Here is a 107218-nt window from a genome sequence, read left to right as displayed (position 1 = left end):
GCCTCAGGGTTGAATCTTACAAGGAAGGAGAACGCTCACTCACTCACTCGTTCTCTCTCCACAAGTCGCCTTAACCACCCTGCCAACACCTCCCTGGTACAGAATAGACCCAGAAGATCGGAGTGGCAGTGTCGCAGGACTGTAATTCCAACACTTGCACTCAGGAATCTGAGACTGGAGAGGAGACGGGTCCGAGCGGTTCCAATAGTCCACCTAGGGCTAAATAACCAGATCCCTTTTTTAAAGGGCGGCGGGGGGGGGGGTGGATTCTGTTTGTCACTCCCTTCCCTGGAGGAGATTCCAGGCGAAGCTTCCCTTGCATCCGCCCACACTCAGAGCTCAGACTGCAAAAAATGCTGCGCAAATGCTAACCTTCACCCAACCCGCACGAGTTTCCCGGGGATCCACGTCCCACGCCGCTATGGTGCTAGCCCTTACTAGAACAAAGAACAAAAAATCCTGCACGTGTACTCCGCTGCAGCTCAACCAGTTTTAAGAAAAAACTGATAAGAGCTGTGAGCAAGCTGCCTAAGGTCCAGTCCGTCACTGAATCGGCTCTAAATTCTTCTTAGTAGAGGACCAAACTCGCTTTACAGTTGACAGTCGGAAATTGTTTTCAGAGTTGGAATAAGTGTGTGTGGGGGGAGACCAGCAAACTGAACGCTACGTGTTAATAGCAAATATTGCAGAGAAAGCTGTCTCCACCCCCAGGGGGCGTGGAGGAAGAAGGAAGCTCCTCTCTTTGCACCTCAGGCCAGTTGCCCACACTCTCCTCACTAGGTACTTGTGAAGGAAAAGATGTCAGGAACTCACTCTCAAAATGTATCCTCTGGGGCCAGTGGGACAGCTATTGACAAAGATGCCTGCTGCCAAACACCGCGCACTGTTAGTTTTTGAAAACCTATGGTGTAAGCGGAGAACCAATTATCACCTGACCACAGGTGGTGCTCAGTAGTATCTCTCTCTGTCTCTCTCTCTCTCTGTCTCTCTCTCTCTGTCTCTCTCTCTCTGTCTCTCTGTCTCTCTCTCTCTCTCTCTCTGTCTCTCTCTCACACACACACAAGATAAACAAAACATAATTTTTTAAAAATTGTGTGGACTGGAGAGCTGGCTCAACGATTAAGAGTACTGACTGCTGTTCCAGAGGACAAGGATTCAATTCCGAGCACCCACATAGCAGCTAAGAACTGTCTATAACTCCAACATCTGACACTCTCACACAGACAGACAGACATGCAGGCAAAACACCAATGCACATAAAATAAATGAATTATTTTTAAAAATGTGCCAGGCAGTGGTGGCACATGCCTTTAATTCCAGCACTTGAGAGGCAGAGGCAGGTCTCTGTGAGTTCGAGGCCAGCCTGGTCTACAGAGCAAGTTCTAAGACAGGCTCCAAAGCTACAGAGACACCTTGTCTCAAAAAGTCAAAAATAAATAAATGGGTTTTTTTGTTTTGTTTGTTTGTTTTGCTTTGTTTTGTTTTGGATCATCTACCAGAGATGAGGGGAAAAAAATTGTAACCCCAGCACTTGGGAAAAGGAGACAAGAAGACCAGGAGTTCAAGGCCAGCATGGGCCTTTGTCTCAAAAACACAAAAAGAAACATCTATGTGCAGAAATAAACATTTCTAGAAGCTGACCAACAAATCCTGTGTCTACATGTGTGTTATCTACATTTAGCTCACAATCTAGGATTGACTAACTCATTTAATACTGTCCAAGTGAAATGCTTAGCTTCCTTTATTTCCTCCAACCAAATGGAAGAAAGGATGCTGAATAGTCCACCCTGCAAAGGAAGCATACAGGCAGCCCTTGTTACTGTTTACACCCCCTGGTGCTGAGTGCTCACATGCCCCAGTAAGTTTTCTTGTTCCTCACCAAACTTGTGAAAGTGGCTTTGGTTTGGGGTTTTGTTCAGGAATGAGCCTGTAAACAAAGCTGTATCTGGAAATCAGAAAACTGCTACAAGGGCAGCGCTCCTTCTCACCTGAGCCCTGAGAAGCCTCCAAAAAGACAGAAGCTCACCTTGGCAACCTTGAGAAGGAGAGGCTCAGCAGAGCTTGCTTTACCTCCCAGGAACCTCCTTCCCTTCCTGCAATTCCTTTGCCTTAACAGATAAACCCTGGAGTTTCTACTTTAATGAAAGCCAGAAATTTGCAATCAAGGGGTCTGTAATGCTTGGTCAGTGCCCTCAGGGAGAATCTTCTGGCCTCATCAAGTTTCCATTGTTCTCAGAGGTCTTGAGTTGGGCAACTCCAAGTCTCTGTCCAAGTGTTGATGTGACCTACCTAGGCAAACTCTACCACTGAGCTACATCCTCAGCCTTTTTCTTAGGTGCCAACTCGACTAAAGAATACTTACAAACTGGGGGTGGTGGCTTGAATGAGAATGGCCCTCATTGGCTCTTATGTCTGAATGCTTGATCCCCAATTGGTGGAACTGTTTAGGAAGGGTTAGGAGGCGTGGCCTTGTTGGAGAAGGTGAGTCACTGGGGGCAGGCCCACACCATTCCCATTGTTTCTCCCTGCCTCCGGCTTGTGTCTCAAGATGTGAGCTCTCAGCAGGTGCTCCAGGGCTATGCCTTGCCTGCCTGCAGCCATGATCCCTGCTGTGATAGTCAGGGACTCACCTTCTGAAATGGGGACCCAAATAAACTCTTCTATATTGCCTTGGTCATGTGTCTAGAAAAGTAACTAAGAAACTTGGAAGAAAATTGTTTCTGAGTGTACCTGAAGGTACTGATGACAGTTGAGATTGACATTCAAAGATAGTGCATGAGGATCTTTTTCTAGACCGTGGGCTGGGCACTGAGGTCTGCTACATCAGAGAAGAAAGTTTGAGGGAAGAGTCTCCCCAACAAATCCTGATTTGTCTTCTACCTTCTGATTTGTAAGTGTTACTGCTGGGGTATTCAAGGGTATGAGGGGCACACTCAACCGTTCGAGTATGTGGAGGGCAGAGGTCCACTTTGGTGTCTCTATCATTTCCAGGCATCTTGAGACAGGGTTTCTCACTGCACCTGGGTGTCTTTCATCTAGACTGGCTGGCTAGCAAGCCCTGAGGCTCACCTGGCTCCGCCCTGCCCTGGGATTACAGGAGCCACCATCACACCTGGCTTTTAGCATTATCCAAACTCAGGGCCTCAAATTTATACAGCAGGCATTTTACCCAGAGAGCTACCTCCCCAGCAGCCTTATCTCCAAGAGTATGAGGGCAACACTCCCCACATGGGAAAGTTGTGCTGATGTCCCCAGGGAGCAGCTAAGTCTCATGATGATATACCTCCATGGGTAGCTCAATTACTGGCTTCTTAAAACTCTATATTTTTTTCATGAGGGGGGTCTGGTATTTGAGGCAGGGTCTCTCTAAGTAGTCCTGGCTGTCCTGGAACTCAAAACCAGGCTAGCCTGGAACTCAGAGATCCACCTGCCTCTGCTTCCAATTTGTATTATATGCTGTTTTCAAATCCTCAAATTCTTCCTTAGCTGCTGTTTATACAAAATCATTAATTTGTCCTACTACATTATTTGAAATTGGAGTATAATGTTTCAATTATTTGTTTCACATGGCCATCAAGGACAGGGGAGATGTCTTAGCAGGTAAAGAGGTCTGTTGAACAAAGCCTGAGTTCAATTTCCAGATCCCACATGGTGGGAACAGAAAATTGTCTTCTGACCTCCACATGCATGCCTGTACACACAGACACACACAATAAACAAAAATTAAAATAGGTACTAAGATTTTTTTTTTTTTGGTTTTTCAAGACAAGACAAGGTTTCTCTGCATTGTTTTTGGAGGCTGTTCTGTGTCTTAGAACTGGCTCTGTAGACCAGGCTGGCCTCAAACTCACAGATATCTGCCTGCCTCTGCCTTGGGTACTAAGATATTAAGATGTTAGGGGCACAAAGGTCCTTGCACCCACAAAGCACTAGGGAACCAAGAATGTTAAACACACAGAGGTCCCTCTTTAATGGAGGAGATAAAATACCTGTTTTCCCATTCAGAAGACTCAGTGTGCATTTTGTTAATGACCTGGTGACTATTCTGCTTATCTGTGGAGGCAGACCTCACCCACCTTCTGCTATAGAGCCAGACCTCACTGACTGATTATCCCAGTCTCTTCCCTCCCTAGACCATCCATAGGGGAGATGACACAAGTCCTTTAAGGCCTGATGACCTCTATGCTCTCGGTCAAAGACCACATTAGATTCTAGCTCTTTTAGCTCTAGAACCTACACTCATGGTCATGTGTACTTTGTAGAGGAGCATCTCTGTGGACACGCCTTAAGCTCTATTGTGTACCTGGAATTGGGCTGATTGTTGCCTGGAAACCTTTTCCCTAATTGTATTGTTTTAAATATACTGATAATAGTCTGATCCAGGTTGATGAGGTCAATCCGCACCAGGTTTTCATTCTCACCTCTTCAGTGCTTTGCTTCCATCTGACACCTGCAGGGCCCCACCCCCCACCCCCAGCCCCCACCCCACCTATTTGTCCACAGGTGCTGAGATGTAAGAAGAATATGACACAGGTTCTGAGGCCACTGACTGAAAGGTTGTAGTGGACGAGGCCACACCCCATGAGAGCCCCGTAGATTTCCCTGGGATGCTCTTATCCTTGCTGCCCTTCATCCTGAGATGGAGAGCTCTGAGGCAGGAGATAAGGAAGGGCGTGGTGTACCTTTCTGCCCAAGGAGGAAAATAATACACTTCCTTCTGACTTGCTTCAGCAACTGGGCTCAGTCGTGGGCTGAGACTTCAGCTGTGTTTGTTGTGTAGGGGCCAGAGAAACTTCTCTAGCAGGACGTTTTAGTTTTACATTAATCTGTTGTTTCCCCTGCCTACAAACCTTCTGCAAAGATGGTCAACTGCCAGGCCTGTGGAGGCTATGTATCCCAGAATCCCACCACAGTCCTGAGAACCACAGGTGCGGTGTAGATATTTTCAAGCCAGCTGAGTTATTGATAGAATCATTGATCACTTTAAATTCTGCTTTCTTTGCTGTATATTTAACAAAGAATCTAGAGACAGACAAAAATCAGTAGTCACCTTGGATGTTTTTTAGAGTTATTGTCTGTCCATGAGGACAGATACAGGAGTGATCATTAACTCAGTTGGGTTTTCTATCTCCTAGGAGAAACTGCAATACTGAGAGGGGCAGTTAGACTGAGCAGACAGTCAGTGTTGAATGCCCCCCCCAACTGCTGAGTGGGAAGTCATTAAATTAGCACTTGGAAGAATGAGGCAGGAGATATTATCGTGGGTTCAAGGCCAACCTAGACTACATAGTGAGTTTCAAGACAGTCTGGGCCACAGAGGCACGCCCCACCCTCCCACCCCAACCTGGGACAAACAAAAAAAGCAAGGCTGATGATGTGACTGAGCAGGTAAAAATGCTTGCTGTACAACTGTGACCACCTGAATTCTATCCCATCATGGAAAAAAATAATTAGAAGCTGTCCCCTGAGTTCCCCGTGTGTGAGCAAGCAGGCCAGCATTGATCACCACAAAACCTAGGCTAAGGATACATCCCAGTGATAGTGTTTGCTTATCAAGCACTGAAATGAAACCAACAAGAGGCTGGAGAGATGTCCCAGTGGTCAAAAGTGCTTGCTATGTGACTTCCTGTCACTCTAGGTCCAGGGTATCTGGCGCCCTCTTCTGGACATGCATCACAAGTGAACAGAACTACATACAGTCACGAACACATATACCAATAATTTAAAAATAACAAAATTTCAGCCGGGCATTGGTGGCGCACGCCTTTAATCCCAGCACTCGGGAGGCAGAGGCAGGCGGATCTCTGTGAGTTCAAGGCCAGCCTGGTCTACAAAGTGAGTTCCAGGACAGCTTCCAAAGCCACAGAGAAACCCTGTCTCGAAAAACCAAAAAAAAAACAAAAAAAACAAAAAAAAAATTTCAACAACAATAAAAACAAACTCAGCTCAAAAAATCTTTTCTGTGTGAACACTAGAATCCATGTGCTTCCATGTTAAAAATATTAATGGCATATATTTACAGTAGCTCCACAACACAGAGTTTGACCTGATAAATTTAACATTTCTCTGTGTTTACATGTTTTTATTTGCTTATGTATTTGTTCAGAGGAGAAAATTTCAGGGAGACAAAAATCATCTCATAAAAATTTTAATGAACTCGCCGGGCAGTGGTAGCGCACGCCTTTAATCCCAGCAGAGGGCAGAGGGCAGAGGGCAGAGGGCAGAGGGCAGAGGGCAGAGGGCAGAGGGCAGAGGGCAGAGGCAGGCGGATCTCTGTGAGTTCGAGGCCAGGCTGGACCGACAGCCTCCAAAACAATACAGAGAAACCCTGTCTCGTAAAAACCAAAAAAATCCTTTTTAGTTAATAATTAAATATTCATTTTATGTAAATATATGTATAATATGTAAATATATGTCACATGAATATGTGACAAGGTCTTCCTCTGTAGCCCAAGAACTCACTGTCCTCCTGCCTCTACTTCCTGGGAGTGGGGATTACAAGCATGAACCACCATGTCTGACTCCTCTTTTTAAATCTCTGAACCACAACTAGGAACTTAGTTCTACCTCTGTGTGTGACTATTGTTCGACTACTATTCCAGAGCAGAGTGAAAACAGGGACTTGAAAATCTGTAGCTTAGATCTGGAGAGATGGCCCAGTGGTTAAGAGCACTGCTTCCCAGAAACCACATGACAGCTCACAACTGTCCATAACTCCAGCTCTAGGGCATCCAACGCCTTCTTTTGACCTCTACAGATACCAGGAATACATGGGGACAAAATATTCACACACATAAAATAAAACAGATAAGTCTAAATTCTTACACTTAGCTTAACAGCTACTTAAAAATGAACCAGACTTTGTGACTTTAAAAGAGTTTCGTGTTTCCGTGCATGGTGGAAGGTTACAGAACTTTCCTGTGAGCAATGACAATGCAGTTCCTTCGTCGCCCCGAGGGATCAAAGGTGTTTAAAGTTAGGAAGGACCTAAGGCTGTTGCAGTTAAACTTTTTATTTTTCTAACACTGTGTATTTGCATCAAGTGAGGAAAAGACAGTGCAAGTTCTCGCCAGACCTAACTTATGCATCAGACTGTCAGGATGGAGCACATGCCGCTGAGTCTTTCAGGTTTTTTACACCAGTGGGCTTTATATAATCTAAGAAGATTATATAATCTTAATATATATAATCCCTTAATATGGAAAGACCTCAGAAAGCACCTCAGTATACAAAAGGAAGACGCAAACAAAAAACTCATCAAAGTCCAGTAAATACTATAATGTGGGGACAAGAGTCACACAAAGGTGCATGTGCACACCCAACCCCAAACTGGAATCAGGGAGTTTCTCCGGAGTGAAGGTGAAATTAGTTCTAGCGCACAGACTGTCTGCTCCTACTTTCAAGCGACCGGCATCTGCAAACTTTAAGTACACTGCAGGTCTTCAATAAATGTGCTTAGCAAATGGACAGACAGACGGATGAACAATTAATGTCAACAGGTTCCCCACTTCAACAGACACCAATAATTCGATACCCTTACTTAGCAACTTAAGCATTTGAAAGTTACTTGTCACCTCTCTTCAGGACCAGAGGCATAAATATTTATTCAAGCCACTGAACTGACCTATTCCATGGCCATGTCTTGCTAGATTGAGCATTTAGCAATCTTGGTCCATTGTAGAATTAGAACAAACTTACTTAAATAGAAGAAATGTGTGACTTTTCTGGGAAAAGGTAAAATTAACCTCTGCTCCCAAACTGCAAAGTCTCCAGCAATGAAGAAAATGACTCATTTGTGTTGGTGAAAATACCATATACTGAGGGTAACTTGTGGACTAATAATAAACAGCACATAGCTGCCTTGTCCTCAAACTCACCAACACCCACAACCTCCAACTAGCTGCAATCTTGGTGGCTCCAAGTCTACAGGAAAGGTAATAGGAAGGCTGGATTCAGAGCACTGCCTAGTATTAAAGCAGCAGAGGTGACTGCAGACTCCCTTTGGATAAAACAGTCTGGGAAGGTGCACTAGCTGATTTTATGTCCACTTGACAGAAGCTGGAGTCATCTGAGAGGAGGGAGGCCAATTAAGAAAATTCGTCCATAAAACCATGCTGTAGACAGTCAGGCCTGTAGGGCATTTTCTTAATTGGTGATTGATAGGGCTTGCCTCAGTGGGCAGTGATTCAGGGTGTGTAAGCCAAATAAACCCTTTCCTCTCCAAATTGCTTTTGGTCATGATGTTTCTTCACAGCAATAGTAACCCTAAGACAGAAGGTTACATGTTTATGTGTGCTCCTTACCCTCGCCAGTGATTCTGTTGGTCTCGGCAAACACTGCCCTACCTTGGAAGAACGGCTTACATTGTTGCAGTCAGAACAGCTCAGTGGTAGCTTGCAAGATAACAGTTAACCTAAGCAGGGTTCGAATACTATTCTCACTACAAGAAATGATGTATATTTGTTACTTTTTAAACCTTGTGTCTGTGTGTGCAGGTATTTGCAAATGAGGACTCCTGTGTACCACAGTACACCTGGGCGTCAGAGGACAACCTTGGGTATTATTTAGTCCTTACTTTCAATCTCTGTTGTTCACCACTGTGGACGTTAGGTAAGCTGGCTCCTGAACTTCCGGGGAATTCCCTGCCTCTCATCCCATATCACCGCAGAGGCGGTGGAATTACTGGTGTGTGCTGCATGTCCAGCTTCTGACGTTCCCGGGGACTCGAACTCGGCACCTCACATCTGCACAGTGAGTGTTTTAGCTACTGAGCATTTCCTCAGTCCCTTTAAAAACCTTTGTGTGTAAGCTGGGCAGTGGAGACGCACACCTTTAATCCCAGCACTTAGAAAGCAGATGCAGGTGGATCTCTGTGAGTTCAAGGCCAGCCTGGTCTACAAGCAAGTTCCAGGACATCAGAAGCTACACAGAGATACCCTGTCTCGGAAAGCAAAGAACAATAGAACAACAACAAAAATCTTTGTGTGTGTGTGTGTCTGTGTGTCTGTGTGTGTGTGTGTGTGTATGTGAGAGAGATCCCTGTATTGTGTGTGATGTGTAAGATGTGATGTGTATATGTGTATCTACACATGTATGTGTGTATAATGCACATGTGTGCTTGTATGTGAAATCTGTATCTTTTTATACACTCATGACGGTTATTATTAGTACAGTTCAGGCACAGGAGCCTGTTCTGGAGAGAATGATTAAAAGGCTATTAGTGAACACTTCACAAACTTCTCCATCCCTTTAGTTAATCAAGACGTGCAGTGGTTTGTTACAAAGGAAACTGGGATTCCCTTTTGAGATTGTTAGTTTCATCAATAAAAGAAAGGAGCGGAAGAGCTGGCTCAACGGTTAAGAGCACTGGCTGCTCTTCCAGAGGACCCTGGTTCAATTTTCACCACCCACAGGGTGTCTCATGACTATCTGATTCCAGTTCTAGGGGACCTGATGCCCTCTTTTGACCTCCACCTGCACCAAGAATGTTTGAGGTACACAGACAAAAGCCTCAGATACATAAATTGTGTTTTTTGTTTCTTTGTTTCTGTTTTACAAGACAAGGTTTCTCTGTGTAGCCCTGGCTGTCCTAGAACTCACTCTGTAGACCAGGCTGGCCTTGAACTCACAGATACCCATCTGCCTCTGGCTCCCAAGTGCTGAAAATAAAGACATGTGCCACCACTGCCCAGCTAAAACTGTTTTTTTTTAAGATAGAAGACAGGAATCTTGAGAACATTTTTTTAATATCCAGAAGGAACTTATTTTTCATTTTCAGTGGGAGTTTACTTTTCTTTATTTTCTTGTTTTACATACCAACCACAGATCCCGCTCCCACCCATCCTCCAGCTTCCCCTCCACCCCCATCCAGTCTTCCAAAAGGGTAAGACCCCCCATGGGGAATCAACAAGGCCTGGCATACTAAGTAGAGCCAGGACCAAGTCCCTTCCCCCTGCATCAAGGCTGAGCAAGGCATCCCACCATGGGCAATGAGCTCCAAAAAGCCATCTCATGCTCCAGGGACAGATCCTGGTCCCACTGCCAGGGGCCCCACAAACAGACCAAGCCACACAACTGTCACCCACGGGCCTAGCTCCGTCCCATGCAGGCTCCACAGCTGGCTACCCTCTGCTTTACACTTAGCATCCACTTAAGAGCGAATACGGACCGTGTTTGTCTTCCTGAGTCTGAGGACAGTTTTCTTAGAGCTTAAGCAAAATCAACAGGGCAGGCAAGTTCTAAATCTTGGCATCAACCGGAAGAGAAATGGAAGAGGAAGAGAAAATACAATACCACCTGCAACAGAGGTTGACAAGCAGCCAGGTGGTGGAAGAGGAGACCAGAAACTACAGAGAAAGAAATGACAAGGTACAGGGCCTCGGGGAAGCCTGCCTGGGCTCTGGCGGGGAGGGGCGAAGGGGCTAGAAAGAAGAAAAATTCACACTTTTCTGTGTGACTTAAGAAGTGGGCAAGCACTGTGGCAGATATTGTGACAGCAGCTGCAATGGACTGTCCTGAAGAGAGGGCTCAAGACAAAAAAAAATGTATGTCTATTCACTCTGAACAGGGAACCCACAACAGACCAAAGTACAGATACCACCAAAGTCCCTCTTGGTGAACCATGAATTCTATTGGGGGTTACTTACAGGAGCAAAAATGACTCAAAGACAGCTACATCGCCAAAGCCCACCCCAGCACAGGTGACAGCTCACAAAGCTGGGAACTTGGAGCATATTGTGCAGACTGCAGGCAGCTCAACAGATTGGAGGTGACTCAGTAGTTCTAAACTTCTTCCAGGCAGGTTGGCTGACTTCTGCTTCTTCTAGAAAGCTGGTCTGGTCTCAGAATCTTCTTTGGAGCCTGACTCTGCTCTTCTGAGAGGAATTCTCGGATTACTGCTTACCCTGGCAGGGAGGGGGTTAGTCACCATGTTGGGTTTAGGGGCTCCTGAAGCTATTTTGAGTTGTTTACCTTCCTGCTTAAGGAGCTTCCCTGCAGGGTAGAATGCTAAATTTCTTAGGAATCTTACACAACACAGGGATATTCATCATTTCTCCTGTCTCCTTTTGGGCAGCTCAGAAGGCCAGCTCTCTACCTGGGGCTAGAGAAGGAATCTGAACAAAGCTAGGTACCTCTACTTTCATGTATGGTAATGTAATTTTCAAGAAAAGGCAAAAACTGATGCTTGCATTCCTAATGGTACCAGCCAAAGGGAATGTTCAATGCTTCAGTAGTCTGAGGCTACTTCGGCAAGTTTTTAGAACACACACTTGCTGTGGGGCATGGCTCTGGTTCTCCAGGGTTTCTCTTTGTGACGTCTACCAAGATGTACCCTGGGTGATGGCAATTAGGAGTCACTTCACAGTTTACAAAGTGTTTTTGTTTCTGTTACCTCAGGTTCTCACCACACCCACAAGGTGCAATTACCAGAAATCACTGGAGCCTGTCTGAAGTGAGCCTGACTCACTCTCTTAGTCAAAGGCTGTCAATGGAACTTGTTCGGAACTTGCTCTGGAGGGACAGACAAACCTCAGGGGAAGGACAGGCAGTCCAGACCAGACCGCAGCATTTAAAAGCCCACAGCCCACTTCCCAGACAACCAACTGAGCCATCAGTCAGGTGCTCCACTGTGTGGCCAAACCTGTCTGTGACCTCCTGTGTGTCCGTTGGCTTCAAAGAAAGACCTGACCTGAGTCTGTGAAGAGTCCTCCTTCTAGGCCTATTAGTCTTGTTCTTCCTCCACAGTTGACTTACATTGTCTTTAGAGTGCCGAGTAAGACTTGCCCAAGATTACTCATCACCCTGTGAGACTTTTTTCACTCATAGATTTCAGTAATAAAAGGATCTATAATCTCCCATAAAGCAGTTACTTATAAAACTGAACTTGGGGCTGGAATTCAGTGGTTAAGACCACTGACTGCTCTTCCCAAAGACCCAGGTTTAATTCCCATCACCCACATGTCAGCTCACAACCATTTGTCTGTAACTCAGGACCCAAGGGATCTGATGCCCTCTTCTGGCCTCCAAGAGCACTACAGAAGCACTTAGTATACAGACATAATGTGGGCAAGACACTCCTACATATAAAATAAACAATAAGAATAAGGCAAAATGTAGGACTCCCATTATCAGTATATTGGCAAGCAAGCCAATAAGCAGTATTCCCACCTCAAGCTCCTGCCTTGGAGCCCTGTGAGCTATAACTTGTAAGATTATATAAATTCTTTCCTCCTCCAACTTACTTTTGGTGAGAGCGGTTTTGTGACTTTGTTTCAGTTTTATCCAGACAGGGTTTCTCTGTGTGGACCTGGTTGTCCTGGAACCCGGAAATCACTCTGCCTCTGTTGGAATTAAAGGCTTGTGCCACCACATCCAGAGGCTACAGTGGCTTTGTTTGTTTGTTTGTTTGTTTTATCATAGCAACAGAGATGAAGCTAAAACAAACTCACCTCTGTGTTGACCACACTGGGGTTTGAAGTCTGAGGCTCTGCCAATCAATTCTCTTGCATCAATCTCCCAGAGGCAGTGACTACCCAAGTGTAAACTACCCAAGTCTTGTGAAAAGCAACCCAGAGTTTTTAAATACGTTTATTTCTTCTTATGTGTATAGCTGTTTTGCCTGCACATATGTCTGTGCCTGGTGCCCTCAGAGGCTAGCAGAGGATATCGGATCCTCTGAGGCTAGAGTTACAGATGACTGTGAGCCACTATGTGGGTGCTGAAACCCAGGTCCTCTGGAAGAGCAGCAAGTGCTCTTAACCACTGAGCCATCCCTCCCCCAAAAGCAACTTTTTAAAAGTAGTCAAGAGATGCTGGAGGACTGGGGACAAAAATCAGGAGGAAACACCATTGTATGCCCATCATTGTATGATGAAATTTGCATCATGCAATTATATAAATTATTTCAATATAAGAAACATCTTGTAAATAAGATAAATATGAACTTTCTATGAGTCCTGGATTATGGTTAGAGAACTATTAATGAGATAGTGAAGAACCAGCCTGCCTCCATCTTAGACTTAAAAGCCATCTTATAGTAAAGACAAACTAGGTTCATTCCTATTTACAATTAAACCTGTTTATGGAGAATTGGGCTATGCCCCACTTGTAACCTTAACTACAAATGGTTCCATACTGCCTGTTCTAGGAATGGTAATTATGTTTTTGTTTCAAATAATTGTTTATAGCTAGGTGGTATTGGTGATGGTGGTGATGGTGAACTCCTTTGATCCCAGCACTTGGAGGCAGAGGCAAGTGGATCTCTGAGTTCAAGGCCAGCCTTGAACTAAACAGAAAACAAAAAAGAGCCAGGCGTTGGTGGTGCATGCCTTTAATCCCAGCACCCAGGAGGCAGAGGCAGGTGGATCTCTGTGAGTTCGAGGCCAGCCTGGTCTACAGATCGAGTTCCAGGACAGCTTCCAAAACAATACAGAGAAACCCTGTCTCGAAAAACCAAAAAAAAAAGTGATCTTGCAACACTACCTTTGTTTCAAAAGGTTTTATGTCCACATATGACTACCTTGTTATGACTACCTGTTGTTATGACTACCTTGCTATACTGTTGAGGACCAGGTCACAGTAAAACTTTATTTCTTGCCCCAAGGCACTTCCCAAAACTCAGGCACCTTCCCCACAGATGGCCCAGCACCATGGAGATAACCCATTGCTTAACAATGCTTTGCTAATGTGCTAACACCTGCACTCCTGGTGAGATCTGGTCTCCTGCACTTTTGCATATCAAATGCTCCCAGCCTCCCTGCTCCTAACTGCTCTCTCCCCCTCCCTACCCCCACTTCTCAGCTTCTCTGGTCTAACAACCTCTGCCCCATGGCCAATGCCACATTCCTCTATATAAGCTTGTACAAGAGCCTCAATAAACGCAGCTTGATCAGAAAATCTGTCTTGCTGCCAGCACTTTGTTTCTCTTGTTCCAACATTCCAGTTTCCCGTGGGCCCGGCCCCACTGCGCCCCGCTGGTCAGGGCAGATTGATGCCCAACGTCCGTCCGGCTCAAGAACCCCAAGGACTCCAGGAACGCTGCTGCACCCAGAGAGGCAGGCCTGCCCACTTGCACTGAGCCACCATGCCCGATGCACCGCTTGCAAAAGTCACCACACACGACTGTGAGACAGACTTGCAGAGGTTGCCACTGCCCTACTCGGCAGTGAGACAGATCCGCAGAGGTCGCCACGGCTCCACACGGCTGTGAGAAGAACCTACAGTGATCGCCACTGTTTTACCAGGCTAGTGAGTCAGATAGGAGGAATAACACAGCCTGAAAGGTAAGCTTATGCCATGGGACAAGCAATCCAGTAGTCAAGATCTATTCCTTAAAGGACTCAAAGAGTCTCTCAAGGTATGAGGAACAAGGGTAAAAAAGAAAGATTTTTAAAAGTTCTCAGGTTATATTGGAGATATTTGCCCCTGGATTAGCCAAGAGGGGGCGATAGATGGAAAGAGATGGTTGGTGAGTGCCTTCAAGATTATTACCTGACCTTTGGTCCTGAAAAGGTCCCTGTAGAGACCTTCTCTTATTGGAATTTATTAATGATGTCCTAAAGATTCACAATAGACATCCTGACATACGGGAACTCATTAAGGAAGGAGAAAAAGTCCTTCGGGAGAATTTCTGCCCCTCTTCCAGAACAGGCTCCCAGTCTCCGTGCCCCTCTGTTATCATTGACCTAACTTCTGCTGAACCTGTAAAACCTGTTAGGCCCATGAAGTCCATCCCATCTAATTCAGACGTCCCCTCTGATCTTCCTCAAATCTTCTTAGAGGACCCTCCTAAATCTCTCCCCCCTTCCAAAGCCTAACCAGTTATATTCCTCTCTAACATGCCTTAAGGATAAACTAACCCCCATAGAGGAAGACTCTCTTGAGGAGGAAGCAGCTCATTATCATGAGTCAGATCAACTGTCCAGAGCGACTGCCTTGACTGCCAAACCCCTCCATTTAATCCCCCACCTTACAAACCTTCCCTTTGGGCTCCTGTTTTTGATCCGGAGCCATGCCCTGACCCTGTGATCCATCAGGCCCAGCAGGAGGTGCTCACTGGCATTTCTACCCTCCACAGGGTCCTAGCTGAGAAAAAAACAAAATTAAAATTAATGAAGGAACTTAAAGCGTTCACACAAGAGCTTGCCTCTTTTGCTACCTCCCCTCCCATTATACAGAAGACTAGGCCTTCAAATACTAACAAGTCCCTTTTGGCATTCCCAGCAACGCATAGCCAGAGTTCTAACCCATCTGTCACAGATAATAACCCCGAATCTGAGGGACATGCCTCAGAGGAGGATGGTGATGAAGCCTTCCCCAAACCTCCGATGTCCCCCTCTTACCCCCTCCTTCCGTTCACCTCCTATTAAACCCAGGCGTAAATGAAGAGGAAGTTTATTCCCACTCTGAGGATGAGGAAGTAGATACCTCCTCCCACAAATACAAAAATTTAAATATAAGGTTTCTAGAAAAGTTAAAATCTGCTGTCTCCAACTACAACCCACTGCCACGTTCACCCTTGCTCTGCTAGAAAGCCTTAGTGAAAAACGGCTTACTCCAAATGATTGGAGCTGGCTGGCCTGCGCTGCCCTCACAGGAGGGGACTTTGTCTCATGGAGAACAGAATTCATAGAAAGCTGTAGGGAATTGGCTCAATGCAATGAAAGAAGTAGATCTTCAAAAAATTGGTCATTCAAAAAGTTGATTGGGCAAAGTCCCTATCACACCAATGAGACTCAAGCCCGCTACTGCCTGGCCTGCTGACTCAAGTCCAGCAAGCTGTCTTGGAGCCTGGAAGCATCTCCCTTCCAGAGGCTCAGCCACCACCTCCTTAGCAAAGATTAGACAAGGCCCGGAAGAAGCATATAGCGATTTTATTAGCCGCCTAAATGAGGCAGCTGAGCGACTCTTTGGAAGTGGCAAAACAGCCCTTTTGTTAAACAATTAGCATATGAAAATGCCAACTCCGCTTGCCAGGAGGCCATATGCCCTCACAAACGTGGCTCTCTCTCCGAGTATGTTAAACTTTGCTCCGACATTAATTCCACTTCTCATGCCATGGGAATCGCCATAGAGCCGCCCGACGAGGCGTTGGCATTGGCCAGCTTTCCAATATGTGTTTTAATTGCAAACAGCCTGGCCACTTTTCTAGGGACTGTACTGTGCCCCACACCATGCGACCCCCTCCTTCCACCCTATACCCACGTTGTCTAAAAGGAAAACACTGTGCTTCTGAATGTCGCTCCAGAACTAATAGTCAGGGTCAGCCTCTACATCCCAGACAGTCAGGAAACTTTCAAGGGGCCAGCCTCAGCCCCTACCCAGAGGACAAACCTCGGGCTATCAGGTTTGTCCCCTCGACCGTGCAGACTCCTTCTGCCAGCCCCCAACACACACACACCAATCCGTTTCAGACTTCTGGTGGACCACAACCGGCAGCACAGGATTGAACCTCTATGCCTCTACCTGTTTAGCACTAACACCTGAAACCGGTCCTTAGACCATAGCCACAGGAGTTTATGGCCCCTTGCCTCCTCATATGTTTGCTTTAATATTGGATAGAGCCAGCTCTACACTTAGAGGACTCCACGTGGCCCCTGGGTTTATAGATGTTGATTTCACGAGTGAGCTCAAAATACTTGCCGCTGCTCAAGCTGGTATTCAGACCATTGTCCCCGGAGATCACATAGCACAGTTCATTCTACTCCCCCTTACACATGCTAATAACAACTTCTTTAAAAAAGATTTAAAGGCTGGCCCTCCTGGGTCCTCTGATGTATATTGGGTCCAACAGATTTCCCATGACCACCCCTCCCTCAAGCTTATCCTAAATGGCAAGCCCTTCCTGGGAGTTCTGGATTCTAGAAATGATGCTACAGTGATTTTCAAAAAAAAGACTGGCCTTCAGCTTGGCCTTTTGTTTGTTTGTTTGTTTGTTTTTACGAGACAGGGTTTCTCTATATTGTTTTTGAGGCTATCGGTCCAGCCCGATCTCGAACTCACAGAGATCCGCCTGCCTCTGCCTCCCGAGTGCTGGGATTAAAGGCATGTGCCACCACCGCCCGGCTCATCTTGGCCTTTAACTGCCTCTTACACCCACCTGCAAGGAGCTGGCCAGTCCTCCAATCCCAAAGTTAGTTCCTAGACATTAACCTGGACTGATGAAGAGGGTGATTCTGGCACTGTAACCCCCTTTGTAATTCCAGGATTGCTTGTTAACCTGTGGGGATGCCACATCCTTACACAGATGAATGTTATAATATACAGTCCTAACAAGATAATAACTAAACAAATGTTAATCAAGGATTCCTTCCAGGAAAGGGCTTAGGCATAAACACCCAGGGAATACAAATGCCCACCCCTGTTATCAGCAGACCTGATAGATCAGGATTAGGAGCTGCCCCTCCTCCACCTTTTCCCTAATGGCCATTGACACTCCTGCTCCCCACGTGGCTAAGATTTCCTGGAAAACAGAAGACCCCGTTTGGGTTGATCTTTAACTCAAGAAAAAACAGAGGCAGCAATGATGTTAGTGAAGGAACAACTTGCTGCGGGACACATAGATCCCACAAACTCCCCATGGAATACCCCCATCTTTGTTATAAAAAAGTCAGGAAAGTGGCAACTTCTTCAAGACTTAAGAGCCATCAACAAGGCCATGCTCCCTATGGGGGCCTTCAACCAGGCCTCCCATCCCCTGCAGCCATTCCTTCTGGCTACCTCAAAGTTGTTATTGACTTAAAAGATTGTTTTTTTACTATTCCCTTACACCCTGAGGATATGCCTCACTTTGCCTTCAGTGTCCCTCAACCAAATTTTCAGGGCCCTATGCCTTGTTATCAGTGGAGGATTTTGCTTCAAGGCATGGCCAATAGTCCCACCCTATGCCAAAAATTTGTGGCACTTGCAGTTGACCCCATTTGAGAAAGGTGACCTTCTGTTTATATTCTGCATTATATGGATGACATCCTCTTAGCCGCAGCCCAACATGATCTTCTCTTTGATTGTCTTCTTGACCTTGAAATTAGTCTCAGACATTGGGGTCTACAGGTGGCACCTGATAAGGTTCAGAATGCCCCACTTTTATGTACCGTGGCTACGAGCTAGCTACACCATACTAAGGTTTTAATGCCAAGCATTCAATTATGGACTTCCCAAATAAAACCTTAGATGACTTCCAAAAACTCCTTGGAGACATCCAATGGTTAAAGCCTTATCTTGGGATGCCCCCAGGTGTTTTACTACCCCTCAATGGTATCTTAAATGAAGATCTCAACCCCCTGTCACCTAGGACATTAACAAGAGTCTCAGCTCGCACTTGACTCCATTAACATAGCTATCAACAGTCAGTTTGGCAAGTTGACTATTCCCTACCCCTCCTTTTTGTTGTCTGCACTCCCAGTAACGCACCAACCAGTGTGTTTTGGCAAAACTCTCCCACTCAAAAACGTGGTTTTCCCTTATTCTGGGTGTATCTCCCTGCTTCTCCCAAAAAGGTTCTTGATACTTACCCTTTCCTCGTGGCTCAATTACTTATAAAAACTAGAATGCTTGGCCACCAATATTTTGGCAGGGACCCCCAATTCATTAATTTTGCCCTACGGATGAGAGCAAATAGACTGGCTTCTCCAAACAACTAAGGAATGGCCTGTTGCTCTTGCCTCCTTCTTTGGTAGTATGGAAAATCATTACCCATCTGATCCCTTAATTCAGTTTGCTAATCTTCAACCCTTCATCTTCTCAAAAGTGACCTCCCCCACACCCCTAGTGACCTCCTAATTTTCACTGATGGTTCTGCTAATAGGACAGCTGCCTATGTGTCGATAACCTGGCTACCCCTTTCCAAACACCCTACACCTTGGCTCTCTGAATGCTATTATTAAGGTTTTTAAAGAATTCCCCACAAGGCCATTTTATTTGTTTACTGACAGTGCTTATGTTGCATGTTCTGTTCCCCTATTAGAGACAGTTCCCTTTATTAAGCCATCTACCAATGCTTCAGCCTTGTTTTTTGAATTACACTTACTTATAATTGCATGGACTTGCCCCTTCTACGAGGGACACCTGCGTGCCCACACTTCCCTCCAGGGACCCCTCTCCAAAGGATTGCAGATGCTGCCACACGCACTGAGGTTTTCCTATTCCTCCTTGACCCACTTTCCCGTGCCCAACATGCTCATTTCCTTCATCACCTCAATGTGTAAACCCTAAGCCTTGCATACAAAATTACCAGGGACCAGGCTAAAGAACATTACAAAGGAACTTCGGGTGACTGTCCAGGAAGCGAGATGTCTCTGTCAATCCTAGTGTTTATATATTATCCTTTTGTGGTCTTTGATAGAGTTGAAGACAGATAGTTATAATTATAGTTTTCCTTAGTTATGATAAAAGATAAGTTACATATAAGACTTTGGACTCATAATGATAGGATAGATGACATTTTCTTTAAATCTTACTAAATGTTCATGGACAAAATATTGTAACTATGTTCTTACTTGATAACTGTTCTGTTATATATAATTTGACTATGTTGAAGGTAAAAACCTTTCTGTTATTTTATTTATTTATTTATTTATTTATTTATTTATTTGGTTTTTTCGAGACAGGGTTTCTCTGTATTGTTTTGGAGCCTGTCCTGGAACTCCCTCTGTAGACCAGGCTTGGTATCAAACTCACAGAGATCCACCTGCCTCTGCCTCCCGAGTGCTGGGACTAAAGGCATGTGCCACCACCATCAGGCCTTTCTGTTATTTTAGACAGAAAAGAGGAGATGATGGGAGATGTCATTCTGAAATCTATCTCTTATTGGTTGTTGAATAAAGCACTGTTGGCCAATAGGGAAGAAAGAGAGGTGGGACTAGGAGTCAAGGAGGACTGGGAAGGAGAAACACAGGGAGTCACCATGTAGCTGCCATACGGGTAAGAAGTCCGGACCCTTTTCTCCGGTAAGAGAAATACTTAGATTAATAATTATGTAGTAAATACTTAAGTCTCAGAGCTAGCCAGTAAGAAACAAGCAAGGCCAACAGCTTCATAATTAATACAGCCTCCTGTGTGTTCATTTGGGACTGATGCGGCTCTGAAACCAGGCTGGCGGGAAGGCTTCTCTCAACACACTCCCCTTGCTGTACCCCAATAAATTCCCTGCCTCTCAGTCCTCCTCACTCCACCTTCCATATGGAAAGGAGGGAGGGTCCAAGTTAATGCAGTTTCTCTGTGTCCTGCTGGCTGTCCTGGAACATGCTCTGTAGACCAGGCTGACCCTGAACTCAGAGATCCACCTGCTTCTGACTGCCCAGTGCTGGAACCAAAGGCATGAGCCATAACAGCTGGCCCAGAATACAAATCTGTTCAACTTCCCTGCCTCATAGGATTTTTTTAATGCAAATGTTTCAATTGTCACCACCCAGTAAAACCTTTGTTTACACAAAGTTTGACATTCTCGAAATTTGATGACCTGCATCAGTGACCCTTTTCTTCTTGGAGCTGTGGCTCCCTTTCTTGTCTTCAATGTGCCCATTCTTTTCAGCTAATTGAATAAGACTGTGAGGTTGGACCCCAGCCAAGGGGGAAAAGACACAGTCACCACCTGAGTTAGAATATAAAGCAAGTGTCCCTCCTGTCTCTGGGTGTGTGCTCTTCCAAGCACACCCTCTTGTTCCAGGGTAAAGTTGCAAGTTGCTTGTCCAGACACTTCACTTGGGGTGGATGTCTATTGCTGTGAAGAGACACCATGAGCACAGCAACTCTTATAAAAGAAAACATTTCATTGAGGTGGTGACTTACGGTTTCAAAGGTTTAGTCCTTTACTATCATAGTGGGACACAGCAGCATGCAGGCAGACATGGTGCTGGAGACATAGCTAAGAGTCCTACATCTTGCAAACAACAGAAAGTTGGACTGAGACACTGGGGGTAGCTGGAGCATAGGAGACCTTAAAGCCCATCCCCACAGTGACACACTTTCTCCAACAAGACCCACCTATTCCAATAGTGCCACTCCCTTTGGAACCATTTTTTTCAAACCATTATTTTTCAAACTTATTTCTAGCATTGGAACCTGAAGATGCACATAGAGGTGTCAATGGACCTCCTTGTTTCTCTTCCTAATGTAACCACATTGAAGAAATCTCTTATCCATTTTTCACTATTACTTGTTTGCTTAATTGGCAAGCTGAGGACATGTGGCTTTTATTGGGTTTGCTAGACTCTGACCCAAATATCGGTAACACTGGAATTTCAGATTAGAAAGAGCTTTGGTGATCGTGTGGTCCAGAGACGGCACATATGTGTCCTACCAGTGTCTATCTCTCCCGTCTTCTGCTGACAGTCTAGTCAGTGTTAGGACTCAGGCATTATGCTGGCCTGCCCCCGTCACCTGACAGGATGCACTCAGGCAGTACCCTGGCCAGTCCAGGGTCTTGTGGTTGGTTGATAAGTCACTATTTAGTCTGCACACAGATGCAAAGGTTTCTTTAAGAGGCAAACTCTGCCCACTTTGTCTCTCTCTCTCTCTCTCTCTCTCTCTCTCTCTCTCTTTGGTTTTTTGAGACAGGGTTTCTCTGTATTGCTTTGGAGGTTGTCCAGAACTCTCTCTGTATGCCAGGCTGGCCTCGAACTCACAGAGATCCGCTTGCCTCTGCCTCCTGAGTGCTGGGATTAAAGGCGTGTGCCACCAAAGCCTGGCCACTTTCTCTCTCTTGCTGCCATCTCTCTGAGGAGGCAGACAGATCTGTATCTGTTCTCTGTATCTCCCCCCCTCTTTTTTTTTCTCTTTCCTCTCTCTCTTCCCCCACTCCTTTCCCTTCCCAATAAAACTTCCTCTCCATGTAAGTTCTGCCTGATGGTGTGTTTGTCTCCAGTCAAGGAATCCACTCTAGTATTACCTCGAGCCACCTTATAACAGCCAGGACACTTCTTCAATGAGCCCCAGATAAGACTCCAGAATCCTGCTTAATGGTGTCCCAAGGAGACTCTAAGAAGGCAAAATAGTAAATGTCTATCTGGGTTAACAAAAGCTGACTGAAGATGTAGGTCTAACTACTTAAGTCTTTACTAACTGTTCAACAGCAGGATTAACATAGGTTTGATAAAAAAGGCTTATTTGATAATGGATTCCTAAGGTCTACTCAGGTACATAGTAATATTTGTATAGTTTCTTTGTTCTTGCTCATTTTGTTAAGCTTCAGCTATTTTCAGGTCTAAAGTTTTATTTTGACACTAAAAGAGTTTCAATTGAAAAACTGTTTTTTGCTTTTTTTTAAAAGGCTAAACCTAACAGGATAAGGCTGTAAAATCCTAGTCTTATAAAAGCTGCCAACTAAAACTGTTAGAGACACTTGAAACAGTCAAGTTAGTGTGTTTTCAATGTTAAACCTAAAATCAGGTATACTTAGTGTTATGATAAAGTGTGGTGAACCTTGGCGGATTCCATGGCAGGAGAGGTTGACCGAGACGGGGGATAAACATGCCAGGCAGACAGAGCTTATGTGACAAGTTTTATTACAAAGCGAATGGAGAGGGAAGGAAAGAGAAAAGAGGTAAAGAGACAGAGAGAGGACAGAAGAGAAAAGGGGAACGGCAGGAAAGAGAGAGTGGGGAGAGAGAAAGCAGAAAGAGAACTGGAAACAGAGGAGCCAGAAAGACAGCGTAAGTGGGTGGAGGTCTTTCTTTTAAAGGGGTCCTTCGCACCTGGGCTGACCAGCGTACTGCCTGACTGCATTCTGCCAGGTGACAGGGGCAGGCCACCACAATGCCTGAATCCTTTCACTTAGTAGATTGATGGTCCTCAAACTCTTCAGAGATCTGCTGAATGTGACATTTAAAATGTTTAATTAAAAAAGTTTCCCATAATAGACATGCAAGCTCCTATTAAGAACCCTATGGTCTCTAAAGAAGATTAGATGGGGCACAATGACTCCCCCTGAATTGTGGTAACCCTAACCACTGTGGAAAATGATCCTAAGACTTGCTTGCTGCTAGGGCTCTGCCCAGCCTGTGGACACTTTTGGGCTGATTGCCCTGCCCTCCCTGATCAAAGTAAGGTCAGTTTTTTTTCAAGTACCTTCCTCACAGGAAAATCTCTCAGACCTGTGTCTGGCAGCCAAAGGCCAATGCTACTCTGTGTGGCAGCTGAAGATTAAGCGTTGTCCTGCATGACAGCCTAAGACCTATGACCACTGCCTTAATCTGAGAAGGATTAAAGGCAAATGTCACAACTATCTGGCTCACAAAAGCTCTTTAAGGCATTTAAATGCAAGTGTAGAAGTCTAAGAAAATGACTTAAGGTTTATGAAAAATAAAAAAAAGTTTTATATTTCCTCACTGTACTAAAACTAACATTTAGTGAAGTTCTGATAAGCTGATACTATTATAATCACAAAGTTCGATATTTTAAATTTCCTTTGGTCTTCTATGAATACACTTAAAAGTGCTTCTCAGTCACGCCTAAAGCATCTCTGTCCCATGCACATATTCAGCCCTGGAAAGCATGTAAGCATGTAACACTTTTTTTTTTTTTTTACAAGACAGGGTTTCTCTGTATTGTTTTTGGAGGTTGTCGGTCCAGCCTGGCCTCGAGCTCACAGAGATCCGCCTGCCTCTGCCTCCAGAGTGCTGGGATTAAAGGCATGAGCCACCACCACCCGGCTGCTTGTAACACTTTTAGCCCACAATCAGTTTTGAGTTCCCAAGTTTCTACAGTGAGCCAGAGGCATGAGTCGACTGTCTCTTCAACAACGTGGATTTCACTATAGATGACAAACAGTGGGGATGCTAACATATCTGAAACTTTTCATCTCTTTCTGTAAACTTTAAAAAATTAATATCAGCTTCAGGGGATTGACTTGCATCTACCTCTCACAGGTCACATGGACTCCAGATAAGTACCACATTTCCCCATCTGCCTATTCCTGAGGGTGAGATCTCTTTCTCTCTCCTTAGTTTTGGGATTCCACTTCCCCAACTACCAGGACTAGGGTCTGGAAGTTTCAAATATACACCCAAGATAAAAATGTTCCCCTAGCCGGGCGTTGGTGGCACACACTTTAATTCCAGCACTCGGGAGGCAGAGGCAGGCAGATCTCTGTGAGTACAAGGCCAGCCTGGTCTACAGAGAGAGTTCCAGGACAGCCTCCAAAACAATACAGAGAAACCCTGTCTACAAAAAAAAAAAAAAAAAAAGTTCCCCTAGGGACTGGAGAAATGGCTCAGTGGCTAAGAGCACTAGCTGCTCTTCCAGAGGACCTGGGTTCAATTCCCAGCACCCACATGGCAGCTCACAACTGTCTACAGAGCCTGGACAGTGAATGAGACAGCCTGCTCCTCCAGTCTTGACCAGCATCCCAACTTTCTTGGGTCCCCAAAGATGTCTATGCTCCCAGACAACAGGAAGCAGTCTAGAGAGCATAGCACCCTCATTCCCATCTCACCAGTCACCCCTTCCTATTTTCTTACCTTTTATAATAAGCAAAAGGGAGGAATGTTAGTCAAGTAAGAACCACCCTCCTCCCTGCCTTCAGTGACTCAGAGCCTACACCCCATCATTACTATTGGCCTACACGACACGTTTCTGGCATCACCACTGTTGCCGTATTTTCCCTATGCTCATGCTCCACACCCCCTTTGAGCCCCCCCATCATGGCCCTGTCTGCCGCTGTTTGTTTCCATCCCAGCTCAGAGTCATCAGTTTTGCATCCTCCCCATGCCCAATAACTCTCTTGCATGAGGTCTGTTTCCTGGTGTGATTGTTGTGGCATCCCATGGGTCCCTGATCACCAAGATACTCTTTGACTGCAAAACTGTTTCACCTACCCCCTTGTGACCCATGTATATACAAGAATCCATTTGATCAGCGCTTTATTTCTCATAGTGTAACCGGAGTTTTTAGGGCAAACGTATGACCTCCAGCAGCCCTAAGAAGTCAGATTTGCTCATCCACCACAATACACCACCTAAAAACACAGCAAGCGAAAAATACAAGGAGAACAGCAGGAAGAGATGATCTAGTGTGACACCATTGGGATAAGAAACAAATAAGAAACTCCAAGCTCATCTTCAGGATAGACTTAGGTTTAAGAACAGGCCAGAGGTGAGGTGAATTCATCACTAAGCAGGCCTGGTCTTCTTGACCTGGTTTCACCTCCAGTCCTGCAAAGTGGTCTCAAGAAATTCTTTCATCTAAGGGAGAAAAAGTGGTTGTTGAGAAACAACTAGTTCGGCAGCCAGATGAGGTCTTGCCTTTATAGATAACGGTCCTTACCTGTGTTGAGGTTGAGTTGCTCTGATGTGCAAAGCTTTGCTGTTCCTCAAATCCAAGGTGACTCAAGAAAAAAAGTTAAGAACAACCCAGAATTATGCCTGTGCCTTCAAAGTAAAGAAGACACAAAACAAAAGCAGAAATGTCAAGTTTTGACCCTACTTCTAGGTACCCTAGTGAAGAGTCAATTTTTTTTCAAAAGCTGTTCCTAATGCTGTTTCACTATAGTTGCAAGCCTTCGTGATGATTTGGGGAAGTCTCTTCAAGAACAAGATTCCGCGGGCAAGAAAAATAGGTTTGCCAGTCTATGTTTCCCCTAATATCTAAATCCGGTTTTGAATTAAGTTGTTTCAAAGTTCCTGAGTCAAAAATGGCTACTACCAAGGTGCTCAGATGTGTTCCTGTCCTGATGCTCACATCTGATGGTTCTGGTTTATCTCATCTTTCTGCTTAACCAATAAACTCGCTAATTTTGCTTCAGTCAGAAAGCCTTTTCTGTCAAGCATCAAGGACCTGGGTGAACCTGAAGAGCATCACCCTTGTTCCCAGGCCCTCAAGGGGTCAATTATTATTATTATTATTATTGAGATTAGTTAGTTCGTGAAGGTTCATTGCACTTCCTGATGTCATCCTCTTGTAGCAGATGAAGAGACACACAAGGAATTGGGGGCCCCATCTGCAACTTGCAGCCCCCTGGGGAAACTGAAACACAGACACACACCTCCAAATCACTAAAAATCTGAAGAAGATAGCAGAATATTAAAGCTCTTCTCAGAGTATGGCGGGGCAGAAATGGACGGACCATGATACAACTGCACAGGTCAACAGCCCTTCAGAGACAGGAAATAAGTCACCCAGAATGATTTGACTGACAGTTAAAGAAGGCACTCTGCTGTTTAACTCTGGTTGAATATGTTTCCATTAGCTAACACAGCTTAAAACAATCACTGAAGCTTTAGTGATGAACTTTCAGCAGCAACCTTGTACCCATACCATTTGACACAGGCCACTCTGGTTGCAAGAGAGGTCTTAATGACACATGGCTTCCCTTTCAGCTACCGTATACAATCTAACTCAAAGCAGTGCCCTCCTACTTTGTTTCTGCACAGGGGTGGGGTTGAAACAATACTAGATTTCCCTCACCACACAACTCATACTCACTCCTTACTCTCAATTTCCTGAGAGCTAAAGTTATGCTTTAAGTTTATGCTGTGCCTAAGCGATCTCTAGAACAAACATGCCCCCTAACCTGTAAACCCCACTTGCCCAAGGACAGATAACTTCCTGGAATGCTGAGGCTGTTGTTCATGTAAGAGAACAAGCTTGGTTGTTCCAACCTCCCTACATTTGATCAAGCACATCCTGTGCAGTTGGACAGCAATATAGTCCAGTGAGGATGTTCAGAACAAATTACTCCAGATATTACTGTGGTGTTTTTAATGAGATGCCTCCATAATCTAATATATGTGAATATATATGTATTGGTTTAGAGGCGTGGTCTTGCTGGAGGAAGTATAACACTGGCGGCAGACTTTGAGAGTTAAAAGATGTGTACCATTTCTGGTTCTCTCTCTCTCTGCTTCTTGCATGAGGTTCAAGATGTTCTCAGCTTGCTAGTCCAGTCACCACGCCTGCCATGCTCAGCACAGTGATGGTGCTGGGCTCCTGGCCCTCTGGAACTGTAAGCCCAAGTAAACCATTCCCTCTCTACGGTGCCTTGGTTATGGCATTTTATTATAGCAGTAGAAAAGTAACTAGTGCAATTGCTCAGCAGAAATGTTACCAGATTCAAGTTTATCTGCTCCTTGCTTAAATTCAGGGAATGAGAGTTGAAAGAAAATCAGGTTTACTCAGGAGTTAGTATTCTGAGAAGATGAGGGAAACTATACCTCCCCAACAATTCCATGTTGGCGAGCTTGGGCAAATGAAAATACTTTCACAAAAAGGGAAAGGAAGTGCAGAGGCTAAGGGACAGAAAAACTACATCCTAAGTGGGACTTTTGTCATCTAGGACTCTTTTTTTTTTTTTTTTTTTTTTTTTGGTTTTTTGAGGCAGGGTTTCTCTGTATTGTTTTGGAGCCTGTCCTGGAACTCGCTTGGTAGACCAGGCTGGTCTCGAACTCACAGAGATCCACCTGCTAGGACGATTGTTTTTATTCCTTCTGCTGTCACAATCAGCCTTGACCTCCTGTTTATGTAATTCTTTAGATAAACATATGACTTTTCTGAAAATTAAATGTCACAGCAATATACATGTCATGTGTAATTATATATAGGATATGTATCAGAAAACATATAACTATTATATACATATGTGATGTAGGTGCAGCTCTCCCTTAAGAAGCTCACACCTGGGGCTGGAGAGATGGCTCAGAGGTTAAGAGCACTGCTTGCTCTTCCAGAGGTCCTGAGTTCAATTCCCAGCCACCACATGGTGGCTCACAACCATCTATAATGAGATCTGAAGCCTTCTTCTGGTGTTCAGGCAAAACAGTATATGCAATAAATCCTATGCTTTCCCTGAACATCTCTGTTAACCCCTATGCTTAAAATCCATGTATAAGATATCTTTCTATAAACCATTCCTCTGTTTCATACTAATTAACCTGAAATTCCCCAAGGGGAAGAGAACTCTATGAGCTGTTAGTGGCAACAGAGTGGAGCTGGTCCTTCTTCCTTGTTGCCACCGACAAGCCAATCCTGGACTGTTGCATGACAAAACCGAGACATGCAATTCTAATTTAGTTCAGTAGTCTGTTATTTTGCCCACTTTCAACTATTTAAAAACCATCGCATTTTATAATTGTGTAGGTGCACACGTATGAAATACCTGTCCACCTCACATCTTCCCACTCGCTTTGCTGACATCAAATGATGTCGGCAGTATGATTATGCTTTATCATCAAACCTCCTCCATAAAGTTAAAAACCTGTGCAGTCTTTAAGCTAGATTCAGCGCTTAAGTTTCTAATTGCAAGCAAACAAACGAAAGAAATAATCACACACGGAGACAAAAGAGTGCAGCAAGACTGGAATATCTAGAAAAGACAATTTCCCCGCCCCCCAAACTGGTTATTGGTCTTCTAAATTTCAATAGATGTAATATAGTTAGAAAACCAAAATGGGACATGTCTTTTGTATTAAAATATTGCCAAGCAATTCTTACTTTTACAATCATTAGTTGCCTTAAACCACCCAGTAAATGCTGCAGGTATCTCAGCCAAGTCGTTCAAAGCATCACCCTCCCTGGGCTAGAGGACGCTCGCGCTCCCTCCAAAACACGCGCTCCCCGGACGTAGGCGCAATCCCCGCCCCGCAGGCCCCGCCCCTCAGGCAACGCTCTCCGCAGGCCCCGCCCCGCCCTCCCGTCATGCCCCGCGGTCGTGGCTGTGGCGGCAGCGGCTGAGGCGGCGGTATGGAGGAGAGCGAGAGTACGCTGGGGGTGCTGTCCGGCTTCGTGCTCGGCGCGCTCACCTTCCAGCATCTCAACACCGACTCAGACACGGTGAGCCGGGCGCGCGGCTGTCGTCCCCGCCGTCCCTGCCCGCGCCTCCCGCCAAGCCGTGCGGGGTCGCGGACCCGGGCGCCCTCCCCGGCTCTCATCCGGGCCCTTTGGATCGGGTCGGGTCCCGGCGTGAAGGAAAGTTCTCCGCGGCCTCCGGCTCGGCGGGGACATCCAGCCGCTTCCCGCCCTCCCGACCCGGTCCTTTGCGAGGGTTCCGCGCGCCGGTTGCCGCGGGCAGCGCGCGTGCGCGAGCGGCTAGACCCGGGAGGCCGGGCGCGGGCGGGCTGGACGCGGCTGCCAGCAGCAGGGAGCTGGCCAGTCCGAGTTCGGGGGTTGACGGTGAGATTGTCGGGCCCTGCCGCTTTCTGTGCCGCTTTCCCTTACGAATGCAAGTTTGTCCTGGATCAGATATGTAAATGCATCTTTAAACTTTTGCCTACTTTCGAAGTCACACTGAGTAAAAGTGAAAAAAAAATTGCAAGTCCGTTTTTAAAATTTAGGAGATAAAGAACTCACTGTAAACCGGGACGTGGTGGCGCAACTCTTGAATGCCAGCTCTCGGGAAGCAGAGGCAGGCGGGTCTATGTGAGTTCGAGGCCAGCCTGGTCTATAGAACTATTTCCAGGACAGTCTGGGCCGTTAAATAGAGAAACCCTGTCTCAAAATCAAAGAAACTCAGAGTAAAACTTTGAGGTCGGAAAGTAGCATCTTGTAAAAAACCTGTATGCCTGTATTTTAAAAGAAAACAGGCACACAGTAGCCCCTTTGGGGAGCAGACGCTGAACGTGAATTCCAAATCTTTACTATTTCATAATTTTTTACACAGATTTAAGTCTGAAAAACAGATCACGGTGTCGTTCCATTGCTTAGAAACCACTGACTCCCTTGTGCTCACCATTCACAGACCCCTGTCCCTTCAGTCCTAGATTCCTGTGCTAGACCTGAGTGTTTACTTCCTGTTCACACATTAGATAACTAAGGAAATTCCCAGCTACAGTGGGAACTCCAGGCTTCTTGGGGTTTGGTTTTAGACAGACGTCCAGACTGGCTACCAGCATAACTAAGGGATGGCCTTCTGTCTCTGCCTCCCAGGAGTTGGATTATAGGTGTGCCACTGGTTTATTTAGTCCCCGGTTGTGTCCCTGGGGGGGTTGAACCCTCCCTGTGTGCTGCAATAGTGTATGTCTATGGTGGTAATGGACTAGCCCTAAAATGCTATTAAATTGTTTCTTTGAGTTGCCCTGGGCATGGTGTCCAGTCTGGCAGGAATACAGGAAAAGACAAACTGCTCTGCTGGACCCAGACAGACTCTAGGCTTTCTTGCTTTGGACTGCTAAGTGCTTCTAGTTCTGCCTTCCCAAATGATTACCCAGCCCTTAAAGCCGTCTTTCTCCACACGCCTTCCCAGTTATCCACACTTGTATGCACTGTAAACTACTGAGAAAGTATGAATAGAAGACAAACAGTAACCCTATCCTGTGTGTTTCATATTTTTATTCTCACAGGAGGGATTCCTTCTGGGTGAAATGAAAGGTGAAGCCAAGAATAGCATTACTGATTCACAAATGGATAATGTTAAAGTTGTTTATACAATTGGTGAGTCACTTAGTTCTGTATGTTTCTTGATAGTTTATGTGCTGAATGTAATCAGTATAAATGTCACTTCTTTGTTTTGTAACATTTTAATTGTTGTGGGGGATACACATGTGTTATGTATAATTGCTAGCGTCCTTTCTCTCCTTCCGTCTTGTGGGAGTCAAGGATTGAACAGCGTAGGGCAAGCTTGTCAGCAAGTTCCTTTCCCTGCTGAGCCATCTTGCCTCTGTGTGTGTGTAAACTGTTAAAATATATTCCCTAAATATTATTTAAAGCACTGCAAAAAAAAAAAGTAGGTTTAGTGGTGCACACTTGTAATCCCTGCACTTAGAGGGTGGAGGCAGGAGGATCAGAAGTTGGGTTCTACGTGTTTGTCTTTGGCTAGTGAATACAACACGTAGTTTCAGGTGGGAATCCACGTGGGATTTGTAGCCCTGTGTCTCTGGGGAGTCACATGATTCCTCTGTGTCCGCTCATCTTTGAAGTTAGAGTGGTGTCTTGGGTGTGAAGAGTAAATGAAGTGCTCTGTGCATAGTGAAGTTCCTCAGTGGGGTGGGTAAACAATTGCTGCACTTGTAACCTGTAATCTTTTTTTTCTAGACATTCAGAAATATATTCCATGCTACCGACTTTTTAGGTGAGTAACACTATTAGTCAAAACAAGTAAACTACCCACTCTGAGAATTAGTCTTTGCAAGCTAAGTAATTTAAAAAACTAACAAGTGTCTTAGTTACCAGTCATTCATGGAAGGAGGGCTGTTGTTTGTTTTAAGCTACACTAGTGCATGTCCACCCAATCTGTAATTCTTCATTAGTTACTTCGAGGATTGCATTTTTTTCTCACACCCAGTCCTCTTATTATAAACTCACCACTGACATGTTCTCAAATGTCAGTCACAGTCCTTTTTTCCATCTTTTGATTCCAGTTTTGATTGTTTCTCTTTCTGTTACTCAGTTACATTCTTGGTCTACTCTATTTGCTGTTGCATTTCTCTAGTGTAAGTTTACTCCTCAGTTTGACAGATAGTAGCAGAACTGCTGGTGTTAAGGCTGTGTTTTACTACTGTCTTAATGAGATTGCATTCATAAAAAACATAGATAATACATTTTCACCAAGCAAACAAATGTCGCCATATATAGTGTCATTTTAAAGGTTCGTTTATGGTTTATATCAGTCACACAAAAAAACTAATCACTATCTTACATTCTCACACTTTTTGTATACATCTTTAAGACTGTATGCATTATGGGCATTCGTGGTAAAGAAAGGTCTATGGTGAGGAAAGGGTGTGACACAGCAGCTTGGCATCTTATCTGATGCACCAGGGAAAGTTAGTCTTCCTGCAGTCCTTTAACTGTGGATACAGTGGATACACAAAGTATTTGTTGAATGAGGAATTCTTAGTGGAACCTCATAAAAATGACTGGAGGGCCTTCTGGACCAGTAAAGGATTAAGAGACAATAAAAAGTGACCACAGTAAGAATTAGGCCAATTTAGTAGTGTGTCTGAGCTGCAGAGACCACCTGAGCCACTAATGTCTGGGCCTTGTCAGCTCTTAAGTCAAAGGTAAAGAGGACATGAGTAGAGCTATCTGGAAATATTTCTTATTCATAAAGTCATTATACCCTTCATCTTTAGTTAAAACCAGAACAATAGGCCAAAACTCACGATTTAGTAGAAAACACAGAACTACTTAATGCAGTGGTTCTCAACACCTAACACTATCAGAAAATACAAGTATTTACATTATGATTCATAATAGTAAGATTCAGTTACGAAATAACAGCAAAAATAATTTTATGGTTGGGGTTACTGTTGTAATTTAAGAAAAGTGGCACGTGAGAGAAAGATGCCATGTGGCAGGGTTCAAGCAACAGGAAAGAGTAGACAGGGACAAGAGGGAGAGAGACAGAGACACACACACAGACAGAGAGAGAGGGATGGGAGATGGGCAGGGCCCTTTGAAAAGGGAGCACAGTGAATGTGCACAGGTGGTGCTCTTCTTAGTGGCTGCAGCTGAGGGTGTGTCCTGTCAGAACCCCAAGGACAGGCCAGTACAGATGCCGGAATACTAACAGTTATACTGTATTAAAGGGTCACAGCATTAGGAAGGTTGAGAACCACTGACTTAATGGTAGGACAAAACTAGACAAAATGGCATTTCTTTGTAATGGTTTGTGTGTGTGCCATTGGGGAGCATGTTTCTACTAAGCTGCAACCCCAGCCTCTAGACGTTCTAACAACCTGTCATGTTGGTGCTTCCCCCTTATAACTCATATAGGTGAATATATTTAAAACGAAGTCTTCTGGTGACATCTCTTGAAGTCCAAGTTGGACAAGCATTAATACCCAGTTTTATAGTTACTACAAGGGTCATCAAAGTAGAACTCTGAGCTGTTTTCATGCAGCCCTTTCTCTGACCAGGTTTACTATATGTTTAAGGGATGTGGGGAGAGTAAGAGGAAGAATACACATTAGGAAGCAGATGGGATGGAAAGGCTTGAAATATTTTGACTGGTGGTTTATAGATAAACTGTGCCAGCTCTGCACTGACTGTATTGCTTCTCAGACTTTGCAACTGAATACACTGACTCTTTGCTCCTCTAAGAAGTCTACAAGTTCGATGAAACCTAAAACTTAGTAACTTAAAAATTAGGCACTTAGGTATGAATTCTTTACTGTATATACTTTTGGGGAGTTGGGAGATAACACAGGGTCTCTTATGCAGCCCAGGCTGGCCTAACACTCCAGATTGTCCTGTCTCAACCTTTGAAGTGTTCAATTATAGGCATGTGCCACCCACCACACCTGGCTTACTATTGGTCTGTGCTGATGCACCCTGATACTCAGTGTTCTCACGTGTCTGCATTATTGGTCTGTGCTGATGCACCCTGAGGTACTTACTGCGTTAGGCACCAGGTTGAGATGTTTAGAAATGGACCATGCTAGAGAAATACAGCAATAAAAATCTTTCTTCCATTTTCTCTCCTCTCTCCTCCTGTTCTTCTGCTCTGTCCCCCACTCCTCTGGAGATTGATCCCAGGTTTCTGTACCTGTCATGATTTCAGTCTTTATCCAAGTCACACATATCATAGCAGATGTCCTTCAGTGAACCCAGCTACTGTCTCTCAGCCCATTAAAACTTTTTAAGTGGAGGTTAGTTGTTGTTTCTTTGTGGTACTGGAGATTGAACCTAGGGCTTTACTCCTGCCAGGTCACCTGTAATCACAGTTGTTTATTTATTTGAGACATTGTCTTACCAAGTTGCTGGCCTTAGACTCAGTCTTGTTGCTTAGGCAGAACTGGACATCCCTTTGCCTTAACCTGCTGAGTGGTTGGGTTTATAGGCCTGTACCACCAAGGTCAGCTTAAAATGTTGCCAATTAGAATATAGTTGGTCAGTTTTCAGTAAATAAATATTTCCAGCATATACTTGAGGATTTCCAGTTTAAAATAAACCCTATAAAATACTACAGAATTTTGTTTAGCATTCAGCATTATAAAAAGGAATATTGTTCATCTTAATGCTAAAAGGAAGGAGAGAAGGACTAGGACTGAGGAGACAACTCCACTGTTAAACTACTTGCCACACAAGAATGAAGACCTGGGTTTGGATCCCCAGCAACCATGTAAAAGCTCCATGCATCCATAACCTTAGTGGCAGGGAGTGGGACAGGGAGGGGACAGGAAGATCCCTGGACCTCATTGGCCACCAACTAGCCAAATCTATGAACTCCGGGTTCAGAGAGAGACCTTGTCAAGAATTAGGGGGAGAGTGATCAAGGAAAACAGCTTTTATGTGCTTGTCACCTGATTACATATGTGCACACACAAACTGCACCCACACAGGAAGGAACTAGGACTTGGAGTCTCTCTTACAGGAGAAGCAAAGCTAGAAAGAAGTAAATGTTCAGATTGTTTACAACTATTCTTTTGTGTCTTGGAAGTCCAGCTACAGAAACTATTGGACTAATCCAGATTTACCCTCCCCTCACCAGTCTCCCCAGATACCCTAAACAAACAGTTTTTGGAATTAGCAACAAATAAGTTACCTTTTGTTACTGCTCTTTGTCACTCATTATATATTCTATCAGGGATTATCAGTTATTAATAAGTAAACTATGAACTGGCTGTATGAACTTTCTTATACTTGTCTTTAGTGAATAGTTTACTGTTTTATTTTAATTTAAAAGTATGATAGGCAAACTCATACCTAGAAGTTTTCTGTTGTATATTGTTTTTGGTTATGGACCTAAAGTTTCTACTATGTAAACATTAACTTTTTAAAATTTCTCTACTTCTTAAGATAGGCAAATAGATATGCATTTTGATTATAAAGTATGGGTTAGAAGTAACTAAAATTTAAAATGCTAATAAAATTATTCAGATTTCCAGCTTACTTGAAATCTCTTTAATTTTGATTTTTGTAGCTTTTATAATTCTTCAGGTGAAATAAACGAACATGCATTGAGGAAAATTCTTTCAAATGCCAAAAAGGTATTACCTTTTCTTTGTTAGTACTGTTTGCACTATTTTGTGATCTAAAAACATAGTACTTTTACAGAAGCCTTAAGTGGTATTAGTCTATTCATTAGAGCATGTAAGAAGACTTATTCTTCCCATAAATTCAGGCAGTGTTTCTCTAAAAGCAAAACTAGTCATTGCAAGTATCCATCTTGGGGCTGGAGAGATGGCTCAGTGGCTAAGAGCACTGGCTGTTCTTCCAGAGGACTTTGATTCAGTTCCCAGCACCACATGGCAGCTCACAGCCAGATATAAATCCAGTCCCAGGAGATAGGCTCTCTTCTGTCCTGTGTGAACACATGCATGCACATAGTACCCAGACATACAAGCTGGCAAAACATTCATGCATATAAATTAAAATGAAAAAAAAATCCATCTTACTATTTCCTTGACTACTGTGGTTTACACTGACTTCTCTGTGGTTTATTGCTTAACCACACACAGCCTTTTACAGTCTGATTTATTCTAGAAGATAATGCATTTCTGTTATTTTCACATAGCTGCACTTTGTTTTGTCTTCTGTTCTCAAACTGCTATATTAAGTGCTGGGACTTCAGATACATATCACAGAGCCTGGCTTTGCAGTTACTATTTTATATAAATGCAGAGACAGCTTCTTATACAGCAATAATCCTTCATGAACTTGATATTCAGATAAAAGTTAGTGAACAGTCAGAATGCCCATCCCCCCCTTTTCTGAGTTACATATTTTTGTCTTTAAAATTTTATGTATCCAAGAATAAAAGATTTCATGAAAAGTTTTGGTCACTGGGGATGATGGCACACATTGTTTCAGAATGAAACTAGATTTCATACTAGAAGTTTCTTTTAGATGCTGGGTTTATACATATTTATTCTAAGTATGTGGGAAGCCAAGATGTGAGAATTTCAAGTTTGAGACCCACCTAGGCAACCCAGTGAGATCCTGACACAGGCTGTGGATGTAGCCCTAGGATTGCCTGCCTCAAATAAAGCCCTGGGTTCAAAATTCCCTAGCACAAGTAATGACAACCTGAGATCAATCTGTGGAAGCCATATGGCGTATGGAGAGAACAGTATGTTGTCCTCTGACCTCCCCATGGGCAGAGCACCTAATGTACATACATACATACATGCGCGCACATGCATACACGTACATAAGTCTGTGTAAAAATGTTTTAAAAGGAAATGGTTGGACTTCAAAAAATTATATGATGGCTTAGTGGGAAGAGGCACCTGCTGTTAACCTGGATGACTTGAGTTCAACCCCTCAGAGTCGCGTGATAGAAAGAGGGAGAGAACTGACACCCCATAGTCCCCTGACTCCACACTCCCCACTGACACCCATAGTCCCCTGACTCCACACTCCCCACTGACACCCCATAGTCCCCTGACTCCACACTCCCCACTGACACCCCATAGTCCCCTGACTCCACACTCCCCACTGACACCCCAAGTAGTCCCCTGACTCCACACTCCGCACTGACACCCCAAGTAGTCCCCTGACTCCACAGTCCCCACTGACACCCCAAGTAGTCCCCTGACTCCACACTCCGCACTGACACCCATAGTCCCCTGACTCCACACTCCCCACTGACACCCCAAGTAGTCCCCTGACTCCACACTCCGCACTGACACCCATAGTCCTGACTCCACACTCCCCACTGACACCCGTAGTCCTGACTCCACACTCCCCACTGACACCCGTAGTCCCCTGACTCCACAGTCCCCACTGACACCCATAGTCCCCTGACTCCACACTCCCCACTGACACCCATAGTCCCCTGACTCCACACTCCCTCACACAGACAGCAAACACAATGCATTTCTTAATTTGATTATTAGGAAGTACACGTATAAGGCCATTTTCTCTTGAAAAGACATGTTTTTGAGACATAGCTTCACTATGTAGCCCACTATGTCTTTGAACTTGTTATTCTCCTCAGCCTTTCAAATGCTGAGATTACAGGTGCAGGAACCACTTCTAATTTTTTCACTCTAATATGCAAACATATAGTAGTTGGTTTTTATTATAATTACTATTCAGTAATGAATTGTTTTCCAATTTAAAACAGTTATTATTATTAATCATGAATTTCTTTGCATGCTACAGATTACAAAAATTTTTCAGATGATCTTAATAATTTTAAACAGCTTAACCTTTACAAATCAAGTGTGTATATAGGACATGAATGTGTTTATAGGCAGTGATTCCTGTATGTGAAACAGTGGTGTTGGTATTTCCTTCATGTAAATTCTTTTTTTTAATGATTTATTTATTTTTATTTTATGTGCATTGATGTTTTGCCTGAATATATATCTGTATGAGGGTGTAGGATCCCCTGGAGGTAGAGTTTCAGGCAGCTGTGACCTGCCATGTGGGTTCTGGGAATTGAACCCAGGTTCTCTGTAAGAAGAGCCAGTGCTCTTACCCACTGAGCCATCTCTCCAACAGAAGATAGTAATTGCAAGATAGTAGATATTTTGTTTTGTTGTTAAATTAGAGTAGGAACTGGGAGTGTAGCTCAGTTGGTAAAGTGCTTATCTAAAGACCTGGGTCTTTAATAATAATACCTATAATCCCAGTACTAGAGAATAGAGCAGAGGATCAGAAGTTCAGGGTCATCCCTGGCTACATACAGGGTACACAAGACCCAGTTTACAAAAAAGCAGATCAAGAAATTTTGGAGGAAGGTTGTCTTGGTGTTTGAGGTTTTTTCTTTTGTTTTTTTCTTTTCTTTTTTTGGTTTTCAAGACAGGGTTTCTCTGTGTAGCCCTGGCCATCCTGGAACTCAGTTTTAGACCCAGACAGGCTTCAAACATTCCTCTACCTCCTGAACACTGGGACCAAAGGTGTGCACCACCACTGCCTGGCAAGGTTTTTTTGTTTGTTTGTTTGTTTTGCTTGTTTGTTTGTTTTCCTGCATTAAAATTGAACGGGTTTTTTTGCTAAGTTTGTTTACTTTACAAAAGTAAAGTATATAACTAAGTATATTCTTGACTTACTATAACCCAAATTTACCAACAGTTGGAAAAGCCATTTTAAGTTCCGCAAGTTTTGCCAGGCTTAGTAGTGATGTCTTAATCCCAGCATAGGCAGGTCTGGTCCACAGAGGGAGTTCTAGGACAGCCAAGGCTACAGAGAAAACCCTGCCTCCAAAAAACAAGACTGGCAGGGTTTTTGTTTAGTTTTGCTTTGTGCCCGGGCTACCCCGCAGTTTGTTGCCTCAGTCTCTGCTGGAGCCACTGTGTGTACTGCAGTTACTGCCCGAAGACCATCATTTTATTGCTAAGCTATAAGAAGACATGTAATAATTGGAACCAGTGTACATTTAATTTCTCCTGTTCTCTTTAGACTGTGGTGGGTTGGTACAAATTCCGCCGTCACTCGGATCAGATGATGACATTTAGAGAGCAGTTGCTACACAGAAACTTACAGACACAGCTTTCAAGCCCAGAGCTTGTTTTTCTACTGTTAACACCAAGTATAACAACAGAAAGCTGCTCCACTCACTGTCTGGAACACGCCCTATATAAACATCAAAAGGGGTAAGCACTGGTTGGTCCTGCTGTTTTAAGTAGAAAAACACTGGTGGTGTTTTGATAGTGCCTGGTGGCTCTGTCTTCATGCCATGTTACATAAGGTGTCACAATCACAGCAAAGTCAGTCTTACTGACTGTTAGTAATAGATGAGAAGACAAGGGCCACGCAAGGAAATAGAAGCCCAGGGTGCAGGGATGACCTGGACTCTGTGTTCTGGAACTGAAAGGGTTACTGTCCTACTCATTTAAGTGTGGACTGGTACAAACTCTTCACAGACAGCACTTCTTGATGGCCTGCCACAGTGAATCCAGGCAGTCCCCTTGAATCACTTATCTCAGACACTTAGGCATAGATAGAACCAAACACTTCATTCAGATTTTTGATTATTTGCATATACCCACTGAGATATCTTGGGAGTGGAGCAGACTCAAGTCTAGATAAAAAGTTCATTTATGCCCATAAATATAATCACATAAGTTTTTGGGGTTTTTTTAGATCAAATTAAAAAATTTTTTTTTTGGTTTTTACAAGACAGGGTTTCTCTGTATTGTTTTGGAGGCTGTCATAGAACTCGCTCGGTAGACCAGGCTGGCCTTGTACTCACAGAGATCTGCCTGCCTCTGCCTCCTGAGTGCTGGGATTAAAGGCGTGCGCCACCACCGCCCGGCTCAAATTAATTTTTAATAATATTGCAAATGCTTTATTTATTTACCTACTTATTTATTTATTGGCAGTGTGTAGCCTGGGCTGGCTATGAACTTGAAGTCTTGCTGCCCAAGTCTTCCTAGTGCTAGGATTACAGATAATAGGTTGTCATATTGTAACATGTGTTTGTACTGATCTGTCACATGAAAGTCAGACAGGAAGTCATCATTTGTTTTTGTTATATTTCCTTGAAACCTTTTATAAACTGAGCTAGTTAAGAAATGGATAGATGAGCCTGTCTGGCTTTGAACCCACAATCTTCCTGCCTTAGAATTTCCAGACATGGAAAGAACTAACTTCTGACACTGTCCTCTGAACACATGAACATTATAAACATACACACAATAATAATAAATGAACAGCAACAAAAAACTCAGGTGTCACCTATATTGTCTGACATGGCCCTTCCAATTCACCATTCTCAGCCTTCTGAGGCCTCGTCACTTCCCTATTTACATGTATATGGCCAGGTGAAATAGCCATTAAATCACTTTGATACAACTTTTTATGCTATGTACCTCTTGACTTTTTGTTTTGTTTTGGAGTCAGGGTTTCTCTGTGCAGCCCTGGTTGTCCTAGAACTCTCTCTGTAAACTACATCAGCCTCCAACTCTGCCTGCCTCTTGCTTCTGAGTGACACCTTTTAAAAGCTAGTTGCTTCAGGAGCTAGAGATAGTTCAGCATTTAAGAGCACCAGCTGCTCTTCTGCGAACTCCTGTTCAATTCCCAGCACCCACATGACAGCTCTTAACCATCTGTAACTCAAGCTCCAGAGATATGTTCACTTTTCTAACCTCCGAGGGCACTAGTGGTACATGGATATACTTAAAACACTCATACACATAAAATAATAATTTTTAAAAACTAGTTGTTTTAACTTAGCTTATCTGGGAAAATTCTTGCTAAATAATAATGGGGAGGCTGTTTTTATTTTAATGCTGTTAGGAAAGCAGCCTGCTCTGATGTCCTTTTAAGCTCTGTTTTAAATGTTTTTTTCATCAGGCTTTTTCACAGGGTGCCTTTGGTGGTTGCCAATCTGGGAATGTCTGATCAACTGGGCTATAAAACAGAGTCTGCTTCCTGTACGTCCACTGGCTTCAATAAAGCCGTGAGGACACACAGGTAAGATTCTTACTCAGACAATAAAGGCTAAGTGAATCCTTGTGGAACTGGAGTAGTTTCACCTTTCTGTATTTCCTTTTAGACTTGTCAAAGTTCTATACACTAACCCAAGGAAGTCATCTTTTTTACAGTTCTCAATTTTTTAATGAAGATGGATCATTAAAGGAGGTGCATAAGATAAATGAAATGTATGCTGCTATACAAGAAGAATTAAGGGTAAGTATTTAGGGACTGCTTCATATTCATATCTATAAGTCACTATGAATTCCTTCATAGAAAAATTAACATTTGTTGAATATATGTTGTATTCCTTTGACTTCCACAATAGAGTTTACCACCTCTGGGGAAGAGCTATACAAATATAATGTTGCTTTCTTTATATCATGGCTATAGTTATTTATTTTCTCTCTCTTCTTATTTGAAAAATGATCTCACTGTGGAGTCCTGGCCTGCAACTTGCTAAAAGGCCAAACTGTCCTTGAACTTATAGATTCTCCTGTCTCTGCCTCTCAAATGCCTGGCGTGTGCCACCAGGCCCTTCCCCGTAGTCTTTTTAAAGATGAAGAGGGAAGCAGATATTTAGAAACAAACCATCACTACAACATTATAGTCTGTCTTACTGTTTCAGTCACTGTAGAGTCATGAGATGGATCTCAAGTGCAGGAGAGTCATTGGGCCAGTGTAAAATAAATGGCAGGGGACTGAGGGTTACCGCAGAATCTGACCCAAGAGAAACTGAGAGAACTTCTGGTCAGGAGGAGCCGTGGGTCATACATTCTACAAAAGCTTAGCTGAGAATAACACTGATTTGGAATCCTGCGCTCAGCAACACCATGAGATACGGTTTCTCTGTGTAGCTTTGGAACCTGTCCGAACTCGCTGGCTTCGAACTCACAGAGATCCACCTGCTTCTGCTTCCTGAGTGCTGGGACTAAAGGCATGCACCACCACACACCTAGCTCTGAAACCCTTTCTTAAAGGAAGAAAAAAGTTAAATCCTTAATTGAACAAAGTGACCCAAAGTTGTTCCATAGGCATGTTCTAATGTCCTCTCCATGTTCAGTCATTGCTAGGAACAGTTCTTAGGCAGTGTTACTTAAAACAGGCACTATGGAGCTCAGGATGTAGCTCATTTGGTAGAACACTTGTCTAGAAAAGTTTGATCCCCAGCACTACATGATGGTGTACGTCTGTAATTGCAGCACTAGGGAGGTAAAGGTAGGAACATCAGAAGTTCAAGGCTATCCTTGGCTGTATACTAAGTCTGAGGTCAACCTGGGATGTGTGAGGCTTTCTCTAATAAATTGCAAAATCATGACTCCAAAACTGGAGCCATCGGTCAATTGTTTTCTTCAGTTGGATATCTAAAGTCTGTTTTCATGGCAGTCATTCTTGTCAGTAGAGCATAGGGGGGAAAAAGGCTAACACAATTTGTATACTACTAACATTATATACTATTTTACTTACTCATTTATTTGTTTGCTTGTTTTTCGAGACAGAGTTTCTCTGTATTGCTTTGGAGATTGTCCTGGAACTCACTCTGTAGACCAGCCTGGCCTCGAACTCACAGAGATCCGCCTGCCTCTGCCTCCCAAGTGCTGGGATTACAGGCATGAGCCACCAATGCCCAGCACATTATGTACTATTTTTTAAAGATTTATTTATTTTGATGTGATTCCCTTTTTTGCCTTTATGTCTTTGTGTACAGTGTGTGTCTAGTGCCCTCAGAGGTCCAAAGAGGGCATTTGTTCCTCTGCATCTAGAGTTAAGACAGTTTATTAGCTCCCATGTGGGTGCCAGAAACCTAAGTCAGGTCCCCTTAACTGCTGAACCATCTCTCTAACCTCCACATACTAATTTATGCAATGAATAAACAACACACAAACTTTGAAAATCACACTGCAGCTGTCATCAGTTCCCCCTTTTATTGAAAATGAATTTTTCCCTCATATAATACATCTTGATTATAGTTTCCCTCACTTTACTCTCCCCAGTACCTCCCCTCCCATCCAAATCTACTCCCTTTTTGTCTCATTTGAAAACAAACAGGCAAGCCTTGGTGACTCACTCCTTCAGTCCCAGTATTTGGGAGGCAGATCTGAGTTCAAGGCCAGCCTTGAAGTTCTAGGTCAACTGGGACTACATTAAAAAAAAAAAAAAAAAAAGAAAAAAAAAGAAAAAAGGCTTCTAAAGGATAATAATGAAATATAATAAAGCAAAAAATAACACATCAGAGTTGGACAAAACAGAAGGAAAAGTGCCCAAGAGAAGGCACAAGAAAGAGACACACTGCACTCATTCTCACTCAGGGATCCCATAAAAAAACGCTAAACTGGAATCCATAATACATATGGAGAGGACCCGGCAGACCCAGGGGCCAGTGCATGCTGCCTCAAAAACTTTGATCCTGCTGGTTTAGGCCTTGGGTTATTGGCATCCTCCATCCCCTCTGACTGACATTCTTCCAGTGTCTGTTCATAGAGCTCCCTGAGCCCTAATGAGGGATTAGATAAACATAGGGCTGAGTGTTCTAAGATTTCTCACTCTGCATGTCTGACTGTGGGTCTCTGTTATTTGTTCCCTTCTGTTGCAGGAGGAAGCTAAGTAGCTTTGTTTGTAGACAGCGTCTCACTATGTAACCATGGCTAGCTTGGAATTATGTGGACCAGGCTGGACTAGAAGTCACTGAGGTTCGCTCGCCTCTGCCTCCCAAGTGCTGGGATTAAGGGAATTTGCTATCACACCCAGTGGAGAATGTCACCATTTTCAAGTGATTATCTTTATTTTGCCAGTTTTCCCCTAACACATAGATACTTTGACATACTTGAGAGTGAATTTGTATTGTGATTTAAAAAAAAAGATTTATCATTAAACATTTTCACTTTGCCACATAATCTTTTACTTTTAATGCAGTATTAAATCTTAAATTGACAGGTAAAACTTTATCATGTAAAGCCACGTGTAATGCACACCTGCCACTCTAGAACTGTGGAGGTGCAGGCAAGAGGATCAGGAATTCAGTGTCATCCTCAGAAACACAGTAAGTTTGAGGCTAGCCTGGGCTACACGAGACCCTGTCTATAAAGGAGGGGGAAAATCTTTAGTAAGGTGTGTTATATCTAGGAAGATAACAAATGCCTGTGTCAGCATTTTTGTGGTTAGAACACTCAGTATTGACTCTATATTTTTCCAAGTAAACCATTTTTAGTTTTTCTCTCAGCACCATATTTCTTTACCCATATTTCTTTCAGTGGACTTTTATTATGATTCTGTATCTTGATTATTTGAATACTTCTGGGCAGATACCATAAAAAATATCCACTACAATGGGCTGTACTTACCTTATATTTTGAAATTAATGATATTTGGTTTAACAGTAAGAAACATCATTACCGTATATAAACTTTTGTTAGGTATATTTCCAAAATGAAATTACTCATTCTTTTCAAACTGAGACATATAGCAAGCATCAGTTTGCTTTTCAAGTGTAGCTTCTCTTACAGAATTATATATAGTCTTCCTTGATTTTCTTAAAACATAGTCACTTTTTATTTTATTTTAGCATGGGTTTTTTGTTGGTGTTTGTTTTGTTTGGTTTTAATGACACAGGCTCTTGTGTAGCCCAGGTTGGCCTTGAATTCCCTATAGATAAGGATAACCTAAGGATAATCTTTAATTGTTAATTCTACTTCCAGTAAATGCTAGAATCAGTTACACATCTCAGTTCTGTTGGGGCAGGGTACATGTTGGGACTTGAACCCAGGGTACACACATTCTAGGTAAGTGCTGTACACTGAGCTCTATCCTCAGCCCAATACATATTTCTTTTTTATTTCAAAATGAATTTTATCTTACTTCTGTTTTCAAGGAAATAGCTGGTCCACAAATAAATAGGAAGCCAACACATTCAAGAAACATGTGGCTAATTTACAGAGCAACATCAAGTGCTTGTTATTAAGGTGGTTTACACGAAAGGTTAATGGTAGTTTACAGTCTGAGGATTTTATGTTCTAAGTCCTCATGAATATAAAACCTGGAATGTTTTTATCTGTGCCCTTATTTTTATTACACAGAGTCTATGCCAAAAAGTTGAACAAAGTGAACGAGAAGTAGAGAAACTAATGACGGATATAAATCGATTAAAAGAAGCTAGAAAAGAACAGCATGTGCAGACTAAGGCAGCAGGTAAGCAGCAGATGAGCACTGGGTGCTGGTTCCACGTTTGCACGAGGCTCAGGGACAGACGCGTCCCCAGTCCTGACCACCATTACACTGTGCCCCTGAGCCCTCCCCGGGGGGTGAACAGGCACTACAGCGGGGGGTGCTGAGTTGGATAGAAAAGAACAAGACTCATTTTCTCATAGAATACCATGCACATAAACATGAATTAAGTATTGTGTCATTCTTATCCTGAATAATCTGTCTTTTGGAATCATTTTTACTTTATTGACACAGCTAATTATAAAAGATTGTGAAACAAACACATGTTAAGTCCTTATTTTCTTTAGGAGGGAAGACTGTCCAAAACAACCCCCAGGAGAACATCCTTCTTTGTCAAGCTTTACGAACCTTTTTTCCAGAGTCCGAAGTTCTTCATTCTTGTGTTATTTCTTTGAAAAATAGACATATTTCTCAAAGTGGGTGTAACACGAACCACCATCTTGATGTGGCTAACCTGACCTTAATGGTGGAGTATGTTCACAGCCCTGATGCTAGCCCTGTAGCCCAGCTGACTAAGCGTAAGACTCTAGACACGCAAGACCAATGGCCTGTGAAGAAACTACGATTGGAGACAGAAACGAGACCCATGACAGATCCCCGAAGCAGTCACCAAAACAAAACTTCCTCAAGCAACCTAGATATAGACACAGAGATGGGGAGCACAGAAGAGGATGGTGAATACCCTCGCTCTCCCACATTCTGATTCTTGTTAGACGATGTTTTTGTCTTGACCGAGGTTCAAACCACTTGTTCCTATTTTTACTGCATTCAGCTGTTTATAATGTATGAATAAGGTATTTTTACTGTTCAACCGTTTGTAAGATGTAGGTAAGTTAATGTTTTATAAAGTATCTTAGAAGTTCTTATTTATATCTCATACATTGTAAATGTGTCCATGCTCAGCTAAGCTGCAACCTGTCCCTCACTCCCCAGCCTCTTGTCACTGCGCCTTCTGCTGGCCTGATTTCCCTTTCATGTCTCGTGTGCTCTTTGCCTTCCTCGCCACATAGATTCCTTGTTTCCTGTCTCATGATCCCTTTCTATCAGTGTCTTGACCTCTGTTTATCCACATCGAAAGTACTTTTTAGAAATAGAGAGATTGTTTTTCTTCTTCTTTTTTTTTTTTTTGCCTTATTTATACTTGTGGGGCAGGAATAGAATCCAGGGCGGCCGTGTGAATGGTAAGCAACTTCTCTACCATTGAACTAGAGTCTAAATTGTTTGATTTTTTTTGTTTTGTTTTGCTTTTTGGTGTGGTTTTTGTTTTTGCTTTGTTTTGAGACAGGGTTTCTCTGTGTAGTTCTGGCTGTCCTCAAACTCAAAAATATCTGCCTGCCAAGTGCTGGGATTAATGATACACGCCACCCTCTGGGCACTGGTGGCCCACACCTTTAATCCCAGCACTGGGGAGGCAGAGGTAGGTGTATCTCTGAGTTCAAGGCCAGCCTGGTCTACAGAGCAACTTGCAGAACAGACTTCAAAGCTACAGAGAAACCCTGTCTCAAAGAAAAGAAGAAAAGATTCATGCCACCACATCCAGCTAAGATGCTTTTATTTCAAAGCAAAGACGTAAATAGATGCATTCTTTTAAACTAGAACATTCTCCAAATTGGAAATGAGAAACTAGCCTTGTTTTATAGCACGGAAATAAAGCACTAAAAGTTTGTGAGATTGGGCCTGGAACTTGGCTCAGCGGGCACAGGCATCTGCAATCAAGACTGACAACCTGAGTTCGATTCCTGGGCTCCCTCGATGGAAGGAAAGAACCGCCTTCCACAAGTTCTTCTGACTTCCACACATATATTCACTGTGGCATACACATGAAACCCCCATAAATAAATGTTTGTAAAATCTTATTTTTATCTACTTCATTACAATTCTTACTGAAGAGAGAGCCCAGCAATTAAAGCACTCCCAGGATTGGAGTTTGGTTCCCAGCACCATTAGGTAGCTCAAAACTTCACAACTACCTGTTAACTCCAGCCCCAATGCCCTCTTTTCAGCTTCGAATGCTCTCCCTCTCCCTCTCTCTCTCACACACCATATACATAGAGAAACAAACATAAAAATAAATTTGTCCTGTCAGGTTTTAATCCCAGCACTTGCAAGACAGGCAGGATGATCTCTGAGTTGGAGGCCAGCCTGGTCTATAAAGTGAGTCTCGGGATAGCCAGTGCTACACAGAGAAACCTTATCTTGGAAAGCCAAAAGGAATTACATCTCTTAAGAACAATTCTTATCTAAAATGCTGACGGTCTGCTAAGGTGCACTTGCTGGCATGCATGTGCGTGCAGGTCCCGCATCAGGGCAGATGACTGCATGAGCCTAGGAACTGGGAAATCTGTTTCCGTCTCAAAAGTGAACTCATAGTACCTTTACATTTTACTCCTAGACATTAACAATGAATGTACACCTCCCCCTTGCTCTACTTGTGGCTTCCTAGAGAAACTACTTAAGACTTAATTATATCTAGCAATGGCACTTTGACTTGGGTATGACTGGAACAAATTGCTGGGGTGTTTCACTGGTGATGTAGTAAACTGGTATTGTACATGGCAGAAAAGGGAGAGCCACAGTTGTCAGGAGATCCTTTTCATATCACCGAGGACTGTAAGCAGATTGTGTGTGTGCCACCCCTTTGTGTAAGGAACACTGTTCAAAAGGATACACTGGTCTAGGAACAGTCTGTCTTGCAGGGCCTGGCCAAATATCAATCCCACCTCTGCAAAGAGAACTCTCACAATCAGGTGCAATTAACATTTACTAGTTAGCAAAGGACTCCTGGAGCCCAGGAGAAATCTTAGTTGACAAAGTCTCAAGTAAGCCCGAGGACTTGTGTTTGGAACCCCAGCAACTACATTAAAAGAAGGAAAAGGCCAGGGCTTGGGGGTGACTCGGTGTAAAACTGCCACACAAGTCTGACAACCTGAAAACTGTTCTAAGGGAGACTGACTGAAGAACCAAGTGCAGTTTTGTGTTTAACCCCAGTACAGTGGCGTGCATGTGAGTCCCAGGACAGGGGACACAGGGAAAAGGCTCCCTGGGGCTTGTGAGTCAGCTGGTCAGCCTAAGTGAACTCCAGATTCTGTGAGACCTGGTCTCAAAACATGAGGTGAATGGGTTAGCATGATGGCTTGGTTGGTTGAGATACTTGAGTTAAGCCTGGAGACCTGGGTTCTGTCATCAGAACTCATGGTTGGAAGGAGAGAACCAGTGCTTGGACAATGACCCTCTGACCTCCAAATGTGCCTTTATGGCAGGCACACACAAATCAGTGATTCATATATATGTATGTATGTATGTATGTATGTATGTATGTATGTATATATGATACATTGAGAAAGAGGTCTGATATCTTCTAGCTTCCATAAGCCCCTGTGCACACATGCACACACAAAACCACAAAATTACTCCAAGCAAGCTGAACTCCACAGCCAGTCACATGGAATTCAAACACTACCTTTCTATAACCATTCCCCTGAAACCATCCCATTTGTAAGAACAGAATTTAGGCTCAGGTAGATTCAAATAGACACCCTCCCCTTCCATAATCAAAGGAACTATATAAAGAAGCTGTGACAACCACGAGGCACCACTTTTACCCAAGTATACAATGTAACATTACCATCTCAAGCAGTGTGTCCACAGACACTCACTGGTGTGGAAAGGGCGCATCCCTCCTAAACCACTGAAAGACATTTCTACTCAAATTGGTTTGAGCTGGTGCTGACATATCCACTTCCAGGTTTATTGGCAGTAACTTTACACAACTTATTCCCGGTATCTGATGTTACAAACTTTAGGGTCTTTGAGATATGCAGGGTCCTTGTATGTAACCGGCATAAACCCTGTAAAGAGATAATTAAAGTTCTTCACAAAGACAAGAGGCAAATCTTAACTAGTCCCATTCGTTTGTGTAGGGGGACTTACCCATTTTCTGAGCTCTCTTAATGGCTTTTGTTATTTCTTTCTGTTTCTTTCCACAAAGACCTGTGAAAATAGAACAGGTACTTTTCTACACATCAGAAAAACACGAACACTACACTTATAGCAGCTTTCTAAGTTGAATACTGCTAAGTTTTTTTCTGTGAAGAAAGTGAAAAACCTTTTGTGGGTCATTTGGTCTCACACACTCAATGTTACTGTAACTCAGTGACAACCATGTGACCCTGTGTAAACAAAAAAGCAAATGAGTTTGGATAGAGCCATCAGTTGCTGGTCTAGGAATGGTGATTTTACAATAGATTTACTTTCACCGTCTTTAATGGGGGTGGGGTATGTGTACATGAGTGCAGGTGCCTGCAGAAGCTGGGCATGCTGTATTCTCTGGAGCTGGAGTTACAGATGATTATGAGACACCTGATGTGGGTGCTGGAAACTGAACTCCAGTCCTCTGCAACAACAGTATGCATTCTTAACTGCTGCACCACTGTCTAGATCCAAGATACAGTTTTCCTTAAGCCCAAGTTTCTGTATGTTGTCACCCTGAAGAGAAAAGAGGGCAATTGCTCCTTGTACTGAAGGTCTCCTTCTCTTAAGGACCTCACTCCAGTCCCTGTGGCAGCTGACTTAATAGTGACTAAAAACTTGTCAGTCTCCTGAAATAACAAAATCGATCAGCATGAGATTCTTACCTACGTTTACATTTCTCAGATTAAAATAGTACCTGTTATGTGCCTCCCATAAATGCATCCGGTAAATGGAGAAACAAACTGGGACAAGAGCTGTTTGGGGGATATGTTTAGAAGGAGAAAAATAATATTAGTATATTTGTTATTCAACCCTGAATGCGCAAATTTAAAAAACATTTAGAAACGACCTTCAAGTTGTTAACATTTAATGTGTTGCAGACAAAGTTAATAACATGAAATAAAATACCTTGTAGCAACAAGGCATCTTTAGAAAGTTAACATCTAGTGTATCACAACTTGACAAGACTAAGTAACATGAGTCAGCCTATGTGTTAGGTCCCAAGGGTACTGACTCCCACGGGCACCTAAAAACACTGCTGCTTACAGCCAGTTACTGGATACTTCGCCTGTCATGGCAGGCTATGGAGGGAGCTCTTGGGACATAGACTAGGACATTTACTCTAACCTATTTTTTTGTTTTGTTTTGTACTCTAACTTATTCTTATTGAACACGTCAATAACTTTGTAGATAGTAGACACTGTTCTTGGCTCTTCCCACAATTGTCTGCTGCATTGTAGTTTTGATAATTTATAATTTCTTTCTTCAAAGGAGGAAACGGTTAACTCTAATATCACTCACTTTCCTAAATTTGCTGAAAGCTTAAGGAGAAACAGCAATTAGAGCAATAGCATGTGATAGTGAACTGCAAAGGTCAGCTCCAAGAGGAACTTTCCCCAAAGCACTCATGTCTATCAATGTGCAGTGAGCTACTGTGCAAAAACAGAGAAAAGACAAATACTTAGCCAAATAATGACAGGTGGGAGCCAAGGGCTCTGAACTGAATAGAGATAACATAGGACATTATAACCACACTTGATATCATGAAGTTGCTGAGTCTGTCCTACATAAATGATGACAGTGACACGATCTGAGCAAAATAAACAAGGAACAGAATCCTAATCAAGTACCATAGAGGTAAACCAACACTCACCTGTACATTCTTATAATCAACCTGTTTCTCACACAAGATACACTTCTTAAGGGGCTCCTTATAGGGGTTTTCCATCAGGATTGGCTAGGATAAAACAAGAGTCTCATGATGAGAACGTGTTAAGACTGAGTCAGAAAAGGTAAGGCTAAAGCTACACTTACAATTTCTTTACGCAAGTACTTTATTTTGTGTCAATCTGGCTAGAGAGGGATAACCTCATGAAATAGAAAAGGACTTCAAGATAAGCGTGCTGATAGAGGATTCTTTGCTCAAATGCTGCATTAGTTTTTTTTAAATTAATTCTACTAAGATTTTATTTTAAAGTAATTCTTTGGTATAGTTTTATCATTTTCCCTCAGATTTATTGAGAGAGAGAGAGAGAGAGAGAGAGAGAGAACATGTAGTGCCCACAGAACCCTGAAGAGGGCCTTGGATCCCACAGAGCTTGAGTTACAGATGGTTGTGAGCTGTCCAATGTGTGTGTGTGTGGGGGCAACTGAACTTGGGTCCTTTGGAGGAGGAGTACATGTTCTCAAACACTAGGCTATCCCCCTCCAGCCCTTAAAATTCATCCAGTTTAACTTTAAGAAAAAGGTACAGCACAATAGACAACATACAATTCCTAAGTTAGGACAACTGCTAACTTTAGCCATCCCCAAATTTTCTGTCTGGTGTTTTTTTTCACTATTTCATTTTGTGAATAGGTAATGTTCCATGACTTCCTGCCATAAAAGGTTCATTGATATCACCTTAATAGACAGCATATAAGTTGTGTGGGCCCATTTAGCTTTTCTATCCTTGATGTTTCTGGCACAGTGCCTCCCTCTTACTAAAAGAATACGTGTCACCAGTATAGAGACTTTAAAATCTTTTTCGTTAGCATACAAAGAAACAAGATTTATTATGTGAGATTACATTTCTGTGTGTGTGTGTGTGTGTGTGTGTGTGAGAGAGAGAGAGAGAGAGAGAGAGAGAGAGAGAGAGATTATACTTCTACAGCTCTCACTGAGCCTGTCTTGCTGGTCCCCTTCTTCATTCCCAATAATAACCCTTTCTGCTTTTAAAGTAGGACTAATGCAACATATGTACCCCCATGATCCTCTTTTGTCCCCCTACCCTTTGAAACTCTTCTTTCCTTCTGACAGTCCCTTTGTTTTGTTTTGTTTCTTGAAATAGATTGTCACTATGAGGCTTCAGCTGTCCTACAACTTGCTGTGTAGCACATGGCAGTCTCAAACTCTCCACTCTCCTGCATGAGCCTTCCAAATGCTGAAATTCCAGATTGTACTACCACACCCTGGCACAGGGTCTTAATTTATAAATGACTTTGAGAATCTATAGTCTTCCTTAATTGTGGCAAGTGAGTATGACTGTGTGTGTTTTTAAATTTTCATTAGTCACAGTGGGATTTATGACCTAAAACAGAAAATTTCCTTTATTCTTTTTAATTATGACACATGAATTAGATGACTAAGATAGACACATTTGTTTAGACAAATTCCTTGGTACTTAGCAGCTCCCTAAGATTTCTTTGTTTCTTTCTTTCTTTTTTTGTTTTTTTTTTAACATTTTGTTGTAGCCGAGGGTGGCCTTGAACTCAAAAGATTCTCCTGCATCAACATCTGAAGTGCTGTTACAATATGTGTGCACCACCATGTCTAGCTTGCCTTGAGTTTTCTTAATCCAATTTATAACCAGTTGAGACATAAGCTGTATTCCTTCTCAACTCTAGTCAAGTACTTGTATGGTGTGATTAAGTGCCCACCTCCCTGTTCATACTTTAAACCCATAAAAATACACCTACGGTTTAGAAGCAGCTGGTTAAATATTCTAAAGTAAAACTAATTTGATAGAAGGCAGAGGCAGGTGGAGCTCTGTGAGTTTGATGCCCCCCTGGTCTACAGATGGAGTTCCAGGACCACCAGGGCTACACAGAGAAACCCTGTCTTGAAAAACAAAACAACTTTAATTTGTATGTCTTATCAAGGTAGCATGTCAAAACTGATAAGTTAAAGATAGTGCCATACCAAAATTCCATCATTTACAATTATTCTATCTACCCAAGCTATCTTTAGAAATTCTCAAATAATATATCTTTTAATATCTAGGAAGAAATATATGGTATTACCAAAGCCTAAATCTAGCCATTCTCTTCAAAACCCAAGTGACTATAGTCAGTAAGTTATGCGTTCCAAACTCAAAGTAAATATTGTTTTGTTGTATAATTGAATTCCAAATATATGTATTTATATATATCCTTGGTGGCTGGATAGGTGTCTGTGGTTAAAAGTGCTTGATGTTCTTAGGATCCCAGCACCCATATCAAGTGGCTCACAACTACCTCTAATTCCAGCTCCAGGGGTTCTAATGCCCTCTCTGACTTACACAGCTCCTCCCACCCCAATGTACACACAAATAATAAATGTTTTTTAAAGAAACATAAAAAGAAATCTTACCAGGTCCTCATTGCTGGCTACTTGTTTATACTGTGAGCAACCTCTTCTCCACAGCACTGTAATGAAATAGAAATGGCAATGACCCAATTATTTTCATCCACTGAATATCTAACAAAGACTTAATGTTTTAAAGAGGCTACACCAATCATAACGCATGATAATAGTGCCCGGCATGGTGGCGCACACCTTTAGTGCCAGCACTTGGGAAGCACAGGCAGATGGACCTCTGTGGGTTACAGGACAGCCAACTACATTAACGGTGAGATCCTGTCTCAAAAAAACAAGGAAATAAAAAAAAACCCGCACGATCTAGAGGTTTCATATTCTTTTTACTCAGTGACTGGTTAACTTCTCCTATAAAACCTTTTCCCTTTTACAGTGGCTAGCTTGTAATGCAAACACGAACAGAAGCAACAGAAGGGTACTGCCATCCCAAAGGGAAAACAAGAAAAAGATTCGAGCCGTTGACAGAGAAGCACAGAAACAAACATCAAAAGTAAAGCCTTGACTACACCTCACAGTCCTCTTCTTCAGCTCTGAGAAACCAGCGTAAGGCGACTCGAGCTTCCCACCCATCTGAAACCTAGTCTTGTAGCAATAGTCACTTTGCCAACAGCAAAGACGCCACCGACCACCAGAGCGGACTGCGGCTGCAGGGCTCTGGGACAGACTTTACCGGCGTGAGCTCCGCGATCCGCGAGGCAGACTGCAGCGGGTGTCAAGCTTCTCCTCCCTACACCAGCGCACAGGGCAACCAGAGCTGCCATGGTTGTCCGCCAAATTTTCTCTTCCTTTCCTTTTCCCTTACCGCCGGACAGGCCCCTCCGGGTACTCTTCCCCGGATGATCCCGGGGACTCTACGCAAAGGTTCCGGGTGCGGACGCGGATAGCATTTCAATACGACAGCACCTCTGCTCCTTTCTGTTCCCGCCCTCCCCGAGCCGGAAGTCACGTGACACGCCTCCGGCGCTGCGGAGAGATGGAGCCAGCTGATGCTCGGGCACCTGCATCCCCGCAGCTGCGGCGGCAGTAGCTTGAGTCTGGACGCAGGGCGACCAGGCTCTCCGTCCTAGCCATGGAGGACGGCGGTGCCCGCATCCGCCGGCGCGTGTCTGTCCGCAAAAGGAACCGCGGCAGCCTGGAGAGCCGCTGTGTCGCCCTCGCCCCGGCCGAGCTCCAGCCCGCCGAGGACTTGGAGGACGAAGCGGTGGCCGGGAGCCGCCGGAGGAAAACCGGGAGCCCGGAGCCCACCCAGGTACAGTCCCGCTGATTCCCGTCATCACCAAGGGTTGCGGGGCCGACCCGCATCCCTTGCACTTGGCACAGCTGCGGGGGATCGAAACTTCCCGGGTGCACACGGTTGACAGGCTAGATGAGTAGCCTTAGTGTGCTCGTCTCATCTTCGGTATCCTTGTTCTCCAAACGTGAGAGACACTGCCTTAAACCTTCTAAGTGGATGTGAGACGTATACACACCACACACACACACACACACACACACACACACACACGCACACACACACCATCTCTGTCCTAAAAAGTGTTCACGGGCCAGTTAACTGGCTTGACAGACAGAAGGTCAACCTTTGAAATGACTTGTTTCTACTTTACTAATAAAACTTTTTATTAGTGACCTATGGTGTGCTGGTTACTTTATTAAAATAGCCATAGTTTCTAGAACTTACAGCAGTAATTGGACACTAGGAAGTTGAGACAGTAAAGTTCTCACTCTAATAAATAATTATTACCTCCCAGTTTACACCTTTTCTGCTCGGTAAGCCACCCCACGTGAGTGTGCACACTCTTGTCACAATTGCAAGTTCAGAACAAAAGTTGCTTGTAGTGTCTAGTGGTACAACCATGATTTTGTAACAGGCCAGCCTCTACACTAGTGCCTGGGTGGGAATTGCCAGGAGCATCTATTGAACTCACAAACTATAGACATCTACTGTTCTTTTGTTCCTTAATGCTTTAGTACACGTTTAAGAATTAAAATCCCAGGGGCTGGAGAGATGACCCCGTCGTTAAGAGCACTAGTTGCTCTTCTAGAGGACCTGAGTTCAATTCCCACCACCCACAAGGCAGCTCACAACTGTCTGTAACTCCAGTTCCAGGGACCCAACACCCACACAGACAAACATGCAGGCAAAGCACATAAAATTTAAAACAATTAAAATCCCAAAGGCTGGGGATTGGGGCTCAGCAGTGCAGCCAGGGGCAAGTCCTGGGCTCACACTTTAGCACCTAAATAACTAAATAATCTAAAATTCTTAGGCTGAGCTGGGGATGTAGCTGAGTTGGTGGAATGCTTGCCTAGCATACAAAAGCCCTGTTTTTGATTCCCAGCACTTCATAAACCAGGTATGGTGGTACACTCAGGAAATAGAGGTGGGAGGCTTAAGGCTTTGTACCTCTGCTGTATGAGATCCTGTCCTGGCTTAAAAAAAAAATTAAAGCATCCTAATACCCATTAGTAATTCAGCAGCACTAAGCACTATTTAGGCAGGTCAATTTAACTGGGCTTTTTAAAAAAATCTGGTCACGATAATATGTATTTAGAGGATAATTTGCATGTAGTGATATATACCTTTGCTGGAACACTTTTTTTTTTCTCTATAAAGATGGAATTCGTTTATGTGCTTTTGTTTCTCTTTCAGGAAAGTGACAGTGAAGAGGACATGTTTAGTGGCTATGACAGCTTTACAGAAAATTCCTTTTTAGCTCAAGTTGATGACCTGGAACAGAAATATTTGCAACCACATGAACATAGGGAACTTGCTGCAGACTCTGCCACCAAAGGTCTTTGTTCAGAAAGCACCAAAAACACAGTCAGTGTCAGCACTGTGAGCTGTTTTACTGACTCTGAAACTAACAAACTCGTAAAGAGCCAGGCCAGTGGTCTAGATGTCCCTGCTGGACCAGAACCTGAAAATGACCTTTTGCTTGATGTGCCTTCTTCTCAGATTTTATACTTTGAAAGGATGCAGAACTCCTCGAGTGGTTTGGGTGATCAGTCTACCAAGGACAGAGATGGGAACTCACGTCAGTCATCGCATGAAGAGCTGACCTGCAGCCATAAAGAACAATCGCAGCAGAGTGATGGCTTCTCCAAAGCCGCAGCTTCCCCAGAGACCAACAGGAGGAAGAGTATTGCAGACCGCCTAAAGAGCGCCATGTCTGGCAACGCCACGGCCCAAACACCAGTGTTTTCTCGGAGTAAACAACTCAAAGAGACTCTCCTATCTGAGGAAATCAGTGTTGCTAAGGAAGCAATGGAGTCACCGTCAGATGACCGTGGTCCTTTTTATTCTCTACCCAGCAAAGTGAGAGACCTTTATGTTCAGTTGAAAGGAATCAAAAAACTCTATGGTAATACTTTTTGTGAAATGAAAACCAAATTTATAATTCAAATAATATTATAACATTCATTCAAATCAGTGGAAGCAGGTGATTCCCTGGTTCTGTTTCTCATCTGGAATGGCCAGACTGTCAGTTGTATTATCGTGGACTTCTTTCATTCATTCCTTCCTTACTCTGGTTGTCTTCATGCCCTCACTTTCTGAACCCTCACTTAAGTTACAGAGCCTAAGGAATCCAAGCCCAGACATGCGCCCAGAGCAGCTTGCTGTCCTGCTAGTGACGGCACTGCTGAGATTTCATCCCTTCACATCTGCTTCTCACTCTATTCTTCTCTCCTTAGTTCTTTTAGTGTTTCCTTGGCATTGGCTACATCTGAATTCTCTAACAATTTAGTTGTTTAAATTCCTTTGACTGCTCAGAATCTTAAGTGAAAGACATCAGTGGTAGCAGTTAAACACATTTAATGACAGCTAAGATTTAAGTGCAAAAATGGCTGCAGTAACAATAACAATTAAGTAGCGTTTTTCAGAAGTCCTGGGTCCTTGTGTCAGTTTCAGATACACCATTTTAGACAGAGGGACAGCAGCTGCCATATAGGTCAGTCCATTCGCCCTCGCTTTATAAATATTTCTTGAGAACATATGAACCATTTAAAAATGTGGATTTTCAACTCAGAAGACAATCAGTTTGGAGAAGTAGAATGATGGCAAAATAAAGTCTAATCAGACTGAAAGAATCTTTTTTTTTTATTATTATTATTTTTTATTTTCCATTTTAAATTTAGTAGACTGAAAGAATCTTAAGATGTTCCAAAGGACTCTGTAGCTAAGAATGCTTGGTTCCCTCAGGACTGGGGACTGGTTCCCAGCACCCACGTGGTGGATTACAGCCATCTGTAACTCTAGTTCCAGGGGGTCTGAGGCCCTCTTCAGACCAAAGTGGGGCTAGACATGCTCTCTTGCACAGAAAACAAAAGAATCTTAGACATTGTAAGTTGTGAGACTTGTGACTTTCGAGCTAACACTCTAGTGCTGGGTGTAGTGTGTATTCACTCCAGCAACCCACCCCCTCAGGAGGTGAAGGTCAGGAGCTCAGGTCATTCTCAGCTACATAGCAAGTTCAAGGCCAGCCTGGCCTACATGAGGACCCTGTCTCCACAAAACCAAACTCTTCTGAGGCTACTTTGTTCAGTCTGAATCAACTGCCAGGTGACGGCCCCTGCTTTGTTTGTTCTGCTTTTGAGCCCTGTAGGTATTTTGTGGTTGAACCCATGACATTGAACATGGTAGGCAAATAGTCTGCCTCTGAACTCCATTTGCAGCCTTCATGTTTTGAGACAGGATCTCATATAGCACAGGCTGGCCTCAAACTCATGATCCTCCTGCATCTGCCTCCCAAATACTAAGTACAGGCCTGTAGCACAGTGCTCAGTTGGGACAGGACTTGCACTCAGTGTTTTATGTAACCAGAATTTTTCCTAGTATATTGAGCTTTATAGAATCCCCAACTGCTAGAGTTTGTCAGCCTCTTTATCTCTGGCCTTGTTACTTAAACAGTGCCTTATATATTAAAAAAAAAAAAGATACAGCAAAACAATTGTTTTACAGTGTAGTGAGACTCTTGGCCAAATACATGATAAATTAGTTGTAATGACTGTCCTTATATTGGTATCATCTAAGTAAAAGCCTCAGTAAGTCACTTTCTGTGTGTGGGTGTAAGCGCACTTGTGTGTGTGTGCATGTGTAGGTGCGAGCGAGTGCGTGCGTGCGTGCATGCATGTGTGTGATGGGATTATAGTTAAGTTTGGGAATAAACATGTGCAATGGGTGATACCAATCTGAGATACTTTAGATCTGGAGATCAAACCTAAGGCCTTTCACATTAAGCACATACTTTGCTACTGAGCTGAACCTGTCAGCTTAATATTTTCTAAATGTTTTTAAAGAAAAAAAAGTCATTATAAGTACTTGAGACTAAAAATAAGGTTGTATCTGTTACTCAGACATAACTGTTTTAATGTCTTATTTTTAGATGAGGCCTCACTGCGTAGCCCTGGCTGTCTTGGAACGCTGTTTTGACCAGGCTGGTCTTGAACTCACTGCCTACCCTTGCTTCCCGAGTGCAGGGATTAAAGATGGGCACCACCACCACTCTTAGCTTCACTTTGATTCTTAAAATAATATATTCAAGCCCTTTAAATTAGGTTTGGATGGGTTTCCTTAAACTGTATATTAAGTGTGTAAATAGTTTTTAACTTTTCCATTTGTTTTGTATTCTTGGATATGTATGTATGTAGACACGTGGGCCTTGGCACGAATCTGGAGGTCAGAACAACTTCTGGGATTTGGTCCTCTCCTTTCACTGTGTGGTTCCTTGGGATCAAACTCGGGTTACCAGACTTGGCAACAAACGACTCTACCCACTGAACCATCTCACTGGCCCTAGATTCCCATGTTTAAGCTGTGAATTACATACTTGCAACAACTCATTTAACTTACCCCACCCTATTCCATAGTACTTGTTAGACAGCAGTGTTAGACGTCCTGCACATGCTGTTTACACCCTCTTTTACTGTGTCAATGGAGAATCTTGAAGAAATGCTGATGGAGTCAACATGCCGTTTTATGTTTCATAATGCTGCATCGCTTTTCTCCCAGCCTGTCCGGTGTCGGCTTCCCTCTGTATTCTCTGGGCTTAATGACTGTGGGATTTTTTTTTTCTCCTTCCTGTTTGTTTTGCCTATCCTGTAGATTAATTACAGTTGAGCTTCTTTTTATGTATCTGTTACTTTGTTTGCCTGTTCCTCTAATGATAAAAAACGTGGTTCAACATTAAAGGACAGTCACTGACTACTCTTCCAGGGGACTCAGGTCCAAGTACCAGCACCAGGGTATATATAAATATGTAAGTGGTGCACAGACGTGTGTGTGTGTGTGTGTGTGTGTGTGTGTGTGTGTAGACTAAACATACACACAAAATTTGCATTTTAAAGATTGTTGATATACATTGTCAAATTACTTATTTCCATTATTACCATCATTTTGATCCAGGGCCTCATGGAATGCATGCTAGCTATGTAGTTGAGGATAAACTTGAACTTCTGATCTTCCTGTCTCCACTGCTCAGGTGCTAGGATTACATGCGTGAGCCCCCAGATCTCTTTTATGGTTGCTGGGGATCAAACCCAGGCCTTCAAACATGCTAGGTGAGCACTCCACCAACTGAACTACGTCCTCACCCTCTGAACTATTCCCTGGAGTTTTCACAGACTGTCTCACACATAGTCCTCCTTCATCAATTATTTCTTACTGAACTGGGGGTGGGGAGGTCCTGGGAGTGCCGGTTAGCAACTGAAGTCTTTTATGAACTAAATAACCCTTATTTAAAATGGTATTGGGACCATTCAAAGACCAAGTCTAATGGAAGATTTTTCTGTTTTGTGCAAGATCTTGTGGATTTTCTTTTCTTCCTCCCTCTATTTCTGCCTTTGGGCTGGTGAGGGAGGTTAGCCTTTATGATCTTGTAAAACATACAAAGAATTTAGAACAAACACAAGTCCTTAGACTTCACTTCTCTATACATATTGGTCCCTTGTCCCCAGGCAGCTGTCTGCTCCACTGTGATACCTGTGATACCTGTGTCTGCATTGTAAGGGTGATAAGGACTCAACTCAGACTTGCTGGCTGTGCACATTCAGGGTTGGGCACTTACTCTCTGTGAGGAAAAAAAACAGGGAGGGAGAGGGAACTGGGATTGTTATATAAAATAAGATTGTTTAAAAAAATAAAAAATAAAAATAAATAGTTTACATGGGGGAAAAAAGAATTACATTTATCTTCACATAGACCACCACAGAGATACCCAATTTCTTAAAAACTTTTTTTGTTTTGTCTTTTTGAGACAGGGTTACTCTGTATTGCTTTGGAGCCTGTCCTGGAACGTGCTCTGTAGACCAGGCTGGTCTCAAACTCACAGAGATCTACCTTCCTCTGCCTCTGCCTACCAAGTGATGGGATCAAAGGCATGCACCACCAATGCCCAGCTAGAAAAACTCTTGAGAATATTGAAGGAGGAAATAATCTTCTATTTTTCTTTGAATTCTACAGACTGGCAGCATACTTGTCTAACATTAAGTTCTGTGCAAAAAAGAAAAAATTTAATATACTCCTTGCCAACGAGTGGTGGAAAAACCCTTGTGGCTGAGATTTTAATGCTACAAGAACTACTGTGCCGACAGAAAGATGTTTTAATGATTCTTCCATATGTGGCAATTGTCCAAGAAAAGGTGTGTATATTCAAACAGTTGTTATTGTCTACTATGACACTAAGAGTAGGATACATGTGTTAGCTATTAACCGATTCATTATTTTGTTTTAGGGTATGCAGAAGTAGCACAGATTCTTAATTACTTTCAAATAGTAATTGTGTATGTTTTTTTTTTCTTTTACTGGTTTGAACTGGTGGTTTGAACTGTATCTTAAACATTTAGCCTCCTTTTTCAAGCAGAAACTAACTCATTACCTTGTCAGAATTAATGAGCCAATCTGATGTTTTTTTAATATAAAAGGAGACAAATAGCATTTATTTTCATATTATAGACTTTAAAAGTTGCACATGTTAAAGCTGGAGAGAGGGTTGAAAGGCTGGCTTCTCTTCCCAAGGCTCTAGGTGTAGTTCTGAGCAGGCTCACAACCACCTGTAACTCCAGTCCCAGGGGACCCATCACCCTCTTTGGCTCTGACACTGCATGTACACAGAGCGCAGACAGAACACCCGTACACATGTAGTAAGTTAATTTAAACGTCATATGCATTCATTTTGTAAAGATCACCTTTTGCAGCAGCTCCTAGACAGGTGTTCCTTGATGGGACCCACTGATGGGGGCAATTTTACATTGAGGGAATCCCTCTGAGCACTTTTAACTCCATCTCTTACTTATGTTTTTGTTTATTTAACTGTAACTCTAGATTTCCAGTTTATCAAGTTTCGGTATAGAACTTGGTTTCTTTGTTGAAGAATACGCTGGAAGCAAAGGAAGATTTCCTCCCACTAAAAGGAGGGAAAAGAAGTCGCTGTACATCGCCACTATTGAGAAAGGACACAGCCTGGTGAACGCCTTGATTGAAACCGGAAGGATCAGCATGCTGGGTCTGGTTGTCGTCGATGAGGTCGGTTAACATCATATTTATTGAACTAGCATATTGTGCTCATTTTCCCAGCCGTGGTTTGAACCCTCTCAGCAAGTAACTTAATATACAGAGAGCACAAGAGGAGGCGTTCCATGCTGGACAGTCTTAAATTTGCTCTTAGGGCAAATGTTTCTTGAACTGTAAATGTGGGCCTATAGAGACATTTTTATAATGGTACTTACCAAATCCCAAATGTATGGATGGAGGATGCTGCTCCAGATTTCATTAACCTACAGCACTAAGTGTGTATGATAGCTGTAACATCCAATACATATTCATTCTGTGCAGATAGCCATGTTTTATATGGACGGTATATGACAATTGACTTCTTCACTCCCACTTTTAAATCGCATAGTTGCACATGATTGGTGAAGGGAGCCGTGGTGCCATACTGGAGATGACCCTAGCAAAAGTCCTCTACACTAGCAGTAAGTATCAACTTACGGTTGAGTTCTGTGTGTAAACAGCTGGATTCTATCGCTAGATCAGATAACCTATCGCATGGTACCTAAGGTTCTTGCCTTAGCTTGTCAACTTATACATTTTTGTTGCGAGAATAGATGGGTGACACCAGGCAGTGGTGGCACACGCCTTTAATCCCAGAACTGGGAGGCAGAGGCAGGCAGAACAAAACAAGTTCATGACAGCCTGTTTCCAAAAGCAACTAACTGAGCCAAAGCATAGACAGGTGAGAACTATGAGGCCGCTTGAAGCAGGCCTGCTTTCAAACGCTAGTTCCGACCCACCTTCATCTCATCATCAGCCTCCGTGTTTGTGTCTGTCTCTAGCATGGAGGCTGAGCTGGCCTGCTGAGATGGTGGGATGCCTTGTCTGTGGCTGCACACAGCCCCGCTAAGGTTTGCTGCCTCCGTTGCCCTGAGGGTGATCACCGCCATCCTCCTGGGAGAACAGTGTGCGCTTTTTCCGCTTTTGTTTTTGTTTTAAAGACAGGGTTTCACTATATAGCTCTAGCTGGCCTGGAACTTGCTGTGTAGACCAGGTGGCCTCAAAGTCACAGAGAGCCTGCCTATGCCTTCTGAGTGCCGAGATTAAGGGTGAACACCACCACACCTGGCAAAATATATTTGAGAAGTCACTTTAAGGAACTATTTTGCAGCATGCCCTTGTCTTTAGATATGCATGAAATGCTCTAAACATCTCTATATTTATTGATGCGATATTGCAGTGCTTACCCTACATATAGAAAACTATAAATGTCATCTCCTAAGATCTTTATTGGCGGGTGTTAGGGATTGAGTCCAGTGTATCTATGCCAATCATGTACTCAAATACTGAGAAACACCTCTCCCCCAAGAATAGTTTTGTTTTTTTTTAAATATACTTTAAGATTTATTTATTTTATGTATTTGCATACACATCTGCATGTCAGAAGAGGGTATCAGATCCCATTATAGATGTTTGTGAGCCACCATGTGGTTGCTGGGAATTGAGCTCAAGACCTCTGGAAAAGCAGCTGATGCTCTTAACCACTGAACCATCTTCCCAGCCCCCCAGAATAGATTTTTAAATTGTGAAAGTAATTGCATTTAGGTAGATCATGGCCCTTTATAGTCTTTTTTTAAGTTATTGAGCAGCTACTGCTTTCCTGTCACTTCCTTCAGTGCTAGAGGTCCCTGGGGGAATAGATACAGTTCCTGCCACCATCAGACTTGTATGTCAGTGAAAATCCAGGACAATGTGGAATCTGCTTCTAGGAGACAGGTTCGTGCTCTGGGTGCCAGGGCCCCAGCCTTTTCTTGATGTCATCATGAGAACCCAAGGGAAATTACCTTGCCTGTAGTCCATCATTTCAATAGTCTGATGAGAAAGGGGGAGCATGGGTGTCCCTTTAGAATGTCTTCATCAGCCATGACCGCCACACTGCTGTCTCTCCTCCAGACTTCAGCTTGCCACGCACTCACAACTCAGTCTGTATTTCCAGGTTACACTTCCATTCCAAGTAGAATCTGCTACTTGGATGTTTTATGAGCAGTCAAACTCACCTGAGGTTTACTTCCTTCAAACCCACTCTTCAGTGTGAACTTCCCATCACCATCCGCCGGCAGATAGCTAAACCAGAGCCTTACAGTATTTTTACATTTTCACATTGCCATGTTGCCTGAACGAAACTTCCAGGGTCAAGTGATCCTGCTACCTCAGTGTCCCAAGCAATGGGTCTTCTAATCCTCACTCGTAAACATCTGTCAGCACCCAGTTCCTCTCTGCACCTGTTTGAGGTGCTCCCCTTGTTCCTCTTCACTGACTTCGATTGGCTGTCTCCTCCCTTCTGCGACATTGCCATAGAAACCACTAAGTTGTAACTCTGCACACAAATTGATCTTCGTCTCTCCCCCTCCAAACCTGACTTGTCTAGTGTAGACAAGATCTTCACAAATGCAAACCCAATTACAATGTTACCTTTCACCTCCTTCCAGAGCCTCCTCGTTTTCTGCATACACCCAGTCCTTTTAAGTTTTTTGAGACTGTGTTTCTCTGTGTAGCCCTGCTATCCTGGAACTCATTCTATAGACCAAATCCAACACATTTCTGGTCCAAGCATTTCAGATAAAGGGCACTCAACTTGTACCCTCATCTCCCTGCTCAGTTTCAGGGACACTCAGGCAGAACAACACTGAAGTATGGCTAAAATTACTTTAGGATGTAACTGACACATTACTCTTAATATTTTGATTTTTTTTTTAGAAACAACTCAGATTATTGGTATGAGTGCAACATTAAACAACGTCAAAGACCTACAGGAGTTCCTGAAAGCTGAATATTACACCAGTCAATTCAGACCAGTATGTACCTAAGGTTTGCACGGTATTGGTTATTACTTATTCACCTTAGAAATAATGGTGGCAGGCCAGGTGGTGTGCACACCTTTAATCCCAGCACTCAGGAGGCATAGGCAGACAAGTCTCTGTGAGTCTGAGACCAACTGGTATACAGAGAGAGTTCCAGGACAGCCAGGTTACACAGAGAAACCCTGTCTCAAGAAAAAAGAAAGGAAAAAGAAAAGAAAGAAAAAGAAATAAGGGTGGTGAACATAGTGTAGGTATTCTTTGTTAAGATATTTTATTAAATTTCAATCTACAAATTTTATATTAATTGTATTTTCCTTTTAATTCAAGGTTGAACTCAAAGAATACCTGAAAGTAAATGACACAATCTATGAGGTAGACAGCAGAGCTGAAAATGGCATGGCCTTTTCCCGCCTCCTTAACTATAAGGTATGATGCGTTGTGCCTACGTGTGCCGGGGCACTGCTGCAGGTTCCCGTGGGTCTAGCTGGTTTGTACTGGGGGGAAGGTGTCTGGTTCTTGATTTGCCATGGATAACAGCTACTGATTGAATGCAGCTAGTTTTTTCTTTGTTTTGTTTACAGGGCTGGGGATCCAGCCAGGCCTCTCCTGTGCATACAAGACACACAGTCCCTAGTTCCATTTTGTCATTAGATCATACTGGGTTTCTTCCTTTGGTGTATGTTTGTGAAGTTGGGGATTTTATGGTTGCTGTATGCAATACTGCGTGAAAACTAGTAGAACAGGACTGTGTGCAATCCCACACCAGAGTTTAAAAGACAATACGACATCCTGTTAGTGGGCTCTTATGTTACTTAAGAACTAGAATACTTTTTATTCAAATGACTCCTGAATTTTGAGGAAGTACTTACTAGATGTTTGCACCTGACTAATTAATGAACCGGTAAGATATTTCTTGGCTCCTGAACCATGAAAATTTGGAGACATCATGTAGCTGTGTCATTCATCCAGCAACAACAAAAGAATAATTTATAGTCTGTGGGTGACACATTGTATAGAAGTGTTCCTGTTTGCTTGTTAATGGCTAACAGCTGGCATGAAGGATGTTAATGAGGGAAGCGCTTTATCACACCTTTAGAATTTTGTGAGGTATAGTCTAAATCCTTATCTTAGTTTTCAGTAAAGCAAAAGGAAGCAAAGAAATTTTAAATGACTAGCCTTTATTTCATGTCCTTTGTGCCCCTGCATGATGTTACAAATTGTCATCATTCACTGCCATTTTTTTTCACTTCTGAAAGTGTTGGGGACTCTTGATTCGTAATAGTAAAGTAAGTTTTCACTTGTGCAATCCTTTGGCTGTTGATGGCATCAGTCCTCATTTCTCTCTGGGCTTTTTGTTCTGCTCAGGTGGAGGTGAGTGTATAGCAGTTATTAATAATATGAACTGTTTTCATTTCCTTAATTCTTGATTGCTTGATCCTCTTTTTGGACTAAATGTGCCCCCAAACCAAATCCCTAGCGAATTACCTAAGAAGACAATTGAGCATTTGGTGTTGTATAGCGCTTTCATTGTTTGTTTTAATGATGAGATATGGAGGAGTTTAAAAGTGGCATGGGGAAATGAATGTGCCTTGTGGTTACGATCTGCGTGGCTCCTTGTTTTGCAGTACTCTGATGCCCTGAGAAAGATGGACCCCGATCACTTGGTAGCACTGGTGACAGAAGTTATTCCCAACTACTCCTGCCTAGTTTTTTGTCCCAGTAAGAAGAGCTGTGAAAATGTAGCAGAAATGCTGTGCAAATTTTTAAGCAAGTACGTTAATCTTTTTGTAAAATAATCTGTTCTACTTTTGTCATAAGTTACAGACTGGTAGTCTGCTCTACTGTTGGATGATCACTGTTTTCTCAACAGAGCATTGCATTATTTGTTAGGTCCTGAAGGAACTGACCTTAAAGGAAGTTTAACTGAAATTCACACTGAAGTAGAAAATTCTACAATTACAGGAGAGTGACCTCCACAGAAGCTTAGCTTTGAAGCTTTGTCTGAGCGGTGACAGGGTTCAGCTACATCTTAGACCACTCTGCACGTCTGGGAATTGGCTCTGGGGGACTGCACACAGCAGGAATAGGCTGTACGCAGCCAGGGCGGGCTTCATTCAGGAAGGGCGGGCTGCTCAAAATGAGGCAGGATGGCCACTGCCATCGCTCAGAGGCCGGGCCATGTCTGCAACTGACCCGTCCCTTTGATAACCACTGTCCTTTTTTTTTTCTTAACTTGTGTGAGTACTAGAAATAATTTCCTATGAATTTTAGAAATGCATTAGTTTGGGAGTTTGAGATGTTTTAATGAGCTCTGCTGTATCCACTAAGTAAAGGTAAGGCAGCTGTACATTCGGATAGTTCTGGTTTTCTGTACCTGTTTGTTGTGTGAGGGTTTTGTAATTTTTACACGCTGTTTGGTCCCTTACCTGAGGCTCTTTCAGTAGTCATAGACTACTAACATGAATTTTTAATCTGGTCATTTCTCTACCCTCCCTCTCAATCCTGCTGGCATAGACTGTCTAAATTAGAATTAAATGTACTGAATGGTACAATAATAAAAATGTTTAGGCTACAGTCAAGAAGTTGAATTTCAGTGATTTAGAGTCTGCCTTTACAGTGATGGCTTTGATTATCTAAAGGGAGAAAAAAAGACAGGCAAGATAACTCACGCCTTTAATCCCAGCACTCAGAAGGCAGAGGCAGGAGGGCTACTGTGAGTTTGAGTCCAGCTTCGAGTACGTGGTAAGTTCCAGGGCAGCCAGGGCTATCCAATGACACATACAACAAACAAAAAAGCAGCGAAGTGCATTGGGCTGGAGAGATGCTCAGTGGTTTAGAGCACTTCCTGCTCCCAGAGGCCCTATCTCAGGAGACTCACAGATGACTGTAACCCCAGCACCAAGAGGACTCAGCACCGATGGCCTCCGTGGACACCTGCACTCATGTATGCACGCACACCCATACAACTAAGAGAAATAAGGAACTTGATCATTTAAGTTTTCTTACAAAATCACTCAATATTTTAGTATAATTTAAGAACATTTTGTGTACTTATACAAGTAATACATAACCAGAAAAGAATGGTAGCATGGTATAAAAGAAAAATGGTGACCACTTTCTAACTATAATTCAAGGGCTCTTATTTCTTCCTTTTAAAGATTTATTTATTTTATGGGTATGGATGCTTTGTATGTGCAAACACACACGCACACACGTACCATGGGCATGTCTGGTGCCTTTGGAGGTGACAAAAAGTCATCGGATCCGCGGGAACTGGAGTTACAGATGGCTGTGAGCTGCCATGTGGGTTCTGGGAACTAAGCCTGGGTCCTCTGGAAGAGCAGTTGGTGCTCTTAACTGCTGAGCCTTCTCTGTAGTCCCAGGTATTATGTCCAATGGATCTTTTTTTTCTAGGGACTATCTAAACCACAGAGGTGAAGAAAAATCGGAAGTGATTAAAAGCTTGAGGGCTGTGGGCAATGGTAAAGTGTGCCCTGTCTTGAAGCGCACCGTCCCTTTCGGGGTTGCCTATCACCACAGTGGTCTAACTAGTGATGAACGGAGGCTTCTGGAAGAGGCCTACTCCACAGGCATCCTTTGCCTTTTCACCTGCACGTCCACCCTGGCAGCGGGGGTCAATCTGCCAGCACGCAGGTAAGGCTCATCCGTAGTCATCGGTAGTGCGTGAGATTCATGGAGTTCTCCTCTCCTGAGCTGGTTGGTTTGTTTCCTTCGACATTTTAACGAAAAGCAGATTTCCTGATAGTAGATCACTCTCTTCTGTGCCCTCTCTCTTTCATGTGTTTGTTTGTCTGTCTGTGTTTTGAATTTGTGAGGCAGGGTTTCTGTAGCCCAAGCCTCCAACTGGAGGGAATCCGTCTGCCTCAGCCTCCTTCCTAGTGCTGGAGTTAGAGGCATGACTTGATTTGGAAAGCCAGTCTGGGGGTGTTGTTCAGTGGTTAGAACCTTGCCTGCTGTGTATGAGACCCTGAGTTCAGTCCTGGGGGGAGGGGCTGATTACAGCCAGCTGAATGTGACAGCTTTTGTTGTTGCTGTCTGGTTTGGTTCTCTGAGACAGGGTTTCTCTATGTAGCCTTGGTGGGTCTGGAACTCATTCTCCTGCCCCTACCTCCTGAGTTCTGAGATTAAAGGCCTGTGCTACCATTTCCCAGGCTGAATGCAGTAGCTTTTCAAGGTCAGATCCTGGTCACCTTTTCACACACTACCAAACGTGTAAAACTATATAACTGACTTCCACGAAGTTTTGTGACTGTTGAAAAGCATGCTTTTGTGCTGGGTAAACTTAAGACCGTCTCAATGTCGTAGTCGTTAATTGTGCTGTCACCCCTATGTTCACATGTATCTACTCATCTGTTTAGAGACAGGGTCACACTGCAGCTCTGGCTGCTCTGTAACTCACCCGCAGACCTCTCTGAACACATCCTCCTGCCCTGGCCTCCGTGTGCTGGGATTAAAGCTGCACCACCACGCTCAGCGTGTTCTTGTTCTGTGTGGGTTTGTGGTTTTCTCCTCCCCAAAGCTTTCTCTTATTCATCTTACTCGTGGATATCATGAGGTAATGCATGTGATCCCTGTGTGACTGCGGAGGTCAGAGCACAGCCTTGCCAGTCAGGAGGCAGTTGGTTGCCCCTTCCACCGGTGGGTCCTGGGGGTAGAACTCAGGTTGTCAGCCTTCCAGGCAAGGCCTTTGTCCACAGAGCTAGCCCCTCCAGCGACATTTAGACTTTCCTTTTAACCTTAGTGTAAAGAGAAGCCTTTTTCTTGCCAGCAGCTTTAGGTCCGTCCTTCCCTTCCCCTATCACCTGGGCTCTGCCACGTTGTAGTCCCCAAATAACACACAAAACACTATTAATTATGAAGCTGTTGGCCTTCCTTGTTTCTTACTGGCTAGCTCTGACTTAAGTATTTACCCCATAATTGCTAAATAAGTATTTTCTCTTACCAGAGAAGTTTCTGGGCTTCTTATCCCTATGGCGGTTACATCTTGACTTCCTGTGTTTCTCCTACCCAGAGTCCTCCTGGACTCCTAGTCCCACCTGTCTTGCTTCCCTATTGGCCAGCAGTGCTTTATTGACATATACTCAGGACGTCCCCATCACCTTAGGTTTCCCTCGCGGTGTGTAACTACACTGATTGTAGTTGTTGTGTCATTCCCTCCTATTACTGCGTCACCAGCACCCGCCCCAGCACCCAGCTGCTAGACCTGCGTTTACTTACTCAACCCTGCAATATGACTGTCATCTCGTGGAGTTAAAATGTGTAAAATAATTAACTAGTTGAATGTCACATCAGGTTAATGAGTTTCAAAGCCAAGCAGCCTGATTGTGTGATCCCAGCAGTCCCAGCTTACCTGTCTGTCAGGTAGGGCTTGGCACGGGCTGAGGGCTCCATCTTGAACTTTGTGGTTTTCTTTACCTTAGAACTTTGGGTGGTCATATCTGCACTCCATCCTTCCCTCTTGGCTGTCTTCTTGTATGGCTTTGGCTTGGCGGGGGCAGAGACTTGTGGTTCGAGTTGTCGACTTTGCTTTGCATACTTCTCCTCCAGTTTTGCCTTCTGTATAAAATTCAGGTTTCTCAGTGTTCTGGGAAGCAGCACAGTGGCAGAGTGCTTGCCTAACACCGAGAGCTTCTCCCCCTCAGACCCCAGTACTACCCAAATCTATATTTTTAACACACAGAAGTAGGTTAGCCCAAGTGGGAGGGCATGAGAATTGTGGAACTGGATGAATACGACGGCAATACATTTTGTACAAATATGGAATTGCCAGCATATAAAAAATTAGTTTCGGTACATTTACACAATGGAGTACTACTCAGCAGAAAAAAACAATGGAATCCTGAAATTTGCAGGCAAATGGATGGCACTAGAAGAAACCATCCTGAGTGAGGTAACCCAGTCACAAAAAGAGAAACATGGCATGTACTTTCTCATTTATGGATTTTAGACATAGATCTGGGGAGTGCCAGCCTACAATCCCATGGCCAGAGAGTCTGGGAAACAAAACCTTCATTCGGTGGCTGATGGAAGCAGAGGCAGACTCCCACGGCTAAGCACTGAGCTGAACTCAAGGAATTCAGTGTCAGAGAGGGAGGACTGATGACCAAAGGGGTTAAGACTGGGCTGGTTTAACCCCTAGAAACAGCTGACCTGACAAGGGTTAGCTCTTGAATCCCAGACTGGGAATCCAGCATGGGACTGATCCAGACCCCCTGAATGTAGGTGTCAGTGAGGAGGCCTAGGTAATCTATTGGGCCTTGGGTAGTAGATCAGTATTTATCTCTGGCATACAAATGGACTTGGGTGCCCATCCCACAATGAGAGATGTACTCTCATCCTGGACTCTTGGGGAAGGATCTAGGCCTTGCCCTGGATGAAATAACAAACTATGGACACCCCATGGAGGGACTCCCCCTCCCTGGGAAATGAGGGGATACTGGGGGGGGGTGGAGAGAGGGCGTGGGAGGAAGGGAGGGAAAGGGAATGGGATTGACATGTGAATCAACCTTGTTTCTAATTTAAATTTAAATTTAAAAGTAAAAAAATTAGTTTCTTACTGTTCTGTTAATTATGTTCATTCATTATTTCTTTAGATTGTAAATGAATTTTAAATTTCCAAGAACTCTCTTGTATTAAACTCTTGTAGCCGTCTGCTTTAGTGGAGTGCCTGTGACTCCCTGTGGGATTTTCTGTGGACATTATAATTTCTCACAGTTCTTTACTGTTCCCTATTTTATTTATTGTGTTTAACCATATTTTCTGGGCATTCTCATTCCTTTTTTATGTTTGTTTTCTTCAAGCATTCATCAATCTAAACAGTCTATTGAGATTTATAAATGAAGAGGTTGATAATATATAGGCAATGACAGATTCCTCAATCCCTTTGAAGAAGGAAACTCACTACAGACTTGTTTATACCTAGCAGGCTTGAAATTGCTGTTTCATAGACTAAATCCAGGTGAAACCTGAAGCGAATGCCTCAGGGTTAAAGATAGCATCAATTCATAAATTGGTAGCCATGGGGGTGGCACATGCCAGATCTTTCAGGTGAAGATAACATCAGTTCATAAATCGGTGGCTTGTGGCAGTGTTACATGCCAAATATTTCAGTCCCAGTATAAAAATCAAGAAGCTTTGGAGAACACTACTGTAGATTGATCATAGGCTTCGAAACGACAGAGACTTGAGTACATGTGATGGTTGTGGCATTTACTAACCTTGTGGCTTATGTTAAGCCACTTAATGAACTTCAGCCAGTTCCTTCATAAGAAAAGGAAATAAGGACATTGTTTCATAAGAATTACAGAAGATATACTTAAGAACCTAGGACATCAAAGATCTACTGTAATGCAGTTTTATATAAAGCTAACAGATAAATAAAATAGAATTGTGTTTAAAGAGTGGTGTTATTGACATAGAGGACCACTTCTCATTTTCTACTGTCCACAGAGTCATCCTAAGAGCCCCTTATGTGGCTAGAGAGTTCTTAAGGAGGAATCAGTATAAGCAAATGGTTGGCAGGGCTGGACGTGCTGGCATCGACACCGTTGGCGAGAGCATTCTTATACTTCAAGAAAAAGACAAGCAACAGGTAACCTTCCATCTGACCGGACTACTGTTGTTGGCCCTGTCTGTCTGTCTTTTCTTTCTTGATCATCAGCCTAGCCCTTACATGAAATCATCTCTTAAAAACTAATTACTGCAGGGTGTTGGCAGCGCACACCTTTAATCCCAGCACTCAGGAGGCAGAGGCAGGTGGCTCTCTGTGAGTTGAAGCCAGCCTGATCTACAGAGGGAGTTCCAGGACAGCCTCCAAAACAATACAGAGAAACCCTGTCTCAAAAAACCACCACCACCAACAACAACAACAAAAAACCCTAATTACCAATGTTCCTTAAGTGATATATCCTCCTGTATGGTTAAGACTTAGAAAGAGTAGTCCAAATATTTTTATATTTCAGACAATGAAAAATATTTTTCTATTATTTTGTAGAACATCTTTCTGTTTCTTGTTATATGGTTTTGTCTTGGCTTTGGAGGAGTATGGGGCTTCCTGGGACCTGTACAAAGTGTAAGGCCTTTATGTGGAACATTGTTTAGCTTTAGTAGCAGCACAAAATGTAATACTGCTTTAACTTTCATAGGTCTTGGAACTGATAAATGGACCCCTGGAAAATTGCTACAGCCATCTTATTGAGGAATTCAGCAAGGGAATCCAGAGTTTGTTTCTGTCTTTAATTGGTTTGAAGGTATTTTTAAAGGTCTTCTTAAATATGACAACTATTACCTGACATAATAGAAGTTTTTAAAAATTCAGGCAAATTATAAAATATATAAAAAAATAGCTTGTGGTATAATGTGAAAAAGAACAATCTGCCGGGCGGTGGTGGGGCACGCCTTTAATCCCAGCACTCGGGAGGCAGAGGCAGGCGGATCTCTGTGAATTCGAGGCTGGGCTGGACCGATAGCCTCCAAAACAATACAGAGAAACCCTGTCTCGAAAAACCAAAAAAAAAAAAAAAAAAATCTATGACATAAAAAATCTAAGTCTGGGATTGTGGAAAGATGACTCAGAGGTTAAGAGTGTTGGCTGTTCTTCAGGGGACCTAGATTCAGTTCCCAGCACCCACATGCCAACTCACAACTGTCTATAACTCCATTACCAGGGTATCCAACACCTTCACACAGAAATATATGCAGCAAACACCAAAGCACTTACAATAAAAATGAAGTAATCATTTTTAAAAAAATACTCTAAATCTGAATCTTTTTAATTAGAGGAGATACAAGAAATCAGATAATTATTATCTACAGAAGTTATTTTATAGGAGACGGTATTGTGGAGCTTTGAAACAGTGGGTCCATATATGTGACAACCTCTCACTTCTGCTCACGTGAAAAGAGAGGCATGCCTGTAACCCTCTGGTACAATACCATCACCTCAGTGCTGGATGGCTATAACAAGACCCAGCTCTGCAAACCCGAAGGGCAGCAGCTGATACTCTGCAGAGCAAAGTGTTACCAAGCTGTGAGGCTCTGTAGGTGAGGTGTAATACGTGATTTTTCACTACAATATTTTGACCTTATGATGGGTTTACTCATTTGGAAACAGCATCCCTAGAGATCTGTACAGCCTTTATCAAGAGTGAAAAATAATGAGATTGGGAATTAGATTTTTTTAGGCTTATTCTTTTAGATTTATTAAATTTTGCCTTGTGCCCAAGTACAGTTATCCACAAAGTAGTAAAAGCCAGAATTTGAATTAGCTTTTTCTAACTGCAAAACCACTGTTCTTAGCTCATCATATAACCTGTCCTCATTACTATGAATATGGTGGTAGAAGTATGATAAAAGAGATATGGTAAGTTTTGGTACCTTGCAGATGAATAGTATTATCCATAGCGTATCACCTGGCCACTTATAATTATGAAAGTCCAAAGAAGGAAAAAGAATTAGCATTGAGGTTGAAAGAGAGACCCCAATTAAATTCAGAAGGAAGAGATAAGCCCTCCTAGGAGAGTAGAAAGCAAGAAAAGAAAGCTTACTGTGACATAGTAATAGTCATCAGGCTGGATACTGTATCACTGGGGAAGGCTGTGACATGGATAGTCAGCAGGCTAGTGTATCACTGGGGAAGGCTGTGACATGGATAGTCAGCAGGCTAGTGTATCACTGGGGAAGGCTGTGACATGATAATAGTCAGCAGGCTAGTTATCACTGGGGAAGGCTGTGACATGATAATAGTCAGCAGGCTAGTGTATCACTGGGGAAGGCTGTGACATGATAATAGTCAGCAGGCTAGTGTATCACTGGGGAAGGTTGTGACATGGATAGTCATCATCATCATCATAACAATAATAAAATAAATCTTTTTAAAAAGCATTATAATGAAAATGTGTGTAGCAAGTGGGAACTTGATGATGTCTTTCCCCTTCACTTGTTTTCCTTGTTAATTTTTAGTGGTGTAGATTTTGTGTTAATTTTTTCTTCAGATAGCTTTAAGTTATGAAAGTGAATAATCTTGTTCCTTGAAAATTTTCTAATGATGTCCTGAATTCTTTCAGATTGCAACAAGTCTTGGTGACATATATCAGTTTATGAATGGTACATTTTTCGGTGTTCAGCAAAAGATTTTACTGAAAGAAAAAAGTCTGTGGGAAATAACTGTTGACTCACTAAGCTACCTGACAGAGAAAGGACTTCTACAGAAAGAGAGCCACGGTGACACAGAATTAGAGTGTCGTTTCCGTGTTACAAAACTGGGCCAAGCTTCTTTTAAGGGTAAGTTTGCCTAAATCCCAGTGTTTTCTAACGGGATATATTGGAAACAATAGAAATTAAGTTATTTTCTTTCTTTAAATTGAATTTGTGATTTCATGTTAGAAGCTTTAATCTTACAAGCTATTTCAACTTTCAAAAGTTGAGAAAATACTTTGAATTGTAGGTCATTGCACACTGTATTAAGAGGTGGCCATGCCAACTTTCTACTCCCCTCCCTCAGCAACACAGAGCTTAAATCCTGCCACAAATAACATCTTTCTGTGTGTTTTACTTCAGTTCTCAGTACATGCTATAAACAGGCTTAAGTTTTTGTTTCTAAATAAGTAATTTCTGTTGTTCTAGAACTGCCTTTTTGCATGCTATGTAGATTATATCTGAACAAAGAATCTATTTCTTAATGAGTATATCATAATTTAACTACTGAAAAATAATAAATGTCTGCTCTTAAAAAAATTCTTAGAGCTTTCTGTTCTGATATTGCTCCCGCCAACATGGTGAACATTCCTAAGACCCACCGGGCTTTCTACAAGAAATGTGGCAAGCACCAGCCCCGTAGAGTGACACAGTACAAGGACAAGGACGCTGTGTGTGCCCAGGGACAGCGGCTCTGTGACAGGAAGCAGAGTGGCTGTGGTGGGCAGGCTAAGCCTGTTTTCTGCAAAAAGGCGAAAGAAGATTGTGCTGAGGCTTGAGTGTTTTGAGCCCAGCTGGATGCTGGCTAGTAAGAGATGCAAGCATCTTGAACTGGGAGGTGATAAGAAGAGAAAGGGCCAAGTGATCCAGTTCTAAGTGATCTTGTTATGACGACAATAACATCACAATAAAATAAACTCACCTCAAAATAAATGTTAGAAAAAAATCTTCAGTTAGGGAGATGACGTAGTTAATAAAGTGATTGCTATGCAAGCATAAAGACCAACCTGAGTTCAAATCCCAGCACCCACATAACCAGCCAGGCATGGTGGTGTGGATGGCAGTAGGGAGGCAGAGGCAGGCAGGTCCTTCCTGGCAAACTGGCCCAGCCAACGCAGTGAGCTCTTGGCCTAGTGAGAGTCTGTCTTAAGAAGTCAGGTGGAGCATAAGTGAAGAACCTTCCTCCATCCTCTGGCCTTCATCCTCTGTCACACATGGGGAAACTAGCCTAAGAAGTCAGGATTATGTTATCACAGGTCCCATACTCCTGTCCCCTTTGCACTCCTCAGGAACTCCCATTGTTCCCACTTCAATATATACTTTTCCAAACACATCCACCCACCATATAACATGCCCGCCTACTCTGACCACATACATCACAGAGGTCCAAAGAGTTCATGCCACTTAATGGTGGTGTTAGCCATCTCTTCAATGTTTACACAAGGGCAGTGTGTCCCTGGCAGGTGGCACCTGACTGTATTTTTCTGCATAGATAACGTGTGTATACATACATTGTTCACATTTTAATGGAATTGTGCTTATAAAATACAATGAATCCAAGCATCACATGTTAGACAGGCACACTGCCACTGAGCTACATCTCCAGCTCTCTCTTTTGGTTTTGAAATTGGGTTTCACTAAGTTGGCCAACCCAGCTTGTCAGCTGTAGCCCAGGTAGCCCTTGAACTTGTAATCCTCCTGCCTCAGCCTCCAAGTAGCTGAGATTATGTGAGGGCCTCCTAAGAGCCCACGTTCACCTTCCTTTTATACTGTAGTCATCCATAATAGGGCTGTAGCATAAATTATTTAATCATCTCTTATTATAAATATTAACATTGTTCGTGATTTTTCTAATTATAAACAGCCTCATAGTTTATAAAGTGGGCATCTCAATTTATTTTGGGTACACATTGAAATTTTTTTTACTAGATTACCAAAATTAGAGTAGTTACATCAGAACTGTCTAAAAGTTGATACGTACTATTAAAGTAACTGCCAAAATCATTATAAACAAGGTAATTTGAAATTACTGGTTTGGTTAGCTAGCTACTACACAAGATTGAACTTAGGACCTGAACTCTAGTGCAGGTGTAGAACAAGAGACCTTGGTTCAGAGCCTCCCAAAACAAGAATAACAAGTCTTTATGTTTGTTTATTTTCAGTCTTTCAAAGTGTTCCTTTTATTTCATTACAATACTGTAGGCACAAACAGACCAATATCATAGATATCTTTGTATATTTCATGTACATTCATGTTATTTATGTAGGAATTATTCCAGCTTACAAAGCCCAAATATTCGTTGTATGTTTTCTCATTTATGACTCCAGTTATGTTTTATTGTCTCTTAAAACTGAGAAAACTAAGACTCTGAGAGTATATTTGTTCAAATTCAAACTAATCCAAACTGAATTTTGGTGCTGGTTCTCATGCAAGACAGCCTGGCCTCAGACTGCTGGGTTCTTGTGGTTGATCTTCCCATAGTCCACCATCGGCGTCCGTCATCCAAGTGCTGGGACAAAAAGGCACAGCACACCTGGCTAAGAGAAGATGCAGTCACTTCCTAAGTGTGTTTGTGTTTCTTTAGGGGCCATTGATTTGGCCTATTGTGACACTCTATACAGAGACTTGAAGAAAGGTCTTGAAGGACTTGTCCTGGAAAGCCTTCTCCATCTGGTCTACCTAACAACCCCCTACGACCTTGTTGCTCAGACTGAGCCTGACTGGATGGTGTACTTCAGGCAGGTGAGAAAATGGGACTTTGCAGCTTAGACTACTCTGGACTTTCATCAAGTGGTTGGCTACTGCCATTTCTCTGTTGAAGCATTTGGACTTGGGCCTCTCAGCTTTCAGAGAATCTTTCTCTTCTTGATTTAGACTACTGTATGTTAATTGTGCAAAACTATGGGACTTATTATGACATTAACACACATATACTTGTCTTTGAAGTTCTTTTAAATATTTATTTGTATGTATGTACATTTATGTGGAGTCAGAGGTCAGCCTTGGGTGTCATTCTTTAGGAGTAATCCACCTTGGTTTTTGGTTGGGAGGATTTGAAGGGACTTGGGTTTTGTTGTTGTTGTTGTTGTTGTTTTGAGACAGGATCTCTCATTGAGATGTGGAGCTCATACCACTTAGTCTAGGCTGAATGACAAATGAGCTCCAGGGGCCACCACACCTGGCATTTTACCTGAGTTGAACTCAGGTCCTCATGCTTGTGTTAGAAGTTTACAGAGCATCCCCCAGCTTCACAAAGAGTATTTATTTTATAGTCAGTAACGCAGGGAGCTGGCACTGTATGTAATAAAAGCAACTGTAAAGTAAGGTGTTATGATTTTCTCTTGTGAACAGGCTGGCTGAATGACCACACAAGATTACAGTTGGCAAAAATGGTGGCTGGCTTCCCCCTAACATGGCTTTGTGTATAATAAGTGTGTGATGTACCTTAGAACTGCACCCCCAAGTCCTCAGTCTACAGCTTTTTACTCTCAGGAAATTAACTTCTATGGTATCATTTTTGGCACTGCATGAGTCTTTGAAGTGGTACTGTTTGACGCAGTTACCTTCAAACCCTTCCCTCGTGTCTCCTTGTAGCTCACTCTAATATTAAACATAAGCACGTCCATAAAAAGTTCTGTGACTGTCTTCATGCACAGTCCTTTGCTACCAAGTGATGGAGATGTGTTCTGAGGAATGCAGTAAGACATGGTCATCAGAGTGTGCTTACACTCCAAGACAGCTGTGACATCTCTAGGCCATGTAATTTTACAGAACCACCATCATATGTATAGTCTGGTGTTGACGAAATATTGTTCTGCTTATGACAATAATTCTACACAGAACATTATCTTCTGATCCTATTTTGTTGTTGTTGTTTTTCAAGTCAGGGTTTCTCTGTGTTGTTTTGGAGGCTGCCCTGGAACTCACTCTGTAGACCAGGCTGGTCTCAAATTCACAGAGATCCTCCTGCCTCTGCCTCCCGAGTGCTGTTATTAAAGGCATGCACCACCAATGCCCGGCTGATCCTATAGTTTTAAAACTTGTAATATTTGTAAATAAATGTCATGGGTTTCTTTCTTGTTAGTTACAACTATGAAAATGTGACTTCAAAGTTAATACTGGATTTGGCTCCAATGACAGAATTTTAAAGCTACAATTTTATGTTTTTTATGTGTTTATTCCTTTTCTATGTAGTTTAGCCAACTCAGTCCAGCAGAGCAAAATGTGGCTGCTCTTCTTGGAGTCTCCGAAAGCTTCATTGGGAAGAAGGCATCAGGGCAAGCGATCAGAAAGGTGTCGTGTCTCTCTGTTTTCTAATAATGAACTAAAGCCACTCAGCAAAATTAGTACATCATCTCCTTTACTGACCTGACCTTTTGGTCCCCAGTACCAGGAGGTAAAGGTCGGCAGATCTCTGTAGGTTCAAGGCCAGACTGTTCAATAGAGTACATACCAGGCAAGCTAGAGAGGCACAGTGAGACCCTGCCTTTAAAAACTAACACAATCATTAATCTGCTAGGCTTGTATTATAAAATATTTATACAATATCATATAACTGTAAATTCAATTTGAAATGAATGTTTTATAATATATATGATGTATACAGCTTTATATGGCTTGTGTGTGTGTGTGACAGAGAGAGAGTGTGTGTGTGTGAGTGTGTGTGTGAGTGTGTGTGTGAGAGAGTGTGTGTGTATGTGTGAGGGTGTGTGTGTGTGAGAGAGTGTGTGAGTGTGTGTGACAGAGAGAGAGTGTGTGTGAGTATGTGTGAGGGTGTGTGTGTGAGAGAGTGTGAGAGTGTGTGAGTGTGTGTGTGTGTGAGAGAGTGTGTGGGTGAGTATGTGTGAGGGTGTGTGTGAGTGTGAGAGTGTGTGAGAGTGTGTGAGTGTGTGTGTGAGTGTGTGTGAGAGTGTGTGAGGGTGTGTGGGTGTGTGTGAGTGTGAGTGTGTGAGAGTATGTGTGAGTGTGTGTGTGAGTGTGTGTGAGTGTGTGTGAGAGTGTGTGTGAGTGTGTGAGTATGTGTGAGAGAGAGTGTGAGAGTGTGTGTGGGAGTGTGGGAGTGTGTGTGAGAGTGTGTGTGAGAGAGTGTGTGTGGGAGTGTGGGTGTGTGTGTGAGTGTGTATGTGAGTGTGTGAGTGTGTGAGAGTGTGTGGGAGTGTGTGGGAGTGTGTATGTGTGTGAGAGTGTGTGAGAGTGTGTGTGAGAGTGTGTGTGGGAGTGTGTGAGTGTGTGTGAGTGTGTGTGAGAGTGTGAGTGTGCAGTGCTGATGAAAACTAGATACTTGCACAGTGAGCATTCTTCTACTCAGCTTCCAGCCCCTAAAGAAGTCAATATAAACTTGTTTTCTAGAAGCTTTATATGAGCGGTCCTACCTGAGGTACAAATTCTGCACAGGTGGGATCTGGAGTTTGTTGTTATTTATTGGTCTCAAAAAGCTCCCAATGTTCTCTGGAGAGAGGCAGGCTGATTTCTGTGAGTCCAAGGCCAGCTAGGGCTACATAATGAGACCCTGTCTCAAAACAAAAAAACAGAAGTTCCCAAATTTAATCCTTGGAGAAGATTGAAGTAGATAAGCTGAGATTCTTTTGTGTTGTATCTTACATTCTACTGTTTTAAGATTCAGCTACTGTGACAAGAAGTAGTGGAGATGGGATCGTCATACTTGATATACTTATGAACATATCATAATGAAATTTTATATAACAAATATACTGTAATAAAAAAGAAATGAGTGTAGATCATAGCAGTAGATGCTGATCGTTTGATGTAACTAAGCGTACGTTAATTATAAAGCAAATAGTATCATCCTTATGTATTGGAACAAGTAGCCTAATATTTGTCTAATGCTTACCAAATAGCTCTTAGGTAATCATCCAGTTTCTTAAGCTTGTATCATTTTCCACTCAATACACTGTCCTTTTTAAGTTTCATTGTTATTCCAAGTTCTACTAAAACTTAATTGTCTTACCTGCCATTTCCTACACATATTTAAATAGACAGCTCTAATTGTATTTTAAATATTGACAACAGCTTTCACTTTCACTGTCCCAACCACTCCCAAAAGTTGACCTCTGACTTCCTCATGTGCACCGTGCACAAGTATTCATAGTCACACACAGTCACACACGAAAAAAAGTAAAATTTGAAAAAAGAAACAAAAACTCCTAGCTGTGCCTACTCCTTTAAAACTTTGTTGTCTCTTTGTGTATGTGTGTGTGTGTGCGTGTGTGTGTATGTATGTGTGTGTGTGAATGTGTGTGCATGTGTGTATGTGAGTGTGTGTATGTGTATGAGTGTGTATGTGTGTGATGTGTATGTGTGTGTATGTGTGTGTGTGAGTGTATGTGTGTGACTGTATGTATATGTGTGAGTATGTATGTGTGTGTGTGAGTGTGTGTATGTATGTGTATGAGTGTGTGATGTGTATGTGTGTGAGTGTGTATGTATATGTGTGAGTGAGTATATATGTGTGTGAGTGTGAGTAATGTGTATGTGTGTGAGTGAGTATGTATATGTGTGAGTGTATGTGAGTGTGTGTGTATGTGTGTGAGTGAGTATGTATGTGTGTGAGTGAGTGTGTGTGAGTGTGTGTATGTGTGTGAGTGAGTATATATGTGTGTGAGTGTGTGTGAGTAATGTGTATGTGTGTGAGTGAGTATGTATATGTGTGAGTGTGTGTGAGTAATGTGTATGTGTGTGAGTGAGTATGTATATGTGTGAGTGTGTGAGTGTATGTGAGTGTGTGTGTGTATGTGTGTGAGTGAGTGTGTGTGAGTGTGTGTATGTGTGTGAGTGAGTATATATGTGTGTGAGTGTGTGTGAGTAATGTGTATGTGTGTGAGTGAGTATGTATATGTGTGAGTGTGTGTGAGTAATGTGTATGTGTGTGAGTGAGTATGTATATGTGTGAGTGTGTGAGTGTATGTGAGTGTGTGTGTATGTGTGTGAGTGAGTGTGTATGTGTGTGAGTGAGTGTGTGTGAGTGTGTGTATGTGTGTGAGTGAGTATGTATGTGTATGAGTGTGTATGTGAGACGTGCGCACACGCATTCATGATGCAGCACTCGTGGAGGTATGGGAACAGCTCTGGGAGTTGGCTCACCCTTCTGTAAGGGTCCCGGCAGTGGAGCTCAGGTGGTCAAGCTTGCACAGCAAGAGCTTCACCCACTGAGCCGTCTTACCAGCCCCTACCCCTTATATTGGCATTCCCTGCAAATGCTTGAAACTGTCATTAAAGCATCCATCTGGCCATTTAATAATTCTATCATTTCTCCTGACTTTGGAATTACATGCTAAGCAAAGCCTCCATTAACTCAATTTATAGCTAATGGTAAAGACATATTAACATAGCAAATTAAAAAGCTGTCTTTGCCTACCAAGTATTCAACATACTTTTTCAGCTTAAGGCTTTTAAAAGGATGGTCCATTATATACATGCTGAATCTATAACTCAAAATCCACTAATACATAGCTTTTTCCTCAGTATTTTTTTTATCATATTTATGTTTTTATTTTCAGACAGGGACTTGCTATGTATCTCAGGTCTTAATCCTCCTACCTAAGGCTCCAAGTGCTAGGATTATAGGCGCACTGCCATAACCAACTGACGTTGTATTTTGAACCAGTCTGTTTCTTAAGTTAGCTTGATACCAGTGATGAGATTCTTCTCTCCAAAAACAAGATCACAAGCGCCACTGACCAAAGTAGGATCACAGAACAGAAGCTGCCACACAAAGCCTTTTCATATCTGTGTTTCCACTTTGGGAACACCAATTATCACCACCATGTGGAAGCCCTAGCATATTTCCTTGCAGTTTATAGTATAGACAAGCTTACCATTTAGCTACGTGTGTCCGTCTAACTTCCATTCATAGGAAAATGCAGTTTACAAGCAGAACAGTCACTGTGGAGGTCTCACCACCTTCCAGCAGAGCACTGGCCCCTGGGAGGCGAGAAGGTAGGTTCTACATGACTCCATAGCCAGTATTGGTTCAAACTCTGAGTGTCTGATCCCGAGTAGTTTATTTCAGTTGTATTTAATTAAGTACAGCACAATTTGGGGAAAATGTTCCTAGTGATAACTAACTCAATCCTGTGTGCACAACATGACTACGTCAAGGTCTTTGTAAAGTACCTGTGGCCTCTTCCAGAAAGATGGGTTCTGTAGAGTGACTAAGGAAAGCAAGCTCGTGATGAGTACAGAGGTCACCAGGCCATTAGGCAGATCTGCTCCCAGTCTTCTGTGTGTAAATCAGGTTACAGAGAACAGGTCGTCTGTGCTTGAAGGGACAACCCTGTGTATGGAACACTCCTGGTCCCCTAGTGCTTCTCTGTAAACACAGGGACCGCCATGCCTCCGACACACCTGCCTCCCTCCTCGTGTTGATGTTCTAATGCCCCCGTAAACAACCACTGCCAGCTGGATGACTTAACCCACAGAAGCCAGCCAGGCTACAGCGCAGTGCTAGATCACTCCCTTCCCGTATGTGAGGCCCGTGACTCAGTTCCTAGCAGTAAAGGAGGCTAGATCTGAAGTCACGGTATGGGCAACACTGGCTTCCTGGGTAGGCTGCAAGGATTCTCTCATGCTCTCTCCTTGCTGTGTGGCTTGGGCAAGACAGCTCCTTGGCTCACAGGCACATCTCTGACCGGAGCCTCGCTTTTCATTGACTTAGTTCAGAGCCCATGGTGAATCCTGGATGGTGTCATTTACAAGTCCTGAACTAACCACATCTGCAAAGGTCCTCTTGCCAGCTCGTCACAGTCACTGGAGCCAGGTGCTATAGCCTGAGCACATGTCCACTCCCTGCAGAGGGAGTGTAGCTCGCACTGGAAACAACTCACCTTACCTCCGTCTGACTAGGAAAGCGGGAGAGTTGATATGAAGTGCATAGTGAACTCACCCTGTCCTTGCTGACCTGTAGGATGGTCTCATACTCTTTGCCTTTCACCCATCTGCCAACTGAATTTATTTGATTGTGTCTTTCTAGAAGGTGGACAAGAACATTGTCAACAGGCTCTATCTGTCCTTTGTCCTTTATTCCTTGCTGAAAGAGACCAACGTCTGGAGTGTGTCGGAGAAATTTAATATGCCCCGGGGACACGTACAAAACCTGCTCACTGGAGCTGCCTCCTTCTCGTCCTGTGTTTTACATTTCTGTGAGGTAATTCAGTTACATGTGTGATGTGTACTTCTGGTCTTCTCATTTTAACTGTTATTAAACTCATAAAGCAGTTGTCAGTCTGTCTTTACTCTCTGCTGACTGTGTTATTTCAAAACATGCAGATTTATTTAAAGCATTTCTTTGTTTCTGCCTGTTTATGAGATTACTGTGTGAGCTTATGGAATGGTGCAGAAATTATTGAGTCAACTAAGACGCTTAAGTCAGTGAAGGTGCAGAGTTATCTTGTTGCCAGGGCCACTGCTAATAGTTCCAGGCTGTCTGTTACAACCTGTGGCTTCCACGTGGTGACTCATGGGTGAGGGTGGGTTGGTAAGTTACCCAAGTCATCAGCTGCTGTGTGATTACTCAGTAGCAAGATTTCTGGACAGCCACTGTGATGTATACATTTGCTTCTAGTGCCTGGCAGGCAGGCAGGCAGGAATCTACATCAAATATAGGGGTTTTACATATACATATATTTGATATATGTATATAAATAATTTTTTGTTTGTTTTTTGAGACAGAGCTTCTCTGTGTACCTTTGGAGTCTGTCCTAGAATTCACTCATTAGACCGGGCTAGTCTTAAATGCATAGAGATCCACCTGCCTCTGCCTCCCAAGTGCTGGGATTAAAGGCGTGCACCACCACTGCCCAGCAAATAAACTTTATTTATATATGCATTTGAAGTAGATTAGTTTAAAACTAGAAAACTGTAGAATTTCTTTAAGTAGCACAACAAATCTTACCAGACTTTGCTACGTAAGTAATTTTTAATTGGCATATCATACAGGCTGTTTTTGCCAGATTTTAATTTCAGCTTTCTTTCTCTCCTACCTTAAACCTGTAGTCTGTGCATGTGTATAATAATGAGGGGTGATTAGTGTATTTTTAACCCGTCTCTCTGTTCTCTTTGAGGGATCTATGTAAGTGGTGTGAGATAGCACAGCAGCTGTATTAGTGAAGATGGCTTTTAACTATAGTTAACAGTGAAAACTCGGTGGTTTCTCCCATGTAGCAGGAAGGTCCACACCAAGGCAGCTCAGCACTGGTTGTCTGGTTGTTCTACGGCATCTTTTCACTCTGCTTTCTCGGTGACTTCAGGGTGATATCACATATTCTTATATTTGCCACAGTTGCTTGTGGAGGTCTTTCAGAGGTGTCTTTCTCAATGGCTTCTTCGTCTTAGTTTTTGAGGCAGGGTCTCTAGCTGAACCTGGAGCTCACCATTTTAGCTACAGACATACAGTGCTGTGCGGTGGCCGTGCTAGGTCACAGACATAGGCCACTGCACTTGGCTTTTATGTTGGTGCTGAGGCCACTCATGTTTGCACAGCCCTCATGCGGCCCCAGCTCCCGGCCCTCAAGTATGTATCTTAAAAAGATAAACTGATGTGATAACCCCCGAGCCATGTTTAATGATCTCTGTTCGTGTTTCCTGTTTTTATAGCTTAGCAAGTGTTTCCTTGAATATTACACTGCATTTGAATCTTCCTTTATTTAATACTCTATCGCTAGGGTAATTCCCAGTGGCAAGAACTCTAGTCGCTTGACAGACAGAGCCATACATCCACTCCCTGTGATTTTGATTAGAAATAACTTGGTTTTTGTTTTTATTTTCAATCTTCTTCTTCCCCCAAAATCTAGCTCATCAAGCCCCCAAGATACCCACCATGCTTCTTTGTCGTTGCGCGTGGGGTCATCCTCTCCCCTTTCTACACCCAAACTTCAGAAAAACTTAGAGGTAACTTGCTTAGCTTAACATTTGCCATTTCCTTGTCTTCCCAGGAGCTGGAAGAGTTTTGGGTTTACAAAGCCCTGTTGGTAGAACTTACCAAGAAACTGACATACTGCGTGAAGGCGGAGCTAATCCCGCTCATGGAAGTGACCGGGGTCCTAGAGGTCAGCCCTGTCCTGGTTCCCAACTCTGGTTCCTTCTACTATGGGGACAATTGGGTTTTACTGTTCTGTGATGTGTCACTGCAGAATGGGTATTAGAAAGAGTCTTATTGCTCTGGGTTCTACAGACGAATAGAACCGATAGAATCAATACATGTAAGCAAAGGGACTTGATAGATTGGCTGACAATGCTGGGTTGTCTCGCGGTGGAAGTCTCCACACTGGAGAGGCTGCTCAGAGCCTGAGACCGAATGCTTGACAGTCCGTCCAGGTCTGGTGTGGAAAACTGGAGTTTGCTGGTCTTCATGTGGAGGTTGAAGAAGCTGGGTTCTGGTCAGTGAGGAATGGCGACTGCAGTGGTGGCAGCAACAGTGTAGATTCACTGAGCTTCTGAGATTAGAGATGGCCAGGCAGAGCATCCCTGCTGCTGAGAGCAGAGATGGCCAGGCAGAGCATCCCTGCTGCTGAGAGCACAGATGGCCAGGCAGAGCATCCCTGCTTCTTCCCCTCAGGACTTTTTCTGTCTGGGCTGCTGCCTACTGGGGGGGGGGGGGTCCTTCCCCTTCGGTCTGTCCTTCCAGGAGACCTCATGTAGACCTCCTAGGTAAGAGACTCCATTGATCCCAGACCATATCGCCAGAAGTCTGTTTTCTTGTTTTTAAATAAAATGATGCGAAGGCCTGCCAGAAAGCCATTGCTAATTGAGAAACAAAAACTAAAGGTCTCAGTTATGAAAAACTGAGTGTACATCCTGCCTTCTGTCACTCTGTGCAGTGCTGTCTGGGTGACAGGAAGCCATTAGCCTTCTTTAAGACCTCAGTGGGCTCTCCGTTTCCTGTGTCAACAACCTCAGCGTCAGCCTCTTGTGTCTTCAGTTTATCTTCCTTTTAGGAAGCACACCCACGTGCCCAAGTGGGGAGTAAGCACACCCACCAGTGAAGGGTACTGGGCTGGAATTTGAAGACGTGAAGTGCTGCTCTCAAGCGCCTAACTGATCCCCACTCCTGGTTTTAGCACGCCAGCTGACTTCTACTTTGTGGGAAACTCCCCTGAGTCAGAACAGACTCCCAAACACATCCTTATAATTCTGCCAGGCCATCTCTTCATATTTGCTTTATTATCTTTGTCTACTCCTGTCTGTTGCATGTGGATTTTTTTATAATCTCAAATACTCATAGTATTGATTTCTCTTTAATACCTTAGGGTCGAGCAAAGCAGCTATACAGCGCAGGCTACAAAAGTGTCACGCACTTAGCCAATGCCAGTCCAGAAGTGCTCGTGCGGACAATTGACCATCTGTCCAGGCGCCAGGCCAAGCAGATTGTGTCCTCAGCAAAGGTGAGCAAGCTTTGAAAATATGTATCATGTGCTTATGCTGTAGGTATCAGAGCAAAGTAGTGTGTAATAGTATACTTATGAAAACATGCTCAGGGTGGAGAGATGGCTCAGTGGTTAGGGGCACTTGCTGCACCTCCAGAGGACCATGTTGTTAACTTACAGTTTGTAGCTCTAGTTCTAGGGGACTTCATGCCTTCTGATCTCTAAGGGCACCACACACATGGTTCACAGACACACATGCAGCAAACATCCATACATATAAAGCAAAACCTAAATTAAAAAAATTAAAACAAAACATGTAACCAGAATTCGTAGGTACAGATACTGTACTATTGTTGACAAAGGTTTGCTGAGAAGAGGAGAGAGACACCATAAAACTAACACCCTTTCCAGGGCTCCTTGAAACGCGGGGACCTGGCAGTCATACAGCCCTGCCGAGAGCCTCCTCACAGAAGTCCTCTCCTGAGGAGCCCAGCTGTCTTCAGCTTGCAAACTCCTTCACTGGCTGGGAGCTTTCAGCCCCCAGAATCTGGTTCTTGTTGGTTTGGGTGCTTTTAGCATTACCAAAGTCATCCCAGTATGTGGGGGTTAAAGTCCCTCTTCAAATGTCTGCCTTCGCATCTGGCGTACTGCCCTCAGAGCCGGGCCATTCTTTCCTTCTCAGTGTAGTTTTTCACACTTTCGCAGCGAGAGTTTCTCTTTTCTATACTAAGTTCTTTAAGCCATTCACAGTCTCCAGTTTCCTTTCAAGAGTGCCATTGTACTTCTCTTTGTGTGGGTGAAGCCATTACACAGCAATTGAATTATGTTCTTGTTGGTCACAATTACACAAATTGCTGGGCTTTTTAAACCTCTATTGCTGCATTATTGTGCTGATTAGTCTTGTGTCAACTTGACACACAAACTAGAGTTATCTGAAAAGAGGGAACCTCACCTGAGACAGTATCCCAGGATCCAGCTGTGACACGTTTTCTTAATTAGTGATTTTTAGGGGAGGGCCCCAGTCCATTGTGGGTGATCTTCACCTTGGGCTGGTGGTCCTGGATTCTATAGAAACGGAAGCTAAGCAAGGCAGAGGAAACAAGTACCCTGGCTCCTGCCTCCAGATTCCTGCTCTATTCATTTCCTGTCCTGACTTCCTTCAGTGATGTGGAAGTGTAAGCTGAATAAACCCTGTCTTAGTTAAGGTTTCTATTGCTGAGACACCATGGCCACCGAGACTCTTAAAGGAAAACATTTAATTGGGGCTGGCTTACAGTTGAGGGATTTAGTGCATTATTGTCGTGGTGGGTGGCATGGCAGCATGCAGACAGACACGGTTCTAGAAACGCTGGGAGTACTACATCTTGATCTGAAGGCAGCAGAAGCAACTGTGTGCTACACTAAGCATAGCTTGGGCCAAGGAGACCTCAAAGCTCACCCACACAGTGACACACTTCCTCCAACAAAGCCATACCTCCTAGTATTGCCACTCCCTTTGGGGCCTGTTTTCTTTCAAACTACCACAAGCCTGTTGCTTGCCAACTTGCGTTTTGATCATGGTGTTTTGTCATAGCAATAGAAGCCCTGACTAAGACAGTTACTGTTGTTATGTAAAAGAGAATTGCTAAAAATTACATTTCTTGTATTTTTTGAGTAGTGCTCACCTATGAGCATTGTGTCAATTGATCTTTACATCGATCCTGTAAGGGAGACAGTTTACATGTCTACAGATGCAGCTCCAAGGCACTGTGTCCAGTAGACTAGGTGTTCCTGGGTGGGTAGGGACAGACTGCAGCCATCTCTGTAGCACCTAGCACACACTCAGCTGATAGTATCTGTGCAACACACTTGCAGGAATAAATAGACAAGGCCCAAAGAAATCAAGTGGTTTACACAAGGAAACAGCAAGTGGTAGAGCCAGGCCTGTGGAGCCAGACTCTAGTCCTGGGAGCCAGTGGTGACTGCAGGGACCGGACTCCTGCTGCAGCGCTCAGCCATGCTCAGGATGCGTTCTGGTCTCAGCCGACACCCAGTCCAGCTCCCGCCTCGCCCACTTCCCCCAGCTCCTTCTCCTTCCTGATGCACACTTGAGACTGGCAGGGTTGTGTGCCTCCTGATACTGACATGGGGATTCTGTATTGTTGTTGCTGATCTGTGTAAGATTTGGGGGGTTTTGTCATTTTATTTTTCTTTGTTTTTTGTTTTATTTTTTCGTTTTGCTTTGTTTTCTGGGGTGGGGTTTTTCTGTGTAGTCCTAACTGTCCTGGGACTCCCTTTATAAACCAGGCTGGATTTGAACTCCAGAAATTTTCCTGTCTCTCTCTAGAGTGCTGGGATTGAAGGCATGCTCTAATACCACCAAGAGATCTGTGTAGTCTGTAGAGGATATGATGGGACATTTATATGGTTACCTGACTTATTTTAATTTCTCTTGTGTAAAGCTATGCCTTACCTAATTAGAGAGCATTTTTTCTTTTTCATTTCCACTTTGTTCCTTAGAATGTTTCCCTTTATGAAGTTTTTACTAAGCTTTTTATTATAAACAGTATTACAAATGAGTTTCTCTGCTCTCTAGACAAATCCCAGCTGCAACTATCCCAGGATTTTGCTTCTAATGTTTAGGAAATAGAAAGAAGTCACTGTTCATCAATTATGTATTGAAATCTTCTAAATGTCATTGTGTTTTGCTTTTTGAGTCAGTGACTTGAGCTGGACTTGGGTCTAGGAGGGCCCTCCTGCCTCTGCCTCCTGTGTGTGAGACTAAAGGCACACCAGCACACGTCCTTTGCACTGTGCCTGGGGTACTTTCCTCCTTGGACACTGCTTTTGAAATTAACCGTATTTCCAGACATGGCAGCATGCGCATTTATGGCCTGGAGGCAGGAAGATCACACACTGGAGGCCAGCCTAGACTACATGGTGAAATCCTATCTCAAAAACATAGGAAGCAGGGTGAAGAGGTGGCTCAGTGGTTAAGGTCACTGCTGCTCTTCCAGAGGGCTTGGGTTCTTATTTCCAGCACCCATGTAGCCACCACAACTCTCTGTAATTGCACTTCCAGGGGTATCCAGACAACTCTTCTGGCCTCCGGGATACATGGTGTGTGCACATACATGCAAATAAAAATACCCATATATGTTAAATAATTAACTAATAATTAAGTTAAAAATACAGGAGGGAAATAATGAGTGGGGGGGAGGGAGCAGCTGAAGGGAGGAGGATAAATCAGACTGTGTTCACCTTAGAAGCTTCCGTGGAAAAGTTTCCCTGCAACACTAATGGGCTTTTAAAAGCAAACTAAATATGAGAACAAAGTATATATGTAAATATAGGTTTCCAGAGTTAATTAAATATCTATGCACAGGATAACAGTTTCAAGAGGTAATTAAATTTTGCAAAATTCTCTGGAATTGTGAGGTGAACCTTTGAGTGTAGGAAACACTCCATTGTTTTTGGTACACTGAACACTGTGATCAGCTAAAATGGTTTTTAACAGAATTCCTGGGCTTTATAATAAAATCACTTGCTCTTAAGTGGCTATTTTTCAGTCTCATTATTTTAGCTCTTATGTTAGATACTGATGTCTCAGGCTCAGGTTTTTAGCAGACATAAAAATGTTGGCAACTCTCTAACCAAGTACCTTGGGCCTCATGCCTGGGTTTTTATTGCAGATGCTGTTGCATGAAAAGGCAGAGGCTTTGCAAGAAGAAGTTGAGGAATTGCTGAGATTGCCTCCAGACCTCCCTGGACTGGGGGGTCCTAACACTGAAGAGGCATGAATCTGTGTTGGGGACACAGCTCTGTGGTAGGGCATTGGCTAACATGCCTGAGGCCCTGGATTAAACCCTCAGTACCTCCAAGAAAGAAGAAGAAAACTAAAGGGGTTATAAGTTGGCATGGTGGTGAACATCTGTAATTCCAGGTAGAGGCAGGAGATTGAATGTTAAAAGTCATCTTCAACTACATATAGAGTTGGAGGCCAGCCTGAGCTATAGGAGTCCCTCTCTCAAAAAAGAAAAACAACAAACCACAAAACTTGCCTGGTGTATATCTTCAAATTTGATTTATTTATTATTATACATATGTCTTATTATTGATTCTCTCTATAAATGAAATATGTATTTTAGTTATATATTAAAGACTGTGGATAAACTTTTAAAAAGGTCTTCTGGATGACTGAATTGACTATCACCTATAACTGCTGTAACCGTCCCACTGATAACCCATTGTCTTCAATTCCTGTACATGTAGCTTCCTCCACATACCCCCAACCTAGCTTTTTGGCCACATCTTTTACTATTTTCCTACCTTTTCCCCAGTGTTTTGTGTCAGCTAAGCACATACTCTGATAGTAAATTGTACACCCAGCCTTCTCGCTCATTTCTCTTCTCAAATTGGACCAAAGTTACCAGAACTTGCCTTATCATTTCCACACCCTGACTGTCCTAGCTGGTGTATGTTATCAGCCCTATCTGAAAATATTAGTGTGCTTCTAGTGCCAACTGAAAACATTCAGACCCTATCCATGAGTTACTCCGTACTCATCTGTGTGTGTGAGCCTCACAGGTGCCCTCTAAGTATTATGGGACCACTTTTCTCTTTTGCTACTGTTTTAAGAGTATATGATCATGTGTGTATGCCACACAACAGCTACCACAGCTCACAGAACAAGAATGTGGGGAAGAACCAGATTAATAATCTGAAAATCTTTTGAACTTTATTATTAAAGTTTATTATTTAAAAAAAACTTGCAAATAACTTTAAAAAAATCACACACCAAAATTAACTAGAAATAATTCTTTCCAAGAATGTCTTTAAATACAACTTTCCTTTGTCAGACTTGTAGTGAAAAATAGCTAACCTGGGGGTGCAGAGGGTCTCAGGGGTTAAGAACACTGGCTTCAGTTCCCAGCACCCACACGGCAGCTCACGAATATCCATAACTCTAACCCCTTTCCTGTCTCCATGGGCATTGCATATATATATATGAGGTGCACAGACATATCTGCAGGCAAAACACCCATGCACATAAAATCAAAATAAAGATTAAAATCTGTTTTGACAGATGCAGCTCAGCAACATTGCAAACACTGGGCTGGTTTGGGTCAGCTCTGATCACCTGAGTGCCTTGCCCTGAAATGTCTTCAGAGGGGTTCACAACCATGTCCTGTGTCCTAGCATAGTAGATGACAGCCTTGTGCTCACTGACGTAGTACTTACTGTGTGCCAGTAACTGCTGCTCATGCAAAGTAACCAACAACATCCCACAACAATAAGGCGGGTACTGCTGTTGTCCACACTGCATAGATGAGCAAAGATTAAGGTACCTTGTCCAAGGCTTTAGACCACTGCTTGCTAAACAGGAACCCGGATCCATGCAGTCCCAATAGTGTTCATGGACTTATTATTGAAAGGGCTGGTATTGCACAAGACATCTCAAGACCAAGTTCTCAGGGACAAAGGGCAGGGAATAAGAGACAGAGACATGAGATAGAGGATGAGGGAGAAGGGGAAAAGATACGTGTTCCAGAGGGACAAAGGACTGTCTCTGGATAGAGGGAAGACAGACATGGCCCATAGGCAAATGGCATTTCATAAAGGGAAAAAGGCAAACGCCATGTTAGGATGAAGTGTAATTATTCATGTTGATTAGGTGAGTCAAAAGGGGGCTTTTGATAACTGGACTTCAATACTTTGATAGCTGCACCTTGGTGGTCAGCCTTGGGGGGAGGAAGTGGCTAAGGGAACAGACCTTGGAGACTAGCTTTAGGAGTGCAATCTAAGAGTTTACCAAGGTGGAGGGAATGGAGAAGGGGCAAGCTTAGCAGAGCCATGTTTGCCTCGAGCTCAGGGCTGCTAGAGCCCATCTTGGTGGCTCTGTTGTGTTTTTCCTCCCAAGTGTTTCTTTCCCCTTGTTGTGTGACAATACTTCCTAGGGAGATGCAACACATGTATCAACTAAACACAGATAGGGAGTCCACAGCAGACCAAAGTGCAGGTGCCACCTGCATTGGCTGGTTTTGTGTGTCAACTTGACACAAGCTAGAGTTGTTAGAGAGGACAGAGCCTCAGCTGAGGAAATGCCTCCATGAGATCCAGGTGTAAGGCATTTTCTCCATTAGTGATCAGTGGGGGAGGGCCCAGCCCATGGAGGGTGGGGCCGTCCCTGGGCTGTGATTATGGGCTCTATAAGAAAGCAGGCTGAGCAAGTCAGTAAGCAGCACCCCTCCATGGCCTCTGCATCAGCCTCTGCCTCTGGGTTCCTGCCCTGCTTGAGTTCCTGTCCTGACTTCCTACAGTGATAGACAGTGCTGTTCAAGTGTAAGCCAAATAAACACTTTTCCTTTCCAACTTGCTTTTTAGTCATGATGTTACACCACAGCGATAGAAACCCTAAGGAAGACATCACCAACTTGGTGAACTAAAGAGTTTTATTGGAGTTACGGGAATACGGGTGATGGGTTACTTACAAAAGAAGAAATGACTTAAAGACAACTCCATCACCAAAGCCCAGCCCAGCATGGGTGACAGCTCACAAAGCTGGAAACTGAAAGCACACTGCACAGCCTGCAGGCAGCTCAACAGGCCGGAGAGTGTCCCAGGCGGCCGGATTGGCCTAAGCCTCTTCTAGGCAGTGGGCTGGTCTCAGAGTCTTCTTGGCTTCTTGACTGGGCTTTATTGCTTACTCTGGGAGAGTGGAGCCTAGTGAATATGTTCCGTTTCAGGGACTTCCTGAAGCTGTCTTGAGTTGTTTGCCTTCTGTGTTAAGGAGCTCCTCTAATGTTTCAATCTCAGAGGAAACTGCTACCCAACACCCCCATAGGCTTGGCTTTATCCCTAACATTACACCCCACTATCCATGTTCTATCTCTACATTTCTCTACACAAAGTATGACAGACTGACGGCACATGCTGTTTATTACGGCCAAACAGGTTATACAAGAGGAGGCTGGCCTGCTGGCCACTTTGAACAGCTTCAGATAGATGCTCACAGTGGGCCAGTTCCTCTTCAGTTTTGTGACATCTAAAAAGCCCAGCTTTATTTAGTTTTCCCAAATAAGCGGGGTTCCAATGTGCTAGCCAGTTAATAAGAGATTTATGCCGGGTGGTGGTAGTGCATACCCTTAATCCCAGCACTCAGGAGGCAGAGGCAGATGGATCTCTTGAGTCCAAGGCCAGTCTTGTCTACAGAGAGCATTCCAAGACAGCCAGGGCTACACAGACAAACCTTACCTTGGAAAAGGGGGTGGTGGCGGGGGAAGGGGGGCTGGAGAGATGGCTCAGTGGTTAAGAGCACTGATGGCTCTTGTAGAGGATCTGAGTTCAATTTCCAGCATCTACATGGCAGTTAACAACTGTCTGTATCTCCAAGATCTGACACCCTCACACAGACATGCTGCAGGCAAAACACCAGTGCACATAAAAAATTCAAATTAATTAAAAAAAAAGATTTATAATTCAAAATTGTCTACTAATTTAAAATTAGAGGCAGGGTAATGAGAGGGTACCTTCACAGTGACTAGAATGTCTATCTGCAGCCCAGAGCAGCACCCCATCAGTGTTGTCTAGACTGCAGCAGATGTCGTCATAGTGACCATAGAGCGTTTCCTAACACTCAAAGGACCTGGGTTGAAGGTGTGGCACTCAGGTGATGAAGGAGCTATTGGCAAGTTATGGGACCTTTTGAAGATGGTAACTATTAAAAGTGAGGTGAGACACCAAAGATGTGCCCTTGTGTGGATATTGAGTCCCTGACTCGTGCTCCCACCGTGACATCCTGTGCCACCAAACACCCAAATCCAAGTGATAGACTACAGAACTACAAGCTGAAAGAAGCCTTTCCTCTTTAAGTTGGTTTATTTCAGATATATGTTACAGTAACAAAAATTGATTAACAGGGGCAATAGTTTGTAGGGATATTACAAGTGTGAAGAAAATAAAACAATTTTATTCTAGAAAAGAAAAGTACAGCTGGACATTGGTGGTGCATGTCTTTAATACCAGCACTTGGGAGGCAGAGGCAGAAGGATCTCTGTGAGTTGAGTTTGGCTTGGTATACAGAGTTCCAGGACAGACTCCAAAGGTATACAAAAAACAAACAACAACAAAAAGAATAGAGAAGTACATTAGTAGGGAACAATATAAATAGATGTGATAGAAATCCAAATGTAACTTTAGCAAAAAGAAATGAATCCACTGACTGAAAGGAAAAATATTGGCTCAGGACCCCAAGACCAAGCACAAAGGAGAGGGACAGAGGGCAGAAAGGGGCAGGACAGCTCCCATCAGATATCCAAGGTTTATTTTTTACTCTGTCTCAAATGAGTTAGGAGGAAGAGGAAGAGGAGGAGGAGGGAAGAGGGAAGTATGGGTTAAATACTTAAGTCAAAGATAGCCAGTAAGAAATCAAGCAAACGGCCAACAGCTTCATAATTAATACAGTGTCTTGTGTGTTATTAGGGGACTACAACGTGGCAGATCTCAGGCGACTGATGGGGAAAAACCAAAGCAGCTGGCAAGGAAAAGGCTTCTCTACATCTTCCTTTCTTTCTTTCTTTCTTTTTTTTTTTTTTTTGACCCAGTTTCACTATGTTGCTCTGACTGGCATAGCACTTGCTGTGTAGACTAGGGTGAATTCAAACTCAAAGAGCTTGCCCTGCCTCTGCCTCCCAAGTGCTGGGATTAAAGGTGTGCACCACCAGACCCAGCGTCCAGCCCCCCTTTTTATTTGTTTGTTTGCTTGTTTTTTGTTTTGGTTCTGTTTTTGTTTTTTTTCTTTAATAGGTTTCTAAGAACTGTGTGTGGGAGTGCATGTGTGTGCAAATGTTCCGATGTGCATGTCATAGCATACAAGTAAAGGTCAGATGACAACTTTCAGAAGACTGTCCACAACTCATTTTAAATAGGGCAACAGCCAGGACCCACATTCAGTCACACTAACAATTGTTTTATTTGTTGCTCAGTGCTGGTCGGTTGGTTGTTGTAAGACAGAATCTCACAGAGCTCAGGCTGGTCTTTAACTCACTATGTCTGGCCTTCAATCCCTGATTTTCCTGCCTCTGCCTCCCAAGTGCTGAGATTGGAGGTGTGAGTCGCAATGCCCAGTGATAATTCTGTTCTTGGTGGTAGTTGCCTCTGGGGTGGTTTGAATGAGAATGACCTTTATGAGCTCATGCTTGAAGACTTGGTCCCCAGTCGGTGGAACTGTTTGGGAAGGATTAGGAGGTGTGGTCTTGTTAGAGGAGGTGTGTCACTGAAGGTGAGCTTTTGGTTTCAAAAGACTGGGCCCTTCCCAGTGTGCCTTCTCTGCCTGTTTTCAGATTGAGTAATTGAGACACTGCTCTACAAGTGTTTGGAAGAAGTGGACCCAAAGGACAGTGTCTCAGTTACTCTTCTATTACTATGATAAAACACCATGACTAAGGCAACTTGTAAAAGGAAGTGTTTAATTGGGCTTATGGTTTGAGAGGATGAGCGTCCAAGATGGTGGAATAAAGCCACAGCTGACGCAGCAGCTGAGCGCTCACTTCGCAATCATGTTTAATTCAAAGCCATCCAGGGCTGCCTAATGAGTTCCAGGACAATCAGAGTTATGAGATGGCGAGAACCTGCCTCAAAACAAACAAACAAACAAAAAAAGGAAGAAAAAAAATCAAATACTTAATGCGCCCAACATAAAATAGAAATATGTCCATTTCTGGAATTAGTTCTGATATTGACTTTGTATCTGAAGCCATCTCCTCTCGGTAAAGTAGAAGATGCCCAGTTTAAAGCAAGATTTAGTCAAACTATTCTCTCTTCCATTTTTTCCTTGTGTCTTTTTCCTTTTTCTCCTCCCCCAACTCCTTCCCACCTACCCAACTTTGGACAACCGTTTCTGGGCATGGGGCCTGCTTTGGATGTGGTTGATAACACACTGACACTCAATTGGGGAAAACTGATTTTCCTATTGCCTTCAGGTGTCAATTGCAAATAGCTTCCTGCTTAGGGGTGGTATCCCATTTCCATCCCTCCCAAAGTCTCTGTCTCTCTCTCTGCACATTATCCAAGTGTGGGTCTCTGTGTTAGTTCCCCTCTACTACAAGAAGCTTCTCTGATGTGGGCTGAGTGAGGCGCTGATCTATGGGCATAGCAGTTTGTCATTGAGTCATTTTATTGCTATGTTCCTTTAGCAGAGTAATAATAGGTTTTCCCTAGGCCCTAGGTCTTTGTTTCTTGGCCAATTTAGCAAATACAGGCTCCATCTCTTAGAGTAGACCTTAGATCCGGATAAAATAAATAAATGGTTGGTTACTCCCATAACAGTCCTGCCACCGTTGCAGCCATCATCTTGCAGGCAGGTCACTATTGTCGGCTGGTACCCGGGTGGTACTGACGGCTACCTTTATCACCAAGAACCATGCGAAGCTCATTCTAGTCAGGCACACTCTCAGCTAGGAACTTACTAGGCTTCTCAGAGCAACCAATAGCTCTGGCAATAGCCTGTAATGTTTAAGAGGTTCCATGGGATCCTTTTGGCAAATGACTCAACAAGATGTGACACATTCCTGGCATTGAATGTTTTTACTTGGTGTCATAGGATATTTAGTTGGGGCATTTTCTCCCCTATTATTTGGTGACTTTCATAAATACATGAAAGGAAGCTTCTACAATAGTAGGTTTCCATATAGCTTTTCAAATGGGCTTTCTTGTTTAGTTGCCCCCCCCACATTTCCTTCTTTACCTTTCTCTTCCAGGCCCTCCTTATTTAATCCTCCTATTGTAGTCTCCCCTATGTGTCTCCATGACAATGTATTCTATTTCCCCTTCCTTGAGAGATCCTCTCCTTCACACTAATTCCTTACTAGGTACCTAATTACTAGGTTATTCAGATTATAGTACACATATCAAAAGCTTAAAATCTAATATCTATGCATAAGATAAAACATACAATATTTCTCTTTTGAGTCTGGGTTATCTCAAGCAGGATTTTTTTTCTAACTCCATACATTTACCTATGAATTTATGATTTCATTTTTAAACTTATTTTTATTCTTAGTTATGTGCATATATGTACTTGCATGTGAATTCAGGTGCCCACAGAGGTCCATGCATTGACTGTCTCGAGAGCTAGAGTTACAGGCAGTTGTGAGCTGCCTAATGTGGATGCTGGGAATTGAACTCAGGTCCTCTGGGGAACTAGAATGTACTCTTAACTGCTAAGCCATCTCTCTATCCCCTATAATTTCATTTTTCTACAGCTGAATAATATTCCATTGTATAAATGTTCCACATTATCATAATGAAATGCATCACACTTCATTATCCATTTATCAGTTGATGGAAATCTAGACTGTTTGCAATTTCTGGCAATTATGCTCTGTGAAATAATCCTGTACACTGTGAAAAATGTGTTGCTCTCATTGTTAATAAAAAGCTGACTGTCCAGTAGCCAGGCAGGAAGTGTAAGTGGGACACCAAACAGAATGCTGAGAGGAAGAAGGGCGGAGTCAGTGAGGTGGCCAGACACAGAGAAAGACATGCTGGAGACAGGTAAAGCCACTAGCCATGTGACAATACATGCATTAATAGAAATGGGTTAATTTGAGTTGTAAGAGCTAGTTAGTAATAATCCTGAGTGTTCAGCAGACCATTTAGCATTAATATGAAGTCTCTGTTGGTTATTTGGGAACTGGTGGGTGGGGCAGAACTTGCATCTACAATTATGAATAGAGCATCTATGAACATGGCTGAGTAAGCATCGGTGTGGTAAGGCGCAGAGGCCTTTGGGTGTATGTGCAAGAGTCGTACAGCCAGATCTTGAGGTAGATCTATCCCCAGGTTCCCGAGGAACCGCCACACTGATTTCCCTCTCCACAAGTTTTACAGCCAGCCAATGTGTTTCATCTTTTGAGAACTTCGTGCTTAGTTCTGTACCCCACTTTTAATCTGGTTGCTTTCTTGATGTTGAGTTCTTTTAGTTCTTTATATATTGCTTCCTATACACAACACACAGTTGCTCTCTTGAGCTGGTCCACTCCCTGTGTGTAGCTCCCCTTGGCAGATGGCTCATGGCTCTGACATCTCTAGCATCTTGGAATTCCCACCCCAACCCAGCTTCACACAATGGCTTCCCACCGCCTTGCAGGATTTTATTCCTGCCACATGTTGTCTGGCCTCAGAGGCTTTCTGAAACCTTGAAGGATCCACAAGCCCTTCGCTCTGGCGTCTTTCATGCCTCCAAAGCCAATTCCCCATGGGTGGCACTGCCAGTTTCACTACCAGCTTGGAATGGGCAAAGCTCACCCCCCCCCCATCACATTTTCAGCAGCTTCCCTTGTGGTGCTGGCTTTCCTGAAGCAAGGAACTCTTCAGGCTTCAGAATTGCTGGTTTCCGTGCAGTTTTATGAGCTATCTCTTTAAAGCTATTTTTCCTTGTTTAGAATGGGCAGAAAATATATTATCATAAAAGTATATTCATAAAGTTATGAAAATGTAAGCTGACGGCAACTTAATTATAAAAGAAGCAACCGTTGTCCTGAAAGATAACTCAGTGTTTCAGAGCACTGGCTGCTTTTCCCAAGAACTGGGTTCAAATCCCAGTACCTACACGGCAGCTCACAACCTCCTGTGGCTCCAGTTTCAGCAGATCCAACGCCCTCTCACGTTCTCTGTGGGCTGAGGCATACATGGGATACACAGACACGCATGAAAGCAAAACACCCATACACATAAAATTAGAAATAAAAGTAACCCCAGATGTGGCGCACATCCCTTTAATCCCAGCACGCAGGAGACAGAGGCAGGTGGGTTTCTGTGAGTTTGAGGCCAGCTTGGTCTACACAGCAAGTTCCAGGCCAGCCAGGGTGACATTGTGAGACCCTGTCCTGAAAAAAAGGAAAGAAAGAAAGAAGGAAGGAAGGAAGGAAGGAAGGAAAGAAGGAAGGAAGGAAGGAAGGAAGGAGGCAGTAGTCACAGGAGCTATTATAGCATTATAAACTGGAGGTTTTGTGGTTAGGTGGATACATAAAACAATTACATAAAATGGGGAACATTCACAGGCAATGGACATCTCTATAAAAAGCACAATTACATTCTAGCTTGAGTGTTTAAAGATTTTTGAAGATTATAATAAGAGTCTACAGTCTGCCCTAGAATTGATGAAGGGACTCAACATAATTCTGCAGAAATTTGTCAAGGTCACTTGGAAACTCAATGAAAACATTTAAATGCTAGCCTGATGTAGTTAGCCTGATACTAGCCACAATATCAAACAAAAGAGGTGGGCTATCTTGTCCTCATTTCTTTTAGATGTAGTAAAGCACAAGTACATGACCCATGAGCTGTTGTGTGAACAAAGTAAGTCAGGGTACGGAAGACAACTTCTTTGTGTACCAGAGTAAATGTAGTGGAGGGTAGAGTGTTTGGGAGGGAACTGTGGAAGAGATGGACCATGAAATAGATGCTAAGAGAACAAATCAGGAAAAAGGCATGAGAGGGAGAGAGAGAGAGAGAGAGAGAGAGAGAGAGAGAGAGAGAGAGAGAGAGAGAGAGAGAGAGAGAGAGAGAGAGAGAGAGAGAGAGCATAGGTGCTCTCCCAATTGAGGTACATAAAAGGGGCAATGAGCCACAGCATCTGTATATTGGATTCTTAAAACAGTCATGAGAAACCCAAAGGTACACGGTTTGTGCTGAACCTTCTCTGTCCTTTCATCTGGTGTCCCCTGTGATCCACGAAAGGCATTTGTGAAACAGCTGAGAGGTGACATATGTGACCACAGTACTGGTGGAACCATATGGAGATTGAGTTCATAACCTCAGCCCTCTTAGTTCTGTGTTGTGTCTAACTGTATTTACTCTGTCCGGAGTAACTGGACATTGGTTAAATTTCTGTGTATGAACCGTACAATGGATTCTGTGCTGACCCCATCGCAAGGGATTACAAAAAAAAAAGAAAGAAAAGAAAAGAAAAAAAAAGCAGGGAACTCAACAGCTTGCATGAGTGCTGGGAACTGTGGGAGCCAGGTAAGGCACAAGTGGAGGCTTGGGCACAGACTGGCATGTTAGCTGCCTTGGGGGAGAAGCCGGCTTGTCAGACCCTTTGGACAGGAGGCCACTGAGCAAGCTGGAGCCACAGGAGACATCTGGGAGCAGGAGCTAGTTCCCTGCATGCTGACATTTCTAAAAGGCTCTGAGGTCCTAAAAAGAACCATGTGAGCCTGTGTATTCGCGTGTGCATGTGTGAGAGTACAGATGTGAGTGGTGTGTGTGTGTGTGTGTGTGTGTGTGTGTGTGTGTGTGTTAGAAGATCAGCCTCTCAGAGTGTAGGAAAACAGATGTACAACTGCAGGCTTTCTAAGGAACCATTCCAGGGCTCATCTACTACCAGGTTCACAGCAAACCTTTGCCACACAGGCATATTAAGAGGAGCTGGCTGTGCCTTAGACGTGTAATCTAGAGCTGTTAGAAACCATTCTAAGTCTTTTAGTAAATGGGGACGGGGTGTACAAAATCATTTGTCTCTTTTAGACCAAAATTGAGACATGCTGGAAAAGAATCTGTTCAAAGTTTTGTCAAGAGAGTCTTTGCTGAGCCAGGCGGTGGTGTTACATGCCTTTAATCCCAGCACTCGGGAGGCAGAGGCAGGTGGATCTCTGTGAGTTCCAGGCCAGCCTGGTCTACAGAGTGAGTTCCAGGACAGGACAGGCTCCAAAGCCACAGAGAAACCCTGTCTCAAAAAAATGAGAGAGAGAGAGAGAGAGAGAGAGAGAGAGAGAGTCTTTGCTATCTTCCTATATAAATGTTCTGCTTCGACCATTGTTAAAAATGACATCTTAAGACTGATGTTTTCTCACCTTCTCTCTGTCATAGCCTGGGTATCTAACTTAATGTCCGCTGTGTAAAATCACAGGGAAGTCAGCTGAGTATTTGGCAATTATCCTAGCAGCTAGCAAAGCTCTTTGGTTCCACTTTCAGAAACTGGTGTGACCTTGAAAGGTTTCCTCTGCCCATCGCTTGGGCCTGAGCAGGTGCAGTTTGGAGCGACCACGAGAGAGGTTGGACTTTTATCTGCAACAGGCTGTGTTTGGCAGGCCCAGCCTGTGCAGACTCACTAAATCAAAATTAAATGTTAATGATGGCCATGTCTGCGCCACTCTGCTGGGGAAACTAAAAGGCAGAGAAACGATCCTCTAACAGCTGTCAGTAATCGGGTCACTGCCTTCCCCTGAGCCTGGGCTGTCAGGATTTACACCAATGCCTAACAATGGTCATGCTATGCGAAATACTCCCCTTTGATAAGAAGTTGGACCAGAGGAATGTGTTCTTGAAGAGACTGAAGGGCCCTGAGAGAAACTCAGAAGAGGGCATTGATACACACAGGAAACAGACATAGAAAAGCAGAATGATTCTATGCCCCTAAAAACAATGTCACTCCCAGACATCTGTGACAAACGCGTGCTTCAGGGACGGCCAGCTTCCCCACAGGTTTACCATGTACGCTTCTGTTGTCTTTTCCTATAAAATAAGAATATCCTAATACTCCGTGAAATGTTCTTGCCCGTTGGGCACTGAGACACTCTTGCCCATCTTTTATTCTGAATGCATAATCGCAGGCTATGGATCCTTCAGGAATCATGGTTTCATCCACAGATAATGACTGGTTGGATTCCAGTCTCTGACCACAGAGAAAGCTGAGACCCCCGAAACCCACGCCAGGTTTCCACTCGTCCAGAATGGTGTCTGTTGTGTGAGGAGTGTTGGTCTCAGCCTTGGGGACAAACCCTGGATCTTCTGTGTGGTTGTTCCACTGGTGACTCAAGTGTCCTTGGAGGCAATGAGCTCTAGCCCACGGCTCTTAAATCAACATGAGGATTTCACATGTGTGGATCCTGGGGGAAGTGGAGATCGTGCAGATTTAAAAAGAAAAAGAGGAGGAGTAAAGAGGAACAGCAACAGCCGCAGCTGTTCTTGCTTTCAGGCAGGGCTATCAGGCCAGCTGCTTGAGCAGAGCCGGGAGTGGACCCTGGGGTTTGCTCTTTGTGGTCGGCAATGAGTCCCTCTGCGTTGGATACTTACAAGAGGCATGGGGAGTGAAAAAGAGATGGACTGGGCATGGCAGTGTTTGAGTTTGAGGCTAGCCCTGTCTACATAGCAGGTTCCAGGTCAGCCAGGGCTAATTCCTGAGACCCTGTTTAGAAAAACAGAAACTTAACTCTTTACTGACTGGAAAGATGGTTCAGTGATTAAGAGGGCTTACTGATCTTGTGGAGGACCCAAGTTCAGTTCCTACCCACTCACATCCAGAGGCCACAACTGCCTATTTCCAGCTCCAGGGTATCCAATGTCCTCCTCTGGCCTCTATGGGAATCCTCACTCATGTGTATACACCCCCACACAGACACACACATAATTAAAAACTTTTTTTTTTTGGTTTTTCGAGACAGGGTTTCTCCGTTTTGCTTTGGAGGTTGTCCTGGAACTCGCTCTGTACACCAGGCTGGCCTCGAACTCACAGAGGTCTGCCTGCCTCTGCCTCCATAGTGCTGGGATAAAAGACATGAGCCACCAACGCCCAGCTAAAAAACATATTTTTAAGAGAACTAAACAGACTGTTAGTTCTCATAACCATCCCTGGCTCCTGTCTTCTCTAAAGCTCATGGTCTGGTATCTGGACGTTTGCAGACTCCAGGCTCTCTTCTCCAAATGGCACTCAGGTTTAGCCTATGGGGACCCCACACAAATCCCAGAGTTGATAAAAATGTATCTTAATTGGAAGACACGTGAGATCCAGCAGACTCTGGAAGAAGCCTTCTGGAAGTTTCTTTTATCTAACTGAAAGTAGAGACTTAAGAAATGAAGCTGCCTCAGATCTCCTTGAAGTCAGGAGAAACCTCTGCAGATTCTCTTTCTGGGGATGGCACAGCAAGGCTGAAGACGAACCCCACACACCTCACACACTCTGCCTCAGGTTTTCCTGCCTTCACCATATTCCATCAGTGGGATCAACACTTCCTCACAAATGTCTTGGCCTTTGTGCACCTGCACATACACATACATACACACACCACACACACCTTACACACACACACCTACACACATACCTACATACACACACACACTCACACATACTTACATACACACACATGCACACACACTTGCACATGCTAGCACGCACAATACACATATGTATACACACCACACTTACACACATATATTCAGGCATGCACAGATTGAGAGAGAGAGATAAAATGTAATTTAAACAACTTTTAAAACCCTGAGACATAGAAAACCCGATGGCTTTTTTCTCTCTTGAAAACCCCCCTACCTTAGGTGACTCCCTCAGTTTCCCTTAATTTCTCACTTTTTTTCAATCTCTCACTGTCCTGTAACAATTCTTGATAAAGTTTGTTTCCACTTCACATACTCCAGTACTATTAACCTTCCTTGTTAAGAGATAATAAACATGGAACCACTATTCCAGATCAATCTATGATGACCATGAGTGCCAAGACCTTAGGACCTTGGGCCAAACACAACTAAGCTGTGAAAGGTTCTGTCACTCTCAAAAACCCTGAACTGAGGCTGGATGGCTAGCTCAGCAGTTAAGAACACTGGCTGCTCTTCCGGAGGACCTGGGTTCAATTCCCAGCACTCACATAGCAGCTCACAACTGCCAGTGACTCTAGTTCCAGGGGATTCAACACCCTCTTCTAACCACTGTGTGCATATGGGGCGCTGGTGTGGACCATATGGCCGCCATTGCTGCTTGACAACGGTCCGGCATTTCCACATTGCAGGCCACACTTCTCCAGCACCTTTCATTTTCATCTTTAATGATTCCCAAAATTAATGCCTTTCCCTTTGGGAAATTTCGTGGGGGCCTTGGTAAAGGATTACAATGTACACAATGGTAACCTCTCTAAACAAAATAATTCCTTGGGGAAAAAAATCCCTACCACCGCTGTGCCCTCCTAATTACACCAAGAACAGGAGATTTACTAGACGTGCCTGATAGCAAGGATGAAATGCCTACAGCTCAGATCCAGTGCCTGAGGCCATAAGGTCAAGAGTTCAGTTGACAAATACAGAGAAATCAGAATGGTATTGTATCATGGGAAAAGAGTAAGACATCAAGACCTTCCCTTCTGGGAGCATCATGAAAGGAACAGGACCATACACTAAGACTAAGAAACAGTGGTATAAGCTGGGCGTTGGTGGTGCACGCCTTTAATCCCAGCACTCGGGAGGCAGAGGCAGGCGGATCTCTGTGAGTTCGAGGCCAGCCTGGTCTACAAAGTGAGTTCCAGGACAGCCTCCAAAGCTACAGAGAAACCCTGTCTCGAAAAACCAAAAAAAAAAAAAAGAAACAGTGGTATAATTTAGTGTCTGCTCCCCAGAAGCCCTTTTCCGAAGGCCAGGCGTTTGGCTAAGGGTCTCCATTCCCTGGAGGCTTGAGCAAAGTTCCTGCTTCATAAAGCAGTCCGGGGCTCAAATTTTGTTACCAGGAGTCCTACCTTTTTTTTGTTTTTTTTGTTTGTTTGTTTGATTGCCTGCTTTTGAGACAGGATCTTGCTAAATAGCCCCGTCTGACTCACAGCTTCAGCTGCCTCTGCCTCCTAAGCACGATTAGAGGTGTGTGCATCCCTGAGTTCTGACATTCTGTGCTTTTTAGGTTTCTGTTGTTTTGGTTTAGGTGAAGGTTTATTTTTGATTGGGGTGTGTTTTGTTTTGTTTTTGTTTGTTTCCATGGCTATCCTGGAACTCACTCTGTAGACCAGGCTGGTCTTGAACTCAGAACTGCCTGTCTTTGCTTCCCAAGTGCTGGAATTAAAGGAATGTGCCACCATCACCCGGCTTGTGTTTTTTTCACTGTGCCTGGTTTCAAACCCAGGGCCCGATGCTAGGAAAGCTCTGTTCTGTTCTGTTCTCTTCTGTTCTGTTCTGTTCCTTACAGCACATCCCCAGCTTAACTCCTTTTATTTTTTAAGATTTATTTTTTGATTTAATTATGTGTTGCATGTGTGGTGAGGGGGACCATGAGCATGTGGCTACAGGTACCATGGCCGAGGAGTTGGAGCTCTTTTATCTTAATTCTGCTTTCTTTCCATTTTTTTATGATGGCAAAGAAGCATCCTGTAGACTTACATATATGCTCAGAAGAAAAACCATATGAAAAGACTCTCCCTTCTGTCTGTGAAAAGCAACACTAGGCTGTGTGCCACCAAATATTCCCACAACACACCTCAGTCGGGCTGGATTATGGTAGAGCTTAAGATATATTGGCATCCCAGACCTTACTGTAGTCCAACAGGTCTGTGTATTTTGATAATTGTCTATCAGTATTCCTTGTAGAGTGAAGACTCTCAAGTCCCATAAAATTGTGCTATAGGTAATCTGTTGTGCTTTTCTCTTGTTAATTTGGTTTTGTTGTTGTTGTTTTTGTTTGTGATAGGAGTGCCAGCTGTGAACATTGTGACAGTTGATAGAAAGATACACTGTTTTCCCCTTACATCTGTCTACCAATTGCATAGTTTGGATCTTAAATGGTCCCCAAAGCCCAAAGGCCCACATGTTAAAGTCTTAGTCTCTGACATGGCACTACTAGGAGGTAATGGCGCCACTAGGAAGTGGTGCCTAGTCGGGAGGGGGGGTGTTTGTGTCATGGGGGGGTCAGGGAGTGCAGACAGACACGGGACCATGACACACACGATAGTTGTTTGAGTCATTGGAGATATGTCCTTAAATGAAATCGTAGAATCGGGTACTTTCATCATTCTCTGGCTTTCTAGCCTTGAGATGAGCAATTTTACTGTTCCATGTGTTCCCCCCCGTGATGTGTGTGCTACAGGACCAATCAATCATTCAAGGCCCAAACTCTCCAAAACCATGACTCAAAACAAACTTTGGCCAGACACACAGTGAAGTAAGTCTGTAACACCAGCTACTCAGGAAAAGTCAGGAGTACAACATGTACCAGGCCAGCCTAGACTACAAAACAAGGCGTCCTATCTCAATGAATAAGAAAGAGAGGGACAAGTTGTCAAGCTGAAGACATCAGCGGAACAATGTGTTCCTAGCAAATGGCAGACGCTAGGTTTGGTAGCTAGCACTGACACTCATATGTCCCGCTATTTTTGTAAGCCGGTTGTCAGGTATTTGCTATAGGAATGGAAAGCTAACACAGCCTATTTTTCTTTAAATAGTCTTTCATGTTTCATTAGCAGGAGCTTTGGTTAATAAAATAATCCCAGAGCTATAAGCAGCAGGGATTAACAGTTCAGCTGTAAAACAAGTCAAGGGAAAGGACCTCCAGCTGAGGAGGCAAATGTTGACCCCTTGCAGAGACCCAGAGCCGCCACTGGAGGGCCCACCTTCATTTTGCTTACCCCCAGACATAGAACAGGAATGCTGACTGGCCATTAGTACTTACACAGCTAGCTGTGGCACATATGGACAGAAGGTATCAGAAAAAGACAACACCAGTGAATGGGAATGACCCAGGAGATAAGAGAAGACATTGCCTGTCTTATACCTTTAATGACTTTTGTCATTTACTTAATGTTATTATGGAGGAAAAGCTTTGCTATGAGGAGAAAAAAAAGAACACCCATTACTTGGTGACCAGGGTGTGCCACTATCTGAGAGAATTAGGAGGTGTGGTCTTGTTGGAGGAAGTGTGTTTGACTTTTCAAAAAGCCCAAGCCAGCTCCCCGCTCTCTCTCTCTCAGGACCTCTTCTCCCTGTTGTCTGCAGATCC

General features: G+C 43.4%; 3 protein-coding genes and 1 pseudogene across 7 annotated transcripts; 3 read left to right on the top strand and 1 right to left on the bottom strand.

Annotated features, from left to right (window-relative positions):
• The first annotated feature begins 28625 nt into the window (after positions 1-28625).
• Abraxas1 (abraxas 1, BRCA1 A complex subunit) lies at positions 28626-46307 on the top strand. Of its 2 annotated transcripts, XM_005076417.4 has the most exons (9): positions 28626-28758; positions 30264-30354; positions 30955-30991; positions 34787-34853; positions 38215-38408; positions 40111-40230; positions 40362-40446; positions 44304-44415; positions 44739-46307. In XM_005076417.4, the coding sequence occupies exons 1-9, from the start codon at positions 28669-28671 to the stop codon at positions 45152-45154; spliced, it is 1212 nt and encodes a 403-aa protein (XP_005076474.1). In that variant the 5' UTR covers positions 28626-28668; the 3' UTR covers positions 45155-46307. The 2 variants fall into 2 exon arrangements, with proteins under 2 accessions (XP_005076474.1, XP_021086468.1); XM_021230809.2 differs by lacking the exons at positions 28626-28758; positions 34787-34853 and having other exon boundaries at positions 30266-30354.
• Positions 46308-48161: 1854 nt separating this feature from the next.
• Mrps18c (mitochondrial ribosomal protein S18C) lies at positions 48162-53340 on the bottom strand. The gene is made up of 6 exons (XM_040747518.1): positions 53207-53340; positions 52531-52586; positions 50075-50158; positions 49118-49175; positions 48382-48441; positions 48162-48299 (listed from the first exon to the last, which is right to left on the bottom strand). Exons 1-6 carry the CDS (start codon positions 53295-53297, stop codon positions 48223-48225), a joined length of 426 nt encoding a protein of 141 aa, XP_040603452.1. The 5' UTR covers positions 53298-53340; the 3' UTR covers positions 48162-48222.
• On the top strand, positions 53332-90643 carry Helq (helicase, POLQ like). Of its 4 annotated transcripts, XM_040747514.1 has the most exons (18): positions 53332-53785; positions 55187-55898; positions 59996-60174; positions 60857-61057; positions 61434-61506; positions 63782-63879; positions 64213-64311; positions 65511-65656; positions 67300-67539; positions 71356-71497; positions 72051-72155; positions 73971-74187; positions 76686-76843; positions 78296-78394; positions 83091-83264; positions 85051-85164; positions 86365-86499; positions 90153-90643. In XM_040747514.1, the coding sequence occupies exons 1-18, from the start codon at positions 53606-53608 to the stop codon at positions 90258-90260; spliced, it is 3180 nt and encodes a 1059-aa protein (XP_040603448.1). In that variant the 5' UTR covers positions 53332-53605; the 3' UTR covers positions 90261-90643. The 4 variants fall into 4 exon arrangements, with proteins under 4 accessions (XP_040603448.1, XP_040603449.1, XP_040603450.1 ...); XM_040747515.1 differs by lacking the exon at positions 78296-78394; XM_040747516.1 differs by lacking the exons at positions 53332-53785; positions 55187-55898 and adding an exon at positions 59028-59094.
• On the top strand, positions 74196-76679 carry LOC110342067 (annotated as a pseudogene).
• Positions 90644-107218: the final 16575 nt, after the last annotated feature.

Source organism: Mesocricetus auratus, unplaced genomic scaffold (genome assembly GCF_017639785.1).
Source record: "Mesocricetus auratus isolate SY011 unplaced genomic scaffold, BCM_Maur_2.0 Super-Scaffold_100006, whole genome shotgun sequence".
NCBI lineage: Eukaryota > Metazoa > Chordata > Mammalia > Rodentia > Cricetidae > Mesocricetus > Mesocricetus auratus.
This window is presented reverse-complemented; position numbering and strand designations above follow the sequence as displayed.

Bases quoted from the DNA above. Each gene is read 5' to 3' on its own strand.
- Helq (XM_040747514.1), top strand. From the start codon at position 53,606: ATGGAGGACGGCGGTGCCCGCATCCGCCGGCGCGTGTCTGTCCGCAAA. The intron at 63,880-64,212 runs GTATGTACCTAA...TTTTAATTCAAG, and splicing joins ACACCAGTCAATTCAGACCA to GTTGAACTCAAAGAATACCT. The intron at 65,657-67,299 runs GTACGTTAATCT...TTTTTTTTCTAG, and splicing joins CTGTGCAAATTTTTAAGCAA to GGACTATCTAAACCACAGAG.
- Abraxas1 (XM_005076417.4), top strand. From the start codon at position 28,669: ATGGAGGAGAGCGAGAGTACGCTGGGGGTGCTGTCCGGCTTCGTGCTC. The intron at 30,992-34,786 runs GTGAGTAACACT...TGATTTTTGTAG, and splicing joins CCATGCTACCGACTTTTTAG to CTTTTATAATTCTTCAGGTG. The intron at 40,447-44,303 runs GTAAGTATTTAG...TTTATTACACAG, and splicing joins CTATACAAGAAGAATTAAGG to AGTCTATGCCAAAAAGTTGA.
- Mrps18c (XM_040747518.1), bottom strand. From the start codon at position 53,297: ATGGCAGCTCTGGTTGCCCTGTGCGCTGGTGTAGGGAGGAGAAGCTTG. The intron at 52,587-53,206 runs GTAAAGTCTGTC...ATTTCATTACAG, and splicing joins GGATCGCGGAGCTCACGCCG to TGCTGTGGAGAAGAGGTTGC. The intron at 50,159-52,530 runs GTAAGATTTCTT...GTTTTATCCTAG, and splicing joins TAGCCAGCAATGAGGACCTG to CCAATCCTGATGGAAAACCC.